Source organism: Dermacentor silvarum, chromosome 5 (assembly GCF_013339745.2).
Source record: "Dermacentor silvarum isolate Dsil-2018 chromosome 5, BIME_Dsil_1.4, whole genome shotgun sequence".
In the NCBI taxonomy this organism is placed as follows: domain Eukaryota; kingdom Metazoa; phylum Arthropoda; class Arachnida; order Ixodida; family Ixodidae; genus Dermacentor; species Dermacentor silvarum.
In genome coordinates, this window is record NC_051158.1 from 31356634 (window position 1) to 31498451 (window position 141818).

General features: G+C 45.2%; 9 protein-coding genes and 9 non-coding genes across 19 annotated transcripts; 13 read left to right on the forward strand and 5 right to left on the reverse strand.

Annotated features, from left to right (window-relative positions):
- Positions 1–1365: 1365 nt before the first annotated feature.
- On the reverse strand, positions 1366–6955 carry LOC119452341 (uncharacterized). The gene is made up of 5 exons (XM_037714555.2): positions 6680–6955; positions 6520–6586; positions 5269–5383; positions 2394–2506; positions 1366–1551 (listed from the first exon to the last, which is right to left on the reverse strand). The coding sequence occupies exons 1-4, from the start codon at positions 6806–6808 to the stop codon at positions 2473–2475; spliced, it is 345 nt and encodes a 114-aa protein (XP_037570483.1). The 5' UTR covers positions 6809–6955; the 3' UTR covers positions 1366–1551; positions 2394–2472.
- A 214-nt stretch (positions 6956–7169) lies between these two features.
- Positions 7170–20969, forward strand: LOC119453232 (clusterin-associated protein 1). The gene is made up of 11 exons (XM_037715258.2): positions 7170–7328; positions 7413–7524; positions 7600–7684; positions 9966–10154; positions 10273–10368; positions 11767–11850; positions 12620–12753; positions 14350–14491; positions 15597–15693; positions 17406–17467; positions 20337–20969. The coding sequence occupies exons 1-11, from the start codon at positions 7307–7309 to the stop codon at positions 20496–20498; spliced, it is 1185 nt and encodes a 394-aa protein (XP_037571186.1). The 5' UTR covers positions 7170–7306; the 3' UTR covers positions 20499–20969.
- A 28-nt stretch (positions 20970–20997) lies between these two features.
- LOC119453231 (serine hydroxymethyltransferase-like) lies at positions 20998–34860 on the reverse strand. The gene is given in 9 exon segments (XM_037715257.2): positions 20998–21711; positions 22677–22904; positions 25526–25648; positions 27101–27214; positions 27789–28001; positions 28568–28919; positions 28921–28927; positions 30324–30525; positions 34285–34860. Coding segments are annotated over 9 exon segments (1452 nt in total). The 5' UTR covers positions 34331–34860; the 3' UTR covers positions 20998–21544.
- A 1253-nt stretch (positions 34861–36113) lies between these two features.
- LOC119453234 (thioredoxin, mitochondrial) lies at positions 36114–39172 on the forward strand. The gene is made up of 3 exons (XM_037715260.2): positions 36114–36372; positions 36684–36807; positions 38971–39172. Exons 1-3 carry the CDS (start codon positions 36182–36184, stop codon positions 39085–39087), a joined length of 432 nt encoding a protein of 143 aa, XP_037571188.1. The 5' UTR covers positions 36114–36181; the 3' UTR covers positions 39088–39172.
- Positions 39173–39211: 39 nt separating this feature from the next.
- On the reverse strand, positions 39212–64007 carry LOC119453233 (dehydrogenase/reductase SDR family protein 7-like). Its single transcript, XM_037715259.2, is given in 8 exon segments — positions 39212–50028; positions 50031–50132; positions 55677–55829; positions 57018–57110; positions 59876–60098; positions 62083–62186; positions 63347–63542; positions 63915–64007. Coding segments are annotated over 7 exon segments (954 nt in total). The 5' UTR covers positions 63519–63542; positions 63915–64007; the 3' UTR covers positions 39212–49921.
- On the reverse strand, positions 52490–52564 carry Trnas-uga (transfer RNA serine (anticodon UGA)). The gene has a single exon. It is a non-coding gene; the product is annotated as a tRNA-Ser (tRNA).
- A 1823-nt stretch (positions 64008–65830) lies between the features above and the next one.
- LOC119453236 (uncharacterized) lies at positions 65831–81092 on the reverse strand. 2 transcript variants are annotated; one of them, XM_037715261.2, is made up of 5 exons: positions 80855–81092; positions 78130–78409; positions 77039–77377; positions 73559–73734; positions 65831–72627 (listed from the first exon to the last, which is right to left on the reverse strand). In XM_037715261.2, exons 2-5 carry the CDS (start codon positions 78406–78408, stop codon positions 72528–72530), a joined length of 894 nt encoding a protein of 297 aa, XP_037571189.1. In that variant the 5' UTR covers position 78409; positions 80855–81092; the 3' UTR covers positions 65831–72527. The 2 variants fall into 2 exon arrangements, with proteins under 2 accessions (XP_037571189.1, XP_049523605.1); XM_049667648.1 differs by lacking the exon at positions 80855–81092 and adding an exon at positions 80369–80637.
- Positions 81093–86097: 5005 nt separating this feature from the next.
- On the forward strand, positions 86098–86169 carry Trnaw-cca (transfer RNA tryptophan (anticodon CCA)). Its single transcript has one exon. It is a non-coding gene; the product is annotated as a tRNA-Trp (tRNA).
- A 273-nt stretch (positions 86170–86442) lies between these two features.
- Trnaw-cca (transfer RNA tryptophan (anticodon CCA)) lies at positions 86443–86514 on the forward strand. Its single transcript has one exon. It is a non-coding gene; the product is annotated as a tRNA-Trp (tRNA).
- A 273-nt stretch (positions 86515–86787) lies between these two features.
- Trnaw-cca (transfer RNA tryptophan (anticodon CCA)) lies at positions 86788–86859 on the forward strand. Its single transcript has one exon. It is a non-coding gene; the product is annotated as a tRNA-Trp (tRNA).
- Positions 86860–87132: 273 nt separating this feature from the next.
- Positions 87133–87204, forward strand: Trnaw-cca (transfer RNA tryptophan (anticodon CCA)). The gene has a single exon. It is a non-coding gene; the product is annotated as a tRNA-Trp (tRNA).
- A 273-nt stretch (positions 87205–87477) lies between these two features.
- Positions 87478–87549, forward strand: Trnaw-cca (transfer RNA tryptophan (anticodon CCA)). Its single transcript has one exon. It is a non-coding gene; the product is annotated as a tRNA-Trp (tRNA).
- A 274-nt stretch (positions 87550–87823) lies between these two features.
- Positions 87824–87895, forward strand: Trnaw-cca (transfer RNA tryptophan (anticodon CCA)). Its single transcript has one exon. It is a non-coding gene; the product is annotated as a tRNA-Trp (tRNA).
- A 273-nt stretch (positions 87896–88168) lies between these two features.
- Positions 88169–88240, forward strand: Trnaw-cca (transfer RNA tryptophan (anticodon CCA)). Its single transcript has one exon. It is a non-coding gene; the product is annotated as a tRNA-Trp (tRNA).
- A 2706-nt stretch (positions 88241–90946) lies between these two features.
- On the forward strand, positions 90947–91021 carry Trnaw-cca (transfer RNA tryptophan (anticodon CCA)). Its single transcript has one exon. It is a non-coding gene; the product is annotated as a tRNA-Trp (tRNA).
- Positions 91022–100800: 9779 nt separating this feature from the next.
- LOC125945325 (uncharacterized) lies at positions 100801–105765 on the forward strand. The gene is made up of 3 exons (XM_049667095.1): positions 100801–100897; positions 101570–101709; positions 105608–105765. The coding sequence occupies exons 1-3, from the start codon at positions 100805–100807 to the stop codon at positions 105705–105707; spliced, it is 333 nt and encodes a 110-aa protein (XP_049523052.1). The 5' UTR covers positions 100801–100804; the 3' UTR covers positions 105708–105765.
- A 1015-nt stretch (positions 105766–106780) lies between these two features.
- On the forward strand, positions 106781–119865 carry LOC125945326 (maltase-glucoamylase-like). The gene is made up of 6 exons (XM_049667097.1): positions 106781–106877; positions 109291–109556; positions 111992–112097; positions 114557–114673; positions 118603–118722; positions 119663–119865. Exons 1-4 carry the CDS (start codon positions 106817–106819, stop codon positions 114649–114651), a joined length of 528 nt encoding a protein of 175 aa, XP_049523054.1. The 5' UTR covers positions 106781–106816; the 3' UTR covers positions 114652–114673; positions 118603–118722; positions 119663–119865.
- Positions 115437–133458, forward strand: LOC119454045 (lysosomal alpha-glucosidase-like). Its single transcript, XM_049667883.1, has 12 exons — positions 115437–115478; positions 118603–118722; positions 119663–119871; positions 120655–120788; positions 123528–123691; positions 124541–124689; positions 125807–125891; positions 126247–126449; positions 127959–128053; positions 129883–129932; positions 130926–131069; positions 133128–133458. Exons 1-12 carry the CDS (start codon positions 115437–115439, stop codon positions 133392–133394), a joined length of 1662 nt encoding a protein of 553 aa, XP_049523840.1. The 3' UTR covers positions 133395–133458.
- Positions 133459–141818: the final 8360 nt, after the last annotated feature.

Below are 141818 nucleotides of genomic sequence, written 5' to 3' on the forward strand. Positions count from 1 at the left end.
TTTAGATTACGTACGTTTAAGAAACAATGCAAGGCTTTATACCATGGACCGACTTAGTTGCAACTGAAGTGGCAGCACAGTCTATCCCACATTTACATAATTTTCTTACTTACAGAAGCTCGATCTGTTCTTGGTAAAAGTGAAGCTATGGACACCAAAAGCAGAACTCTCGTAAATGTGCAAATGATGCAAACATATGTTAACCAGATTCCATTTAAACATGAAGCTGCACTTCACGCAATTCTACAGAACTCGCGATAGTATCCTCCCACACCACTGCCGTGTGCTACTTTAAGGCTCATCTTTATGCTACTTGCAAGTGCGGCGCCCTCTAGTGGTACCAAAAGAGAGACACGAGTAGGTAGTTTTAGTGCAGTGAATTTTAAGTAGCCAAACTATAGATTTCACACATTTACAGAGAAAGAGATCTTATTGATAGGAAAGACAGAGAGGTCGACCCTGAGCTGGTGCGCCGTAGTCTGCTACTCTGCACTGGGGAAGAGGAAAAGGAAGTGAAAGTACTGGGACGGATGATGATGAAAAGAGAAGCAAGTGCTTATGTACATTAGACAGTGGCCCTACTAGAGCCGCTCATCTAGCATCGTATCATGCAGGAAGTTCAACAGCACTTTAGTCGTCCACATTCACAGTTTTGCTGCTGGCTGCCAGAGATTCTCATCTCCCCAGCTACTACTGCTTTTGCTCTGCAATGAAACGTCTGCATCTTGAGACAGTATAGTTTCCATTTACTATGGTTACGCGAGTAAAACTTCATTCTTGCAGCTTCCTTGCTGTTTCAATTGACAGCATAATTCGTATCTGCACATGCTTATGCATATTCTGTGCTGCTATGGACACACACAGTGGCGCTGGTCACTCATGTCAGCCGCTTACCGAGCTCAACACTTTGTGTAAAATGCCGAAGATGAAGACAGCTGTAGTTAGTAACGATTCCATTTCATTTTTCATTCATTTTCTAATCCCTTGTGCCGACCAACCAACACAATACGTCTGAAAAATGTTTCTAAACAGCTACAAACAGCTGTAGGCGTCATAGTCTAAGCAAAGACGGTGAAGACGTTCCAAACATAACCTAGTGCCCGATATATACTAGCATAGATTCTATCTGCAGTAACCCGTAACTGTTATGGGTAGCCAATCATGGCGTTAACACCACCACGATGACGTTTGAGCCAATGATGAAAGGCACAAACAATAGGAGCATAAAATTTATTGTTTCTAAATGTGATGCCAGGCACGGGATAGAGGACGTTAACATACTGACACTTACTTTTGCTTTGTAATAAAGCAAAAGCACACGTGCAAGGAAAGACGTACAGCTTTGAAAGCTTAGAAAAAGAAAGTGAAAACATTTGCACCACACACTTTGTAACACTAACAAGAAACTGATAATTTTATTACGAATACAGAACACTCGAAGGCTATATATACACTCGGCCAAACTTGTCACAGACGCCCGATGCGCTCTTGCAACTCTTTGATGTCTGCGTCGAAGCCGTCGGCTGCTTTGCTCAAAAGCTCCTGCTGCTTCTGCAAACAGAAACACCGGGTGTACTGAGAAAACAAACAGGACTTTGCTAACTACATCCACATACTGTTGGGCGCATCTTATGATTCACAAGAAAAGTTAAATGTTAGATTTAGAAGAGCGTTCTTTGGGGCCATTAATTTGGTGAGGCATATTTGGAAATGGTTGAAGCATCGCTAGTAGCATATCTTCTTCCGCGTGGTCCCGTGTTTTGTGCTTCAACCATATACAAGTAATGTTAGATCATTCTGAGGACAAAAAAAATCATGAGCCATTCCACTCTGTGAAGGTGGATGACCAGCGAAGCTGTTTAGCACACAACATAGAGGTAACACAGAATTTTGAACAAAGGTACGAACATATTTATTGTCCTGATCGGTGGTCATCGTGATGATACGTACGCACACACATTCTCGTATCAGCTCTTATTAAATGCATCCGTCATGTAAGACAATGAATGGCTCATACCCCCGTAAAAAAAAAAAAAAAAGAATTATGCGGGCTCCCCATTAAGACGACAGAAGAGAAGTGAAATTCTACACTGGAATGATGAACGGCAATGGAGCCAGCTGTGGAAGAAGGCGTGGTTGCGCTGAGGGGCGCCAGCGAGCCAGCTGTGGAAGAGACGACAACGCCCGAGCCATTGCTGATGATGATGATTTTGTTGACAGACACGAAAAATGCACGGAACCCAAGCCATAAACAGCTTCACTGTAAAAGCAACATTCTAAACATTGTCTGCGTCCCCGTCTGCGTGTAATCGCTCCGCTGCAAAAATGCATCCCTTGAACCGGAACCAACCAGCCCAGCTCGTTATCTGCACGACATTATAAATGACTCTCACTCGTAGCTTCTCGAAGTCAAAGCCTTCCCAGGTCAATTCCTCACTGGTGGCCTTCCGGATTCGCTTACAGTTGACGATGTCACGCACAAGCGACTGCCGTGGACTGGCATTCTCTGAAAGAGCAAATGATGAGCACATAACTACAATCACAGATGCTTCTGCAAGCTCAAACACAGCGAGTGATCCTATTTCGTTAGCAAGGCAAGCTGTTATGCTCCATCCCATTGTGTGTTAATGCAGTGAAAACTCCGGCTTGCATGTGCCAGTCAATCAACATGCCTGCTAATCCACGAATATTAAATTTTGTAAAAGTCCAGAGGACACGACGGAAGGGAGAGGAGGGGATGGCACATAATGTTTTTGTAATGTCTGACCTGAGCACACACACCTTATGTGAGCAAACTATACATGTTATTGATTTACTTTTAGACGCAACAACGCAAGCAGCAACAAACTAGAAACAGCAGATGCTGACAGGCAACACATTGTTTTTAGATGACGGTGACATCTGCAGTGAATTTACTGTTGGCAATTTTCACTTGCTTAAGGAACTTGTCTGAATAAACTTGAACGAAGCAAGTGCCCCTCTGGTATGCAAGTGCGCTGCCACAGAAGGGCAGCGCAGGTACCATCACAATTTCTTTCTTATGCGCATCTTTTTGCCATTACGCGCTGCCTCATCCTTCAGTACACTAAAAACTTCGTCGTGAACTGAATCAATTTTTCATAGAACTCGATGGAACATTCGTAAAATCACAGAACGAGTCGAAATTCGTGAACTAAGAAAAATTCAGGCGAGCTGGCGGGCATGAATCAATAACGATAGCTGGCTGCGTGTTCCAGAGAAGGCAAGCAGGCTTCACAATTGTGTGCTACTAACCTGTCGAGCTCTGCACATACGCCGAGGAAACACCTAGCAATAAGAAGTTATCAATACATTGATACATCCTAAAAACCTCCCGATTGTAGCTGCACCCTAAAATTAATATCCACCAAGTACCATACTGAAAAAGAGTTACAAGACATATGTCTGTGCATTTGCTGCAGCGCTAGTATGTTGACATGTGTCAAGGCGCTCTTCTTTCATTATTTTTGAAAGTAATGTTTTTGTTTTTTTCGCACTAGATAAATTGCTGAACACAGAGTGCGACAGAAACACTTATTTAAAAAGGAAAAGTCAATAAAAGGATGCCCCTGTGATGCTTCCAGTTAAGTGTATTGCAATGTACTCGTGCCACACATGCAGAGTTGATGCCACTAATTATCTAGGACCTAAGTTTGTTAATGCCATTGTGTTCGAAGTTGCTGCTACCTGCAAGAGAGTGCGCAGAGTCATGCTCGCCCCATTTCACAGACACAGCGTTAATGAGCGGCGAAGGATGCCAGTTTATGAAAGCATGAACGAGAGCGTCTGCGAGCTTGAGTGTGCGTGAGTATGTGGAGCAGCGAGTGCAACTTTACATGAGTATCAACGAAAGTCAGCGACGTTGAGTTCGAGCGGACGTCGGCCCGAACGTGAGCGATTGTCAGCGAGTGTACGCAAGCATGCACACGGTGCGCTAATATGAAGGGAAATGCAGAGTCTGCAGGTAAAAGCCAGTTCATTATCCTTGTGTCCTGCTCGCGATGAGGAAATGCTGCGCTGAGTCGGATTCTTCTGACAAGAGAACAACAGTAACAAATAGCAGCGAGTGAAGGTTCTGACCTGCACAGGTTTCGAGAATTGCTGTTTCTAGACAGATGAAGCGTTCCCATTCATAGTGAGCATGTACGTGAGTGAGTGCCAGCAAGTGTGAATGACTATGTGGGTGATGGTGAGTATGAGTGGACGTGAGGAGGAACGCGAGTGAGTGCACACGGCTTTGAGCAAGTATCCACTTCTCATGCCTGCCCAATGCAGACAAGCCAGGAGGTTGCCGCTTACGAAATGCAATTTTCTAATTCTGCCGCTGCTTGATCTCAATAGCACTAAAGATGAAGGAAATGCGTCCACCCGTGCACTCAAGAGAGAAACTTAATTTGCGCCTGCAGCGAATAACATTTTCAGAATGCTTCGATTACAACAGCATCATGCAGAGGGTGATCATCAGGCAGACTATAGAGAAGCCCCTTCCGGTTCTCATTTCTTATTGGCTGATACGACCCATATCCTTCGCTGTACTGCATGTAGTTGGAGAGATGGACTACAGGATTAGGGCTACCATGACCATTTGTGCAGTAGGTTAATGATTAATTAATGAAGTAGAATTTACCCCTTGCTTTGTTTCATAACCACACTTTCACTCCAGGCAAATAATTGCTGCTCAAAACAATTCTTGAAACCTTGCAGTGCTGTTTCTTCAGCACCGCTTACTTGAACCCAAAAAGGTGGGTGCACCATTGAGTTTGTTAAAACAATCACCAGGGGGAACTCCTGTGCTGCAATTGTTCAGCTGTCGCAGGAATAATGGCTAGTAGATGGATTTGTCCACTTCTTGTGCTTGCAGCTTCAAATGTTCTCGTTACATTATCTAGAATGCTCTACCTTTCTAAATTTTCAGGCACTCATATTTTTCTAAACACAGCAAGGCAATAGGCATATGCGCGCATATGAAATCATTGCGGACTATTGCATATATAGGGCACTACGCTATTGGAAGCGATTGATATTGCAAAGTCACAAAGCCATTCGAAGCCAAAAGGACAAAGTTTAAGCAGATCCACGTACTGTACCCACCGTTTTTATGCTGGCTGTATAATCACACTTGCAGCTTTCCTAGACCCTAGTTCCAGGGTTCCCTTTAGTAATGTTTTGTAGGAAAATCTATGGGGTGTGCAACCACGATCGAGCAGCTCTCGAAGCATCACATGCAGAGCGTAGAGAACGTCGACTCACTTGGCCCACTTCCTATTGGCTAATATATCATGGCCTTCCCCCAGCCGACTCTGGGCCTTCTCTGCTGAGATGGTCAGCTTGAGCATGGACCTATCCATCGCTTCCCGAAACTTTTCTGAAATCAGAACAAAGTGGTGTTTCAGAGAAAAATGCCAGGGCCTGTCCTGTCACTGGACTAAAGAGAAAGTTAAACGGAGCTGTACTAGTAAATTACCCTCCAAGAATACTAATAAAGCCACTCTTAAAACATGGGAGGATGCTTGATAATCCAGAAAAGAATGCAAAAAATGAGAGACATGGGGCGACGCCCCATTGAAGTTCACACACTAGCTCGCCGTGACGTCGTGAATCTTGACAGTGTCCGCTCGTGTCGCTTATTTGTCATCGGGAAAGACGGACAATGCTGTATTCTGAAAGAGCCAGAGAATGAACTCGGCAAGTTTCAAGTCCATTTTACATCATCACAATAGCGCAGTTACGAGAAAATGCTATGAAAACCATGACGTCCCGCAGATGCACCGAGGTTTCGGCATGAAGTTCAAGAACTTAAGTTTCGCCCTTCACTTGCTCCAGTATTCAACATTTCAGGACGAAGTTAACAAAAGTAGAGTTTTGAAAGAAAACTATCAGACTAAACTGGCCTAGCGCTTCTCTTAAAGAGCCCCTCATCAGGTTTAGACTTGTAAACAGACTAGCGTGGTGCGTAGATCACGCGCCAGCGATCATGTCTGCATAGTCTGCATAGTCCTGTCTGCATAGCGATCCGGTCTGCATTGGCTCGAGCGTAGTAGTCTTCTTCCGCAGCTGGCTCCGTTGCCACTCATCATTCCAGCGTTCACTTCTCTTCTGTCGTCGTCGCAATGGGGAGGCCGTGTTTACGGGGGTATGAGCCATTGCTTAAGGGGGTATGAGCCATTCATTGTCTAATTACGTGACGGACAGATCTAATTTTGAAGCAATTTAGTTTCGAAGAATCGCAAGCGGCAATGGCGGACGAATGCTGCTAACCACGCCACCGAGCAAACTCGAGACATCGAACGCAAACGACAACAGCGACGAGCAGTGAATCTTACAACGCAACGGAAGGAAAAGTTGCACGAAAAGGAAGGGAAAGTAGAAGGAAAGGGAAGGAAAAGTAGTAGGTCAGGTAGACACACGACAAGCTTCGCTTACCCCCATTTTCTCGACAGGGGAACGGCTGAACCGTAACTTAACGTAAAGCGAAACTACAGTCCTGCGTTCCGCACTTACCTACTCGGCTGGGCCTCAGGTAATCGAATACCTTCCGAACATCAAGTTCTACCGCTTGCGTGTTCATCTGCAACGAACCAACAGCACGCCGTTGAAATGAGCGGGCCGGGAGTCCCGTCCCAGGGTTTAGCGTGTACACTGCTACTATACATTTATATACCTGCGAAGCCTCGGCGGCGAGCCTAGCGGCGTAAGAGGCCCTGGACGTTGTTTCAGGGCTGGACCGGAGGAAAGTTCTTGTCTCGTCGGAGTCGTCATCGGAGACTATGCCGGAGGACGAACTCGCCATAATCGGAGGGCTTTGCGTGTCGGTGCGCAAGACTATGTTGACAACTAATAAAACCAAAGCTTCAACGACAACGTCAACCAACGCCGCCCCATAGAATAAAGAACCAATTTGCCGCCCACTGCCCACGGAACACAAACTGCGCGCGCGCGCGCGTGCACCGTGAAAGGTTCGGCTTGGATTGTCTTTTACTGGCTTAAGTAAAAGCACTGGAGGTTTGGTAACTGTCTAATGTCTTTATCGTTTTTATAATGTTTTTTGCAACTAACAAACATATCATTTCAAAACAATAAAAAGCTAAAATATTTAAATTCTTATTTCGTTTACACGTTGTCATGGCGACAGCATGCAAACAGCTGGAATATTTCGATTGAGGGAAAGCGATCTTCGTAGGCGACGCCTTTAAGTGCAGTGAAAAGTAAAACTGAGCAGCCTAGTTACAATTCTAGTGCAATCTAGCCTGGTTAAAAGTAGTTTCAAATACAGCGTGCATAGAAAACAATGTCTTACAGAGAGCTCAGAAGTAAGGAAGTCGCGGCAAGATAAATGCACTGTCCTAACCGCACACGCATCATTTACTACCACGAGCGATTTATTGGATTTGCAGATTTCACGGAGATGACCAGGGCGCTTGGCTACCCAAGGTTGATTTCGTTGGAAAATTTTCGGACGCCAAACTTCCCCCTTGTAGCTGAAATTCTGCGCTGGCTCATCAGCAGGTAAACATATATATGTTTGCGCGCTACATATATGATGCCACATTCCTGAGCGCTATCTGTCACCCTGTCACTCAGGTATGACCCCGACATCGAAGTACCACCCGACATTGACACGGAGCAGGACAGGGTGGTGTTCATCAAATCTATCGCCCATACAATGGTAATTATCCGGCCCACCCTTTAAGTTCACCCGTGTAACCTACAACCGTTTTAATTATATACAAGGTAAAATCAGACTAATCTGCCTATATACCTGCTCAACAAGTGTCAATCGGTTGTTTTCACTTGACGATTTTTTTTTTCAAGGTTTCAACTAATGTCTGAACGTGTGTTGCATATCCTTGAAAGCAGGCTTCTCCGCAATGGAAGTCTTTGTGCGGTGAAGCCCGCTTGTATAATTCCATAATTATTTTGCGGGGAACACACACACACACACACGCACACACGCACACTCACACACACACACACACACACACACACACACACACACACACACACACACACACACACACACACACACACACACACACACACACACACACACACACACACACACACACACGCACGCACGCGCGCACACACACACACACACACACACACACACACGCACGCACGCACGCACACGCACACATACACAGTGGAATCACGTTGATACGATACTGTATAATACGTTTTTCGGGATATGATTTTCGGATGATACGTTTTATTTTCCGGTTCCCGTGAGGATCGTATGAACGTGATTTCATATATATATATATATATATATATATATACACAATGCATTTGGAAGCGCTATAAATATGGTATCACTACTGCCACTCTGGACACGTGATCACAAACCCCCCGGAGCGAGAGAGAGATAGAGACATTTTAATGTGAAAAAAGCAGAGAGGTCAGCTGGAGAAGCTCATTGACGTGCACAAGACCACCCTGACCAGCAGTATGTTTAAGCGGAATAAAAATTTACTTTTATTGCCATGGAGGAGGAGGTCCACAGTGCTAGTTACAAGCAGATCTAGTATTGTCGAGTCATGCTGGCAGTTGCTCCGCCCGAGCGTCTCCTTTTAACCTGCAGGGATAGACATATGCACAGGGCTGAGCAGTTGGTCACAGTATACACAGAGGTAGAAAGCTACCGCTCTACTCCACATCCAATGAGGCTATCAACTACATCATACAATTCGTGATGTCGCTTATTACTTGCTTAACTTCACCACTCGTTGAATATAGTTCGGTATTGGCGTGAGCCAGCCAGCGATAGCTTTCATACGTCCTTGTTCTGGGATCGATGTGCACCTGTAACCGAAGCTTCAGTGCACTGCCTTTAAAATGCAATATATATGCCATTGAATTGGCACACTCAGTGGGACAGACATGTACATGTTTGCAAAGTAATGAATTGTACTCGCATAACTTGCAAGAATGTGCTGACACATTGAAGTATTTTACGCGGCACATACTGCACATAGGCACCGCAGCATTGGCCAGATGCTGTTGTGGCTGTTTCAGTGTTCTGCAAGATCTGCCAATACCGGCCACATGGACTACGATGGAAATGGAGATGCCATTCCAAACAGCAACAGATGCATGCCCGTTTAATGGCTTACTTGAACTTGATAAGAGAAGCCTTGCCGGATTCTCAGGAGTGTTTGCATGCATGCGGAGTATAGTTGTACTATATATATACCTAGAATGTGATACGATTGATGGCTAAGGGGCATCGTGAACATGCAACATGGCATACATACAGGATATGATTCCTCTGTTCGATAGGCTATGTGATATTTGGTGTTGGGGCTTTCAGCATGAAACGCTTGACAAGCCAGTGTCTATATATGTATTAAAAAACATAGCCCTGCTGTCGTAAGAATGTTCATTCACGCAGCAAGCATTTCTCATCAAATTCTATCAAGGCAGCTGGCGCCACCTGATGCGTGCGAGAAGGCACCATGGTGTTAACTAGGGCAATGTGTTAACTGCGTGCATTAAGGCTAAGTGATAGGCGAGTTGGCACATGGTCGACTAAGATGAAGACCAGTGAAAGAAACATGAGGAACAAGGTCGAATGATAGTATGTGTAACTCAGTCGTGGTGGTTATGGTGCTAGCTGCTTTGTGCTGGTGTGTGCGCTCGGTGAAACCTTGTGGGTTTATGTCAACAATAAAGTGCAGTTGTTTGTTTATATAGCATCGTCCTGTCTGCTACTTGTTTCTTGTGTATGAATTTCTTCTTAGTTCACTGCGTGCATAGACTGAAGCACATAGAAGTCACATATGTTCAAAGAATGGTCACGCTTTGGCAAGCACTAGTTTCTATCACTTATCATGTATGCCAGCAGCCTGGTGAGTCACGTTTTCAAAGAGCAAATGAAAACAAAACATTTTTTGACATTGACTTTTTTTAATTAAAAATTTTTAATATATTTTTCGTCTTGCTTGCAGGCCACAAAAGCACACCTAAAACTGAACACCCGCAAGCTCTACATGGCAGACGGCTATGCCGTGAAGGAGCTATTAAAGATCACTGCTCTGTTGTACGATGCCATGAGGGCCAAGTCCGGGGATGAGGAGTTGGATGGTGGTGATCAGACGGTTGCTGTACCTTACCAAAACTATGATGCAGCGTCCAAGGTGCGCGGCTGGTCTCATTCAGGGCAAACTCGCTTTCATTTCTGTAGCACCAGTAGCTTTGTGAGTAGATTCAAATTGACATAACAAGCTCATGTGCACCAATATTGCCGGTTCGCAGTTTTCTGACCTCAAGATGACACGCCAGCTGGCCTCCGAAATAACACAGCAGGGAGCTGTGCTCTATGACCGGCTCGCCAAGGAAGCAGAATTGAAGGTATGTAAGCTGCCATCGCGATGGCAGAGATTATGATATGTTATGCACTGGTAGAATTCAGTATAACCCCTTCGGGCGGTGTTGTATGCTATTATACATGCCCATTGATAGTGCATCAAAAGCAAATGCACTGATGAAAGTAATGATATTTAAATGCATTGTATACGTCTTAAAACATGTCTGATTAGTCCTGTACTGCAAGTTTGAATAATTTGTGTAAACTGTTTTAGTAAAATGAATTGAAGGTAGACAGCGGTGTGTTTGCTCTTGTGCTAGAACGTCGTCATGTACCGGGTTCACTTCTTTCACTGTCTTTGACAATGTTTTGCATCAAAAATATTTTTAAAGTAGGTGGATAGGTACTTTCGAAGTATTGCTAGACATAAAATGGTCAATGTTCTCGCATCTAACAGTCCTGTAGAGATTTCTCGCATGAAGTCCACATTTGGTAGACATCACAAAACTCGCTGAAGGACTTGAAAATTCTCAACCTGTTCTGCAGCTGTACAGTTTTCACGATGCTGAAGATGCAGGAAATGTGGTGAAGCGAAATTTTCAACAGACAGCATTAATAAGCATCTGAAAGGGATAATAGTGAAAGCAAGAATTCGTATCTTCATTCAACTGAGAGCTATGCATCATACAAATGGGCTGCACTCTGTGGCTAGACTTGTCTATTCAAGGGACACGGAAGGAAAAAAACCTGGTGGACAGTGAAAATTCAGCTTGGATGGATGTTATTGCTATTGCTCATTGAAGGCAAGGAACACGGGCAACCAAATTAATATTGTGTTTCTACAGATTATCGGGACGCCGCTTTGATAACGCCAGTCATGGATTTTGGGTTTTCAGTGACTCAATCATGCTCGCTCTTAACCATTTTGTTACCAAGCCTGAGGTGTACTAATCTTGGCTTTTTGTATACATCGCCAAAGACGACACGCACTTGTCCAGGGCCACAGCTTCTACTGCTTTGCTAGCCGTAGACAAGCCATGCTTGTTGACTCAGTTCGCTTCGTGATTTCAGTTTCAGCATTTGAACACATTTCTTGATGCTTTCAGTTACTTTTGCTATGCTATGGTCAGATAATTACGTTCGAACCTTAAACGTGTGCTGAGGAAAAGTGTCTCTCTCTCAAGGCAGATGTCATACATTAATATTTCGGGTGAATATGTGGGATAAGGTATATGCGAAATATATTGAGCGAATCCGAATATAATGTGCAATAATTGGCCAGACTAAGTAAAAAAAAAAACTAAATTTGTTTATACTTTTCATACGAAGGAACTCGGGAGTCAGAGGGTTAAAGAAATGACTGCAAGCATTACGCAGCACAGTTTTGACTTCGCAGCATCGCCTTCATCGGCATTTGTTTCATTCGTTTTTGTTTCTCTCAGGAAATCCGAACTGCCACTCTGTCCAAGCAGCTGGAAATAACGGACATTGAAAAGTGCCTTCAGGATGCCATCAAGGCCGTAGTCGTGAGTCTGCTATGTCAGCCACTGGCAACATTTCCCGTTCTGTGCTTGCGGTAGGCATGACCATCGTGGCTAATGTTATGTGATATGCGTGCCACATCGAATCGGTGCATACGAGAGACAAGCATACGCGAGACACGCATACACGAGACAAGCCGAAAGTGGTGTCTGTGTCCTCGAAAGAGGAAAAAATAAAACGTCAGAGTTTACTCAAAAGTCATTCTGAGGGCTCTTGGATGAATGCCCAGATAGGCAGGGACAGCCAGTGATTTCTCGCAGATCGCCCACATTGGCAAGAGTTAGTCGGCCCAATATTGGCACCCTAGTGACGACTGCAGGCAACCTGGGTGATGATCACTCGTGACGAGTTGAGCTTGTCAAGACCTCTTAAGGGGTTAACAGTTATTATGCACCTCTTCACGCCATTGTCGTATTTCTCTCTGCATCACTGCATTTAGGAAATCAGCTGAAGCTGCCACACTGTTCAAGTATAATTAGTGGTTATTAGTGAAGTATAATTAGTGGTTCATTCCCTGCAGGGATAAGCCACTGGTGCTGTGTTCACGTGTTTGCACCCGTTAACTGCAATGCACATACATGCTTCAGCATGAGAAAATTTTCATGGCACTGCATTAGGACCAGGGCAGTTGGTAACCAAATAAAGATGTCACAGTTTCATATTGGACACTAAATGGGCACTATATGATTCAACATTCTTTTATCCCAACTCCTATTTCTTTTTGCGCCCTTTATTTCTTTGCTGACTGTCCAGGAGCAAACAAGTGAGCTCCAGCGTCGGATCGAATCCGTGGCATCCGATGAAGCCAACCTCGAAGCCAAAATTGAGAAGAAGAAAGCCGAACTAGAGCGAAACCAGAAGAGGCTCGCCACACTCCGGGCAGTCAGGTTGGTCTCGGCAAGTTAACGTACAGCTTTTATGTGCTACCATCATGAGTGCCTCATCGTCTATGATATTTCTGTGGTTACTGTATTCTTTCAAATACAAGCACACGGTTTTCTTTTTTCATGCTCAATATAATTCAAGTAGGAATTGGGCACATAGACTAGAAGCATAAAAAACAACATGATCCCCAAGGAAGAAGTTATCTTGCAGAGATACTCTAGGTTAAGCAGCCATATTCATTCTGAATGCAATTAAGGAATTCGCATAAGTATGTATGCAAATCTGAGCAACTTGTACGTAAAAGACAGCGAAGCTGTACATGGTGGCTCTCATGCCCTTCGGAAGTTCTCTTTTCTTCCCCTGCCCGTAATCTACCCGAGATTTTGCAAGCACAACACTGTATACGGTGCAGTTCCTCTACCATGCCCGAGCCATTTCAAACACTTCACTAGTACATCTGAGCTTAGCACATTTATAGTCTCCGCTGTAGTCGGCACATGTTCGAGTATTCTGCACAAGCTCTACCGACGACGTAGGCTGCGTGTTCCACCGTCCTGGTCATGTAGCCACTTCGGGGCACAGGTGCAAGCTGCATTGCTGGCTTTTCTCTTGGGGTGACCATTCCATACTGGCCACGTTTCCACACAACGCCGGTCACCGCACGAAAAGAATTGTGGTACTCCTCTTAACAGCTTGGCTGTAAAATTACTGTTCACTTGGACAGATTACTTGTTGCCATCACCACAATATTTTGTAGTCACTCTCTGATGCTGCTGCCTGACATGCTGTCCTTTGCGCTGCCACTTAAGGGTCTATTCTGTGAGGGACACGGTAAGGTTGAATGATAGAGTGGTTCTATCAGAATCACTTTCAGTGGTGTATAGAGGGGGTGGCACACCAGGCACATGACCCCCCCCCCCCCCCTAAAGAAAGAAAGGAAAAGAAAAAAGTTCTGGCTACACCAGTGATCGTTTTTACCGAAAAAAGCCCCTTTGCAGATGAGAAATTTAAAAATATAGAAGAGGACTGCTACTGTCAGTGGGAAAATAGAGGAGCAGCTCCTGTGGCGTCGCACGTCCCATTTATAATTTGCCCAATATATAATTTTTGATATGCTGCACTTGCTACCCTCAAAATGCAGGAGACTGTATGCAAAACCTACAGTAGCGTTTCTGACATGCTGAAGTAAAGTTTCACTTGTGGAGAACTTAGTGAACCAACTACTGATTCATAAATTGCTATACTAATTCCATTTGTAACAAATAAAATTAAACAGTTTTTTGTTGTTGTTGTTGAATGCACTCTTTATGGCCAGAACTAAAGGCGAAACAAGTTGTCTTAATTTTCATTGGTATAGAATGGTGTTTGGGCTTTATCAGTTTAACGAGAAAGGCGTTTGTCTCTTGTGGCAAAGCATTTGGGAGGAGGCCAAGCGTGGTCTTATCTCCAAGTCTTTAGGGGTAGCCTGTTGCACCTCTTTCTGAAAACTGCTCCAGAAGCAAAATTGTTTCACTAGCAAATTTTCTTATGGGGTGGACAGAATAAGCCCATCTTTTTCCGTCTTCTTTTTTCTTTTTTGTGTCTGTGCATCTTGAAAGACCTGCATTTATGGATGAGTACGAGAGAATCGAGGAGGAATTGTCCCAAGTCTATGCGGCGTACATAGTCAAGATACGATGCCTGGCCTACCTGGAGGAGCAACTCGAGGAGCTCGAAAAAGCTCAGAAGATGGAGTTTGCCGTGAGTGCATTTCGAATCCTTCCTGAAGACACAGAATGTACCTGCTGAAAACTGCACCTGTTATTTTGACACAGGAATATTGTCGTTGCTCTAAAATGCACTGGCCCGAAAAAAACACGTCATTTTGTTGAGAATGGATCGTTATTAATGGCGTATTCCGGCAGAGAAATGAGGAATGATGTTTAGCAATCTAATTGCTCGCTGTCCTAATCATTCCTAACACGGAATGATTTAGCAATCTAGTTGCGAGCAATCTAAAAATTGGCTCGCTATTCAAGCCATGAAAAAAAAAAAAAAGCCTGCAAAAATGTTTTTGTGCAGGATATCTCGCTAATTGGGTATTGCTTTGACCGTTTTAATCGAATCACTCTTCCACTGCATTGTTTTGAGCATCACCAGTGCAAATCATGGAGTGACAAAGTTTTGTCATTCTGCGCTTGTGTAACAATGATTCAGCAGATGAATCACTCTGCCGACTTTATTCAGCACATTGAAAGCTCGAAAATTGTCTAAGGGTGCTGTGGCTGAAAGCTTAAGTGCAATATGATTTTGTCTCAATTAGTATATTCTGAATCAATTACCTTCACTCTTCCCGATTAGATTCAATGGTGCGCTGCCTATACTATTGCAAAGGTTGGTGAGCCACTACAGTTGATGATAGCGATGAGAATGGCCACGAACTGTGCTATACTGTTTGTACACCAACACTGTACTGTTGATATACAGCTCCTGAACATGTTAAATTTTGTTCGGCGCCTGGCTCAATGTCATATATAAGAGAATCGAGGAGGAATTGTTTAAAGTCTACATAATATTGTCAAGATAGTCACAAACCTACAGGCATGGTAGGTTTGTGACTGGTATCTATCATATATACTACCCTGCAGTTTAATTCTGCCAAATACATGCATTATAATCACTCTGATGTGGTATCATATTAAAATACAAAAGAGAAATACTGAACTACGAGATATGATTGACCTCCCTTCTTTGCTGAGTGCCTAATCAGAAACCAGTAGCAAAACGTAGATGAAACTGGCATAGTACTTATTGAAGAAATCACACAAAGATGGTGTCAAATGTTGACAGTGTATCAACGTTGCAGGTACATGAACAGAGGATGAAAACAGCAGCACGGCAGGGTGACCACAGTTTGGCCAACAAGCCAGAGTATGGTGAGACTTTAGGACTGGGTGCCACAGGTAAGGAACTGTTTTGCGACTTAGTCACGACTAGGGTGGTAATGGAGATGTGAACGCGCATCGTCAACTGCTTGAGGAAAGATTACCCAAATAGAACTTTCACTCGCACTCTTTTTCTAAAATAACCTCTTGCAGCAATTACATGCTGCATAAATGATGCCAGGCTTACTGAACCACGGGGACACAAAGTGCCTCCAATACTCCATCGTAACACTGCTTGTTGTGCTAACTCAAGTAATTGATATACCGGACGTTTTTTTTTTTTTTTTCTTTCATCGAAAGGAAGTACTCTATAAGATCGCCTACGTCAAATAGTAAAATTCCATTCCTCTCCAGGTGTGGATTGCCTTCATGAGGCAAACACTCCTTCCATGACAAATCGTGATGTTGAATTAGCTAATTGGCAGAGCTTGGCTGATTGTCTTCTCAATTACAGACTTTCCGGGCTTGAGTTGCAATGCACAAAAGAAGCTTGGCAGTAAATCATGACAGGACCAATAGCGTCGAGGTACCCATCCCCAAAATTTGCTAAAAGTACATTAATTTTGTTGGTCCAGTTAAGAGCTTTGCTCCCAAAAGCGCCTCTCATGCACTGTGGTAGAAAACTAGAATGCCAATACGTTTATCACATTTTCAGGACAGAATATCTTGGAAGTGCTGCATATCTCGGGGATTCCTGCTGAATGCATATGATGTCAAATATGCAGTGAAGTGAACAATTAAAATGTTCATTAACATGTGTTAATAATTAGCTAACAGTTTGATTTGTTGTGCCATGTCCACCTTAAGTAGTCTGCCTGGAGATGTGAAATTTCACTATCTGTCACAGGTAATATTTGAAAAGTCAGTTCTGTTAAAAAAAGGGGAAAACAAAAAACGAGAGAAAAGGGTGTAATCACAACATTTAAGACAAAATTACTTTTTGGATTCATATTGCTACAGATCCTCCCATGTAATGATATTACTCTTAGCATGTGTTGCTCAATTTCATTGTACATTCAAATATCGATATACGTAACGAACACAGATATAACGAAGTAGACATAAAACGTTTCTTGACGACACCAGTGTGTAGCAAATATATGCCAATAACTAATATGGTGGCACGGTCGTGTTTATAAGTCGCAACATTTTTTGCTATGGAACTTTACTTGGCAGTTCAGCATGTGTGCTGTGGTTCTTCATTTTATGTCGTTTTCTTTAGTGGTGCGGCGATGCAATGGAATGCTAGCACCTAGCCCAATTTGTCATTTTGATAAATGTTCAGTACTAAAGCAATTTTTATTTGGCATAGTAAGAACGAGCCGGACACATTTGCAGTTTACATAAAATATTTCCTTGCGAAGTACAGAATCGTGCAAGAGCTGTAAAATGTATAGTAAGCTTTTCAACCTTTTCACAAGCCACCAAAATGCCTCGCAAACATGAAACGTTTCTTGCCGATAGCAGTGCGTAGCAAATATATGCTTATAACGAATATCGGATATAACAAATGCATTGTGCTAGATACGGCTTTGTTATAATGAGGTCTAACTGTATGAAGCGTTCACAGAGTGGCGTCACCAAATTTCATTCAGAAAATAAAACTTGGTCAACTTGGTCACTCCTGGAGACATCCAGGATGCCATTCAAAGGAAACCTAAGTAATTCTATTCACAATGTGGGCGAGGGAAGTGAAACATGTGCTGAATGCGAAATATTTGGCCATGCAGATTCCGAAAGCCAAGCTGCGGCTGGAAGACTGCTGTTTGGGTCCATGGCAGGTGGTGACAAGGTATGCCAAACACGTCTAGGTTATGTTAGGTCACATGATCGCAAGTGCTGTATGTTCTCTTTGTGGTTGCACTTGTCTGTACAGTTAACACATTGTGATAGGAAGTGTGGCCCCAGGATCTAATATCTGCAGTTAGGAAGAGGTGCAAAAAAATTTTTAAAAATTACTTTGCGACAGTGAACAGTGCACAATTATACATTTACTAATTACAGAGACCCGTGATGTTAAAGTCACTGTCAACAAACACAAAGCAACTAGATCAGCCTCAGTCTAACAATAAAAAGGTCCATCCATCAGACAAACTTTGTTTACGCTGAAGAGTGCACCCCCAGTCCCAATGTGCAATGCCTGCGAAGTTGTCGACCACTCATTCCTGCCGTTGAGATGAGCACAGGCACCGGGCAGCATGCCGATTTGTTGTTCTCAGATTTGCAATATGGGCAGGTCGTTGGAGGCCGCAGCAGGGGCTCCTCGTAGCTTGCTGTTAGTAGTGCCAGACGTTGTCTATTACTGTTACACCGTCTCTGCGGGCCTGGTCACGTTTGCCCGTGTGAGTCACACGGGGTCTGAAACCACAAGTGCCCGATCGAAGGCCGCGGCGGCCACACGCACACGGTCTTCTTTTTCAATTCAGCCTCCCTGGTGCACTTTATTAATTGATCCACCACATGTACATATAAAGAGTGGACAAGCAATGAAAAGCAATCGTTGGTAGTTCATCACTTCTTTTCGGCTGGTTCTTACCCTCTGCATCCAGTCTTTGTGTTGCTTTTCCTAAGCTGTGTATTAAACACACTCTTTAATACAATACGTAATAGGCACACTAAATCAAGCCAGGCGAATGCCATCTGCACGTCACAACTTTTGTTCCGAGCTTAGCTCTTGATACAGAGAGAGAAAGCAAAGAGAGGAAAGGTAGGGAGGTCAACCAGACAAGCGTACAGTTTGCTACCCTACACAGTGGGTAAGGGGGAATAGAAAGAGGGATAAGATAAATACTTTGTGATCAAAGGACAATGAGGCAAGGTCTTGGGCTTTTGCTCGGCCTTGTGCATTTGCTACGTGCTTGTCACGGTGAAGCAGGCTGATTAACGCTGCAGTACACAGAAGATATCTTTAATTGACAATGACGAACGGGTGATGTGTTGCCACAATGGTCTCCCAATGTTCGCCCACTTTCTTTTTTTTCTTTCTTGCACCAAAGTATGACTCTCACAGTTTGGCCCTTATGCTAATTTCCTGACAGTGTAGAACACCCCTAGAGTAATTTCTGTGTAGGCACGTGCTTGTAGGTACGTAATTGGCATTAGAACTTGGTGACAGTAGTTAAGGGCTTGCAACGCGGTTTCCTGTGTCAATCCATTCTTTCTGGTACGCTGTTGTTGCTATGCCACCGTCGTTGAGCCGTCATTGTGTCATCAGTTCACCCTCACACCGAATGGTTAAGGAAAACAAGACTTTGCCCCTCAGTGCCACTGGACGTCAAACTCAGCGCATGTGTGGCAACGTAAACTTGGAAGCTGGACGTGCTATCCACTGGTTTATTGTGCAGTAGCATTCACTTTTGCTAGCTTGTAAGGGGTCTTGCATGCCATTCAGACTCTGAGAGTGCTGGCACCTGTGCATGTATCTCGGAGGCCACAGTAAGCAATATTAGAGAGCTTTAGCTTGGCTGTAAACTTGTTATCATTTGTGCCATACCATGCTGCCAGAGAAGTGTACGGCAACAACAATGGTAGTAGCGACATCTGGTGAAGCATTGCCTAACAAGAGCACATGCAAAGCTAATAATGCAGTGACTAACCATATTCTACTCAACTGCTGGTGTACAAAGCGTTGGTAGCGACATGAGTGCAGTCTGTTTACGATTTTACTTCAACGATAACACTGATGTGACACGAATACTTTTCAAACGCACTGTAGTTAAAAAAATGCCACAAAATGCAACTACCCACTTTGCTACTGCTGTCCCCGGCTCTGATAATCCGGCCATCCTTAAAAGATAAGGAGTTTGCAGACAAGCTAAAACTCTTTATTATCACAGAGAGCTCTCCGGATTCAAGCTGCCAACATTGGAACCCTTCCAAGCTTCTCAGCACACTGCTTATAGAAGAGAGTCAGCAACGTCTCACACATTGTGTGACTGCATAGCTCTCTCATGCACGCGCACGAGATAGCGCCTGAGCACCTTGTCCAATGAGAAGTCTTTGTATCTCCTGATTAGAGTACTAGATAGGGGGAGTGGGTCCAACAGGGGCTCCCCACTGAGGCTTTTTTCATTGAGAAGGTTGGTGGTGCCACCGTTGCCTTCACCTGAATGAAAAGCTCCGCACGCCAGCCAGACGCTTCTCACGTCGGAGACCATACCGCAGCTGCGGTAGGGTCTCCAGTTTTGATAGTCGGTGGTGGAAACAGTGATTTTATTCCCTGCCGACCTGTAGTCAATAAAACTGAGAAAGAGCGCCAAAAACGATGCAAACGACACAACGATGGTGCATCATGCAGACGACAGCTACGCAGCCCGTGAGCTCGCCTCACCCAATGGGTGCTGCCGAAACAGCCGGAGCTTCAGAATAAGGCGACGGCAGCGCCGCCATAATTTCAGTGTTTGTTGCTTCACCCTCGACGCTTGCCAAGGCATTCCACTGGACCCACTCCCCAATTCTAGTACACTCGACTGATGATCAGGGCTGCAAGAGAAATGCATTTGGTGAAGAGAAGCTGGTGTCTATCGTAAGGATCCAGTGAACTCCGCTTTCAAACTGCGCAACAGTGTTTAGTTTCTCGACACCAAGTTGGCCCACAATAAACTTTTTTTTTAGTGTGTGTGTTTGTGCAAGTTTAAGTGAAACGCTTCTTTTTGTCGCAGGTGCTTGACTCGGACTCCGACCTTGACCTTGAAGGTGAGGATGAAGGGTCTGACGGCTCCTCGGACGACGACCTCGAGCTGGACCTTGAAGCCATGGGCGGGATCAAGCCTCCCAACAGGCGTTCCCAGTCGCAGTTCATTGACAGCGACAACGACTTTTGATGTGCTCGTGATACAATTAAATTCCAGCGACATTTGCGTTACACAGGTCCACTACGTGCTAGCCATATATCATGACCAATTACCTAGTCCAAACAAAAATTTAAAGGATAGGTGTACAAAAGTGCATGGTGATTAATTACAAGACGGCAAAGACTTTTTACAGTAAACATGTTAACAATGTGACAGTGTGTTGAGCCATCTTGATGCGGAGAAATTCAAGATTAAGGTTGTGTATTGGACTGAACCTTGCAGGCATTGTGCATGCCTGTCTCAATCACTCTCATGGCCTGCACATGCACAGAGCTATAAGTGATCGCTTTTGTACTACATGTGCTTCTTTTCTTGACACCATAACCAATGCTGGTTCAGTGCCCTAACCACCCTCTATACTGCAGCACCTCTTGTAGCTTGGATGTCGCCTCAGGACGTTAAACTACATCAATAAGTCAACACCTAAACTGCAAACCGAAAGAGAAGTAATCAGCACTGACCCAGAGCCTTCTGTGTGGAAGAAAATGAAGTATTTATTTTGTTCCGTAGCAAAAATAAACAATTTGACACATACTCTCACCAACTCTTGCATGCATAACAACACAGTCGACGGGCTTGGCACCATGAGAGCACAATAACTTGTGGTCCCAAACATATTGCTGCGCAGCTGCTGACAACGGCAGTTAAAAAACCTCGCGAATTTGTCTAAAATCATTGTAGCAACTTGTGTATTGCTGTATGCTGGGTACCAATAACTTAAATATTGGCTGTTGTGCGTGAACGGATGTGATGTCAACTTTTGTCAGCGCACATGCATAGAAATCCAGTGCGAGATGTGAAAAAGAATTCGCGCAGTAAACACCAAATAAGGACATTGCAAATATGTACACGAAAACCATCTCCTTCAACAGCGTTGCCTTAGCGTCACGCAGCAGCCTTGGTTTGCAATCCTGCTGTACAATAATTTCGAAGCACGCTTGGTGACAAAAACGAGGAAGCAGACAAGACGGCTACGTTGAAACAAATGCGGAATGAGCGACGAACGCTGTCTCTGCTCAGACATCCACATAGCCGGGCATGAAGAAAGTGAGCGCGAAGGCTTCCACTTCCTCGCGGAGCTGGTTTATCCGCTCCACATAGACCGGATCCGTCTCGAGCTTTGCCTTGAAGTCCTTCAGGGTTGGCCCCGAGTTGGCCTTGACTTCCAGGGCGAGGGACAGCCCTGAAAACCCACAAAAAGGTCATGATCATCAGCCTACTTGGGACCATTGCAGGACAAAGGCCTCTACCAGTCCCAAGCTTCACTGCTGCTCTTGTAGTAATAACTACACAATATCATTTCGTGCTATTACTTTCAGTATTTGCGGAAAGCTTGTACGGCAGTGCTGGTGCTTGTGTATGGCCACAGCCCAGAGATGTCGAAATGACGGGAACGCTGAAAAAAATGAGTATCTCGGACAATATCCCCTCCTGTGCAGTCGTGAATTCAGTTGTTCTCGGGCTGTGCACTCCGTTTGCAACAAATAAATGGCATCAAGGACCTTTGCTCTTTCTAGTCTAACCTCAACCATGCAGTATGAGCGCTAAAACATTGAATTCTTTAAGAATGCATAGTGATTTCCAGCATCCATAAGCCTAGTAGGACTTGCTATCATTCAAAGATCATGTCAAAAAAAGGAAGCACATTCTGATGCACAATTTATTTTTGTCTCTGTAAAAGTGATATCAAGGTTGTACTATTACAGAACACGGCGTGCCTTGTTGCCTAAATATTTAATTATTTTTGTTTTTTGTTATGAGGCAAAACAGGCAGTAATATTATGAAACTTTTTCGTAAAGATTCTCGCTTTTCGGGCACAACAGTGCTGAAGACGAGGAAACCAAAAGCGAAAATCGATCGGTACTACTTGGCAATCTAATACAACTGAGAAGCTTTGGCCTCAAAGCTATTGCGTGCAAAGACAAAATGCTGTCTGCGAGTTTGACTAATGTGAACTATATGGAACCGCCCCCCCCCCCCCCCCCCCCAACAATACCCGGTTCCGACTCTGGCATCGCGAGCCTCAGCACAACAGCGCAGCTGCCATCTGTTGCAAATGGATGGATAAACGAATGGCCACGTTCGACCCACTTCCTTGTTCATAGCTAGCGCTTGTTTGCAGTGAAAATGGCGACGCACGCTCCTACCTTTGTGGATGAATTCAGCCACCTTGACGATGTCATTCTCCTTGAGGCCCCGCGTGGTGAGAGCGGGGGTGCCCAGGCGGATGCCGCCAGGGTTGAGCGCACTCTTATCGCCGGGCACGGTGTTCTTGTTGCAGGCGATGGACATGAGCTCGAGCACGCGCTCCGCACGCGATCCGTTGAGGCCCGTGGGTCGTAGGTCGACCCAGACTAAGTGGTTGTCTGTGCCCCCTGCGAGAGTTGCGGGCGCATGAGTGCCACATGCAAAGATCTACAAGATAGCATGCAGGTAGGTGTGGTAATATTAGATAGAGAGCCTAAAAAACAGGTTTGCAAGGGAGTGGGTAGAGGAGAGAGAGCGAGAGGCCCTAGAAGAAGGAGGGCAGAAAAAAGCAAAAAAATGTAATTAAAATATAATAAAATAATACCACTTGAAATCTTCATTTCACTTTTGAGTCCTACTTGTCCAGAAAAATGAGTCGCCTTGAATCTACTTCTGGCTTTTTATACTTAGTCAAACTAACACCTAAAGTTCTGAGAGGAAGCCAATTGATTGAAGGTAATCAAACAAGTAATCAAGTGCTTGACCTTGCATTGGTCAAACTACAAAGCCCCTGTTGCAATGACAATGGCTCCTTACACTGTAGAGCATAGAGGGATGAAATGGCCATGTACAAGGCAAATATGGCAACAATCTGTCAATGCCTTTTGAAACTACGGCGCATATTAGGTCCCTGGCACTCTCTATCAAAGCAATATTAGAGCCTCGAATGAGGTAACTGGAGAGCATACAGAGCTTTGATCTGCACTAGGCTTCAATGGACTAATGATGACAATAAAAGCCAATAAAGACAAAACATTTCAGCACTGAGCTGGGTTTTCTAGCATAGGAAAGTTTTGTGGCATCCTGCACAGCAATCGCGCAGGGCTGCTGGGTGTTGCAGGCCAACAAATGTAAGACTGAAATGATAAGCGCATAGATTTTTATCCACCAACAACAGAAAGTGCAGGCAAGCAGATACTGAAGCATTGAATTGCTCATTGTGCAATTTCACACGAAATTATGCAGATATGCTGTATTGCAGTGAATTTCTGAAGCTCAAGAGGGCCAGTCGGTATGGCATTCCGTACAGTACCAACATGCGAGACAATAGAAAAGGTGACATAGGAGCGCTGTGTTGCTGTCTCCTCTGTCGTCTCTGTTTTCACTTTGGTGTGGTTTACAAGTATGGGGGAAAAAAAAGGGGGAAAAAAAAAACATTCACACTCCTGCAATCACGATCTTACTCTCTCTCGGTGTTATCAGTGGTACTTAGCTTTTACGGGTTAAATACACTGCATAGGAACCTCCACCCAGAGATAAAGAAGAGCTCCACGATAGAGGGGCAGGACAAACACCAGATAAGCGTCCAGGGTTTCAGATAACGATGTCCTTATCTATGGTTACCTACGTATTCGGCAAACTCGCTTCCCCCGCAAGCAATGTGCAAGGCTAACGTGCGAGCAAACACGGAAAGGATTCAGATCACATACAGGGTGGTTACACTGCTGGCACTGCATCAGAAACCACAAAACGACACACTCCAGATAGCGCTTGTGTTACACAGCCACCTCTTGTTATCGGATGGCACACGCACTTCAAAGACTGTGCAAGCATAGTGTGCCGCAAAACCTCGTGATCTGAGATGGAGAATGTAGACTACGGCCTAAACGCTTTCTGAGCAAGGGAAGGTAGAAGATCTTGGTGCTAACCTGAATTTGTACTTCTTACAAAGACAGTTTTGAGTTTCGTATGAGACACGGAGCATAACCAGGTCCTGTGAACTACACCTTTGTTTATGTGCAAAGTCTTACCTTGTGCATACTGTCACGTAGTGACGGTGAAGAACCAGACAGAAGCAAAACTGCGAGTCACAAATTTAACGCTTAATTGGGCAAAACTTATGCCCACAAAAATCGAGTGATGCCCGAGGAAAAATGATAGAGGAGAGCACAGACGTCAGTCGTTGAAATCTCATCTACAGGTCGAGGTGGTCGGCTATTTGTGTGCAACTTGTCGCACATTCCAGCACAATCGCTAGTGCTCGCGTGTGTTCCAGAATGTACACTAGTATTCGTGTTGCGTGCTAAATCTAATTAGGCAAGATACTCTCGCTATAGAATTGGCGACAACATTCGGGAAAGTTCCGATACATGTAGGCATGTACCGAGCCAAGCGATAATGTGGCAACAGCGTATAGCCGGGGAAAAATTCCTGATAAATTTAAACAGAAAAAGCAGAAATGTTCACGTTAGACAACCAGTGCACTAATTTCAAAAAGTTTGTCACAATTAATTAAGAGAGGAAACTGAATTCAACCGATCATAGCAAGCAGAATTTTAATTCAGGGCCTCGATTTTTTTTTTTTACAAGGATTGTCAAAAATCAACAAGGTAAAAAAAGAAACAGCTAAAGCACGAAGTTTACAAATTTATAACTTGCGAACAAAAATAGGTACAGTCAAACACCTTCATAACGAAGTGCTTGGGACCTCCAAAATCCTTTATTGTAACGATAACGCACTGTACCAATCGCATAGAGCAGGCTAAGCATGTGCACCAAAAGAAAGCCTCTAGTTTTAATGAACGCAGGATATAACGAAAGTATTTTCAATGTCAATGTTGACTTCGATATAACGAGGTTTCAGTACTACACCAGCGCGGATGTCTTCGCTTTGACAAATTCGTTTTTTTTCCCTCTTGAATCCCTGCACCGAAAACGTTTTTGATCAGAAGCATCTTCTAGAGAAAAAGGACACATGCTTTCAGCTGTTTATGCAATGGGGTTTGCGGTGACAGGTGGCATTACGAACCTGAGACGCATGAGTAGCCACGGTCCTGAAGTTCCTTGGCAAGAGTCTTGGCGTTCTTGACGACCTGCTCCTGGTAGGCCTTGAACTCGGGGGTGCTGGCCTGCTTGAGCGCAGCTGCGATGCCTGAAACAAAACAAAAAATTCAAGGGGCACTTAGTTATCCCTACGTGGATTAATGCAAAAGCATTGCGACCACCAAAGGTCGAGGGTTCGACTCCCACCAATGGTCGTGGGTTCGAGTGGCGGAATGAACTCTAGCTTAATTAAAAACTGTGCCTTAATTAACTACACCTTAAATAACTGTACCTTAATTAACACCAAAGGTTGAAGGTTCGAGTGCCGTAACAAACTCTAGCTTAATTAAACTGTGCCTTAATTAACTTTGCCTTAATTCACGTCACCAACTGCCTCGACTGGCTCACTTGGACCATTGTGGTCAAGCCAACGCCCGATTTTCCACCTCATGAGCCATATAATGCTTTCGCATTAATAAGAAGCCAGTGGTGCTTATGTCTTCCCTTTCTATGAGCTGCCCGTAACCTTGTATGCTACACTTAACTCAGAACCTGACTCCAAGTCTGAAAGCCGAAATATATTTGACTGGGCACTCCAGAGTGCTCCGACGGCGATACTAGGGACGTGCATGACGTAATGGGAATCCTGGCTCTGTCCCAAACGTGCAAGCTATGTAGTATGAAGTAATTTGACAGGCCGTTTCAGAATGCTCTGACAGCGATACTAGGGCTGAACGAAACAGACTTACAGCTGCATCAAGAGAAACAGAGGATAAAACACTGTTGATCACCTTTCATTATTGCCACGTGAGCCCTCATATGAACCGATTAGAACTGGCCGAGGACTACTATTTCTGAAAACGCTGGACCTCACGTCATCGACATTATTGCGACACAGAGGAAAATTTGGTGACCTGGTGTAGCAAGCAAAGCTCTAGGTATGACAACGTGGCTCATAATGAAATAAGGAGTGCTGCACACATTTTTTGGGGGGATGTGCTCGGCCTGTGGCAGCTGACTGCCAATGACTACCAGCTTGGAACCGCCAATGTGGCAGGGTGTTGTCTTACACGGGCCTACTGGACATAAACCAGTGTGTGTTTAGGTTCTGTCTTGTTGTGGCAGGCACTCAAGTAGCATGTCAGTGTTGTCTTACCAAGAGGAGAAGAAGGGAAAAGGGGGGGGGGGGGTGAGGGGAGGCTGTATCCGCTTATACTGGAAATAAAGCAGTGTGTGTGGTTCTCTAGACACAGGGTTGCGACTCTGAGCACAATAAGCTCTCGATAGCAGTCACAGTGAGAACAAAGCCAGCATGTCATGAGGCATCCCCATCTCATATACCAAAATTGAATCTGGTTCGTAGAAACAAGTATCATAGCAAATTATTTAGGGGTACTCTGATGCTAGGCAGTACATTCTTTATTAGGGTTCAGAGGGTTTTCACGTTCATATCACCTTCAAAAAAAAGAAAGAAGACACGTCAGAAATGTCCTATCAGTACTTACAGTCTCTCTCTACATATAGAACTACTACAAGAAATAACGACGCATAGGCACAGTACCTGCAATGACATTGTTGTGGGGTCCACCCTGGAGTCCCGGGAAAACAGCCTGCTTGATCTTCTCTTCGAGGTCATACATGACCTTCACGCCGGTCTTTGATTCAGACCGCACGCCTGCAAGAAAGCAGAAATGTGCTTGTCCCGAAATGACTCCGTACAAATATCGAGCTGCGATAACTTAACGATTCTGTTCCAACCATAATCCTTTTTGCACTTTGTCATCGACCTTATAGCAATGCCCTGCCTATGTCGTAATCAGAACTGGCAGGCTTGAAACGGCCTGCGACAGGGATGGAATAGAATCGGCTAAAAATAACTGTTAGGTCGTGCTAACTCTAGTGTGTATGATAAGAATGAAAGTGAATTTGGTCAAAAGAAATTTTGCGTTACACTGACCATGGTTTGACGAGTAAAATAATGTCAGATTCAGAGGAACTTGAAGTGCAACTCATAGATAAGACTCAAGGAATAGACACAAGTTACCCAGAGTTGACTGATGACAATCTTGGAACTTAGAACTTGGATAACTTGTCAATCCACTTAGAACATGCAAGTTGACTGCACTATCTGAAACCAGAACATCAAATGCGAGAAAGGAACATTTCCTCCCACTCACCCTATGTTGTATTGTACTGTCTACTAAATGAATGAATGAATGAATGAATGAATGAATGAATGAATACTCTACCTTTGCGGAAGAAGATGAGCCCTGCCCGGGGTCCCCGCAGGGTCTTGTGTGTGGTGGTTGTGACAATGTCGCAGTACTCGAAAGGGTTGGGCGCCACCTGCGCGGCCACCAGGCCACTAACGTGAGCCATGTCAGCCATCAGCAGAGAGTTGTTCTCGTTGGCGATCTCGCGGAACCGCTTGTAGTCCAGATGACGGGGGTAGCAGCTCACGCCTGCATGCGACGGTACCGACCTTATTTTTCAAGGGCAAAGAAGTGATGTGCATTAATGCGTTGTGTTCGCTTATAGGTTTGCGTATTTTATGAATACTTTGTAGTGCACAGGTATAAAAATGAAATGATGAGATTGATAATTGAATTGAATAGATAAACTTGGCCAAGAGTGCGTTACTACTCCTTTGAAATCCTCATCGAGGAAGGAACTGTCATTCCTTGCTGGCTCATAGCTTGCGCATGCTTGATATTGTCTCGGGTATAAAAACACCGTGATCCAGCTTCTAATAAATCATTGTTGAAAGTAGTGCTTGTGCATGTCTCCTCTGCTGCTCGTTGCGCTTAAGGTTTCTGCATTGAATACCATAAATGTTATGTTACATTTCTGAAGTTTCCCAAGACCTGCGTTTTTAGGACCACACATGCTGCAGTGCACGCCTAACCAGCCATCGCATCCTTCGTTAACATTATCACAGTGTTGTCTGTGTGTAATGTAACATTGTGTAATGTAACATCTGTGTAATCTAATGTGTAACTGCTCATCGCAGCAACACATTCTCACGCACCGGCAATAATGAGCTTGGGCTTGAACAGAGCAGCTGTCTGCTGCAGCTTGTCGTAGTCGATGAGGCCCGTCTGCGGGTTCACCTTGTACGGCATCGACTCGAAGAAGATGGACGTCGCCGAGATCTTCTTCTTGTCGGTGAAGAAGCCGTGGGTCAGGTGGCCCCCGTCGGGCAGGTCCAGGCCCATGATCCGTCCGTGTGGTTCGACGACGCCCGTGTAGACGGCGAAGTTTGCTGGAGACCCAGAGTAGGGCTGCACGTTGACGCCCCAGAGCTGGGGGTCCAGACGGTACGCCTCCAGGGCTCGCTTCTGGCACATGAGTTCGATTTCGTCGATGAACTCGTTGCCACCAGTAGTACCTGCCAACGGGATTGGCACGTTGCAGTGCATGGTCAGCAGCAAATAAGATGTGACGATCACAGTGTGCGCAGCTTTTATGCTCAGCTCCAATACTGACATGGCTTCCAGGATTAGGTATGTTACACTGCTCTATTTCGGAGGCTGCAGTATCAGCACTGGGGCATTGTTATCGTCCAAAAGATAGTGCCACTGCCTGACCACTCAGAGAAAAGTCTGGAGACAATTCAGCACATTGAAATGGAATGTCAAGAAAATTCCCCCAGTCAGTACCATACGGAAGGTCTACCTTCCAGAAGCACTGGGGCAAAAAGCGGATGGGGGCATTGACTAATCGGCAGTCAAGATAAGCAAGAGGCGTTTAGAGTATTGGCGTACAAAAAAAAAAAAAAAAAAAAGCAGTGAAGAGATAGAGCCGTGTAGTTACAAATTTAGGCAACTAATGTAGTAAAACCTGGTTAGCTCAAAGAGGGTAGGTGTCTATTTGTCAACACCCCATTTCAAAAGTTATGCCATTAGAGATCATCATCACCCCCCCCCCCCCCCCATCATAAGATTTCTCTACTTCTTCCCCCCCAAATGCACGAGAAATCCAGCCAATAGTAATACTGTTAATGATGCGTCACAATAAGGATGAAAACTGGCGTGAACTAAGACAGAGAGCAAGCACAAACTTTTGAGCAAAGCTGTAGGCTCCCTGCTGTGCATGCAGGAATAAATATTTGGCTCAGGTATTCAAGGAAGCAATCTCTAGCTACTGGACAGGTTCATCTACAATGTTCAAAGAGTCCGGACGCCCAGCCCCTTTAAGCAAGAGAAAAACAGGGTTCGGACATCGCGTGTAGTTGCCCAACAAAAATGTCCTACTGCATCATCATCTCCCGACACGGAAAAACAATCCTCTGCACGTGGAGTTTTCAACAAGGATGCATGTTCAAGGATTGCACACATAATCTCTGCAATCGTATTCTTTTAAACACAACGCACTGTTGGGCCAGTTGTTTCATACTTTACAATTTGTTCGTCCCACGTTTGTTCCGTCTTCTTTGCCCTAGTGTTGTCATCGCTAGCGCTAAATCACATTTTGAAGTACCAAATGTTCTAACAGTCTGCCAAAAGATGCCAGACAGTTTCCCTTCAAAGTCAAGGACAAACCCAGAGAAAATGTTGGGACATTAAAAGCGCTGTTTCACACTAAATGCTTGTTTCAGATTTCCATAACAAGCCCCACAAATTTCACCTCGAGATTTCAAATGATGTGAAACTGTTTTTGGATCTTGTAACCACACATATATGAAAAATCCCCCAAATTGAACAAACAAACTAACAAACTAACCAAACAATGAAACAAACAAACAATTAAACAAACAAACAAAGACTACTAAGGCATGGCCTCACCTTTGCCCAGGGTACCCCTCTGAGTACTTGTTGGTGAGGCAGGTCCCAAGGCACTGGGTGACTGCCAGACTAGTGAAGTTCTCGGAGGCGATCATCTCAAGGCCACGCAGCTGCCGCTGCTTCTCCTTCAACACAAGCTGGTGAAGCTCTTCATCGCACTTCTCTAAAGGCTGTTGCATAAATCCAGGCTCCATGGCCGAGTCTGAAAAAGTGCATGTATGAGTGAAACCGGTGAGAACTATGGCAAATGAGTTCTGCAGAAGCTCACAAAGTGGAGGAAAGTCCATGAAAGGGAAAAATTGTCATCCGCCCGTAAGTAGCATGAACCTACAAAGGTAACCAATACGCGTTTCTCAGAAAGAACGCTTCTCAGTTGAAGAAAACTACGTCCTGGTTTGGGAATTTTTCTTCAACTGCAAAGCTTTCCAAGAAACCCGTACGGGTTTCCTTTGTAGCTTTGTTTTTCTTACGGGTGGACGGAAATTTCCTCCTTTCAATAAGAACTGTCCCCAATGAAATCATTGCTGTCAATGGCCAAGTCAAGGTGTCAACAAAAAGACACTGTGGAGCCCTTACGGGTTACTTAGTCACCACATAAGCCTAAGGTATAAAAGGACAGAGCCCTTACCCAAGCTTTTTGGCCACTATGTACGCCTTCCTAAGTAGCGACCAAGGAACCCTCCAAAACATCTCTCCCTTTACGCTTTGACTCAGTCAGCAATTTTTTTCATTATGAAACCAGATCATATAAACTTCCCCAAAATTTTGACTTAATTGTTAATCGTAGTTGTCTACCCCAAAGCTACTCTCAATAGAGAATGGTACTGAACTACACGAGTCATTTCATAGCAAAGGTCTGTTGTGTAGGCATGTGAGTGTAAACATGATTCGTGCATTTATTGGTACACAAAACCCTAAACTAAATCCCTCGCCTTGGTGGCTAGATCCTAAATGAAGGTGAACATGCAATAAGATCAATCAGTTAAAAACTAAACATGCAATTCACAAAAAAAGACAACCCTTTATGAAAGTTACTTTTGCTATAGTGACCTTTACTACATGTCACGAGACTTATGGTTTAGTGTAAGCAAATAATTATCTTCCATAGTTGAGCCTGGTCACACCATAATGAAGAAATTGAGATTCAAGATGCCGAAAGAATGCAGCAGACATTCTAGAAATGTAAAGTTGAAGTGGGTGCAATCAGGGTAGTAACCTAAGAATAGAAGAGCTTGCACAACACATGATAAGGATACCCCGAAAAACACTTAAGTGGGAATCAAAAGTGACTTGCTGAAACGACATCTGGTAACAACCGTCAAGTGGAGAGACCAGTATAATCGGCTCACATTAGAGCAAAGCTGGAGCTTAAAATAACTATGATGCTATACATAACCTCTACGCAAAGAAACTTCATAAGCGTGCTAGCTGACACTATTACCTTCACAAGAGGATCAAATGTCTTTTAAAAGGAATGGCTGAAGAGTTCCCATTCAGCTGAACAGTGGTACACAAGATAGATGTAAGCTTTCAAAAGCCTCTGACATTTCACCATGGCACTTCATAGAACTATTACAAAGAGTAAGCAATGTTGAGTTTTAATCTGAAAGAGTCAGATGAAAGTCAAAGATGTAAGTTAACAGAACAGAGAATACCGCAATGCTCATTCACCACTGAATAAAAAAACGAAACCTACAGCCCCAGCAGCGGCCGCAAAAGAGAAAAACTTGAAACTGCCTAAGTGTACATACCTGGTATTCTCATAAATATGAATAGATCAAAAACACTTCAGAAATGGCAAAATGTGAGCGGGAGCTGTGCGGACACCACTTCACAGGAACAAGCACGCACACCGAGTGACGGCTAACGAAGACCGTCGGGATGATCTTGTGCTTGCCCTGATAAGTGGTTCTTCAGTCTGGCCTGACCCTTATCAGGAGCGCGCCATAAACGTCAGGCTGATAAGATGGCCACAATTCCAGAACCGACACGATCTAAGAGTTGCAGCTCTAGTTTCACTTTCCCGAGCTTAGGTTTATTGGTTCCAATTTGTTACACACACGTTATGGCAAAATGCTGCAGGATGTTTCAAATGTAACAAATTCAAAGCTTTTAAGATGCGGAAAATTAACATGGCACTGCGTCCAATAGGTTATTCTGTAATCAGTATACGTAACATACAATGACAGGAGGAAGCTTGGCTGCTGCTGTTTAGGTCTGATAACAGTGCTTTTATTGAGGAGTGATAAGGTCCTATCTTTTCGTGTAAGATGGCATTTTTGTGGTTGAGTCTGACACAATTGTAATTGAATCAGAAGCTGTATACTGTCTACATTTAATGTCGACACAGTCAGCTTTGCTTCAAAATAAATAAACCGTATCATAGGCAAACACAAAACCACGTAGCCACAGCTTGAACGGGCAAATATCTGTTTACAACTACAGTGCGGTTTAAATTATACTGACGTGCATAAAGTGCTCAAAACTCGATCCTAATACGCTGTGTTAAATTTTTGTAGTGCACACGTGCCTCCTGCGAGCAGTACATCAAAACATGGACATGTTGTCCATGTTTCACAATTCACAAACATGTTGTCCAAAGACGTGAAGAGAAAATGTGCACAAATATGTTACTGCCTTGATAACTGAGGCCACTTCATGGCACCTTAAATTCTGAAACCAATCGCTCTAGGCATGCAAATGTTTGAGCTTGACGGCCGCACATTGCTTTTTTTTTCTTCCAAAATTACTCATTTCTTGAGGATACAGTTGCTGGAAGTACAACCGGCCACAAAAGTTTACGGACCACCGGATCTCAGAAAACTTTCAGATTCCCGAGCAGCCTGTAACAGTGAGTAGCCAGTAAAACTGTACACGACACTGTTGATAACGCATTCTAGTTGAAGCCCGAAATGCAAATACCAGGCTGCATTGTAAGGCTGCGGTGATATTCAGCTTTTCCCCAGATTTCACGGTCTGTAAATTATTTTGTGGCCGAGTGTATACCTCTGTGACACGAGCTGCATGTCTGTAGCTCCCAAGCACAATGTCAACAGTGTGTGTGTGTGTTGGTGCATCTTTTCTTTCTCTTTCACGAAACACACTATAAGGAAGAACTTTGGGCGAACTAACATGAAACGACTGCGAAAGCACGTGCGTGGTTGTGCCGAGCGCAAAGTCAAGGCCGCAATTATACTTGCCATCTCGCTCGCCTTACGAAAGGGGGGAAGCTCTCACGAGACGCCCAAGGCGAGACCACTACGCAAGCAAGACCGGCACATACGTCGACACGGCGCGATAGCCGATATCTCCGTATCAGCTCGCGCACGCTCGCGCGCGCTCCTTCGCGTGTACCGATAGAGGAGGCACTCTTTATCTCCGCAGCGGCGAGACGAACCGACAACCAGAGGGTGGGCGATACGTCAGTCGCGATGAGTGACGAAGCGCTTTTCCCGTAATCTCTGAAGCAGTGCGGCGACCTGTCTGTCGTTTGGTTATTTTGCGACCTTCTCTTGTCCCCTTTAACGCATGCCTGAAAGACTTCGCGTCGGCCGGAACATATACGAACGTATCAGTAATCAATACATGGATCCAATCCGTCAGTCAATTACTTCACGTCTGGAGTATGACGCGCGATACCATTGAAGCTGTGACGATTACTTCAGGTGGTGCAACCTGACGGAGTACGTACGACGTTAGATCACACGCCGGGGGCAATTAATGCACGGATATAAGCACCGTTTTTTAACATCCACTGACTGCTATCATATGGATTAATTGTTGCGATATATATTGAAGCAAATTAACACGAGAAAATGCGCGATGAATTCTGAGTGCATGGGTATATGCGCTACGCACATTACCGTCGATCTCGCGATTGTCCGCGCGCATTGAGTTCACTCGTCGGTAGTAAAGCATAAAATTGAGTAAGTACGTGGTTCACGCTGTCATAAATACTTACAGTTTCGAACGGGGACCGATGACGCGTCACCTCCAGCCGCCGACATCGCTGCAAACTTCAATGCGCTCGAAATACGGTGCTGAAAAAAACACGGAATTAGCTTCGCCGCCGAAGTGTCGTCCGATGCGCGCTCCGTAGAAAGGCGATCGAGTGACTTTTTTGACGTGTGCGGAAGAGAGAAGGTGGAGAAAGAAGTGACGTCTGCTCTGCACGAACCGGCGTGCTCCGGTAACGACAATTATGACAACCTAGATATATATACGAGGCGTTTTCTTGCTCCTTCGGGTTCGGCGGGGTCGGCACGGGACAACGAACTCGCGAGCAAGCGGACGGGGTAGCTAACAGAAAAAGTGCTACCCTTCTGACCGGTTTGGGGCGGCGCGGCGGCACAAACTGCTGCCTGCTGCCCAACTTGACCACGTGCGGAAATCGGTCCCGGAAACTTTTCAGCGCGAACTAGTTTGTGACACCATACACGTACGTGACGCCCCGTAGAATTCGTCCCGGCGGCACGGACGTCGGCAGCGCCACGTCTGAACTTTACAAATTCAGTCGCACCGAAACGATGTCTCACACTGCAGCTGTTATTACGCTCTTTCGCATTCAAGCGAAAAGAAGGAAAAAAATGCACAACTCGGTGCGGCGGTATCACAAACTTTTGGAAGGATACGATAACAAGTTGTGTAACATTGATCGCCGTGCGCCATGTCACGCAACGTGTCTAGATTCAGCAGTGTTATATCAGGGGAGCGAGATATTTGCGTTGGAGCAATTTAGTTTGAAGGCGCGCGCTTTTTCGGCAAAAACGTCGCAGCGAAACAAACCGCGAATATGCAAAACCACGTGACCACGTGGACGCACCACGTGATTCACAATTCGCATACGTAGCCCGAGGCCTCTGGGGAGCAAACTTGCCCAAAAGTACCTAGGAGACCGAGTTGTTCTCAGTCATTTCGTAAGCTGCGGATTATGGAGGAAGGAAACTTCATGGTTGCGGATATGTCTGACGGTGCAACCACAGAACACCCATACAACTTGTGCAACCCCGCACAAATACAGCGCGACTACCGTCTTTAATCGTGCCTCTGTGCTGTTTTGCGCCCCATTAGAACGCATTCATCATGTTGACACCATGGAAGGATCGACGAAAGGGTATTACGTATTTTACTATATTATAATATTTTACTCTTATTTTGCATTTAATCGAGGGCAAAAATCGGAGGTGCTCCCGAGAATTTGGGCGTAGAAAACATCGTGCGCCACATATTGAGCTAGCTGTGCTTGGAGAAACTGTAAACCTAGACTATACTGGCGAATCCAGAGGAGAACTCTTGCTCCAGCAACCGCAAGATGTGCATCATCACGTCACAGTCATCTCCACAGTCAGCAGCATTAATTCATTGTGGAGTGACAAGTGAAAACTTAAAGATGCGTCAGAAAACGCGTGCTTCGGGTGAATCGAATCCGAAACCACGCTACAGAATGAGTTCCGCGCATGCGCAACGAAGAATCGGCAATGATCGCGGAAGAAGCAAAACTCCACGAAGGAAGGAAGAAACTGCAAAACTCGGACAGCCTGCTAGTGCATGCACGAGTTTCACGACGTTGATTGCGAACAATCCTCGCCCCCACAACAACAAAGCGCAAACAGAACTGCATCGAAAGCTTAAAGCTGGTAATCTTCTGCAGCTTCTGCGCATGCGCGAACTGACGCTACGTATAAAACTGAAAATTTGTCGTTTTTATCAAACTTATGCTCAACGTTTCCATTCTAGCTGCGGCATTAACGTTTAAATTTAGGTTTACAGACGAGAAAAATCAGAGTGATTACGTTTATTCAAAACCATTTGGCCCCGCAGAGGATTTTCGGCTACATAGTCTGCCAAGCCTGGAATCAATGAGCAGACGAATAAACATGGCGCTCGTCCGTGCATCATTGCGTCTGTGCCGACAGTCCGGATTTATCTCTGCGAGATGCATTTCCACGGCCCAAGCTTCGAGAGCGCAGTTTTCCATTCAAGACAAGGAGGACTTCAAGTCTAAAGTGCTAGAGAGCAAGAAACCGGTTGTCGTCAACTTCCGCGCTAAGTAAGAAACAGCACTCATTCCGGTCTCGTGGTCACGCCTGTGGTGACGTCCTTAGCTCATGGTTTAGCTGAGCACGTGAGCCCACACGTGCGCTTGATTGGCATTCTGTTAACATACCAGAAGTTGTTAAATGGTGACACACTGAATTATAGGGATATGTCGAGGGATCTTATCGTGTAACCGTTACGTCCTTCGTACGCGTTCAGGGGGGTCGATCCTGATGCAATACTCGAGGCTGATGTGAAACTGTATTTCCCTTTGAACGGTTAGCTGATGATCGCGTTATCTTGCCCGAATTTTGCGCGTTACAGCTGGTGTGGGCCCTGCAAAATGCTGACCCCTCGCTTGGAGGCTGCGGTGGACGCTAGGGGCGACAAGTTGGACCTTGCCAAAGTGGACATCGACGAGCAGGCTGACCTTGCCTTTCAGTACGAGGTGCGTGAATACCTTCAGAGGAAACACTACCTCGAGGGTCAACTTCTGTTACCCTATTCGAATACGCGTTCTCGTTAAACAAAATGTTTCACGAGATTAAACAACTGCTCAACCGATTTGAATTAAATTTAGTGGCATACAGTTGAGAAAGCTTAATCCTGCCGCCTGTGGGAAGCATAGTTTTTTTCATGTGGGGCTTCAAGTTTTTCAAGAATTTCCGAAAATTGGTAATTTTTCAAGAAAATAGAAGCCCAAAGATTACAAATCTGAACCTCTGCATCAAAAACAAACATAGAACTTTTATAAACTGCTTACATTAGAGCAGCATTTAAAGTGGACAGATATGATACAGACATGGTTTTTAGTAGCACAATGGAAAGGAAGAAGATCAAGTGCTCCTTCCTTCTGTCTTGCTATTTTTCCCATACACTCGTGGCCCCAAAAACCATGTCTCATCATTGAAGCCAACTAGCCCAACAAGAAGCTCAACAAATATGATATATTTGTTTACAGCGTTAGCTAAATTGTTACAAAGTTTTGCAAAAGCCCTACTCACAAAATAGTAGTTTCAATGTTGTCTTCTTTAAGCCCGTTTCACATGGTGCGATTTTGTCTGCGAATTCGCACGTGCGAATTCGCAGCTGAGGAAAATAGGCTGCTGGACCCTTTGTGCGTGCGTTTTTTCGATGTTCGGCGTGCTGAACTTCTCTGCGAAAAACGCAGATGCGTTAGTGGCCACTGTAGCGGTGGAAACAGACGACCAATAGGAGGCGGCTCGCTCATATGTTGTCGCCAGTCAAAATGCTTAACGAGTATGCGAAAAACGCAGCCGCCGTAGATCCATGTGAAACGGAATTGCGAATTTCGCATATGCGGAAATCGTAGCTGCGAAAAACGCACTGCAAAATCGCACCATGTGAAACGGGCTTTAGATGTCCCAATAAGTGCATTTTACAAAATCTACATGCTTTTCTGTTGCTACGATACAGAGTTGTAAACTTGATGTTAGAAATTTTTTTAAGTTTGCAGTATTCAGCATTTACTGTGCAAAAAAAAAAAAATAGGCCAAAATAAAAGGCTTGCTCCCTACGGTCGTTATTTTTTAACATTTTATTTTAAATGCAACAGACCTCATCAGATCGATGCATTGGTTGCCGAGAACAACAGCAACAACAACAACAAAAAAGCTATTCCTCTTGTCCCATGTTATATTTGGGTAGGAGCTGTAAGAGACAGAACGAGAGCTGGAGAATCTGACACGGTGGCTCAGTCCCTGTGGCGTTCTGCCACTAAGCATAACGTAACTAGTTCCATCCTCTGCTCCGGTGGCTGCGTTCCGATGAAGGTGCAACACAAAAGCGCTCTTATACCTGGGTGTAAATCTGCCTTAATGAACCCCAGGCTGTCAAAAGCTAGAGCCGGCCACTACAGCGTTTCTTATAGTGCTTTCGGAGGTTCGCTAGAGCAAAAAATTTCGGCCAGTACCTGTACACCACTACATCAACCTTGGCACATTTTACTGCTTTTCTTGACTAGAGGAGATAGGTCGACAACCATGGCTAGTTTTCAGCAAGCGAGGAAACTGTGGCTTGGACGGGTTGGATGCGGCTTTGTGCGAGAACTGCGAAGACTAGTACAGCTCAGGCTTGGGAGTTCAAATCACTGGGGATTTGCTGTAGGGAAGAAACAGTGGCACTTGCATGGCTGCCAGCTCTCCGAAAATTTCCATAAGGTTTATGAATTTGGGCTCGTTCTACTATTTTATGAATGTTTCGTAAGGCTTTACGAAAAACCAATTCTGTACGCGAAAAAGTTTCGCTCTTAGGTCTCTGACCATACACCCATGGAGGTCTTCTGATTGCGAAAGGACACCAGAGGGGTACCTGCTTTGTGCAAGTTTATTCAGACAAGTTGATGAAGTAGGCGAAGTAGCCAAAAGCAAGGTTGCTGTGATATAAAGACAGTATGTTGTTTGTAAGTTTGCTGCGTCTTAAGGTAAATCATCTTTAATAAAGTCGTATGTATCCCACAAAAGGTATGCGCTCTGGACAAACTAAACAAAAACATGCTTTTGCCCCCAGCCCTACCTTCCGGTGTTGTGTTCTTGAGATTTTAAAAAGTTAATGGCAAGTATGCAGTTGAAGACATCTCGTGTTTTTCCAGGTTGAAGCTGTCCCAGCCGTGATCATGTTCAAGGACGGCCAAGTGACAGACCGTTTCTTGGGTCTCAAGGACCCGGACCAGATCAATAGCTTTCTTGACAAGGCCGTCGGGGCGTGATCCAATTCTCCGTAATTCATCGCCGTAGTTTGTTCTCGTTAAGTGTTGTAAATAAAGTCCCCTTGTACAAGGTTGGCACACTGCATTGCAAGTAAAAAAAGTGGATTTTCAACAGAAACAGAGATTACATCACAGAGTGATTTATTTCGGAGCCGACAATACCGAGTACAACATTCAGAATTGGAGGTGTCACATTTGGAGTGAAACGTAAACGCTGGAGGTATTTGTTTCCACACAAGGAGAGCACAGTGTAAATAATGCTGTTGTGAGGACAACTATAGAATAGAATTTACATGTTTACACCGTAGAATCTTGTACCACGATTAAAATCCGTAGGAAAATCTGGCACTGCAGTCTCAACTACCGCGAGACTAATGGGTAGTACGTGGGTTTTCCCGAAGCGTGGCATGGCTTCATTGAAAAGGCGCACTTTGGCTTCCTTTGTTCCATGTGGTTCGACTGTGTTGAGTGCTAACCACACAAAGTTTTTATTTTCAGCATCTTATATTCAGAACACATTATATAATGCAATGTCTAGTGTGTTTGGCACCGCATATTTTCACCTACCGTGAAAGTAATGGGTAGTGTATGGATTTTTCTAAAGCTTGGCATGGCTTCGTTGAGAAAGCACGCTGTGGCTACCTTTGTTCCTTGCGGTTTGGCTTGGTTGTATGCCAACCACACAAGGTTTCTTTTCTTCAGCGTTTTATATTGCCAATATGTTCCATCATGCAAAATTCTAGCATGTAAGTTAGTCTCCACACTTGCGAGCATGCTTGTCCCTAGACTCGCATGACATTTGGACAGCCACAATCTTCATGAACGATTACTATTGACGTTCTAATTCTGAACATTTCATTTGTAACATTCCTAAATCGGCGTGATAGTAGAAATGAGATGATAAACGAGGCTAAGCATAGACTTATGACAACTTTGGTTAATATAGGAAATCAAATTGGTTGTTCGAAGCTAGAAGGACAAATGTTTGAAAAACACCATCTACTACCCACCAATCCCGTGATCGGTGAAACACTGCACTTAAGCACATGCAGACATTAGCGCCAAATTTGCTCCTGGTGTGCTTAGCATGAAATTCTATTATGGCCTCTGAGACTGGGCAGCGGGTGTCACAAATCTCGGATGCAATTAATTTATGAAGCGTTGCACACTCAATTACAAGCGCTGTACAGAGACCTGCACTTTCTCCTTCATGTCATAGAGATTTTTCTCATGCTGCTCCTTTGCTCTTGCTCAAATTTAGCATCAAAATTGCATTTGATGGTTCGGATCGTTCATTATAACAGTCGACACTGATGCTTGCCTAGCTTTTCCAAAAAACAAATGAAAATCTGCCTTTGTCTGCACCTTTCATTTCGTGCTTACAGTGCAACCCCAGTGATTAACAGAAACCAATCTCAAAGGCCAGGCTTTTCCATACTACAGGTGTTGCAAAATTACATAAGACTGCATGTTTTTAAACATCACTCACTGTAAAGGGTGCAGTATTAGGCAAAGCCGCATTGCAATTCTCGGATAACTAGGGCAAGTAACAGCGCAAAGTGTTGTACTGAACACCAGGAGCATAAAATTTTCTCGGTGCAAACATTTTTTTTTTCTTCCATGATGAGAAGGAAAAAGCGCTGGTTTCTGTGCTTCTGCCAAAAAACAATTTTTAGCCTTAGTCTGAGTAAGTGAGAATTAAATTAGAAGCCACATTAGAAAAGTCTGTTACAGCAACAGATGTGTGACAGGACACAACAGTTTGGATTTGAGTGACAAAAAAAGAGAGCACCTGTAGTTGCATGCACACAGTGAAAGCCAATAGAGAGAGTGGTGCGGACATCCAGAAATGGAAGAAGGTTGACGAAAGAGCAAGTTGGCATTCGCCTGAATTTACCATGAGGCTATAATTAAAAAACTCTCATTGCTTCTTCTGTAGCTTTGTTCTGTTCCCACGTCATCACCAAGTGTCCCTTCTACACCACATTTCAGTGTCCGACACAAATAATAAACAAAACTGCAACTATGGAGAAATGCCACCCACTCAATGGCAAAGTGTAAAACTGTTGAAAAAACTTCTATACAGCAGTCGCATAACTGGACTCCCATGTATGCTTTACCCTGTAAACTGCATCTTAAGAGCCAAAAGAAAAAAAAAATTGAACGTGATGACAACAGCCATATACGCTAGGTTAGGAGTATGATTATCGTGAATGTTCCTCAACATGCAGAATGATAAAACCATGTTGGTACATTCCCAGCTTGTCGAAACGACACTGAGGAGGATCAAAGGAAGCTTGGAGTGGTATTCTCGGATGATCACTTTCGGGGATACGATTGATTTTGCGAGATTTCGGGCTACTCGGTACTCCTGGCAGAATGCCAAGAGCGCAGGACACAGTGGCAGGACCGCTCTTGTCCGTAGAGGCTGACGCATCTGGTGCCAAGTGACGCAAAATCTTGCGAAAGTGATCGTCTGAGAATGTGGCCCTTCAAATGATAAACAGCGGCTGAACAACGCAAGTCAACCACATCGTTGACTTGGAACCAACCTATGGAACCAACCACAGAGTTTCTTGCAAAATGGCTAGAGAGAACTCCTGACGCTGCTATTGTTTAGCTACCATATAGGAATGATGGATGGTACATGGATTGGTCTGATCTTCGAGGTGGTGGCTTCAGACATTCTTGTGCTTTTGTCTTTCTCAATTGCTGCACACATGCATCATCATTTCAAGTTACTGAATTTGTCAAGCAATATACTTTGTTGAAAGCGACCAACTTATAAAGTTGCAAAGATGTTTCAAGCCAGAAGGAAAAAGTTTAGGCAAACCCATACACACTACCAATCACTGCCATACTTTCAGCTATGTAGACATTAGTGCAAGAATTCCCTCTAGTAGCACCTGCAGAAAACTCTATGCAGCCAGTGTTTCAGCAAAGGAACAAATAAAAGTCCTTTTGTCGAAATGTTGGCTCCAGAAGGCCGATACTTCCATTGTTTGGCCACTGTCGATCAATTCCTGGTTCATACGCTTTTTCCTGTAAAATTCCTGATTCATACGCTTTTTCCTATACCTTTTACCCCTCAGAACATACCGCCAAGGTTATCCTGTGTTCAAGCAACACTGTCTTTACATCTGGCTAATTGCACTTCACGGCTAACCATAACTGAATTATTACTAGTGATCCACAGCACGCGAAACATCAAGGAACTTCCTAGCCGCAGCAGCTGTAGACAAATGGTAGCCTCAACAAGAACATTAGAACAAAATTTAAAACTACTAAATCTATTGCTTTAAACTAGCTGAACCATTTTTATTAGCTGTGTTGGCACAATTTTACTGGTGATGCACAGAAATTGTTAGCTGCACGAAAACATTTTGCACTAAACTTTTGACGTGGAGATGTACTTAGCACTGGGCTCGCAAACAACTTACAGAGAGGTTTGGAAGATTAGAAACGGTCACAACCACATCCAGTGCAAAGTTCGTGTAATATGCAAGAACATGAATTCTTGAGACATTTTGTTTCGTGGCTTGGGTTTCATACAGCTCTTCTCCACTTGAGGGAACACCAAAGACCGGGAGATGGCTTAGACACCAAGAAAAATGTGAGCGAAAACAGACTGCCCGTTGCTCCAACTTGTAGACCAATACTGCAGCAGTTGTTTCACTGGTTGGCAATGTGTCATCCACACGCTGACGCAGTGTACATAACCTGCGCTCTACAAGCAATCTCGGAGGTCATGCTCTGCCAGGCACTACCATGCCTGTCCACGCACAGAGGGCGCCACAGTACCAAACACACTGCAATTCACATGTTGACACTGTACCAATCATGTCGTGCCAGTGACCTCGGTGGTCATGCTTTGCCAGGCATTAGTATTCTTGCTCGAGTCAGATGCGCACACATAGAGGGCGCCACACGCCCTCACATAGTGCCACTAGAACAGAATGAGGCAGGTGGATCTGGCAAATTCTTCTGTAAGACGTGCTAATGAATTTGGCCAAACTACATTTTGTTCGTGTGCTAACTGCAATTTCATCAGCATTATCATCAGTGCTTGACTGCTATTTATCGGTTATAAACAGGACATACAATGTTATTGGCAGAAGGCTTTGTATTTTCAGTGTTGTTCCAGTCTTGTCCTGCTTACGATTTTTCTCATATACAAAAGCTCTGTTCTCAGTAAATAATGATTTGGACAGTTTAAAACAAGAGTCTTGTATATTAGCTTGATTTAGAGTTGCCTTTTGTGTCTGCCCCTCTAGCAACATAATGGACACTTCATCGCTTGTGGAGAGACAGACGACTGGGTTTAAGTTTGTGCAGAAGACACACATTGCGCCGACTATGTAGTGCAAATTACTGCGACATGGCTAATTCCCAGAACACAGGAGATCCATAGTGTAGGGGACATCGTTATACGTATGAACAACACAGCACCAAACATTTTCGTAAACATGACACTTATTTAACTTACATTAATGCCCGCTTACGGTACACTTACTTACGCAGAAGAAAAGGAAACGGGTGACACAGATACACCAGCCATTAGATAGATCTGGCACTGGAAAATGTTCCAGGGGGAAAAAAAAAATTCAGCGAAGCTGGTGCTTGGGTTAGGACAATGGCGGACAGTCCACTGTATAGGCTACGGACCATGATGGTATGTCAGGCCTGGTCAGCAACATTAAACCGCAAATGTACACACGTGGTTTTGGCTCACGCCAATGCAGACTCTAGAATTCTTGCAACGTTGGTCCTCGAGATGCAAAATGATTTGGAGACGAAAACAGCAACAGTGTGAGGGTAACAATAAGAACAGCACTGCACCAGTGCATCACTTGAGCATTATGGGAGTACTACTGAAGTAGAGTAACGCATATGATAACAAGGAGCCATGCTACCACTGTTTCTACATTGTTTCAAGTCGTTAAAAGCCAGCTGCAATGAAATTTCAGTTTAGCTAAATTGGTTATAAATGAGTAGTTCATACTATTAAACCACTCTTGGTAAGGCTGTAGGGCTGGTAAACAGCCTTTCAATGACACCCAAGCAGACGACGAGTGCACTTGGAGGTCAGCGGATATGACGCGAATTTCTGAACATCAATTGCCTCCATGATTTCCGCCACACTGCCATATCTCGGAGGTCGTGCCGGGAAGCCTTGCTGGTTCTCAACGTTGCCAAGTCATTTCCGGCAAGTGTTAACGGCAGTGTTTTTTTTTTTCTTCCAGCTTTGGCATATCAAAAACGCCTCTCGTTGTGAGCATCTTGTGACACATCCACTTGTATTTCCAACAAGGTTTTGCACAGAGGCTGCTCTTATCCACACTATTTGAAACTGGACATTTTATGCAGTGCAAAATTCCGTTGTAGTTGGCCTCAAACAACGAGGGCTGCTGCTTTTAGCTCCTAAGCCTTGCGCAGACTGTTGGTCAAGGCTGTCATGTGTGAAGGGAACCGTCGTCTGTTTTAGCTTTTCTTTCTTTTGAATAAGAGCATTGTATGCTTTCAACTTCTTCTACGGGACTTTGAGCACCAACAAGCCAGCGGTTTTGGCAGGAAATATGTTTGTGTGCGCTTCCATCAACGATGCAACACCTGATATTTGGAAGCAGTTCGTGTACTTGCTTGCGCGAGAAATGGCGAAGAGGCTAACGACAAAAACAAACTGCAAAGTATACAGTGCTTTCAACAGTGCTTAAAATGCAAACACACACACACGCGCACACAACTCGGGTTTCTCGGAAACAGCGATGGTATAATTTGTACAAGAAACAGCACAGTTTTTTTTTTCTGCTGCAATAACAACACCTTTCTTGGGCTCCCGATGTGCACAGAGATTGTTTCAGTGAGTAATAATAAAGAAATTATAAAGGGGCCTTCAAGTGTAATGCCTTCGAGGTTTCACAATGGCAATGCCGCTTTTGCAATGCCACAAATCTATGCTTCACTCACCTGGGAAACGGCGAGCGGTTGAATTCTTGCACTTAGTTATACTCCGTTTCATACATATCGGTCAACACTACGAAAGCTAGAGAGACTTTTCTCACCACTCACATCCTCTACCAAAAGATAGTGCGACACATGTCAGAGAACGATACAGATAAGCGTCATGTTTTTCGACGTAACATTAAGCCTCATGCTCTCATGTCTCAAAATATCACATTTATTAGGTAGAAGGCCTCGCAGATCTTGACCTATTCACTACAACTGAGCGGAGTGATACGTTTCTGTGACTAGTGGCCTCAGAGCACCGCTTGCGCTTACGATCAAAACATAGTACGTCGCACACTGGAAGTGCAAAAGTGGTAACCTGTCGTAAACCTTACGTCCAGAAGTTGTATTTGTAATATATGAAGTAGTTAGTCCGCAGAAAGCGTCACAGATCAAGAGCAACTGCACTGCGGAACGCACGGAGTGAGACTTTATGACCGCACTGCCTGCGTAGCATCCGCAGCGTTGCCTGCTAAGTATACAACGGAATATAGGATAGTTGCAAAGTTCTTGGCAACACTGATTACGGACCATGCTGTCCGTAATCGGAAGTGGAAATAATGTAGTATAAACGAATGTTAGAGACGATATTCTGAACAGGGCTGTCGATCGAAAAGAAACAATAAAAGGCCCTCTGGGGGCGAGAGGATTGTATGAAAGGTGCAGTCAACCACAAAAGTTAACAGGGCTGCTAAGAACTTCTGCTCTTTGAGGTGTGGCGCTTCTAACTGTAAGAATCACCGTGTAGGTTGCAAAAAATACTAAATATTGCAACACTGATTTCCATGCTGCACTCGTATCCAGGCTTTGTGGGAAATTACATTTTTTTTTTTGCAAATCCTAAGACCTCTAAAATGTATATACAGTGGAATGATGAGAGCTGGAATGATAATCTCTGGACATAAATTCTGAGCATGTTGAAAAATTGTTCTTAACTCGAAATCCAGCCTAAACTGCGTGTGAAAAAGAAGTATATTAGAGAATGAGAAAGGAAAGACCATACGAAACATATGGGTACATTTATGTGTGCTATGCAACAATGATGTATTTTTCTTTATGGGGTTTTGTATAGAAAAATCCGGGCACACTTTGGCACTTCTTATGAGTTGTGAATGCGAAAGCATTAATGTCCAATTGAACGCCGCTGAGCAGTCCTTCCGAGTTTTGAACTCCACGTGGACACAAGCGACCGCATTGAGACGCTGGGCACGTTTTGAATTGGCCTTACCGAGGCGCAGTTAGAATGCATGGACAAGGAATGCGTGGATAACACAGGCTTCCGAGAGCGAGGGTGATTCGGCACCGCAGCTATGCCCTTTCCTCTCATGCCACACCTGGCGCTCTGCCCCATCGAGGCACACTCGTGACGTGGCGTCGCGGACAGAGATAATTTAGGCGCCGTTTCGCTGCAACAGACGCCGGACGCCGGCTTTTTCGCTCAATGAGCCATTTGACGCTTTCGCATCAAAAATATGGAACTGGAACATGAGGGGGCACGGTAGTTGGAGCCTTTTTGTCTAACTTTGGTCACCTCGGGTTCCAATAACATGCACTGAAATCTCGGCAAATTGGCATTTTTTGCAATCTGCCCTCGCTGGACCGCGGCTGCCATGGTCGAGGATTGAAAGATGTGACCTCGCACTCAGCGGTAGCAACACCGTAGCCACTGAACTGTCGTGATGGGTTCTTCGAAGCCTGTCTGAAGTCCTGCACAGGAATTCGGTCTCTACCAGAGGTGCAACCCTGGCTACAAAACTGATTGGGCGATTGAATCAACTCTCTCGTGAGGGGGAGTAGAGGGGTGGTGCAATTTCTGTCAAAAGAAACGAAGCGACTACATGCATGATTGCAGACACGATGTCTAGTTGCTGTTCTGGTGTGTATGCAGGCTGCTCAAGAGCTCCGACGAGATTTGCTTGCTAACGGAATGCTTCACAAGTGCAGCCATGGCACTACCATGATTCAGTAACACTTATGATCACACTTTGTTGCTTTTAACAAAAGCTGTGCGTCGTCTGCTATCGTTTGAGCCAATGGCAGTAGAAAGCTGGGCCGGGATTTTGTAGCGCTGCCTTTTTCAAAGCTATTTTTCTTTGCGCTTTTGGGGTTTTTGTCAGAGGTCAGAATGATGCTTCGCCCGTGCTATCAATGGGACCAGCAGACCATAAACGACGGATAATACGAGTAGCATAGAATTGAGCGGAAGGCATCGCTACATGATACAGGCCCTGCTCTCTGCCCAAAGTTGCACACTGTACCTCGTACACGTCGTACGACAATAAGAATGCAGTGGAACATAACCAATCATTTTCGTTACCTTCACTAATCAGGGCATACTGCAAGGTCTAGACAGTCCTTATGGTGTGTGAACTCAAAAGCGGAGTGAACACTTGTGAAAAGTACCTTGAGATAATTCTGTCATTCGATCCTGTGAAACACAAGAACCCGCTTCTAATGAACAACAGTCAAAGCCAACCCATTCTCGAACATGACATTAAAAGCAACATTTCAAACAGGGCTCTCATATGCTGACAAGTTTCCTCCAATGTCTGCCACCATGTAATGATATGTCATCAACATGTGTAGACATCTGTCTGTGAAATGCAGGACCCCTATACAACAACATATATATATATATATATATATATATACATGGTGTCCCAGCTAACATTAGCCAAGGTGCTCAATGAAAAAAAAAAAAAAAAAGGACACTGCTAGGTATGATTTTCAGACCTACGGAGCTCAATCCTCAGGCCTCTCAAGACTGAACACCATAGGTTTTATAACTGTATCTTTGTGTCTGTTTAACCTTATTTTTTTTTACATGAACAGCTTGGCTAACGTTAGCTGGAACACACGGTATACAGTAAAACCTTGTTATAACAACGATGAAAGGGGGAAGCCAAAAGTACTTCGTTATATTCATTATTGGATGTACTGCAATATGAACCTCTGATATTTCAAGAGGAATTTCACTTCTTTATATCTATTATTACGTCATATCCCGTTTTGTTATAGCAAGGTTTGACAATATGTATGTATATATATATATGCCCAACGATGTCCGCTATTGCTTCTTGGGTAGCAGACCTTCAAATTTCAGCAGTCTGTTGGACAAACTGGAGTGCCAACTAAAGAAATCAACTGTGAGGTGGCTGTGCTATTGTACGAAAATGAAGGGAATGACCGTGATGAAGTACAGTCCCAGCGGAAAAAGGTTAGCACAAGTGACTGGTGGCCGGAGCGGCACATTCCATTTTCCAAAGCAGGGGTGCCTGTCGGAAAGCATGTTGTGATTTTGCCGCTCCGGCCGCCAGTCACTTGTGCTAGCCTTTTTCGGCTGGGACTGTACAGCCTCCCGCATTAAACGACTCGTGCACAGGAGAGTGTTTAGTGCACTTGAGAGTATTTCTGCCGGTCTAGCTGATTATCGCCGCTTAAAAGCGCTAAAATGATGCATGATGGACACTCGTACGATGTAGTTAAAAATGCGGGAGGCTGTACATCTGAGACCAGTCCACTAATGGCTTGTCAAAAATAAATACAACTATGTCCTCTCGAGCACTTCTGCTTGTCTTTATTATGGTTATTTTCTTATTTTGTTCCACTTTTCTTAGTTGTATTTCTTTCTTCTTTTTTAAACTGGTCTGCTTACCTCTTCTGATGTGTTTCTGTGCACTTGCAAGCACAATACAAATAAATGCTATTGCATTTCATGATGTTTCAATGTTTGATGGTGTTCCTGAATACAAGTTAGTGAAGCTGCATATCTGCTTGATGCATGCACATTCTTATATTGCGCATTTTGTTGTAAAACTGACCTGGGAAAGAGATGGTGGGACCCTAAATGCAATAAACGAGTATCCACATGATCCACTGGTAAACTCTGCAATAACAGTTGTTTCTGTTGTTTCTGTGGGTGCGGTGTTAGCTGATACCTGTGAATAAATGGCAGCTCTTCTGTTTGTGACCTCAGGACATCAGTTTTGTGAGGTCAAGCAGGAATAAACCAGCCGTACGACAGCTAGGGATATGTGGCGGTAGCCAAAACCCTTTATATTTTTCTTTCGATACCAGTAGGGCACAGTGATACCAGTAGTGGCATTGTGCCCCAATACAATAGTACTATTAAATTATGTACATAAAGGAAAAAAACTGTCTACCTTAGTAAGCTTGCTAAAGATGCCTTGTCGACAGCATTAAAAAGCTTTGCCAGTTCAATTATCAACAACAGACTCCTTGCCCTGAGAACCACTGAGTTCACAGCACCCCCAAGCACACTCCGTTTAAGTTGGCACGCCAATTTGTGCCTCGAGCCTCCTTGAGCTGCCCGTGCAAGCTGAACTAAGACCAGAGCAGGGTTGAAAGCTTCATAAATGTGAGACATTTTTCCAATGCTGAGCAATCTGATTCTGTGTCATTAACAGACGACACAAAAGCTGGCGACAAACCAAAAGCAGTCGCCTGCTTCTGTGCTGTTTACAGACGACAGAGAAGCAGACATCACATAAACAGCAGAAGCAGACACCACACACCAAATTGTGTTGCACTGATTCAGACAACTATGATCCAGCCAATGGTAGGGTGCCGTGTCGTCTGCTTCTATGCTGCTGGCAGATGACACTACCCCCCCCCCCCCCAATGTTACCCACTTGCAAAGATTCAGACAGGAACAACGCAGCCAGCGCAGTGCAGGGCAAACCGAAGAGACCTCTCCGACACAGTGAGCAAGTTGCTGCAGATACGCTAAACCGCATGTGGCAGAATGGTGAACAGTTCACAGCGTTCGCCCCCCGCGCTCCCGCTGGGCAAAACGCGCCAGTATTTGCTATTGGACCCGACGTTGCTGTAGACGCAACCGCTTGGCTCGCCCCTTCATGATAGTGAAGTACAGCCAGGGCATCAGCACCCGCACGAAGAGTACGAGGCGGGGATGAAGCTGGCGATCACCACGTCAGTTCGCTTGTTCACCACCGCCTCCAGGACGATGTCAGCCACGTCCTCGGGAGCCATTCCGGTAGCGGTTGTTTCGTCCATCACTGTAAACAAATGAGTAGCAATGTGGCTATTGCGCATGCCTTGCATGCTCATAGAAGCATGTGTAATCATGCACCAAAGTACCTAAGGAGTGCTAACAGAAAATTTGTCTCATTTTCGTTTTCTTTAATGGACATCTGTAAACTGTAGCTATGGTATGAAACCTTAATATCTTGAAAGCACAGCACACTTGATGATGACCTAAAAACAAAATGGCAAATAAACCTACGTACAATTTGAAGAGAATTTGTATAGATCGATTCAAACTTGAATTGATGTGGTCTTTCATGTCTAAAGGACAGTGTAATCTAAAAATTCTTTTCATTTTTTCTTCTTTCCTGGTAATCTCGATTGAAATGTTCTTCCCCCCTGTTAGCTGCTGTTTGTAGTAAATGGAAACGAGGTCTACTCAGGCTTCTAACCTGAATTGCCTGGCAGTACTGCACTGCACATAATCACATAATCATTGCTAACCGTTCCTATCTTTTGCATAAAATAAATATCATTATTGTTGTCCTTTCCATGCACTAATTTCCATGAATGGTGGAGGCAAACTTCTTTCTATATCACCGCCTTCATGAAACTATGTTACAGATCACGGAAGCACACAGGGCAAGTGCACTGCAGTTTTGTGGGTGGAGCTTGCGCTGAGAATGCTTAGGGTTGTTGAAGAGCAGTTGTATCATATTTAAATGGATGTAATTAAAAGCATCCACCAAGTGCAATGCAGTCTCGATTATGATGCAGGTTGCAGGGTGACGCGGCAATCGAAGGCGGTGGTCATGTGGTACCACACATCATTGGTGTGTGCACCAATCAGCCCTGTGTAGCGGATGCAGCCAAGATAATAATCATGCCACTGAAGGCTGAGTGCATTAATTAAGCACTTGATGGGATAATAGGGGAAAGAAAGTGAGAGAGATACTTCGTGTTGCCGAAGGAGCAACAGGACTAGGCTTATCCTGTGTTGAACGCAAAGAATGGTGGGATTAACTCTTTCCGTACTACGCTCATTGGGATTTGTTAGCCCACTATCGATGGCTTGAAACGCCGCTTTTGAGACCTTCCGCGCCGCTCACAGACATACTGAGCTATCGGACGTGAAGGAGGAGAACTATATTTTAGTTTTCTAAGCAGTTTGCCTTATTCCCACAAGGCGGTGATTTTTGAACACGCTCCGAAGTTTCGCGATCGTCAAAACAGAATGCAAAAATGTCTGGCTCCAAAAGTGGCGCGCGCGCTTTGGGAGATCGCAGATATCGCGATTTTGCTGCCTCTGTGGCTGATCTTATCGATGCATCGAATAGTAGCAAGTCAGAGGATGCTGTCTTTTCGTCGGGCTTCGAGTCTGAAAGCTACGATGACGCAAACCAGCCTGGAACATCGGCGGCTGCCGCCGGGCACGCCTAACTGTAGTGCTTGCGGTTAAATTTTTGTAGCTCTATGAAAAATTTGAATTTTTTCGGAGATAGTGCCTATCAGATGGCAATGCATTTTGTATATCTCATCATTTTCGTTAAGTTTTTTTCTTAGTAGATACAAGCATGACTTTACAGACTTTGTTAAATTTTGTCCCACAATCTTGATTTTGGCAATTTATATCTTCTTTATGACATACATCTCGTTCATAAAACCTTTATGTGTGAAAAGTGCATTCCAAGTTTGTGTATTACATAAAATATTGAGTGCAGTAGTTCTTTTAGAAAAAAAAAAAAAAGATCTGGCGTAACCTACAAAAAACACGTATTTTCCCCATGGTAGGGAAAGAGTTGAGGACAATGAAAAGGCCAGTTTGGTAGCATGTGAACGTTTCCGGTGACAAGGTCAGATTAGCAAAATGGGATAGCTGTTTATTGTGAAGCATTTTTTCGAAACTCTTGGTGTAGCCTTCGACCCCTACACCTGGCGTGCCTGGCATCATTGATTTGTAATGCCACGTGAAAGCCAATCCTGGTTTCTGTGATGTAACCTGCTTTCTTCTTGACACTAAACACTATGCTGCCCTTGGGATGCATTTTGAACAAGTAACACTAGATAATAAAATTAATAATTCATTGCACGCTCGATGTGAGACTTTACACTTTAATTACAGAATCAAAAGCTACCTAATAAAGCAACAAAATACGATATAAAATTTCTATGCTAAAGTAAAGGTAACTCTAGGGTTAGTGCGAATATTCGACATTTTTTTACTTTCAATCTAATATTAGGCTATTCGATATTCACTTTGGTTTGAATTGCTGCATTCGGAATTTTCTAATTAAAGGGAAACTGAGACATCCACCCAAATGTAGCAATTTGCTACAATGGAAACCCAACCGGGTTCCTCGAACAAAAGCCTCGCAGTTGAAGAAAAATTTGTCCTGGTCCGGGACTCGAACCCGGGACCACCGCCTTTCAGGGGCTGCCGCTCTACCATCTGAGCTAACCAGGCGGCTAGCCGATGGCAGGGCGAAGTCGACAACTCCAAGTAAAGGCAAGTGTATGACGTAATAGTTCAGCGGAAATCCGCTAGGTGGAGATAAGTAATTAAAGGGAAACTGAGACATCCACCCAAATGTAGCAATTTGCTACAATGGAAACCCAACCGGGTTCCTCGAAAGAAAGCCTCGCAGTTGAAGAAAAATTCGTCCTGGTCCGGGACTCGAACCCGGGACCACCGCCTTTCCGGGGCAGCCGCTCTACCATCTGAGCTAACCAGGCGGCTAGCAGATGGCAGGGCGAAGTCGAATTTGTCGACAACTCCAAGTAAAGGCAAGTGTATGACGTAATAGTTCAGCGGAAATCCGCTATGTGGAGATAAGTAATTAAAGGGAAACTGAGACATCCACCCAAATGTAGCAATTTGCTACAATGGAAACCCAACCGGGTTCCTCGAAAAAAAGCCTCGCAGTTGAAGAAAAATTCGTCCTGGTCCGGGACTCGAACCCGGGACCACCGCCTTTCCGGGGCAGCCGCTCTACCATCTGAGCTAACCAGGCGGCTAGTCGATGGCAGGGCGAAGTCGCCAACTCCAAGTAAAGGCAAGTGTATGACGTAATAGTTCAGCGGAAATCCACTAGGTGGAGATAAGTAATTAAAGGGAAACTGAGACATCCACCCAAATGTAGCAATTTGCTACAATGGAAACCCAACCGGGTTCCTCGAAAGAAAGCCTCGCAGTTGAAGAAAAATTCGTCCTGGTCCGGGACTCGAACCCGGGACCACCGCCTTTCCGGGGCAGCCGCTCTACCATCTGAGCTAACCAGGCGGCTAGCCGATGGCAGGGCGAAGTCGCCAACTCCAAGTAAAGGCAAGTGTATGACGTAATAGTTCAGCGGAAATCCGCTAGGTGGAGATAAGTAATTAAAGGGAAACTGAGACATCCACCCAAATGTAGCAATTTGCTACAATGGAAACCCAACCGGGTTCCTCGAAAGAAAGCCTCGCAGTTGAAGAAAAATTCGTCCTGGTCCGGGACTCGAACCCGGGACCACCGCCTTTCCGGGGCAGCCGCTCTACCATCTGAGCTAACCAGGCGGCTAGCAGATGGCAGGGCGAAGTCGAATTTGTCGACAACTCGAAGCAAAGGCAAGTGTATAACGTAATAGTTCAGCGGAAATTCGCTAGGTGGAGATAAGTAATTAAAGGGAAACTGAGACATCCACCCAAATGTAGCAATTTGCTACAATGGAAACCCAACCGGGTTCCTCGAAAGAAAGCCTCGCAGTTGAAGAAAAATTCGTCCTGGTCCGGGACTATGTAGCAAATTGCTACATTTGGGTGGTCTAAGTTTCCCTTTAATTACTTATCTCCACCTAGCAGATTTCTGCTGAACTATTACGTCACGGAATTTTCTAAGCATTCGAAACAAATATTAACAGCACTATGTAGCAAATTGCTACATTTGGGTGGTCTAAGTTTCCCTTTAATTACTTATCTCCACCTAGCAGATTTCTGCTGAACTATTACGTCACGGAATTTTCTAAGCATTCGAAACAAATATTAACAGCTTCGATTTTGGTGAGAAAGTCGCATTGCCACTGATTGACATGGCTGATAGCCAAGGCAAGCCAAAGATGAACTCATTTACCGTCCTTTAGGACATGCTCGTTTGATTGAACATTCACATAGCACTGACACGTACCTCAATAATTGAACCGATCTATAACAGCGATTGAAATTTTGTATGGTGTCTTGTTAAATCTTTCAGACATGATCCGCGTGCACAATGTCTGAAAAAATGGCAGCCACGAGAAACGTTTCGCCATTCAGGTATCTCCCGCACTCTCACTTTCACTGATGAGGTGTTGCTCGGACTTTTTAGAGCAGTACGACTGCTGTGAATAGATCTGCGTTATCTGGACACTACACCGCAACTTGGGTCACCGACCTACGGTGAAGCTGCCCTGGTTGGGCCTTACAGCCACGGCAGTGCAGCCGTGACAAAAGTTCACTGACTGCCAGTGCAGTGGGGGCTGGCAGCAAACAATCGCTAGTTTGCCGTTATGCTGATATGTTCGTATAAGCGGCTCATTGGTGATTGGACCGGAGATAACACGCAGGGGCTAGACTGAGGTCTGTAGTTGCGGTGTTTAGGTCCAAGGGCAACCAGCCGTAAGCTACAGTAGCGTGCCTACCAAGTTCGCCTGTGCATTGAATGGAACAGCTTAGGCTCACGTGCTGGAAAAACAGCTCCAAGGTGAATTTGCAGAACATAGTCCAAACTGCGGGCATTATGCGATCAAGTTCACATGCTACATCTGCACTTCGCAGCATCACGACACATGATATGCATTGAGCTATGTGAAGGGCGAACACGAAACGCCCCCGCAGCTTTGCCTGTCATAAAATTTCAAGTACGGTGAACTACAACACTGAGCAAAATTCTGTGAACGATTTTTGTGTACTGCTGGCATTGTAAAAATAATGCTCAACAATATATGTTTTTGTATAAAATATGTTTTTGCTTGAAACTGTTCCTTGAAATGGCACTGCTTCATCTTTGCAAGTAAAGCCACCTAATGTCCCATCTTTCTTAGATTTGTCAATTTCTGGCCGTTGTGCCAAAAAATTCCACAACTATTTGAACTATCTACTTTGAAATTATGTACTAACTACTATTCACTTCGAATTCGCTTCAAACCAGACAACTTCGATTCGTACAAGCGACTCTCTAAGGGCTCTAGATGAGCTAAGCCGGTTTACTGCCCAAAAACACTCTTTGGCATTCGGCAAACCTACCACAATGAGTATGTTTTCAAGCTGGTAGCAGGTTTTTTGACAAACTGAGTTTCGTAGTTTCGCAGTTTTGTAGTTACCATAGGGTGTAATAGATGGCAGTACAGGTCTATACCTATACAGCTCTATATCTACCCATACATGTCTAAGCCTAACCATTGGAGCAAAACGAGCCTAGCGTATCTGGTGTTTAACAAAGCGATACCGATGTTGCCTCGCACTCGCAGATGCTGCCTCCACAGAGTGTAACCAAAGCTACAGGCCTTACTTAGCCAACACACGCAGCCAGTGATGAAAATGTGTAAACTACAACTGCCGACACTCACCGCCATAGACTGATCCCGTGCCAGTGAGTGCGTTCATTGAGAGGTTAGTGCGTATGTAACCTGGAGAGACTACGCATACGTGGACGTCATACTGTGCCACTTCAGCCAACAAGCTGTCAAAGAAGGCCTGGGTTGCGTGCTTGGATGCCGCATCTGTAAAAAATTCAACCAGGATCTCGTTAAACCAATCAGGTGGCGTGTACGCACAATTGTGCACAACGAGGTTGTGCATCAAAGGCAAGAGCAACAATGACAATAATATTTAAAACATGTTGCATACATCTAGAAACACTTCCGATTGGACCTGTGCTGCAAATTTCAATTACATGTGTAAAGTGTTTTAGTAAAACAAGTTGGGAAGTAGACGGCTAGCTGGTTGCTCTTCAACCCTATAAGCCCTTTCAGCCATGTGCTATGGGACCTCCTTCCGAATAAACACCTACACGTGCAGTGATTTACAACATAAATAAAGTTTGATATGATGCTGTTATCATCTTGGGGCTCGGTTTCAGTGACATCATAATGGGAAAAATGTACAAACTTTTGTTCTACCAGATCGCAAAAAAATATCTGAAGTGGTGAAAAAGGTGCATTGGGGTGTTGCAGAGTTCCTACACGAGAAATATCAGTGGCAGAGGTGCTACCACCAAAGCCGGCTCACTGATCGTCAGACGCACTTTGAAAAAACACAGCCTTTGGCAAAAGTTTTGAGGCCGCAATTTGCACAAGCGAAGCTTTTTTTTTTTTTTTTGACCCATTTAAAGGTGTAGCTGAAACTTCTGGTACTCAAAAGCTGTGTAGGGTGGTAAAGAGTGCTCTCTTTCGCACTTTAGCACTTTCAAGTGCTGAGCATCACTTTAGCACTTTATGAGCATATGCAGCACAGACTGCAGTGCATGGAGCAGTGTTAATTCTCATTACATTTAAAAAGGCTTAGGAACATTTGGTTGAGGTTGTACGTTCCAGACCTAACAAATCCTCAGCACTCCAATGAACTGAGGACTCAAAACAGGGTACTCCACAAAGCAATGTCAGTTCTTGTCATGCTTAAGGAGCCTGAAATTTCTGACCAAGATGGTATTTTCCAGACAAGGCAAATTTTTGTCAATGATTTTGATGTGACCATCTGAACGGTGCGATCTGTTTTTGTACCGTTTGAGTAGCTTGGGGATCTCGTGACCGATGCTGTATGTCCAAGACCAAGCGAGTCCTTACTAGGGATTCAATACGGGCTGTACTGTAAAGAGCAATTGTCAGTTCTCATCATGCTTAAGTGGCTTCGGATCTTTTGATAGATACTGTATGCTTGAAACTGAGAAAAAGTGCAGACTTCCAACTCACAGGCTGAGCGGAATGGCAGGCCAATCTTTCCCTGCACGCTGCTGATGGCAACGATGGTTCCATCTCTCATGTCGATCATGTTGGGCAGTATCGCTGCAAAAGAAATTGGGGTAATGGGAGATCACTTGAGTGCCAGCTCACGGCCATCCACGAGGCCATCCATAATGCCAAGTTTAATCTAGTGGCAGTGGCCCTTTATCACGCTTCGTGCCCCAAGGCATGACTACTAGCTCACATTTCGCTCAATACTAGCTTGCTGTGAAGTTCCCATGAACTGCAGATGGAGTCATTAGAGAATGATAATACAGAAATCAAGGGACAAGAAGCTGCCACTACTTATTCTGCGTCCTTAAGTTAAGCAACACCACTTGACGCACTCTTGAATTACCTGTCATAAAATCATCCACAAATTCGACAGAAGCATAGAATGCTGTAGGCAAATCTGCAAACCCTTCAGCTAGCCTCTTGTTGGTGACACCACAATGATACCCAATGCACATCCTGCTGCACCTTACTTTTTTGTTTGTTACTTGTGTTGCCTTATACTACTTTTCTTAAAGTAAAGTAGCATATGAAACTGCAATGGCTGGTCTCAGCAGTGCTGGTTGATGATAAAGGCGAAACCTCTGTGTGGGATGATGGAGCAAAAACTCAAAGGGTAATTAAGGGCACACCAAATGCAAGTACTACAGTCAAACTTCGATATAACAAAGTTCTACTTGCATCGAAAAACTTCGCTATATCGAGAATTTCGTTATACCAAGGTTTTGTTAATTCAATAGAACTAAGATGGGGAAATAAAAATAGTTTGTTACATCGCAAATTTAGTTAAATCGAGGTTCGTTATAATGAGGTTTAAAAAAAATTTAATTATGGGGTTTTACGTGCCAAAACCACAATCTGATTATGAGGCACGCCGTAGTGGGGGACTCCGGAAATTTGGACCACCTGGGGTTCTTTAACGTGCACCTAAATCTAAGCACACGGGTGTTTTCGCATTTTGCCCCCATCGAAATGCGGCTGCCGTGGCCGGGATTTGATCCCGCGACCTCGTGCTCAGCAGCCCAACACCATAGCCACTGAGCAACCACGGCGGGTATATCGAGGTTTGACTGCATTAGGTCTGGCTATAGTGGTAGGTTACAGAGAAATTCAATGTATTCATGCATGAAATGTGTTATGCTTCCTATACTAATGGCTGTAATTAAGAACTGCAGTTCTGGTTTGTGGTTTAAAATGAAAATTCTAAAATATTTGTATTAGAACACGAAGCAAAGTCCCATAAAATAAGTATTTCAATCATTTTTCTTTTATCGCATTTTGAATGATCTCTGTTATTGCAATGCACTAGTCTCACATCTTTGGAGTAGTCATTAAAGTCGTATGACCAGTATGCACAATTGTGGCACGTACGTCAGGAAAAGTCCCACCTGAACGGCACCTTTCGTGCACTTGTTACAAATTGCAGCAACTCACCCTAGGCAAATAGAACGACTGGAACAATTACGAAAAGTCTGGTCCACCTGACTCTTTCTGCCCACGCACGACACATATAAAAAAAAAAGTACAATTGCATGTGAATAGCGCATCACAAAAAAGGAAAGAATGAGAACAAACAGAGCCTTCTTGTAATGAGTATAGTAGCATTACGCTCCCAATCAATGATTTATTTATTAATTGACTGATCAATCCATAGGCATAAAATTCCGAAGCAGCACACCTAATACGATAGTCACTCTAGGGAAGGACTACGGATTAATTCTGACCATCTATAGGTGTCTCCAACGTGCACATAAATCATGGCAAACTAGTGCTTTTGCATTCCACACACACACTGGTGTATGACTGTGGCCACTGGAAATCAAACGAGTGACCTTACAGCTCGCCACCAGAACACCGCAGCCATTGGATACCTCCCCCCATTGTGTTCTCCCTATTTACATTAGTTTTCTTCAAAATAAAGGCAACCAAAAGTGGGCAAAATGTCTTAAAAATAAGAATTGAATACGCCAAGCCCTGGAACACGAAGGTAATGCCTAACCACAGACTTCCATTAGTGGTCCGACCAGGGTTCGTACAGCACATCTGACACTATATCGAAGGATTTCAAGGATGCCGAAGTCCACAATTCCAGGAGGAGGAAACAAACCTTATTCGTTCATGTACACTGAAAAATGGTGATGAAATCTCGTTTTTCTTGTCTGCAATTTCTTGCAGCTTAAGCAGCTGCTGACTTGGAAATGCGCTTCAAGCTAGCTGAGTCACTTTTCGAAGTTGACTTTTGCATTGTAATGAAGCTTTCAGGCACGATAGTAGTGTTCGGCTTCAGAAAAATTTATATACTCGTCGTGCTAAAGCCAATTCACTGAAACCTACTTTTTGCCAGCCATTTCTAGAGCTTATGGCTCAAAAATGGAGCCATGATGGCTGCGGTGTGAAGCAACTAGCAAAACAACAAGATGGTTGTACTGCATGGTCGCTTGACCTTGCTTAATTTGTCTAGCTCCACGATGGCAACAGCGATTCAAACAAGCCTGTCATTGGCAGCTGTGGACATGTCACATTGCAATCATTTAGTGACACTCTCAAAAGAAAATATCTAAGATAGCTTCCCAATAATCTCCACGGCATAGCCCCTATGCAGAGTTTATAACTTTGAATGTTCAAAATTTGTCCCCAACCCCAATTTTCAAGGAATTCAAGGAGCACATCTATTTTCAAGAAGTTTTAAGGACCCTTGAATCTGTTTTTTTTTTTTTCCAAATCCAAGATGTTTTGAAGGATTTCAAGGAGGCGTAAGAACTCTGGCTTTGACAGTTGGCCACATAACTAACTAAGCTACTTTGACTATGACGAACCTTTGGTAAGTGCGACATGCCCAAAGTAGTTGACCATCATGAGCTTGACGTCCACCTCGACCGAGGTGTCGCACGCTTCCCCACGGTAGCTGATGCCGCCGCTGTTGACAAGGATGTCGATGCGGCCGTGGATGCGCAGTGCCTGCTGAGCCTTCTCTGCGATGGACGACAGGTCCGCCAGGTCGAGCTGGACCACTGCCGGTGTGTGGTGCCCCGATGGCTGCTGCAAATGTCAAGTTCCGTCTACTTTAATGACTACGTTTATGACTGGTCCAAGTGCACCCTTCTACTCTGTCTCATATGTGAGCCGACACAATTGCTTTAAGTGCCTGAGTAAAGCTGCATGCCCATTTTTTCACAAACTTTCTGCCTTTCCCAAGTCAGACAATTCAGGAACGTGAGACATCTGTACGTTGGTTGCACTATCCACACAAAAATTGGTTAAACTAAAATTGTACTGTGTCAAGTTTTGTTTTTATACGGCCGAATGGCGCAACAAAGGTTCTCTGTTAGTAGGATCTGTCATTTTCCAAAATGGCAGACCGGCACAAAAGAGCCTGCACACGTTTTTTTAACGATGCAGAAAGTCAAGAACTTTTTATGAGCTCCGATTCAGAGGATTTTGATGTTGATTATAAGGTAGATGTCTTCAAGTGACAGCGAGAGTGTCACTTCAAGATGCTTGGGAAACACCAATTATCCTAACTTCAAAAACAATTAGACAAGTCTTCGCTTGAATTTTTAGATTTAAGAATACTTTGTAAAATGTTCAGCAACTTATTGCCAATAAATGGCATTCAAATTTAAAGCCTGCTAATGCGTTACTTAGACAGAAATTGAAATTGTTGCACTTTCAAGAAACCATCCGGCAAGACAGCGGGTAAAAATGCCCAAAACACTGGGCACCAAAAGGGCTAAGCCATGCGTTGCTCTCTCTGTACGCAAGCAAGAGAAATGAGTCACAGGCAGATGGATATTTGAAGTCATATTGACAGTGGTCGAACAAGGAGCCTGGAGCCAACGTTTAGAGAAGGGCAATTAAATTTAAAAATTAAATTCTTGGGTTTTAAGGGCCACAACCACAATCTAATTGCAAAGCATGCTGTAGTGGGGGGGGACTCCGGATTAATTTTGGCCACCTACGTTTCTTTCATGTGCTCTTGAATTAGAGCTACTCAGAATGAGGGAAGGAAATGAAAAAACAGGAGACCGGGTTGCTTGGTTTTTGTTGGCTTCAGGCTAAGGTTTCCCTTGTTGCCCGCTGTTGACCTCTCTGTCTAAGCCACACAGCAAGATGTTCAGTGACACAATATTTTTGCAAGACTGACATTATCAGATTAGTCAGATTCAGCAATAGAGTGCACTTGGGCTCGCTTGTTCAATGACACATAGCATTTGCTAGTAATCTAAACCCAAGGGTAATGCGCTGGTTCGATCTCAAAAACTGCGAGGGTTATTTTGTTGCAGACGTGCGACAACACAATGACGCCTGACTAATCTCAATAGAGAGTTTTAGTTCATCTGTAAACGTATTAACCTTGACGGAATATTGGGTTGCCGGAGACAGCAAGAAAAATACCAGTAGCACCTTGTAGTGATGCTTTGTTCAACCAAAATGTGTTAGGTTTTCTTGCTACATGAGTGTCCTCGTCGAACATTAATAAGGCTGCATGTTAACGCTGCTGCCGATGTTCTACACCAACAGCCAAGTAGAATATGGTCGGCCACTACAATAATAAGTCAGTGTGCTCTCTAGTTAAACTCTGCGCCACCAGGTGGCGCTACCAACCTGGCCACTCATTCAGAGCATTGGTGGAGAAATAAACAAGGAAGAGGTGGCGCCAGGGTCATCACTAGAAGAGGTAACTTATAGAGATAGCCAAAATGCTAGACTGCAATAGATGTAGTAAAACATGATTAGCTTAAGCAGGCTAAGTGACCATTTGTCGCAGCCCAATCTTTAAGGGGATGCTGTTAGAAATCATCACCATGTATAAGTGTCCACTAACCGAGCATTCCATCAAGGGGAATATGTTTATCGGACAAGCCAAAACTGCCTATCAACTGGCTAATGGCAGTGCGAAGAAATTTCGCCAAGGAGCAACGTCCCCTGAATTTCCCAGCACCAATCTCCTCGTGCAAAGTTGAGCGTTATTGAAACAAATGTGCTGCTGACTACAAAACAAGCGAAGGCTGCATGCTCTCACCGGCACAGACTGCATGAGGTCATCCTTGACTCTCTCCAGCTCAGTAACGCGACGGGAAGCGAGGATCACCTTGCAGCCGGCTGCAAAGAACTTGTGTGCCAAGGCTGCGAATTGCAAAAAAAGAAGATATGCAGTAGAATCTCAACAGGAGAAATTTCATGGGATGTCGAAAAACACTAGGGCAATTTGAAATTCATATAATACATTAAAAAAACAAAAACAATACCACAGCACCAAAGTGAAAGTTAGGCGGTCTTGTTGACTATTTGCGGTTGAAGATCGAAGTCCTTGGTGGCTTTCTGGACCTTTGTTATCTCAATTTCGTTGAATAAGACGCCTCCGGAATGTGTAAAGCTTCACGCTTGTTCCTCCATCTACGTTGTTAGCTTACACTGTGTGCCACAGCTAGTGAACACATTTCAAGTGTCCAGGTCTCTACAAGGATCATTGAAAACCATGAATTCATATGTCGACTTGGCAACTGCACGCAGCAGCCATACTCCTCTTAATCTGAGGTAGGGCTCAGCAGCTCAGAAATTCGAATCACCTATTGTGGTCAGGGAAAGTGCTCCGAGCCATCCTAAAGCAGAACGCACTGCATTTAATGCATCTTAGCTAAGACGTTTTCAAAATTTGTATCACCACAGAGTTCACGTAAACTGTGATCGTATATTGAGATTTTACATGGCTAGACTAATTGACAAGTGTGCCTATAGCCTATTCTTGAGTCGGGTCTTTTTGCACTGTGATGTGTCTTCTTGTGACATTTTAGCGAAGCTGTTCAAGAAAAACCACGGTTCAAGGTACAATTATAAGACCTACACTAATGGCCTTAAAATTGCATCTTGCATCGTGTTTTCTCAATCCTTTCTTTTTATATTTTTTTTGTTGAACAGTCTGGACACCATGTATTTCTGCTCCTAAAACAGTATGCAAGACCTGATTTTTCCGCTCAGGACATCAAATTTAAGTGCTCAAAAAAAAAATGTCATTAAAGCGAGAATCAAGCGGCAAATCGAGTGCAAAGAGGCGTGACTGGTGTGAATCCAGCTTATCCAATCCAGCTTATACACACACACGCGACCTTACGGGTGAAGAAGAAAAATCGTTTACGTGCTTGGACTATAGTAACAGCTGACCGGAGCTAGCCCTCACGATCTGCAGACCTTATATAACACGTTGTCTTGTTCATCGCTTAATTGAATGCATTTTGATTAAGCTGGGCGGCACGAGAGAAAACACGTGATGGAACAGGAAAACAAACCTTCTCCGAGGCCCGAACTGGCGCCGGTGATGAGAACCACCTTGTCTTGCAGGCAGCCGGTCTTCAGCGAACCCCATCGAAGCTTGTAGAGTTTGTAGACGATGTACGGGAACACCAGGGGCAGGCAAATGCCCCCGGCCAACAAGCGAAACCAATGGAAAACCCCGGACATGGCAGTCCAGCCGGTCGAGGAGCCCTGAAAATGCCGGAGCATTTTTTTTTCTCTCTCTCTCTCTCTCTCTCGTAAGTCTTCCTTCTCTTGACCAGCACCGCTTCCTCGGAACCGAATCACTGTCGATTAACGCAAGCAGGGGTCAAACTGAAAGCACCGATAACGTCGTCTCATTCCCTCAATGCAGCTAGACACGGAAAACTTTTGAGCCTTCTGTACTCAACACAAGCTTTGAGTGCTACGTGATGTTCGATAGGTCTTCCGCCTTGACGGAAAACGCGATTGTGCCAAAACTCCTTTCGATATCGGCTCGGTATCGCGGCGGATACCGTGACAGGAACGGCACCGTGAACGATAAGGGATGCACTACCAATCAGCGTGGTTTGAGGCACTCACGGATTAAGACAGCGAAGGGTCGTCGGGGCCCACACCACGGCCAGAAAGCCAGCTGCTCCGCAATACACTCAGGTGGTTCGTCCATTCGCTCCCCCTTTCTCGGCCGAGATCTCCCTAGGGTCGGTCGAAGATTCCCCATAATCTTTGTTTACTTATTAACGCTTAATTATGTATTCATTCTTTTTCTTTAATTTTTTTTTTTTGCTTGCCGCGAGCGAAGAATTAAGCGCCGTTCAGCATCGCCACTCACCCGATCGAGCGTCATCGAGCGATCGGTTTACGCAGTCTACGATGTAGCTTCCTTTTTAAAAAATCGCGTCGTAACGGTGGTTGTTATGTCACGTCGATGCGAAATTGATCGATATGGTTGCATAGTGCGCGCGTCGCATTTATTGTTTTAATTCCTAAATTTGCTCCACGGCATCTGGCGCGTCTGTGGAGCACGAAGCAACAAGTTGCCTGTAAACCGTGTAATTATCAACGGAGTCTTTTGTGTGCATTTACATAAAATATTTTCGTGTCGATTTCACGTACGAACTGTATGAACACAGTTTGTTAATTTATACTTAAGCACTGGCGCATTCGTGATGGCATGAGGAGGACCAGCCCCCCCCCCCCCCCCTTCTCCTCTCGGAGCTACCTTTCATATGGACCCCCCCTCCCCGGTTACACCACTGCTGGCTATATATACAACAAATATTCGAATATTTAAAGTGACACTGCATCAACTGGTGGATCACTGCCTAACATTTTGGATTGTCACGTTCTATCCTGCCTTGAATTAGACAAGCAATGCAACATGCTGCTTTCTGCATCAGTCTTTCTTTTTTCATTACGTACATACTTTTAAACTACAGGCAAATCCTCTCCAACTCGTAGTGCAGTCCTCCAAAGCCATAGCATTGTCTTATTAATTGCCTCATCACTCTGAATTCCACTTGGGTTTTACCCTTTTTCATTTATTTTACAGCTGGCATTAACATTTAACAGGCACCATCTCGCTGTTATAATTTTTATTTTATACTTTAGTGGAAAAAAAAAAAAGCCATATACATAGGTGATGTTTTTAATAATTATTACTACAATGTGGCCAAAATGGCAAGAACTGTTTGGGCACCAAGCTGGAAATAACAAACCAGTACACTGTAGCTTAATTTGTCCATCGTCCAATTCACAAATTGTAAAACTGGGTTTTCTGCTCATTTCTTTCACGTGAAAATTGAAAACCTGTGTTTCTGGCAAGAGGTCTCTTCAGACGTGTAAACAGAAGTCTCGGTACAACGTTGAAGGAATGTTTATAATACATCTGAAATGCAATGTCTGGAAGATGCCCTTTTTGCCTCTAAAGTGGCAAACAACATGAATATCTTAAGGACAATGTGTTTTCAATATGCGTGTCAAGAAGGTACGAGCTGCCCGAGCATAGACACCTTATGACGGAGGGCAATACGGGATTTTTGTTCACCCCGGTGTCGCCGACACCGGTTGGTAGGGATGCAAAGAAAATGAGACGGCCATTCCAAATGATGACCCACTCATCCTCGCTAATATGAGCGCTATGTATCAGGCTTTGCTGAGCTCAAGCTCATCAATGTTCGAGCTTCTAACCTCGATCTCAAATAGTCACATAAGTGTGCGATTTGCAGATTTTTTTTTAAAACAGAACTAGCAAAGCGCTGAAACATGGGGCACAGTAAGTGGACATACGCGTGTGTGTCCCCCCTTACTGTGTCCTGAATTTTAGCGCAAAGCTAGTTCTGCATCAAAAAAAAAAAAAAAAAAAAGTTCCCAATGTGTTGCAGATGCATACAGGAACACCTCCCTAAACAGTTGTTTCTCTATGTTGAAAGAAACAAAATAAAAACTCAAATTTTTTTTTAAGGAAAAGAGAAAATGAGGCAGGCCGCAAGAAGTATTTCAGTAGGACATGTTTATAAACAAATGCTCCAACAATATGAAATGGAAATACACAGACACGCCCGGCACGTATATCATAAAATGGTACGTAGACGGGGAGGGCCAAAAATGGATTCCCCTGGTTTTGGCAAGCAACAGACGTATACCAGTTCACATACTATAGACACAATGAAACAATGATATGTTTGTACAAGAACATGACGAATGAGGCAGCAATAAATAACAGTTGTTTTTCTTACGTGGAAATTCATCACAAGCTCAACAGGGGTGTGTATATAGGAGAGAAACGCACTGCGACAATTTCCTTGTGCTGCAAGACAAGAAAACGTGGCACGGCTGGCTCCATAGTTCCCATGATGGCATGATACTTTGCCATATCCATAGAATGGATAGTTAAAGGTGTAAGCATACAACAAACCCAATTGAGGTAGAATTCACCAACCGCTGCTGCTCAAGTTTTTGTACATTCCATTTGCTCACAGGTCTGTCTTGAAATATGTTGCTTGCAGGAAGTTACTGAGAAATAGTGACGTGTTACACTACACTATTCTTTGAGATGACTATGTTTAAAGCAATTCTTATTTTTTCCATCCCTCATTACGTATCATTGTGCGCTGATCAGTACCTCAAAGTTGGTATGCCGAACTGTCACACCAAGTTTTTCTACGAGTTCTTTTGTCCCCAAAAACCAGTGTTGACTGGAATCGCCTGCCCACCTCCACCATATCTCCCTCACAGTACCTTGGTCGTTCAAGTCTGCAGTTGACCTCTTGTGACGAAATGTACTCTTTTTTTTTTTGGTTCACATTCCCACTCCTCTCTGTAATACCTCACAGCTGTGACAGTAGTTGAATAGATAAATATGTTTACTTTGGATGCCGCAGATATGCTGGGTGTGAGGACTTAGACATTTGAAATAACGACACCTGAAGTCTATCCAACCTTCATGCAGCTTTTCAGCGTCGTAAATTTTGTTTGCACCCCATTTGCTGATATCTGCTGCAGTCGGATATGTTGTCTGCAAGACGTTGTCAAAACAGAGTGACAAACACAGCAGCATCATGTCATTCTTCAGCATGACGAGTATATTTACCTCAGCCTACCACAGGAACTTCATCTTTGAGATAACTGCATCTTGAGGCTATCTAATCTCGCAATGTTTTGTCCATGGTGCATGTTTATTTAAGTTGAAAAATGTCATGCACAGCCTTCACCACGTTTTACACTGTGTCATTGTGTTCAGAGAAGCAGTTCGCTGAGAGTAAAGTGAAACGCACGGAGGTGTTTGTGAAATTTGCAAGTTTTTAACTTTGCCCAAGACGTGTGCACTTGAAATGGTGCAGAACATACGGAAGGGCGTGCTCTGTAGTTACCCCGTTTCATTCGTTGAAGAGTGTATGTAGTGAGGCAAATCCTGGTTTCTCTCACACTTATCGGAAGCCAAATATGTGAAAAGAGAGCCAGATTTTAACCTGTTCCATAAATGCACTACAGTTTATAGGATAACGGGACAATGAAGATGCCAATGGCAGGAGTAACGTTGGCAGTGCCACAAATTGTTAAAAAGTTATTTGCTGTGTGTCATTGTTCTTGCAGAAGGAAAAAAAAATATAAATCCCGTGTACACTGATGAGTGTTGCTGATGATGCGCTTGCACCAGAAGAAACTTTGCACATGGTTGCCCCAAATAAAGCTCTCCATGCTGTGGTTCACATCTGTTTCACAAGATGGCGCCACCAGCACAGCTGCGTACGTCGATATCTCCAGCGTTTCGGTATTCCGTTAAAAACTCGACTACGATTACGGAAAAGCTAAAACTATTTAACGGACTCTCGAGAACAAATGACCATCCCGTAAAACTATAGAACTGTCTTTTGAGCAAAACCGTGCGACATCTTCTTGTAATGCAGCACTGGAAAAAGACCTCAGAGGCATGTCGCGTGGTCGCCACAGACGCCGCGGGCGCCGTGAGAAAGCTCGTTTTTAGGGTTACGTGCATTCACACACACAAACACTCAAAAAGTTGTTTTCGTTGGCTTGTGCACAAAGTGTCGCAGTGAACGTGCTGGCCAAGCTCTTTCTGAAGGCTTTGTGATACAGAAGCAGAGAGAGAGAGAGCTTGCTTGTGCAGTTATTCACTAGCGGTATTTCTTTCAATAAAATTTGAAATAAAGCAAGAAAATCTCACTGCTCGTTCAACAAACAGCAATCTCGGACCACTTAGTGACTAAAAGAGGCATACCCCACTTAAGAGAATGGCCCCGACCAGGAACAGCATCATGTAAGTGATAAAATGTACATACAACAGCGATGAATGAACAGTCATCCACAAAAGCTTACGGTGCACGTGTTCCACAACAAATGTGAACTTCTGCCCTGTTAAGGCGAGGTGCTTCAAATTTAATGAGTCCTACCCAGCAACAAGAATTCACGATCGCCAGTCAGCTCCTATGTAAAGGAGTACGTTTATCTAGGTCAATTACTCACAGGGGACCCTGATCATGAGAAAGAAATTTACAGACGAATAAAATTGGGTTGGAGTGCATACGGAAGGCATTGCTAAATCCTGACTGGGAGCTTACTGCTGTCGTTGAAAAGAAAAGTGTACAATCATTGCCTTCGTCCTGCAGTGGAGATAAATATAGGCTGGTGATGATGATGACCCAGCAAACTCACAAGGCTGAAGGAAGTTTCCCTGAGGAAGATGTAGGTTGGGACAGCCCTCACTTGTGCTGTCGCCTGCAAGTGTGAGGGCTTTAACCAAGGACCACGCCACCTGCCCCAACTTTACGACTCTGGCACAAGAAGTCGAAGTGCACCATCTCCTGTGGACTTGCCCTGGCACGTGACACGTCTGGGTGTCATTGCTCAGATGGCCTAGCTTCAGCAGTGACCGGCATGCTGACTGCAGCAAGAGGAGTCAGGATGACGGTCATCACAGAGTTTTACTGGACTTTCTGCACGATGTGAGGTTACATTCATTTTTATGGTCTTATTACTGTGTCTCAAGGCAGTCCTTAAAGGGAAAAAAAAAAGGTTTATGGTTCACTGTGTAGGTCTCGAAGGCTACTACAGACTGAAACATTTAATTTGTGGCTATGCCCTCATCCTTCATAGGGAATGGTTTTTTTTTCACACATCCCGTGTCCCGTAAACTTTTGTGGCCAACTGTAAAAAAGAGAACCTAAAAGACTAGATGCAAGGGAGGGAACGGTAGAAGCCCGCTAGCAGAAATACAGCACGGCAAACATAAACGAAGCACCTCCTCATCGAATGCACCGAGTAAAAAAGCTGCATCGACACTGCACATTCAACGCACTGTATAAAAAGAAAATCTGCATTCAGGTACAGAATTCAACATTGTTGCACACATCAAAGAAAACTACTGCCAGCACTTGGAACAAAACTTGTAACAGGAACACAATTGCCCGCTTGAGCGTTTGAGTCGAGTTCATCCAGTAAAGAAAGGTTCAGATCATTACGTCTCAGCACAGACAAAAAAAAAAGTGATATCACAAAGAAACTGACATAGAAAATGAGCAATCTGTACGAGGCAAGAGGGGCCACTCAGCCACCAGGTCACAGTAAAGAACTCAAAGTACGGTTTAAAGGCTCAACCACAAGAAGCGAGTGCCATGTGTCTCGTCGGTGCGGGTGAGCATCTACAATGGGAGAAAGTTATACAACGAGAAAGCTATGACAGCACTCACCGCACAAGCTACCTCGATGTCGGCAGAAAAATCGCGAAAATATTTTATTGCACGTCAGCCCTGCAAGGACTGCAAAGCAGCGAATGACACACGTTGGTCATTTTCTTTTTGCCACCTATTGGACTCTCAGTAATATGACTGAACTTCCCACGACAACGTCACGTTGCGGTCAAGCTGTAGTAAACAATAATTACGGGATGGGACAGATGAAAACATTGTACAGTTAATGTAAAAAGTTTGTGAACTGCTAGATTTGAGAAAAATGTTGAGTTTCCGAGCAGTTTAAGCCGTAGACAGCAAATCTGTACAGCGCTACAACGATCAGAGATACCATGGTTAAACCATGACTCAATGAAGTCAGTGAGACCACGGAATTATTTCTTTAAATCGAAAACTTTGTTAAATCAAAAACACTTAAAGGCCAGCTGCAACAGACATTCCTTTTGGCTAAATTTGTTACAAATGAACAGCATTATACCACTGAAGCAATGTGATAGCATCACCAAAACTGCTGTGGTGCAGGAGCTGGCAAGCGTCGCCAGACCTGCTCTACAGTTCAGGTGATGTTCAGTTCAAACTGTCGTGCCAATTGGTTTACTGTAGGAATAAGTAAACAATTTTCGAGGCACTCTGAACACAACAGTACTACTGCGACCTGTTTCTTTCCCCATATTTCCCACACAAAACTTCATTGAATGAGTGAGATATTGAGTTCACCGTAATTGCTCAGAGGCTTTCAACGCATTAGGCTCTGTGAACCTGCCCGTTAAAGCACCTTGTTAAATTGAGGTTTGAACGTAGTACAGGTTGGGAAATATGAACACCAGGCAGCAGAAATATTCAGCCTAGTCCTTGCGACTCATAAACTATTGAATTTGATTGCCCACAAGCAGTAAGTGTCTCCTCAGCATGTATTTTCTGCGCAACCATTCTGAGCTGGACTAGTTGGTTTAAATAAATTATGGCGAAACGGCGCAGATGACAGGACGACTGAAAATGGACACGACAGGGCCTGTCCTGTCCGTTTTCAAAGCTAGCTGCTTTTCTCATTGACAGAAACACAAATTCTCGAGACTCCTAACGTAGGACTAGAAAGCATGACTTTCCCACTTCTAGAACACATTGTAAGATGAGCGCAAGAAACTTGTAACTCTGAGAGCAACACTAAGCTTAGTTACCATATTTTCTCAGTTTTGAACCACTCCTGCACGTTCTTGAACCAGTTTCAGTCCTGCTGCATTAGGCGGCCTGCCAAATTATTGTCTTTATGGCAGCAGTGAAGTTTTGTTATATTGAAATCGCGAATAAACAGGCTTTGTTATATTGAGGTTAAAGATACATAATGCTTCATGCAAATTAGGCAGCAAAGCTAAAAAACTTAAATACTTTGTTATATTGATGATTTCATTATATTGAAGTTTGTCACATCAATCTATAACTGTATTTGCACATCCCTATAGAGAAGTAGAGTCAGACCTTGTTATAACTAAACAGGACATAACGAAACAATGGATATAACTAAGTGAAATTACCCTTAAAATCGTCATAGAGATTCATAGTGCAGTACATGCAATAATGGGCATAACAAAGTAATGAATATAATAAAGTAATTCTGACTTCCCCTTCAAATTCGTTATAACGAGGCTTTACTGTATATTTAATCTTCGTAGCATTGCCTGCTACATATAAAACGGAGTGTAGGACAATCTAGCGGGGCAAGCGCTGGCATACAAGAGGGTGTACAATGTAATGAACACAAAAGATATAACCTCACAGAAAGTAACTTAGCTGAAGTAAGTCTTCAACTTTAGCAATTCATTGCCGGACTGTGAATATGAAGCAGTATACTGGTAACACCAATAAAAAAGCCATAAAATTTGATCGTTATCGGTGTACAGCATTGTACCTGGGCCGACCTTACATACCTTCAATACATAATGCAGTACATATAAAATGCCTATTCATACAAGCAGTAATCGCTATAAGAGCTATTATCGTAAGTTGACCGCATGAAGGCAGAAAGCTAAAAAGCTGTGAGGTAATGCAGTCAAGTTCCACCCCTTGACAAAGACTTTTCTTCCTCCTTTTAGGCTGTTTCAAGAACTCAAGTGCTTGTGTGATAATCATTATGCAGGTTATCGCTGTAAGTGCAACTGTTTAAGGTAAACCACACCATAGCAGCAAACACAAGATGATGTCGTAAATTTCCACTCTTTGCCTATGACTTCTTAAAAATTTTAGATTGTTTAAAGAATTTGAACACGTCAAAAATGGGACCGACGTGTGCCCATCGTTATGAACGGTAGTCGTTATGAGCGCCATTCATACAAGTTGAGCGCACTGTAGCGGAAAGCTCGACTGTGAGACGATGAGAAATTCCTTCCTCCGTCGAGACTCCTTCTTGAGGCCATTTCGAGAAGGGAGACATTCGAGAAAAACTTGACTGATGTGCACCCTACAACAGGACAGAGAGGAGGGTGCGCTAGAGTGGATTTATAGCTGCATATAGGCAGTCGACAAGGACAAAGAAGAAAAGAACAGGACACGTCCTGTCAGTTTCATACTTGTCTTGTTGTGCTGCATAAAAGCAGCTATGTTCTACAGAACGTGCCCTGCTTCTAGATAAGACACAGCTGATTTCATGTAGCAGGACAAGACAAGGACAAGACGAAACTGACAGAACTTGTCCTGTCAATTCTCTCTTTTAATGTCCTTGCCCTGCCACTCTATGTAACAGCAGCTTACATCCTGACAGGACATGTCCTGTCAGTTCCCTTATTTTTGTCCTTGTCACGCTGTCTGAAAGCAGCTATGTCCTTCCTAAAAGCCGGACATACCTTACCAATTCCCTCCTGTTCTGTCTGTGTCCTGTTGCGTTACCTAAAACATGTCTATGAATGTGCACCCTTTTCGCACAGAGTTAAATGCAGAGGACATAGTGTTGAGCCCGGACACGCTGGCCAAAGTGAGGCGTGCCAAAAAGTGACTAGATGAGGTGAAGCGTGGCGACTTCGCGCGGTGTGTGACCGACCACCAGGAGGTTGTCGTAGCTCGGAGGTGGCTGGCTGGCAGCGACCGTGGCCGCTCTGAAAAGGACAAAGCATGCAAAATCTATGTCACAAAGGCATACTACAACCACACAGTGATTTCATATTTCCTCTCTTTTGCTTATGAGCTCATAAACGGCACAAATGCCAATCCTGTGCAATTGCATGTGAAATAGGTTATAGAATATACAATGAGATCAATAGTTTAATCTCTGTACACCTTTAACCCTCTGCGGTCACGTGTCGGGCCCCTCCCAATGCACTCGTTGGAGTTTGCTGGTTATTTGGGTTTGTAGTGCGAGTTTTCAGGAATTTTTTCACCTTATAGGTGTACTTCGCAATGTCTGCAGATGAGGGCAGCACTTTCTTTCCTATCTCCATGCTTCAAGTGATTTTCGTGCGATTTGCAGCCTGAAGCACCGACAGGATTGCAACGCTTTCCACGTGTGCGTTTTATCGACAAAATTAGCACGAGTTCAGTGAATCAGACAATGATTTTAGTGCCATGGATGAGTGGATGAGTCAGTAAATGTCTGCGGTTGAGAGCACTCTAGAAGAAGGTGACAATAAGGACCCTACAAACCTGGAGTGCAAATCCTGGCTTCCACCCATGAGAGAGTTTCAAGTGGTACCGCACAGCGCTCAAGTACTGCTGCGAACCTCAGGAATAAGTAAACTTTGTGACATAAATCACTTCATATGCGTTTGTTTACCTGAGTGCTATTTCTGCTGGAAAATCTTAAAGAGACACTAAAAGCGAACGTTGAATCACTTGAGACTGTGCCGCAATTAAAATTGCCTGCACCAAATAGGGTGATCTCCGAGGTCCTGCTTTACTGAGGTGTTACTAAAGTTTACTCCCGTTACATCACGGATTTGCATCCAACACATGCGTGGGGTCCAGCATGGTCATTAGCGGTGCATGTGACACAATTACCTTCGGCCGCAAAGCTCTCAGCGATTAGCTCACCGGGAGCCTGGGGTGAGCAGCCAGTGGGCCTGGGCGCTGGGCATTGCCGGCACTGTTGCGACGCTGTGGACCGACGCTGGGCCATAGCCGCGACGCTGGGCTTTTCCTGGTGATGGAATCTGTGGCTGCTGCCTGTGTATGCCAGATGCGATGTCCACAGCACAGGGCATGGCCACCTGTGAAGAAGGTTTCAGTTCGATGCAGTTTTCTTAAATTTTATTTTCCAACATATATACATACGTTAGTGGCCACCTTGGCAAGAAAGCTGCGTCAAACAGCTTGACGGGGTCAAGGAGCCAGTGCCAGGCAATAGAGCACAAAGAATAACGAAATACTTTACTGATCAAGCATCAGTGATATTATAAACATGATCAAGACAGCAGATTAGAATTAGTACATGGAATAGCATTACTGTGAAACAATGTCTGCCAATGAAGCTGAATATTCGTATGTTATATTTCAACGTACAATCATTGCATTATACCGGTGCTAACATATGGGGCAGAAACTTTGAAGTTAACAAACAAGCTCGAGAGCAAGTTAGGGACAGCACAGAGAGCAATGGAACGAAAAATGTTAAGTGTAATGTTAAGAGGCAGGAAGAGAGCGGTGTGGATCAGAGAGCAAACCGGATTACCGACATTCTAATTGACATTAGGAGAAAAAAAATGTAGCCGGGCAGGCCATGTAATTCCTAGGATGGATAACCGGTGGACCAGATAGCCGGAGTTACAGAATGGGTGCCAAGAGAAGGAAAGCGCAGTTGAGTACGACAGAAAACTAGGTGGGGAGATGAAGTTAGGAAATTTGAAGGCGCAAGTTGGAATCAGCTAGCGCAAGACCTGGAGATCACAGGAAGAGGTCTTCATCCTGCAGTGAACATAAAAATAGGCTGCTGCTGCTGCTGATGATGATATTTCAGTTTAATTTTTGTAAGAGAGGGAAGTTTACTGGACTAAAAGCGGCTTTCTGTAGCTTGACAAAGTTCGGGAGATCTCCTGTAATTAGCAGAGCGATGTTTTCAGTGGGCAAAGCACGAGCTGATTTATTCTTCACGGTGGTTTTACGTTTTACTGCTGTTGAGAACGGCACCGCGGGTTTGACTCCCGATTGTATCAGCTGCATTTAAAGTGGTAAAATGCGAGAACATTTAGTCATCAAGCTTCATGTGTACATAAAGGGTCCATGAAATGGTCTGGACAATTTTTGTAGACGCGTAGGGTACAGCTGCAGTAAAACATTAGCGCCAAAATTTAAGTGAAGCATCTCATACTAAAAGAGATCTACGGACGATTACAAGTTACCCTCCTCCCTATCCATGCATTTCCTCCTCAACTCGTTCACCGAGTGATCGGGGTTAAGCTCCACCTTCACTGGCTCTGCATCATGATGTGACGTCATGTCGTCTACTTCCGGTCGTCTTGGAGCCAGCGTGCGAAACCTCTCCAACCTCTCCCGCTAGCTGCCTGGCGGTTGATCCCCCATGAGAGCTATCCAAGCAGTGTGCGCTGCGAGCATACCGTCGCAGCGCCAAGTGTGTCCGGTATTCCGGTAACTGCAGGCGAGCTGGGCATTTTGACGGATGGGTGGAGGTGTAAACTAAAGCCCCTCCATACACCTACCGCTGTGATGATGGGGCTTAGTGTAAACGTGAGCAGCCTGCACGGTGCGGCCACCTGGTGGCGCAGACCTTAACCAGCCAAACACAGAGCTACCATTGCTGTAACCATCAAGCTTCTACAACATCATCTACCACTTCTACGACATCGCAGAGGCATTCAATTGTAGTGAGTCAGTTATTCAGATAAGCAACTAATTAACTCTATAAGTGCCAGGCCCAAGCATACTCGCCTGGTTGCCGATGCAAACCCCTGGCCATGCCAGAGATTTTTCGTGAACGTGAAACATCTCTAGACTTGCGCCATCTACTCGGGAGTTGGTTAAACTAAAATTTTATGGTAGGCCTTCTTTTTATACGATGGATGGCAAGATAAATATTATTAACTGTTGGTGTTTCCCACATCTCTCATTTTCCCTACACGGCAGACCAGCGCAATAACTCCTACCATTTTTTTAATGATGGCGAAATTCAGGAACTTCATATGAACTCTGATTCAGAGGATTTCAATGATGATTACGAGGTGTCTTCAAGGGAGAATAAAAAAGCAATGAGGGCATTAGTGCCTGAGGAACACTATTTTAATTAAAATCATTAGTCTAATCCTTTAAGTGGCATTTCAGAAAAACACTTCGCACCCATAGGATTAAATAATTAGCTAACCAATATGTCACTTGATTAGTACGTTATAGTTATATCAATAAATCAACCAGACAATTCAATTAATCGATCAGTCCATCAATCAATCAACCACAAGCTGATCTGCGGGTGCGGCTTGTGGGGGATAGGAGCGAGAGATGGGCAGTGCTGTTGGGGTGAGCTAGTATGTCTTATTCAACAGAAGCTCTTCCAACTCAGAATGAGCTCTCACGTCCCTATTAAAATGCGTTGAAAGCAGATATGCCATCACTATGCAACTGTTCTGACAATTTGAATATTGTTTGTTTCATTTAAAATAAAAAGCTGTAAGTTTGCGCCCCGTTTACAAACCACCTGTTGTCTTCTGCCGCACTTATCAATCTTAAACAGGGCAAAGATGTCATAGACAGCTACTTCTGTATTTTCACCACAGGTGGCCACTAATCTTGTCCAGCATATGCATAATTTATTTGCTTACAAAACCTCTGCTCCAGGCAAAGGTGGTGCTTTAGACATTTCGCAGTACTTATCCTTATGACTTTATCCCGAACTAAAGTTTGTCTTTGCATGCAAACTCAAAGCATATGTACCATGAAGCAAACAAATAAGCAAACAAAAACAGAAAAAAAAGAGAAACCTTCAGAGGTGTATACCAATCTGAGCAACTGATACATCAAAGACAGCGAAGACGTACAAGTGAGTTCTCACATTCTTCGCAAGTACTAGGCGTCTGTTTGCTGGCTCATAGCCTCGATCGAACGCAGCAGCAGTCGCTGCTGTGTCCAAGTGCGGTCGTGACTGGCTGTTCTTAGTGACGGCTCCTTTTATCTTTTGACGGCGCAACTGGCCCTTGCGCCATAAAACACCACACATCATCATCATCATCGCAGCCAGTACATACTCCTGGTGGACCTCCAACATGGAGCAGGTACGAGGTGACGTAAAAAAAAAAATTTTATTACTGGTTAAAAAAAGCTGCATCTATAAGTTGTTGCTACTCAAACAAGACATACACAAGTGAACGTTTATTTTATAATGATTGATCAATATGTTTCAAGGCAAATTCGATGCTCCGACAAGTTGCTCTGCATTTATATCTCATATTGACCACAGCGTCGCATGCCGGCGCTCAGTTCCGCACGAAAGCCATTTTAAAGTTCCGCTTAGCAGCTTCTCTGTTAAAGATGGGAGAGGATTTAGAATGAGATGAATTCTCTCATCACCTGTCTCGGTGGCCCGACAGACACGAGGGGATTGTAGTGCACTGTGGCGGGCGGAATCGAAGGCGGCTGCATCATCGCTGACCGCCGAGCTCGTCGCAGCTCCTTGCTGCGCATGTAGCATTGCAGCAGCAGCAGTGAGACGTTGACGCCGATGAGTAGCACACCGATGTAAACAAACACAAGCAAGTCGCCGCTGGCGACTGCACCGTCTGGTGGCTCGCCGATCCCAGGTCCCATTGGGGGCAGCTCGGAGTTCAGCGAGGCATCTGGCGCTCCAGTCTGGATGGCGCCGGCAATAACCAGCGCGATGCCGGTAAGGATGGCCGACACGTAGAAAACCTGGAAACACACGTTTTCGTTGGCATCATGTGACGTGCAGGCACATAGACGTGGTTCACATGCTCCCGAGTCGAGTGTGGCAAACACACAAATTGATGATCTTTGGATGCAACTCGCTGATACCTGTCAGGCATTACTGAACCACAAGCGCCGAGTTATGGCTAAATGTTTGTTGGTAAGACATGTCCGAACATTAAGGCACACACACCACTGGGCTCTGTAAGAACAGATATCGATGTGCATGGTTCACAGGTACTAATGGGCTAGTTGGTTAGATGTGGCTTAGTTAGAGCTGTAACCTTAATAAACACAAACAAAAACAAAGTGCTTTGTCTGTGTCCATGTTTTTCTAGTGCTTTAACCTCTCCCTTTCAAACGGTTTATCGCTAGTGACTTTCGCTTTGATGATCAGACAAGAAAACATAGTTTTTCCGGCATGGCTTGAGCATGCACAGTCAGGAGTAGGCACTACAGGCTTTCCTCAAGCTGCATGTTTTGTTCCTGTGGAGGCCCACCTTGTTGTTCTGTGTCTGCTGAGCTATATTATAGCGCTAGTTCGTGTCTGTTCGTCTTGTAGTGTGCCGAGTACTACTGAAAAGCACGGAAGTACACAGCAGACAAGGATGACAGCTCTCCGCTGTCCCTCTCTGGTGCGTCCTTCTATGATTGTCACAAGTACTCAGCGCATTACAGGACGAACTACCCAAGTTCTTTATGTTCAGTGAGTTAGGGAGGCTTGTAGCAGTACTCACCTGTTGAAAGTAGTGGCACACTTCGTGCGCGTTGCACGTGACTGTCGACACCGGCTGTTGCTGTGACTGCTGCTGTTGCACGTGAGCCGACGTGACCGACAGCGAGCGCATTCCTCCCGGCTGACCCCCCGTGTGGGGCTGCGGGGCAAAGGGCGGCACGCGCGGCGCCCCACCCTGCGGCCCCCCCGCCAGGTGGTAGCCGTGGCTCTGCTGCGACGAAGGCGGTGGCGTGCAGCTACCGCAACGCCCTTCGCTCGGCTCGAACAGCAGCGACGACATCCTGCATAGGTGGCAGTCACAGTTCTTGCACCGCTGCAGTTGCATCCGGACATGCATCCATGGTACGGAAGACCAGGCGTGCAAAACATGGATGCGAGAAGAACGGAAGGAAAACGCAAACGTTGTGTCCGTGTTATGTATTCACGCCTGACTTTCGATGCTACAAATCTCTACCAACTTGCTCAGCTTTCTGGTGTTCTAGATGTGCATGCTGCAGCCAAACATCACCTTCACTTCAACTGAGTCTCGGGACTGGCCCAATTCTTTTGTGTGCATGTGAACTACAGTCCAGTGACAAGCTAAGAATCCAGTGGCAAATACACCGCCTGCCAAACTTGAAGAGAATTCATATAGATCTGCCAGATAATTAGGTTTGCTAATTTCAATGTTCAGACCTTTGGGACCCACAGCCAAGAAGGATTCTAGTGTGTTCAACAACAATATGGATGCTTGCAGCAGTGCGTTGGATCATGTGGATCATGCAGCAGCGTTTCAATATAGATCATTAAATTCCTCAGCATGTTTTCGTAACAAGACAGCAAGAACTAGTGTTCAACAGTGTTCAAAAAGCTCCTTACGCATCAAACAAAAATTTGTTCAAGAACTGCAAAAAAGACTGCACGAGACTTTATGAAGAAAACATGTGGTCTTCATATGGCTCTAACTAAGAAAACATGAAGCCCCTTGGACCCTCTTCTTTTTCTCTCTCACTGCATGAGATTTTGACATATGGTTGGGTATAAAATTCCAAATAACAAAGCCAGAAAGTTCTAGAAGATGCTTCTCATATACATTGTAAACAGCAGGTAAACTGAAACAATTATTGCTTGCAGTTGTCTCATTGCAAGCCGGCAACTTAACCACACTTGCATGGATTGGATCACTATATTTTCTTATGCTGTGTGTGCAGTGAACTACCTTTGTTGTCATCTCTACCTCTGCGACGTCCCGGCAAACATGACCTCTTTTCACAATCAGCACCTTTCGAGAGATCCATTTCACAGTGCGGACGCACAGGGACCAGATGCAGCGCGGTTTTGAGGGCGGAGCTTGGAACTGAATTCATAGGATGTCACTTGGTGCACGTTCAAGCGCCCTAAGGTTTTCTGCAAGCACCCACTCTTGTCAAAAGTAGATATCAATTCATCTAGTAATGCGCTGAGTACAACCTACAACCACAAAAAGACCCACCAGACATGGAAAACATGGAGTGCAATGTCGCCGTAAATGGCAGCACAAGCTTATCTAAATGTGCTTTCGCCAGTAAAACAGGTTGTTAGCCTGTCAGGCCATGGATGGACTCCTGATGAGTTTTCGGTACCACTTGGGTAGTATCCACATACTGACTCCCAGGATGAGGACAGACTGAGAATTAGTACTTAGTCAGAAACGCTCTGATGGGAGTCGCGATTTCAGATTACACGCACGCTAGCTTGAAACTTTGGATGCCACAGCAAAACATTACCACTAATGACGTCTCTTCAACATGTACTGTTTTGCCTTTTGTACACACTGCTCTATAAGCCAGCAGACTTCAGCGATTCCTGCGGATCTGCAATCATTTACAGCTACAACAGAGGCACTCAGTGCGGTTGCATCGAATCAAAGAAAGCGCTCTTGATATCTAGGCCAGATACTTTTCATTTCGGCGGGGAACTTCGCAACAGCAGAGGACGAAAGGATGAGTGTGCCCGTGAACTAAATTAGGGATCCTACTACCGCGCGACTTCCCGGTACATTCCGGATGTCCCGGTGTTCATATAATTACACGGTGTTCATATTATTACACACATATCGAGACACACTTATTTTGCGCGCCGTTATTTCTTAACCCGCCCCCGCAACAACTACAGCACAGCTGAATTCAAGACCTTTCTCGGGAATGAGATGCATGCCGAACGTACCGTCAAACGTGGAGGAAGAAAAGATAGCGTGTACTACGAGCGCGCACACAAATCACCTTTTGCAGCAATGGTTCGATAGCGTCGGACGAAGAAGCTCTTCATCTGGCATCGGAAATTTCGGTCCGTCCGGACAGCGCAGCGAAGGGTCTGTCCGGCGGCTCTCCCAATATCCGCGCTGTCGACGGTCCTAAGCGCGCACCCTTTAAGAACGAAGGGAGCCTCTTCCGTTGCGTTCAGGGCCAATTTACGATCATCAGGCTCGCTAGCGGCGTGTAAAACGCCAACGGCAGGCCGATCCACCAAGCCGGATTTTTATGTTACGCTTTCTTTTTCTATCGCGGGGGGAACCCAACACGTACCCCCCCACTCCACACTGTAAACAAACGCGTCCGCGCGCAAGGCGCGAATATCACGCGCGCCACACACAGATGGTTCGCGATCGGCGACCCCGAGGGCAGGCCAAGGCAGCGGCGCGTTTAAAAATGGAAGATACCCTTTCACGCGCGCGCAACTGTTTATTGTACGCGGGGTGTAAACATTACCTTGGGGCAAGAAGAAGACACCGGAGTCAAGACGCCAGGAGCTTCGTCGACCGTCGTGTGGAGCCATTACCGGCGCCGCTTCCGTGGTTCATGGCGGTTTCCGAGCAGCTCCCGGAGACTGAGCGACGAAGGCGACGGCATCGAAGTATACGAATATTGGGGCAAAGTTCAAAACGAAGACGCGCCGAGTATTTTGATCATTTTCGGCGCGGGGGTGCGTGCGGCGAGAAAAATTTTGACAGACCGCAACCTCAAACTGTTACAGCCACCTTTCCACACGGATGCGTCGGATTTTCGTATATATGATCAAGGAATTTGGCACTTTATTCAAGCTCGAAGCTGATTCATTTTTACTTGAAAACTACTAACCATCAAATTTATAATTTATTCTAAATTATTTACAGTGAGATAAAGGTTATCACCTAAGTTTGTACGCACAACAACGGCGTTTGCGCTTGGCTTAAACAGTTAGCGGTTATTTCGGGTTGGTTTTGGTTTTCTAGTTTTGGTTGTGGCGCATTTGCGGTGAATTTCCTCGGTATTTCTTTTTTTGAGCTGCGCTATTTCTCTGCGGTGTGACTTAAAACGTATGTGCCTGGTTGAGGTGCACATCCCGCACTTTTCTGTGGATGAACGAGGCAGGTCGGTCGGTCGCGGGCAATTTCGTTTTCTGGTTTGTCCCATTGTCCGACGCTAAAGTCACTGAGGTGTTGCAGTCTTCACCAAATTTAATACAAGTCCGTATTAAGTCAGAGGAAAAAACGAAAAAAAAAACAACAACGGTGGAACGCACATAACTTTGAACCTAAAGCTTCCTCACGTGTCCCGTACAATGACACATACTCATTCTGGAGGAGAGACCAATAATGTGAAGTGGCACATATACCGAATAGCTAAATGAAATAAACTAAAGCGAAGAAGTTGTTGAAGATAATGTACTGCTATTTCCTGAAGCGATGTGCTTTAGGGATACCTGTGAGCTGGCACTAACGTTCAGCTTTTATGCAAGACATTATCTTTTTGTTTTATAAATCGGAGCAGAGATGTACAGTTGGCGCACATTAACTCGAACTCGGTTATTTCGACTTTTGGCTTAATTCGAACGCACAGAAAAGTCCCGGCGAGAAACCAAACATTATATGGAGGAAAAACTCGTCTAATTCAAATGCGAAAGTATGCTGCTTTGGCTAATTCGACCCCCGCCTTCATGCGCGCAGCGTTTCCGAAAAGCCTGAAAGTTGAAAACACGAGAAGTTCAGCAGACGGTGATACTGCTTCCCTAAACGTCAAGCTGTTTTATGTTTATGTGAGGTTCCGTATAACGTCATTTGGAGATGAAATCGTCGCCGATGATGATGATGATAAGTGGTTCTTGAGGGAAAGGGAAAGGTTGGCGCTATCTTCTGCAGCCCTTGAGGGAGCACGGCTCAGCGCGCCGAACGCTGTATGTGCGAGTGAAAGGGCGCGAGGGGCGCGTCTTTCACGGGGAGTGAACGCGCGGCGGAGAACAAACGCGCGTTCTGCACCGTGCTCGCTTAAGGGCTGCAGAAGTAGGCGTCTCTTTTCTCCTTTACAATCACCATATATGTAGAGCAAACGCGCCTTCTTCAGACGCGCGAGAGGCCGTGGGGGAGGGGGAGGGAAGGGAGGCGACGTTTAGCTGCGGCACCAAGTGCCTATTTATATCAGAGGCTCCAGCAACAGTCACCAACGCCGCACGCATTTTGAGCTAACGCGGGCAAAACGCCGATGGCGTCGACAACAGTTCTGCGTGTTGTTGCTACCAAAGCCGCTCACCTTACTTCGTATTTTTAGGGGCACACGTGCAGACTCTGTGCGTGACACCATCAGTTCCCGTCACGCCCTCATGCTCAGCAGACTGCTTAATTCGTCCTTAATTCGACCACCATGCTAGTGGTTTATTGAGCTGCCTGCAGAACTCTGTAAAAACAGTTTTACGCCAACGCTGTAACCTACGCGCACCAGAATATGATGACTATTTCAAAAAAAAAAAAAAAAAAGAGGGGGGGGGAAGAAAAGGAGAAAACGAAGAAACGCACAAATTCACTGTTGGGGTTAGACCAGGAATCAGGCCGAAAAGGAACAAAAATACATAAAGAATATTCACAAGTGCAATGAACGAATTAGTCACATGGTCACTCGTGGAAAAAAAAAAGAAGACCAGGAAAAACAATACTGGGAAAGCAATGTAGTTACGAGACAAAGGATATATCTAGCAAAATTCGAGGGCAAACTTTAACAATTTCATAGAGGGAAAAGAAACTGTGGAGTGGGGGCATGGCAGAGAGCCATGCAACATTTCCAATAACAGGCTTTAACCATTTGCTTTTCCCACGGCACAATCTCTGGTGTCCCACACGTAAGTCGAAAATCTTTCCCACGAAATTGTGCGCACGGCAGTACGAAAACGGACACCCAACAGATCGGACCAACTACAAAAGAACCAACACACACACACACACACACACACACACACACACACACACACACACACACACACACACACACACACACACACACACACACACACACACACACACACACACACACACACACACACACACACACACACACACACACACACACACACACACACACACACACACACACACACACACACACACACACACACACACACACACACACACACACACACACACACACACACACACACACACACACACACACACACACACACACACACACACACACACACACACACACACACACACACACACACACACACACACACACACACACACACACACACCACACACACACACACACACACACACACACACACACACACACACACACACACACACCACACACACACACACACACACACACACACACACACACACACACACACACACACACACACACACACACACACACACACACACCCACACACACACCACACACACACACACACACACACACACACACACACACACACACACACACACACACACCACACACACACCACACACACACACACACACACACACACACACACACACACACACACACACACACACACACACACACACACACACACACACACACACACACACACACACACACGTGCAGACACACACTCAAACACATACACGTGCAGATACATTCACACACACATTCACACACGTGCAGACACACACTCAAACACACACACGTGCAGACACATTCACACACCCGCGTACAGACACACACACGTACAGACACGCACACACACATCGCGGGAAGCTATAAGTCAATTTCTTGTACAAATCTGAACATGCAGGGCATGATATGAGACTAGCCGCGAGTCGAGACGCGCAACCACCTGGGATATACGGGCGAGAAAAATTAATTAAATTCTGGGATACGTATTACGTGTCCGCACCACGATCTGATTGTGTGGCATGCCGAATTAGGGGGAGGGGGGACTCCGGACTAATTTGGCGACCTGGGGGCTTTGTGCACGAGCGTTTTTGCCTTCCGCCACCATCGAGATGCGGCGGCAGGGGTCGCGCCTGCAATCTCGAGCTCGGCAGCGCAACGCCATTGTCTCTACACGAAGTAGGGTCCTTCGTTTGCACGGCCAAACTAAAATTTATGAAAACCAGTGTAAACCCGATTTCTCCCACGAAAAATGGAAGCATTTCGCGTGTATTCGCGGGCTTCTTTCACGCTTGGAAAAGCACTTTCATGTTGCACGTATTGAGGAACAGGAAGCTGTATCGGGAGTTTCTCGTGTTGCTCCACAATTTTGTCATTGACATTTTTCATCTAATTATAATATTGGAGAAGTTGATTAATTAATTAAGACTGATTATGCAATTAGGCAGAATGCCAAAAATTATCTGAGTATCTATCTCCAAGCGATGGCAAACGACATTACCTTGGTTCTGTCCAGCTACGTGGCCATTTGCATATTTTTAACGTTTGGCCCAAGTTACGTGAAACACCTGGACACACGTAGTGCACTTCGCCCCTCGAAGAAACAGTACGCGTGTCGAATGAGCTCTCGAAGAACACTTTGAAATGTGGTGAACGTGGTTTAAATCAGGGATCCGGGACCATGCACTCCAAAGAGTAGCGCCGTTATGCATTTCTCTCGAATTTATAGTGCTGAATTGCCACTGATGTTTTTGTTGTTGTTAAAACGTGAGTAGAATAAAGAGAAGAAAACACCGCCAAACCCATCTCCATTTGCTGTTTTTGTCAATGCAGATTAAAAAAAAAAAAGAAAATGCGAATAATGCTTGTGAATGAGGATTTGTAGAGATGATGTCTGTCACATGATTTCCGAGCAGCTCTAGCTCTTTGCCATTACCTGTTCCTGCGAGTGTTTCGCATGTTTAAATAGAAAGTTTGTGTCTAAAAGGATAGCATTGCTTGTGTTAAACTGTTTGTATTAGTTAGCAAAATTATCCCAAAATTTGGGCTGCCAGAAATTAAAAAAACACCGATTTCTTCTCGGTTTTCGTGTCGGGCAAAGAACCTCTCCTCTCTGATTTATCGCCTCTTTTATTCTTCAAAATAACACCCCCGAATCAGTCTCCCGAATTAAAAAAAAAGTTAGACCCGAAAACGAAGGAGCCTATATGGTTCGCTTGTTCAATACTTCTCATTCATTTGCATCTCGGAAACTTGGCTCTGCAAGTATGCAACGGGAATATTAGGTGCGAAACACCTTATGCGCCCGGCTGCCGGCGTCTCCTGTCGTAATCGTCGTCGTCGTCTTAGGTAAGCAAGCGGCTCGTGCTCGCGCTCGGCACGCGCTCGTGCCACTGCTTCCGCGTTCGTTGTCGTCTTCCACAGCTGGCTGCGTTGCCGCTCATTATTCCAGCGTATAATTTCACTTATCTTCTGTCGTCGTAATGGGGAGGCCGCGTTTACGGGGTTATGAGCCATTGCTTAAGGCAGTATGACCCCATTAGCGGTGCATCACTGCATGCTTCGCACCTCCCCATGTTTCACGTTAGTGGAGTTGCATTTCGCTCAATGGGTCATTCGAGCACCGAGTTTTTTTTTTCGTTTCACCTTCTAGGAGGCCATGTTTGTGTAATTGGCGAATTCTATTTCCTTCAGCTAACGCTTTAGCTCTTCATCTGGTTGCGATAGGATAAGGACATCATCTGCACAGCTGCATTGAGAAGGCACTCACATCTTTCTTTTCAGACAACCATATACTGCATGCAGCTGGAACAATGATGCGGATTTCGAAGTTTCGTCGTGACTCGGTGGCGCAACGGTAGCGCGTCTGACTCCAGATCAGAAGGTTGCGTGTTCGAATCACGTCCGGGTCAACAACCTTTTTTTCCTTCTGCTAACTATTTAGCTCTTCATCTGGTTGTCAGTAGGCTGCATTATTGCGATAGGATAATCAGCTAGCACAAGATAAGGGTAATTGGAGATCTCAGGGAGAGGCCTTGGTCCTGCAGTGGACATAAATATAGGCTGATGATGATGATGAAGGACATCATCGGCACTGCACTGAGAAGGCACTGCGATCTTTCATTTCAGACAACCATATACTGCATGCAGCTGGGACAACGATGCGGATTTGGAGGTTTCGTCGTGACTCGGTGGCGCAACGGTAGCGCGTCTGACTCCAGATCAGAAGGTTGCGTGTTCGAATCACGTCCGGGTCAACAACCTTTTTTTCCTTCTGCTAACTATTTAGCTCTTCATCTGGTTGTCAGTAGGCTGCATTATTGCGATAGGATAATCAGCTAGCACAAGACAAGGGTAATTGGAGATCTCAGGGAGAGGCCTTGGTCCTGCAGTGGACATAAATATAGGCTGATGATGATGATGAAGGGCATCATCTGCACTGCACTGAGAAGGCACTGCGATCTTTCTTTTCAGACAACCATATACTGCATGCAGCTGGGACAACGATGCGGATTTGGAGGTTTCGTCGTGACTCGGTGGCGCAACGGTAGCGCGTCTGACTCCAGATCAGAAGGTTGCGTGTTCGAATCACGTCCGGGTCAACAGCCTTTTTTTCCTTCTGCTAACTATTTAGCTCTTCATCTGGTTGTCAGTAGGCTGCATTATTGCGATAGGATAATCAGCTAGCACAAGACAGGGGTAATTGGAGATCTCAGGGAGAGGCCTTCGTCCTGCAGTGGACATAAATATAGGCTGATGATGATGATGAAGGGCATCATCTGCACTGCACTGAGAAGGCACTGCGATCTTTCTTTTCAGACAACCATATACTGCATGCAGCTGGGACAACGATGCGGATTTGGAGGTTTCGTCGTGACTCGGTGGCGCAACGGTAGCGCGTCTGACTCCAGATCAGAAAGTTGCGTGTTCGAATCACGTGCGGGTCAACAACCTTTTTTTCCTTCTGCTAACTATTTAGCTCTTCATCTGGTTGTCAGTAGGCTGCATTATTGCGATAGGATAATCAGCTAGCACAAGATAAGGGTAATTGGAGATCTCAGGGAGAGGCCTTGGTCCTGCAGTGGACATAAATATAGGCTGATGATGATGATGAATGGCATCATCTGCACTGCACTGAGAAGGCACTGCGATCTTTCATTTCAGACAACCATATACTGCATGCAGCTGGGACAACGATGCGGATTTGGAGGTTTCGTCGTGACTCGGTGGCGCAACGGTAGCGCGTCTGACTCCAGATCAGAAGGTTGCGTGTTCGAATCACGTCCGGGTCAACAACCTTTTTTCCCCTTCTGCTAACGATTTAGCTCTTCATCTGGTTGTCAGTCGGCTGCATTATTGCGATAGGATAATCAGCTAGCACAAGATAAGGGTAATTGGAGATCTCAGGGAGAGGCCTTGGTCCTGCAGTGGACATAAATATAGGCTGATGATGATGATGAATGGCATCATCTGCGCTGCACTGAGAAGGCACTGCGATCTTTCATTTCAGACAACCATATACTGCATGCAGCTGGGACAACGATGCGGATTTGAAGGTTTCGTCGTGACTCGGTGGCGCAACGGTAGCGCGTCTGACTCCAGATCAGAAGGTTGCGTGTTCGAATCACGTCCGGGTCAACAACCTTTTTTTCCTTCTGCTAACTATTTAGCTCTTCATCTGGTTGTCAGTAGGCTGCATTATTGCGATAGGATAATCAGCTAGCACAAGATAAGGATAATTGGAGATCTCAGGGAGAGGCCTTGGTCCTGCAGTGGACATAAATATAGGCTGATGATGATGATGAAGGGCATCATCTGCACTGCACTGAGAAGGCACTGCGATCTTTCTTTTCAGACAACCATATATTGCATGCAGCTGGGACAACGATGCGGATTTGAAGGTTTCGTCGTGACTCGGTGGCGCAACGGTAGCGCGTCTGACTCCAGATCAGAAGGTTGCGTGTTCGAATCACGTCCGGGTCAACAACCTTTTTTTCCCTTCTGCTAACGATTTAGCTCTTCATCTGGTTGTCAGTAGGCTGCATTATTGCGATAGGATAATCAGCTAGCACAAGACAAGGGTAATTGGAGATCTCAGGGAGAGGCCTTGGTCCTGCAGTGGACATAAATATAGGCTGATGATGATGATGAAGGGCATCATCTGCACTGCACTGAGAAGGCACTGCGATCTTTCATTTCAGACAACCATATACTGCATGCAGCTGGGACAACGATGCGGATTTGGAAGTTTTGTCGTGACTCGGTGGCGCAACGGCGTTCTAATGGCGTGCTTGTGACAAAAACGGAAGAGATTATCAAAGAATTTCAAAGATATTATACAACGCTGTTCAACTCAGCTCATACGCCAAATCCTGATGTTCTGACACATTTCGTCTCCCTAGTTAACCCTCTCTCAGAGGATGATGGATCTGTGATTAGTGGACCATTTACCCAACAAGAAATAGAACTTGCCATTGATCAGTTACCGCTTTCCAAAACACCAGGTCCTGATGGAATCTCTGGAGAATTTTATAAAGCCTTTAAATTTATATTAAGCCCTGTTTTACTTAATATATTTACTGCTAGTTTTGATGAAGATTGCCTACCACAATCTTTTACTAAAAGCCATATTATCTTAATCCCTAAATGTAGTGAAAAGGAAAAATTGCGGTTTGTAGAATGCTATAGACCCATTACACTGACGAATGTAGACTACAAAATTTATGCAAAAATCTTATCTAATCGACTCCAGTATGCAATGTCATTACTTATTGGACCTCACCAGACTTGCGGATTAAAAGGCCGTTCCATACAAACAAACTTGCATCTAGTCCGAAAAGCTCTTCAGTATACTGCTCGTCCCACTGTGATCATTTTGCATTGCTTCAGATCGATCTAGCAAAAGCATTCGACCGAGTGAACCACATGTTCCTTTTCAAACTTTTAGAACACGCCAATGTTGGATCCGTCGTTTACAACGGTGTTCGCATGTGCTACACTAACTGTTCTACCAATATAATTGTTAATGGCAATCTGTCCGAGCCGGTGTCTATTCTTTCCTCTGTAAAACAGGGTTGTCCGTTATCACCACTTCTATTTGCCCTTTATTTAGAGCCATTGTGTATAAGCATTCTAAAATGCAGTGACATTCATGGCTTTAACATTTTGGGCAATGAACTCAAAGTATTGGCTTACGCAGATGATCTTGCCTTTTTCTGCTCAGACAAACCGATCATTGACAAGGTGCTATCGTTGACTGAAAAATTTGGTATGGCTTCTAGTGCCCAGATAAATTGGTCAAAAAGCTCAGGTCTTTGGTTTGGTTTATGGGGATGTACGCCGACCCAATATGCTGGTATAGAATGGACTACCGTGCCACCTAAATATCTTGGTGTACCTTTTGATGCATATAAGCTTGGTGCACATTACTGGCGGGAACGTGTACCGGCACTTCAACGCCATGCGGATACCTTTGTGCCGCACCGCCTTTCAATATTTGGTAGGGCGGCGGCTTGTAACTTGTTCCTGGCTACAAAAATATTTTATGTACTGCAAATACTTCATTGTGCCCGGACTTATATTCAACGATTTCACAGAATATTTGCTACTTTTGTGTGGTACTCCACCTTTGAGCCTATGAGACGAGATAATATCTTTAGACCCGTATGTGCTGGCGGACTTGGCCTAGTGCATTTATATGTGCGACAGATTGTTTGGCGTTTCTTCTTTTTTCGAGATACTTCACACCCGATACTACGATCATTCATACAAGTGAACTTATTCAATGCATTACCCAATCTGGTAGTTTCATCCCAATATTCTGAAAGACCTTGTTTGTGGGGTTTTATGTATGAAGTATATTTCGCTGTGCAGTTCCTCATGGTTCGATTTTCTACTGAGTATCTCAACACAGTGTCCAGAAAACAACTATACAAAGATTTGATATCAATGATTTTCCCACCTCCACTATACCGTTCTACATTCTCAAGTTTGCCAGGGAAAGACGTACTTAAACGAGTCCGCAAGATGCCTTTATCCCCATGTACAAAAACGTTTTTCTTTAAATTACACAGTGAAACATTACCTGTCAAAACTTGGTTGCACAAAAAAGGAATTTTTGTATCCACTGTGAACTGTCGCCTTTGTGATGTACCTGAGACTATAGAGCATTGTTTTATAAGTTGTAAAGACGCAATATTGTTTTGGGATGTGCTCCAAAGAACTCTCAAGAAAGACTTCATTTTGAATCACCATACCATCCGATACTTGATTGCACCCCACGGAGAAGACGTGCCTTTTGATATGTTTTTCTTAATCAGACTACACAGCTTATGGAAGACGCGCATGTTAGACAAAAACGCCGAACCTGTTGTTTCGGCGAAATTTCACTACGCTCAAATGATTGGTCACTTGAAAGACATGTATGACTTGACAGAGTTTCAACCGGACTGGTACCATCTCTTGTTACGTTGCTTGTCGTTGCCACCTTTTTAGGATCAAAGTTACTTAATTGGCACTTGTTTAAGAACAAAGCTACTTGTAGTTTTGTTCGTGCAGGGTGTGCTTAACGAGATTTTAGGCCATTTCTAGGCCATGAATATAAGATGTGTTGGCTGGTGCTTGCACGTTTTCCGCAGATAGTATTTCTCTCGCATATACATGATGCAATAAATACCATGTAAGAAAAAAAAATCGGTGGCGCAACGGTAGCGCGTCTGACTCCAGATCAGAAGGTTGCGTGTTCGAATCACGTCCTGGTCAACAACTTTTTTCCCTTCTGCTAACGCTTTAGCTCTTCATCTGGTTGTTAGTCGGCTACATTTTTTTCGGCCTGCCATCGTACGAAGCTGAGCACTAGCACCGTTTTTCCGGTAATTACGGTGGCTCATCAATCTTTATCGCCTCCGATCTACCGCACAACCACCGACAAGGTATTTCTTTACACGTCACACATTGTGAATCCGTATGGATTGCACTAGACCATTATTTTCTCCATGACAATAACAACGTTATTCTGGGGAGCATTTACCGCTCTCTTTTCTCGAACGTGAGGGATTTCCTTTCTGGCCTGCAACACCATTTTGCGTAAGTTATAATCTGAAAGCAAGCGCGTCCTGTTAGTTGAAGACATCAGCGTTAACTTGCCTAACATTGAAAATACTGTGCCCACAGAATATTCTGATCGTTTCAGTGGCTATGGTTTTGAATCACTCATCTCATCTCCCACACTGTTAAGAGCGCCCGATCGTTTCTCGTATTTTTTTTTCCCTGTAGAAGTTACGGCGCATTGTCAGTACTGAGAGAAAACGATCCGCCGCGGTGGCTTAACGGCTATGGCGTGCTGAGCACGAGGTCGCGGGATCAAACCACGGCCGCGGCGGCCGCATTTCGATGGGGGCGAAATGTAAAAACGCCCATTTTCTTTTGTTTTGTTCTCTTTTATTGTTGTTGTTGTTGTTGTTGTTGTGAAAGTGTGTTAAACTGCGCCAGCACGGAAGCTCGCTACCGTTTCTTCGCTTTATCTACCGCTCTGCGTAGTTCGGAAGATGCATCACGACTTCTTGTATTTGTCGTTCATGTCACACGGGGGAACATCGCGAGAGCTTGCCAGTTTCAGGCAGAAACACTTGTGGGATATGCTCGTCATTTCGGTAACGAGAGCAGTTCTACAAAAACTATCTCGCTCTCCTGCTTCCTGCTTTCGCGAAATTGTGGCTTACGCTTCTTTTAACGTGTAACATTTTTCGCATTCGCAGAAACGAAGTTCCCGAATGAAATTGTTTAGACTCGAACATGTACGATCGGGTTTGTGACAAAATGATAAATTGTCTATGCCATTGCAAATTTTTGCACCTGAAGGAAACGTGTAAGTTTGTTCGTCTTATCAAAATTCATAACTTCACTATATCGCCGAGAAGTAAACTAGGTCCCTCACTGTAGCTTAACCAATAGCTCAGCGTACGAAAGAGATCAGTCAATCCTTCACATCATCAGCTGTCTGCGTATCATCGATAAAGCATGGTGCCCTTCATGCACATTTGTCTCTTTCACCGGGCTTGCTATGCAAGAGCTGACATTTTACCATAATGCAGCCTATTTCACAAATTTAAGAACTTCGGCTTCAAGTTTCTTTTCTGCTTGGTTTAAGTCATTACAGAGCACTCGTTGGGATCAACACAGGTCCTGGCACACAATCAATGACAAGCCCACCGTAAAAAGGGGCTAAACCTTGAGCATCGAAGCCGTCTGGGATATTTTCGTATGATATATATTTTTTCAGCGTCAAGCAGCTTTTATTGAGTGTCAAACTCAAAATTAAAGTAAGTTGCGGCATAGGGAGAGCGTGCTGCGCAAACATTTTCATGCTCCAGAACTACTACTCTGTATTAATTTCGTGCCCCAAAGCATTCTTCAGAGTGGACTTCACCAATATTGAAACTATAGCCTGAAATGCCATTTCTTTTCAACACTGCCAGCCAGTGGCGCACCGACGGGGGGGGATTCGGGGGTTGGAACCCCCCCCCCCCCCCCCCCCCCTGAGGCCGACTTAACACCCCCTTTTGTTTAACCCCTTTTCTTTCCTTACGCATTTGAGTACTGCAACTAAGATGTAAGACGCGCAATCGTCTGCACACTCGCAAAAAGCGCATTTTTTTTACAATTTCCCGTGAAGAAATCGAAATTAGTGCTGTTTAGGTGGTATTGGCAAACTGTCAACCCCCCCCCCCCCCCCCTGGCAGAGATCCTGGGTGCGCTACTGCTGCCAGCAATCTGTTTTTTTTTTTTGGAACAAAGCAGTTTGTTTCCACCTGCTCACTTATGCAACAAAGTAGTTTAGACAGCAGTATTTACGCTGATGCAAGCGTCACTTGTCGGTATTCCAGAATAAGGTGCTTGTTCATGCTTTCATTGCATTTAGTCCCCCCCTCCCCAAATGACGTCACACGAGAGAGCATGCCATTCAAAGATCTCGGGGCTAATAGCTACAACGGGCAGTTTTGTAGAAAAACGGCCCGCTTCAAGCCGAGCATAATAATGCGCTTAGTGTAGCCACACGCGTTTTGGGAACAATGAGTCTCCTGTGACGTGTTTCTTTCCGCCTATTTTCCCCCAAGACTTCGTTAAATCGGGTGAGATGGCGAGTGCACTTCGTTGTTTCGAGGGTTTGAACGCATTCCTGAAAATTCCTGAAAATTGGGATTCGCGATATCGAGGTATATGAGCGCAACTTTCGTTTTTTGAGTAATTTACGGAGCTATGGAACACTTCTTAAACAATTCATTTTTTTCCCGTGCAACTCGATTATTGGCCAATCATCCTCAATGGGTATGACCTACAGTCTTTAAGGTTATATCATCATCATCAGCTACGATGCTCGAAATTTAACAGTGAAGACGCCAGAAATGTGGTATAGTAGCAACATGGTAGCACTAAGGCGAAGAAGAAGCAGACGAAAACGAGAATGGAGGTCTACCGAAGAAGTCGTGGTGAGTTAGAGCTTTATACTATGAGATGCATAACGGTTGTCTAGTAGTTCACCTTCCTTGACTAATTCTGTAGCGAGCTTGTCACTAAAGCACATACACTTCCGAAGTCAGCGCGAGGTTAGTTTTTACTTGCTTATGTTGAGGCGGGGATGGAGGGGGGTCCGGTGTTTTGTCTGCCTTGTTAGCTATTAATTTACATACAATGAGCACATACTTCTATCTTGTCGACTGTTTTCATCGATACGAGGAAGTAATTAGAAGCTGCGTCTTTCTGTCTTTAATATTGCACTGTTTTTCTTTTTTTTTTCTTGAAACGTCTTCGTTGGGACTCGGTCGTAATAAGTTGCTCATTTCCTGCGTCGATGCAAGTAGGGCACACAATTAAATTATACGTCTCTGCGTCTCTCCACTTACCATCTCTACTAACTACATTCATCACCCCAATGTGCGGGCCTTCCGATGTCAGTTTTGTAGTAATAGTACCAAACTCTGACTGAATTTATTGTCTTTCACGCAACCTCGCGGCTAAAAAGTTATCTTGCTTTGTGCTCTCTGGGGAACGATAAAATGAAATGCCACTGAATTGCTGTGCTATACTAGGTGACCTTTTTAAGTTGGAACACATTAATTGGGAATCACCTGTGGCCGATAGCGCATATCTGTCATATCAGCTGCAGTGCGCGAAGAGGCGGACATTACTATCGCGTCAAATTGCAGTGTGATATGGTAGCTAATGATAATGTTTTGCTATTTTTTTAATTACTCACGTTACGGCACACGTGTACGAATTGCATAATTGAACCCAAACAGCAATGTCGCTATGAATCAATTAAGGAATAGTGTGGTTAACATTTGCGGACTGGCTAAAAGGGGGAGCTTTAGTTCGTCTGTAAACGTATTACCTTTAGCGGAATACCGAATTACGAGACATATTTACCGAGCGGCTGTATCTGTGGCGATACCTCGTGGTGGCGCAGAGTTGAACCAGACAGAGGACTACAACATAAATGTTATTGCAGTAAATACCGTGCTCACTAAGCTACTGGTGCGAAGCGTACGTGATCGCTAAGATGCACTCTTCTAATTAGGAAGTTTTTCGGTTTAGCGCGATCAAAGCTAGTGCACATAAACCAAGGGGAGTACAAAAAGGATGCAAAAAAGGATTCGCACAAGAAACCGAAAAGAGCACGAAAGAACGCAAACAGTACGTGGCCGGAGTTTTGGGTACGCAAAGACGCTCGAGTGCACTATTTCTAAAACTCCCTAATAGAGAGTTTTAGAACAGGGTACGTAAGCCACACCCAAGCGTTGGTTGCCGGAGGCCCTTTGCGTTCTTCTGTGCTCGCTTTGCGTTCTTTTGTACGCCCTGTGGCTTGCGTCGACACCCAACGCTTGGACACCCTTATCTAAAACTCTCTATTATTATTCGCCGACAACACCCATACGTGACACACGAACGCTTGTAAGGCGTTGTTGTTGTTGGGCAACGCGTCGCACGATGTCGTTACCATATAGGGAGCCTACATGCAACAGCGCTTGCATGTAGCCTCCCTGGTTACCAGTGTTATAACTGCCGTCTATAGGACTCCGATAACCCGATCGTCCCGTGAAGGGTAATGCGTTGCCCAGATAAGCTAAATCTTTCTAATAGCACGTATACAGACAAGCTAAATATCTCTATAGCACTTACTATATATATATCTTCATTCGGGTCACAGGTCCCCGCCAGTACCGCCAGGCGTATAGGGCGACAATTGCGGATATTGTGCGGTACCGCATGTGGAGGAAACGCATCTTTTTCTGCCTGGTAACCCTGATCGGCGTTCTTGGCTTTTTGATGGTCATTCAGAGGTGAGCGCTCTTCAGCTCATTTTTTGCTTTCTTTAACGGAAAAAAGTACTGCTGTAATTATTGTAAGGAGCTGTGAGCTCATTACAATAATTTTAGACTTTTGTGCTGGCGCATAACCTCGCTAGTTCTAGCTTTGTCTTCAGGGGTGATTAAATGTCTCTGGTATACATAGGCTTTCATTAACCACCATTTAGAGTAATAGTGCGATCGATAAGGAACTGATTAATCTTTCTCTTTCTCATGGCGTAACCCAAATTGTTCTCGATACAAACCGGTTAAACTCTTTACTGGACCTTCTATTGCAAAGCCTGGATTTAGCTGGTCTTGGATTCCACTGTTGAGATAACGGGAGAAATTTCAGACCACAAATCTGTAGTCACATCCCTAAATTGTCCCGTTTCAAAGAATCATTAAACTTTTTCCACGTTCCATCACTTATATAGCGCTGATAACCTTTACAGTATACAGACACACTTGCAGAGAGTTTTGATTCATTCATAAGACTTAGCAAGACATGCGATATTGATAGTCTCGTAGGTGACTTCGAGTTCATCGTTAAGTTGCGCATCGATCGCTTCGTGCCCTTAAAAAATAAAAAAGAACGAAACATTTAAGATTCCGAGGATAACGTACAATGTGTTGCATTTATCGCAGTGGGTTCGTAGACTATAAGATGCCGAAATCGTTAAATGACCGTGATGACTCTTAATTTCTCTCCAGATTAAAGAAATAACTCCGTTCAAAAACTGCTGCAAGTCTTAATTGGAAGTTTTGAATACGAATCGAACGCATGAACTATTCGTATTCGTATTCGTATTCAAAAAGGAACTATTCGGTATTTTCGAATATCAAAACTAACCAGACATTTCGGAACAGCGCAATGGTAAAGTCTCGTTACCGATCTCTGTCCGCTAAACCAAGCATCGCCAATTATCAGAAATGATACAGCGACAAACGTTTTCGAAGCAGTGCACAGAAACAAAATGGAGAATGGAAGCTTTGTTTTCATTATCGCGGCGAAGCCCGCATAACAACCTGTGATTATTTGCGAGTAGTCGGTCATGTAGGGTTGTTATAGCAGTCTAGTCATGTAGCCGTTCTATCTTTTAGGTTACATACTCTGATGATGTTTTCCTTGCAACGGGCGCCTTTTTATACCGGTCTCACACGGCCACTTTCGATCGCGATCGAGCACGATCCGGATTGAAATTATTGACCGCGATCGAAAGTGTGCCGTATGACATTCGTATTGCGTGTGTCTGTGGCACACGGTGTCCTTCGGGAGCCCTTTTCTTTTTCACAACTTGTAATTCTTAATACTTTATTTAGCGCTTTATAAAGCTGGTCATACAGCAGCCATTATTTCATGGATAGTTTGTTTGCAACCAGTCTCTAAAGTTGTTGAAGGGTAACATCAGTATAAAATAAAATGTTTCATTAAAGAAACTGAACGAATATTCAGTTTCTTTAATAAACCATTTTATTTAATACTGATATTTGTTCTTGATAATTAGCTGTCTTTTTTGCACTAGTCATTATGCAGGCGTGGTACCTAAATATACCTAAATTAATATCCCCTTGGTAAATATATGCATCTGCGTTTGACTATTCTAAATTCAATTCGAGATTGGATGATTAATATTCGTATTCGAGAAAGTTGATATTCGCCCACCTCTAATTTAAATACAATCCCCACAAATTTTAGGCTTCACTATCGCCTTACAAAGCAACTCCTACTTCAATTACCATATATAATAATGCTTTTGCGATATCATTACTATTCCTAATAAAAATATTTCCGGTCTGTTTTTGTCCCGGATACTAGGGACATACCACTGTTCATTAACAATGGTCAACCTTCCTCCATTGCTGATGTATTAGGTAGCGTTGAAGGCGCGGTAAATCTAATTTTGGACTTAAGTACTAAGAAATATGTAGACCCGAATGGCATTTCTCACTTATTGTACCATATTCGCTATGGACCTACCAGTATCTGGCTGTTATATTTCGGTAATCTTTAAATTCGAGCACGGTGCTATCCTCTTGTAGGCTTGCCTAAAGTTCTTCCACGTCATAAAGCCGTTGATAGATGAGCCTTGCCTAAATATAAACCTACTTTTCTAATATCGTATTGATGTAAAATGTTGGAGCACATCATTCATAAACATATAATGGAATTCCTAGAAAAATGCATGTGTTTTCAACAATGTTTCCGCCGCAGTTTTAGCACAGTAACCCAGCTAACTGAATTTGCCGATGACCACTCTCTAAGCATAGGCCTGAGATATCAGACTGATTCTATGTTCATTAATGTTTCTGAAGCATTTGACCCTGTAATAGATTTAAAGTTAATGATAAAACTTGACGCGCTCCTGAATAATGCCCCTTTAGCATCTTCGATTTAGTTTTACTCATCGTTGCCGATTCATCTACATAGATTATGTCGAACCACCTTTCGTAGACGTTTTTTGAGGAGTACCACAGGGATCGGTCCTGGGTTCTTTATTGTTTTTTTAATTTATATTAATTACCTCCGGCAAATGTGACCTCTATTGTCCAATTATATGCTGAGGACTGCGTTCTCTATGACATGCTTACTTGTACAACTGACTATCACCGTCTCAATGACTTTTTCTCACATTTTCCGTAGATGCAGTGATACAGAGCAGCTGGCTGTAAACCTCAGTAAAGCCATTTAAATTTCATTCACCACTAAGCTAACCCTATCATGTTTTGCATATTCCTCTAATGAGGTTCCTATAAAAGAATGGTGTCAGAATTCAAATACTTAAATGTCGTCTGCACAACTAACTTTTCGTGGCCCAGGCACATTAAACAAATCTGCGCTAAAGCTCTAAAAAAAAGCTGGGTTATCGTTGTCGCCGATTCACTTCCATGCCTAAAGACACTGAACTGCAATAATATAAATCGTTAGACCGCCCGAACTTGTAATATGCTTCGGTGGTTTGAAAACCTTATAAGGAACTTGAAATCAGTATGTTAGAAGGCATGAAAAAACAATTTGTATCGTTTTTCGTAGGCATAACCACGATTTTTCACCAACCTCAGCTCTTCAATCTGTGAACTTACCATCGCTTTCTTTTCGACGGCATGCCGACTCCTTAAAATTAATAGAAATTATTACATTCAGATATTAACAAAACGCCTACCCCTCGCTGACTTCAAATACGTAGGTTTCGCAAACAGATCATCTGCTCGTTGTTATCATGTCCTTAACATCAGCCTCCATATCCTCACACTAATATAATTAAATTAGTTTTTCCTCGCTCCGTTGATAGTCGGACAAAGTTATTACAATCAGATATATTAAAACGTCGACACTCGCTGACTGCAAATACATAAGTTTCGCAAACAGCTCATCCACTCGTCGCCATCACGACCTTAACATGACCCTTCTCTACACTCACACTAATATAATTAAATATAGTTTTTCCTCGCTCCGTTGATAATCGGAACTATATACCCGGGTAGATCCGTTCCTTTTGATAAGCTGATAGTGTTGAAAAAGTTAGCGATTAACGTTTTTGCCCCTCCCTGTCTGCATTCTTGGTTTCCTTTGTTTGCGTTGGACTTTTATAAGAGCTGTATTGCAACATATTACGGAACGTCAGTTACAAAATGCCGAAACGAAATCCGAAATCTCCAAACGTCGGTGTGATCACGACACGACAGTGTGATCACGACACGACAGTGTGATCACGACACGACAGTGTGATCACGACAGAAAATTACGAAATGCCGAAAGCTCAGTGTGATCAAGGAACCCGTACGGGTCCCGAAACGTGTCTGCGTTATTTTCACCTTGACTTGGTCAGTGACTGCATTTTCTTCATCATCATGTTACCTGACCAGCCGAACTTTCGTCGAACTCTTGACGACGTATCACGTGTCTGCAAGGAACAGTAAACCTTGATTAGGTAATGAAAGAATCGATCGATAAGACTGAAGATTTCATTGTACGAGGCTGGAATCGTCTCTGTGCTCGCAGACCCGTCCGCAGTCTCATCAGGGCTCCCGATCGCGTCGCCTCCTGGCTGCGACCCGTCGACTCCCGCTCCAGGACGTGCACGAGCGTGGACCTCGAGGGGCGCTTCGACTGCCACCCCGACGTCGGCATGAACCGCGCCGCGTGCGAGAGGCGAGGGTGCTGCTTCCACGTGCCCAAGGCAGACGCCGTCGGCGTGCCGGCCTGCTACTTCCCCGTCGGACACAACGGCTACAAGGTACGCAAGAAATGCGCTGGTCCTGGGTCACCCCACCCCACCCCACCCCACTCCACCCCCACCCCACCCCACCCCACCCCACCCCCCTCTCCGTTTCTGTTATTAAGGCGAAAGCCTTATACGTCTCGTGAGTCAGTCGACCTTGAGCGAAGACGCGTCGGTGACACGAATCGCACAAAAAAGGCTACGAACTCTCGTCGACCTTTGGTGGGAGTTGGACCCACGACCTTTGTTGTGGATTAAGGTTGCGAATCCTCTACCTTTGGTGGGAGGAAAACCCACGACTATAGGTGTTAACGAAGGCGAGGTTGATTAAGGCACAGTTAATTAAGATAGAGTTAATTGAGGCACTCGAACCCACGACCGTGGGTGGGAGTCGAAACATCAACCTTTGGAATTAACATGGATGACTAAGCGAAGTACACTAAGCGAAGTACACTAAGCGAATTAAAAGGGATGACTAAGCGAAATAGACTAAGCGAATTAAGGGGGATGTATACGCCATGTGTCCGTCTTTAACGCAACGGCACTTGGGCTTTCGCCTATAAGTCGTTTTAGAGATAACAAAAGAGACCCTGTGAATTTCTTCTGTGTATGTTTCGATCACCCCCCCCCCCCCCCTTCCCCCAGATAAAGCGTCCTATTTTCGAAAGCTGGGTCAGTGGGTGACTGCCAATACGAAATATGGTTACAGGCGCTAAGCATGGCGAAGAAGACGTCAACACGAAATGTATACCAGCGCATCCGTCCTGTGCATTTCGTGTTTATTCCTTCATTCGTCTTTAGGGCTGTAACCATGTTTCTCAAGCTCTTCATTCCCTCTCCTTCTGTACTAAAGCCACACTCTTGCCTCATCTCGAGCTATGATCATCATCTCGTTCTGCACAAACTCGACCACTGTCGACATCTCTCCTCGCAAGATGACGCACAGGAGAGAGTCGTCGAGCACCGTGATGACGACGCTCATGCGTCGTGTGCGGCCGTCGGGATTTCCGGAGGACGCGTCGGAGATCGAGGTCACGGCCTCCTTGTACAATCCTGAGATCGCCCGCCTAACGGTGAGTAAAATTTATAAAACATCGCGGCGCATGGTTTACAGGGCACCCGCTAATCGCCGTCCAGAGTTTCGGTGTTATACTCACGAGAAGTACGCAAGACGATGCGTAAATTGGGAGCGGTATACCTAAAAAAATTTAAACGAGATTTAGTATTAGCCGAGATAGAAGCAAATAAAATGTTTGGAAGTCATGGTGCATGGAGGCGATCTACCCTTTCCGCAGCACATTCTCTCCTGGCCGCCACCCGAAAGCGACATTCCTCTGGTTATGAGTGGTGGCGCTGGCTAACCATCCCAGGATTAGTTATAATAGTACAACATAAATACCCCAGAAAGTGGGTGGGAAAACGGCGCCGCGGTAGCTCAATCGGTAAGTGCATCGCACGCGTAATGCGAAGACGTGGGATCGTTCCCCACCTGCGGCAAGTTGTTTTTTCATCCACTTTCATTTCAATTTATTTATCATTTCTTTAATTCAATTAGTGAGTACAAGTAATTTCCCCTATGGTGTCCTTGGTGTATTTGTTTGTTGGCTTCTTATGATACAATATTATTAAATATCGGGCCCCTCGGTGCCCTTTCTTCTCGTTCAAACCTGGTGAGGCGTTCTTGAACAAGTGCTACGGTAAAATAAATCGCGAAGCGAATAAAGAAAGCCCACCCTCGCCCGCAGGTAACGTCATCCGAGGACCTGTACCGCACCAGCGTCCCCTCGGTTCCCGATCAGCACGAGGCCACATCTCGCCTGGTCACCGTGTACACGACCAAGCTGGGCGACATGGTGGTCTATAGACCGGGAGACCGGCAGATACTGTGAGCCGCCGCAGCAAACGGTTGTATCTGAAACTGGCCGCAAACATTGCTGGAAATAAAACTAAAGCGCCTAAAACTATGTGAAGCGATGAATGGGGGTAATTGGAGGAACCGGCATCCTATATACCACGGTCGTGCGGGCGTTTTCAGGCGTGCTTAAGTCAATGAATATTGCAGTTGATTTAAGTGAAGTGGCATGGCTTATACTTAAATTTCAAGCGTACTTGACAATTCTATTGATGTACCAACTCGCTCTTCACGCTTCTACCGCGCCCAAGAAGAGCCCTATAGGTTGACTTCAGTAACTATCTAAATTGTCGGTGTCCAAGGGGGATATGAGGTGTAAACTGCAAGTGATACTACGATGAACGCGAACTGCAACGCCAATAAGCACACAAGAAGCGCAACCTTACTCTCCTCTATGGTTCAATGGCTATAGGCGTTCTGCTTCCGAGCACGAGGTTTCGGGTTCGACTCCTGCCCGCCACGGTCGCATTCGTGACAGAGTCGACACGAAAGCTGCCCGTGCATACTCAGATCAAAGAAGACGCTAAAGAAACATCAAGCACGTGATCGGAGTCCTCTACTAAGGCTTACCCTCATGCCGAAGATGTAGCTTTCAGACACGGGATGCCCTAGAGGGAAACACTAAGAAGCTGTACCAGTCAAACCCGATATATAGAATCCGAAGGGGATCACAAAGAAGTTCGATATATAGGTAATTCGCTATATAAAATACAAATTTATGCAGGAACTTTCAAGAGGATATATACACAATAATTAGTTACATGTGTGTTAGATATATCCGGGTTCGACAGTATTAGTAAATTACCCTTCTACGGTCACAAAAGCGCCAGCTCTTGCTGCGAGAGAAGGCGTGACAAGCCAGCAAAAATACGCAAAACAAGAAAAGACGGTTGGCAACTCCTGTCTGACGTTCCTGCAACAGCTGGCTATGACGTCATGAAATTGCGAGAGTAACCTTTCCTATTTAGTCAGTCGTAAATCAGTAAGATAAGGCTGCGTTGAATTATACTGGCATCGAAAAACTTAACGGTTGCAGGTTTCGAAAACTTTCTACCTCAGAACGGACCTGAGGCGAGAAAAAATATCTCCAAGCCTTAACGTCACGCTGACGTGTTGGCAGCGAGATTTAGGCAGCGAAATTAAAAAAAAAAGAAGAAACGACAGGGAAGAGTGGCCTTTCTTTTCTCCACATTTTTCATCATACGCGTGAAAATGACGTTGAAAGAGTGCTTTACTAGTCGAAATTAATTTAACGTTGTTTTTTAGTGTACCGTTAAAACCCGGTCAGTTCATTTAAAATGCGTAACTGTCAGTTGCAATGCACCCCTGAAAGTAACGCATGTATCGTTATTTGCACAGCTGCAAGTAACGGAGTGACTAATTAAGTATTAGTTACCATGCGGCTGATAGTTGTGCTTCTTGTGTCGAGGGTTCTGGTTCACTTGATGTTTGTCTTCGTTCTGTTTGCACTAGCTGTTTATACGAGAAACTGCATTTTATTCTAGTTCACATCTGAAGTCACGTTTGGTGCCTTTAGGCTTAAGATAAATTATATATTCATATGATTTATTTATTATTGCGATAAATACTTGCCGTTAAGGCATAATTCTTGGTGTGTATATATGTGTATTAAATGTGTGCTGCGAGGCCTGTGTTGTGTATGAATTGAAGCACATGAATGAATGAATGAATGAATGAATGAATGAATGAATGAGTTTTATTTCTCTTTCTGTATATGAAAGATGCCTGCTGTATAGTTTTTTAAAAAGCTGCGAATAACACAGCTTGACGTTTAGGACCGCGTGAGTCTGGACTGAGGCCACCAGATTGCTAGCGCATGAAATAGGCTTGAATCCTACGTAGATTCGTTTTTGTAAGACTCCAGAGGGCACAATATAACAATATAAAGAGATTGCAACAGTTCATAAAGTGAGCATGGAAATTTCAGTGCATGGGCTATTTCCGGCGCGCAGTTGTGACTACAGAATAGACAAGTCATGATGGGACAGAACACTGTCAGCAACTTGCCTTGCATTGTCTATTTTATCACCCCCTTTTCATTGCTACAAAATAGCACTTTGTCTTGACAAACCAAATCGCCCGACAGTATTATATCGATTGGTTGGAATTTTTTTACTTCCCTGAAAAGGGTGCACCACCTGGGGCTACCATGCGTTAGGTGAAGCCCTATTTACAACGGAGATTGAAGTTGCAGTTTTGGGTGCATTTTTATTCAGTCTTCTTTTTAAATATATTCTTGAGGCATGACGTCTCTTGTAAAGTAAAGTGTACGACATGACAAAGTGAACGACGGGTAAAGAAGAATGTGCTCTCCGTTGCTCCAATGGCGTATTGCGCAGAATTAGGCCTCCTGATTCGCAACTGATTCGAACTTGTCCTAGCAATAAAGTCCCCTTCTATTGCTGCTTAGGTCAATAAGACGGATGCGTTAACTACGGTGTGAACGGGAAGCGTACGACTGTAAGCATTGGAAATGATGGTTTTCCTTGCATTGCGTGCTTTCAATTTCGACTCGAAATCAACCCCGCCTTGCTGAACCGTCGTCAGCTAATGTCCGCCCCTCCATCTTCCCTTTTTTTCCCGGCCTTGGTCGCGTACTATATGTGCATAGTATGTATATGTGCACACGGTACATATATGTGCTCACATATATAGTATATATGTGTGCACATGGGCGCCTGGCAGTAAACGTGAGAAACCCCGGCGCCGTGGTGGGGTAGTAACGATGTCTAGAGCAACACTAGATTTTTAGAATCCTACTGCCTGTTATACTTACGTTCCTGGGTCCACGTGTTCCTGCGCGTGCAGCAATGTGCTAACACGTGGTTCGTGCGTGCCAACGTATAGATGCGCGAACTGTAAGTGCAATGCATCAGGCTTGAAAAAAAAAAAAAAAAAAAAAAAAAAAACCTCTCGGTGCTTCAGACAGGCATGGTTCTATTGCATAATTCTGTGCAATGATCTATGTATGCATGTATGTGTCCCGACGGCGAAGAAGGGATCGAATCCCGGCTGCGGTGGCCGCATTTCGATGGAGGGCGAAAAGTAAATTGGGTGCACGTTAACGTCTGAACTTGAGCTTGTTGGTATGGCTTCATTACGGGAACGAGCGCGCGAAATAATGGGACAGAAAGGAAAGGAAGACTGCACCCAGCGCCTGTCAAGTCTTCCTTTCTTGTCACGTTATTTTACGTTCCGTTTCCCGTAATGATCCCCCACAACAGCGTACCTCATAATAAGATCGTGGTTATGGCACGTAAAACCCAGGAATTAAAAATATGTATGTATGTATGTATGTATGTATGTATGTATGTATGTATGTATGTATGTATGTATGTATGTATGTATGTATGTATGTATGTATGTATGTATGTATGTATGTATGTATTATGTATGTATGTATGTATGTATGTATGTATGTAGTATGGATGTAGGTATGTATGTATGTATGTATGCATGCTATTCTGCATGCTATGTATGTATGTATTAGTATGTATGTATGTATGTATGTTATGTATGTAGTATGTATGTATGTATGTATGGTCTGTATTGCAGCATGTATGTATGTTATGTATGTATGTATGTGTTGCACGTTGCGTACTGTATGTATGTATGTATGTATGTATGTATGTATGTATGTATGTATGATGTATGTATGCATGCATGCATGTATGCATGTACTGTATGTATGTATGTATGTATGTATGTATGTATGTATGTATGTATGTATGTATGTATGTATGTATGTATGTATGTATGTATGTATGTATGTATGTACTACGTATGTATGGTATGTACCGTACGTATGTACGACCGCATACATGCAATGAGTTTGCATACTATATTACAGGTTCGAGACCGACCTGTCCCGACTAGGTGTACACTCCCCGGTTCGTGCAGCTGGTGACGCTTGTACCGACCACGAAACTGTACGGCCTCGGAGAAAGTAGGGGGCCCCTGGAGCGCAGCATCGTCCGGCCTCACGTTGGGTTTAACCGGGACCTGCGAACGCTGGTGATTGCACGCTCACGTACATCGGCGCACTTCGACTTTTCTGCCCTCCTGTGTCTCTCTCTCTCTTGTCCACTTAGTGATTTCGGCCGCCTCAGATTGGCTTGAGCTGAACCAGCCAGAAGGGAACTAGCTGCTGGCGCCTGTTTCGTTCTCACTGGTACCCCAGCGCAGCCAATAAGCACTTCAGCAGCAGCCGAAATTGGCATGTCCACTAGGTGGGCATTCTTCCCTGGCTTCATCTGCAGAAAGGAGATAGTGCCGTAGGCTTTTTGGTTCATTTCCCGTCTACCGAGACCAGTATTGGAGCTGTACCAAGGATATTAAAAAAAAAAACGTTATATCAATTTAGCCTGACAAAGTATTCTTTCAAAAGTCTATTTTTTAACTTTGGGGCAAGAAGTTGATTATTAGAAAAACCAAGGGGGGGGGGGGGGTGAACTTTTTTTTTCTTGAATCCAAAACTTTTTCAGAAGTCAAAACTTCGGTTCTGATACGCCAGTGTGAAGTCGCTGTTGTCAATGTAACTTCTCGTATTTCGGTCATCGTGAGGCAGCGAATGTTCGTGTCTTCTCTAGCTCGCGCCTTGGTACATACTTTTGGTAGAGTAAGAAATACACGCCTTGGTAAGATAAGACACATTTCACGAGAAAAAATATACAAGATGGCAAAAAAAGAAATAATTGCATATTCCGGGCAAAATTCGTTTACTATGTGCCGCGCACTCGCTCCCCCATTCAATGTGGACCGTGAAAAACGCGAACACACACACACGGAGACATACAGCGATGAATGTAAGCGGCGTAGCCGAGGGGATCGATTTTTTTCGCTACTGTCACAAGGACGTCTGTTTCTTCGTGTATGAGGCACAGTTAGTGCTGATTGTATATGCCGCAGGACCAAATTCCTTTCCGATATACGGACACTCCAGGCGCATTTACGCCGTCGCCGTCGGCGTCGCAGTGATGTTCTTTTTAATCTGGTGCGCGTATCTGGTTTTGTACAGAACGACAGCGCGCACTTCTTCCACGGTAGCCACCCGTTCTACATGGGCTTCGACCGCCTGGGAACGAGCTTCGGCGTCTACTTCCGCACAAGTGCCATATTCGGTGAGAGCGGCGGCCCGAACCGGCATCATTAAGCGCATTAAAAGGGAGATGACGTTAACTTCTCGAGATAGAAAGACTTAGTCTTGTCGGTCTATTACCATATGAAAGAAAACTGATAATGAAGCAGGGAAAGCAAAAGGGGAAGTTACGTAATGATTAATCGAAACGTAGAAATATCAAGAAAAATAAATAAATGAAAGTGGGCGAAAAGACAACTGACCGCAGGTACGAGCGGAATACACTACTTTTGCATTATTTATTTTTGGCAAAATCGGTTAATTACAGCGAGGAAACTTTGAGCGATAAGGTGTCTCGAACAAGGTAGTAATTATTGGGGTTTCAATTCCGAAAGCTGCGCAGTGTGTCTGTATGGGAAGTCGTAGTTGGCGGCCTGAATTGCTTATAATACAGGTTAAGTTCGACATCAGCATCTGGTCGCAATAGCGATTTAGCATTATTCTTGCCATCGGAATGTCGCCGCACCGATCGGAAAGCGAAACCGCGAGCTGGCGCTAAGCAGCAGAATGTCAAAGCCACAGAGATGCTATGGTATTCTGGCTATAGATTCTAGTAGCGGTGAAAACGGCCCCAACGTAGACCAAATGCTTGGCCAATGGTGTCCGATGTCATACCATTTTGGGCTCACGTAGGGGCAAACGTTGGACCGACTGTCCTCTCTGTTGGGGGTGGCCCATGAATTTATTTGAACAGAATTCTGGGGTTTTACGTGCCAAAACCACGATTTCATTATGAGGCACGCGTTAGCGGGGCAGTCCGGATTAATTTTGACCACCAGGGGATCTTTAACGAGCCTCCAATGCACGGGACACGGGCGTTCATTGCATTTCGCACCCATCTAAATGCGGCCGCCGTGGCCCGGATTTGATCCCGCGACCTTGTGCTTCGCAGCGCAACACCTTAGCCGCTAAGCCACCGCGGTGTGTGGGGTGGCCCATGGCGTTAGCTAAAGCATACCCTGATGACATGGCTCATCGGTTAAGACAATACCATTACGTTAGGCGGGGATAACGTTAGAGTGTCGTAGAGGCCGCGACCGTTTTAAGGTGACAATGTTCTCAGCGTCCTAGAATCAACAGTTCGTCTTGTCAAGTTGTTTATTGACAGGGTATACGCAAGGAGAGAAGCCGAACTCGGCGCGGAGGATTTAACCCTGCGAGCAGCCAGATCCGTCCCCGTATGGTGATGCGCCTGTCTGACTGGCACTTCTTCTTCGTTACAGTCTAAACAAATTATCTGCACACCGATAGCTCGCAAGATTGAAAAATGCACTTTCGCACGAGGCACGAAACAATTTACAGCGGCAGCATGACTTAGCGTTGCGCTTGACCCTCTCGAAATTAGTTGTGATATGTTCCCGCGACGCAAGAGGCAAGGCAACTGCTGCGGCGTTCTGGCGCCTCGGGCGTCTACAGAATTGCTATCGCAATAAATTATCTTCTGATAACATGCAGATCACTTGATTTCATGCAATACGGCGTGAGATGATGTGGTTTTTTTTTTTACAATAAACTCCAAATGTTTACGCACACTCTCAGCGTAGGTCACGTGAGATCTGTGATACGCCATAAGGTCTCTTCTGCACTGGCCGAAATCACTATAATGCCCGCAATTATCTCCGGGATAGAGCTGCATTGCTTTAAAAGGATGAATCCTAGGTGTAACCCTCTGGTGTGCTGCCACTGTGGCTTTATGTGCAGGTGCGTTGCCAACCTAGTGCCAATGCATTGGCAGTATAGCGACAATGTTTCGCCAGCACATTGGCTACATATTGCTCAAGCTTTGCCACCCCCCTACCTGTTAACGCGACAGCGTTAAGGGCCCCATGTCGCCGACGTTGGCGTTCTTTGAGCGATAATTGCCTTATATATTAAGGTGTATGTATATGCCACGCCTTACTATATGACATGCGGTGTATGCGGGTTGTATTGCCACACCATTTTATCCCTAAAGTTGCTCTTACCTTGTCTTACCATCTTAACAGCGTTATTCCTCGGAACTTTGATAATGATAGCCCACAAACAAATGTCATGCAAGGAAACACCGACAGCGCATGCCTTTTATGTTAAATCTTCTCAGACTGAAACATTAAAACGGCGAAAAAATAACAGAAACCTGAAAATGAGAATTTTGGGGCCGGGCTGCGCAATACCTCCGGGATGGGCCCACACAAGAGGCCGCGTTCTTACCGGAAAGCTTGCCTTCGTGTATAGCGTTCGCCGCCAACATTTCCCAGTAAACATTACGGTTACATAAGCTGCAGTTGCCGGGAAGCGTGAGAAGCAGTCGGGGATTCTTTGAATGCTATCGCGTTTCACTTTTAAAGGCGAAGCTTAAGCGTCCTCAAATTTTGCCAATGTATCGCCAATGTTCTGCCAATGCTTTGTCGATGCAGAGGTGCTGGGCCACATGACGCCGGCGCTGACGTTCCGCTCGCTGGGCAATCAGGTGGACGTGTTCGTGTTCGGCGGGCCGTCTCCCGCCGACGTGGTGCGCCAGTACCTGGACGTCGTCGGGAAGCCGGCCATGCCCCCTTTCTGGGCCATGGGGCTCCACGCGTCCCTGCCTCGGATGCCGACGCGCCCTGCCCAGGGCGCTCTCGACGACAGTGACGACGAAGATCCCCTGAGAGCGCTGCTCACCTACTCGAATTATCACGTGGTACGCGTCGTCTGAGAAGATTGTAGCCAAAGCATTTCGTTTGCCAATTTGTTTAATAAGGGAGGGACCAAACCTGAAAAACTAAGGCAGGTTGCATGTCATGTTGACCGCTAATAAAAGACGAAGACAGAGAAAGAAACACATGGGAGGTTGAGTAGAGAAGCAATCTTTCTTGATACCCTGTACGGGGTAAGGGGAGTATATAGTGTAAAGATAAAGAGAAAAAGACTAGGAGCTACACTGGGTATGCCGTAACTGTTGACGTCATGACGCCACAGTTCACATGACGTCAAAGCCGGCGCCTGCCGCACTGACTGTGACGTCATCAATGACGTTATATGGGTCGGAAAAGGAGCAATGGTTTCAAAATCCACCGGTTAAAGAAAAGGAAATAAATCACGCGAGACTAGGTTTCTTACCGCATACAGCGGAATTATATTCTGGCTGTATGCTCACGGCAGCATTATCTACTCATCAGGAAAGCAATTTTAGCGTATTCAAAAAGTGTTTCAGTGCCACTTTATTGAATAGACTGCTGTATTATATACGTGTAACGAGGCCAGGCGCATGGAACTCAAAGCGGAAGGCCGCCCAACGTTACAGTGGGTTAAGAGTGCGCCTGTCTCTCCCGAAACCATGACCGTCATGAATGTTCAATTGGTTTGTCACAACAACATACTTCAACGTACAGGGCTGTCTGCCATGACAATACGTAACGCCGAGGAGTTTTCTAAGCCACATCAAGCTACAGAAGCCATGACTGACATCCTTGCACGCCTGGAGAAAGTGGGCAGTTACACGAGGACATCGGAAGGCGACACGCTACTTTTAACGGCGAATACGATTAAGGGTTCTTAAAGATTTTTTTTGTTTCAGCGTTCCCGTCATCTTGTGCCGATTGTGCATCTTGCGACTGTGATGTAGCCTTCGCGGGGTCAGTTCATTTGACCCACGCGGCTTGGCCCACCTTGCGAATGTTTCATTTGCGCTGTCGTCTTGTGAACTTGCCGGTTGTCCAATTGTGTTGTGTTTGTGTGTATCCCGCTCCTTCCATAATCTTCTCAAATGCCGTGCTTGCCCTGCAGAATCGTTCGTGGGAATGTCCCATTTGACTCGTATTCGTTTTCTTATGAACGTTCCGGCCTTCCCACGTCTTGTATTTGTTTTTTTTTTCCCGTCCTCGTCCTTCTGTGAATGTTGCCATTGGTCTTTCGTGTTCGTCCCATGGATATACCGTTTCCTCCGACATCGTCATCGTTTTTTGAGCGTACGGATACTTCCATTGTATTTCTGTGTGAACACTGCTTCCTCTGTCGTGGAGAGGCTCGGCCTCTCTGTCCCGACGTGGGAGCGGCCCGCGGCGCGCTAACGCGCGCCCTAAAGGACCACAATGAAGTTTTTCATCCATCCATCTCCATCCTCTCCTGGCTTAGATGTCTCTTGCGCATACCTTCGTGTCAATATACCATTTCACCCATTGCGTCCTTTCCTTTTTTTTTCAATTTTTCGTACGTTGCCTTCTTGCACCAGCCCACTACATTCTCGCAAACGCACATTTTGTTCCCTCGTCGATCTGCAAACAGAATTTTTCTCTCATCGTATTTCTGATTGAACGTTCTGTTTAATCTGTCGTGTTCGTGTTTGATGTACCATTAGTCCTATCACTGTCTTGGATAAATTTTCGATTTCGCACATTTTCTTCTTGCACAAATGTCCTCTTTGACCAATTACATTCTCGAAAACGCACCTTTGGTTCCCTCGTCGACAGGATTTTTCTCTCTTCGTATTTCTGTGTGAACGTTGTGTTTGTTCTGTAGTGTTCCTGTTAAATGTCCCGATTGTCCTATCATTGCCTTGTGTAAATTTTCTCTTTCGCACATCTTCTTGCCCAAATGTCTTCTTTGCACCACTACTTTCTCGCGAAGACTCCTTTTGTTCCCTCGTCGATCTGTAAACAGGTTCTTCTCCCGTCGTATTTCTGTGTGAACGTTCTGTTTATTCTGCCATGTTTTTGTTTATAAATCCCGTTTGACTACTGTCTTGTGTGAATTTCCTTCTTCCTACATCGCCTTCTTGCACAAAAGCTTCTTTGCCCCGTTACCTTCTCGCAAACGTACATTTTGCTTTCTCGCCGTTTCACGAACGTCCTGACACTGACGTCGTATTATGTGTGAGGATTATGGTTGTTCTGTCTAATTTTCCTTATGTAGATGTCCTGTTAGTCCTGGTTGCCGTCTTTACCGAGATTTCGCGTTTCTTGCATTGTCTTCTTGATCGAATGTGCTATTTGCAGAATCACTTTCTTGCACGAATGCCCCCATTTCCGTCGTAGCTGTCTTGCGAATGCGTACTCTTTGTATCGCCGTCTGCTTGCGAACGTTATGCTTCACGTTAGTTCTTGTTCCATTAATAAGCTCCAGTGACTGGCTGTACAGGACGTCGCCTGGCTTCCCGTGGACGTCGCCAAAGACACGTGCGAGCATTCCTGGCAACGCGAAACTATGAATCGACTGGCCCTGGCAGCGACTGGTGCACACTCTGGTGGGTAGCGCTGGTTATATACCGGAAATACCAGCTAACGCGAGTCGAGTTTGAATAATGAAGCGAAGCGGAATTATATGCGGATAAAACCGTGCTATACGTTTTTATTATAGCACGGTTTTATTAAACCGTGCTATACTGGCGCTACTTAGCAAAAGCGGCGGTGGCGCGTGGATGGAGGAGCTTTAGTGAAATCTACCACTTGAGCCCACAGTATCGTGGAAGTCTTTCCACAATGCGGTCAGGCCTCTCCTTTACCTTCGTGAGTCGGTGACGGCGCGGGCGTTTGAAGCCGCGTCGCGTTAGCCAGATGGTGTTCAATATTACGACAAAACTGTATGCTTTAAAAGCTGGCTAGCACTGGAACATCGGAAATGGGCGTGGTAGTTTCAACGAGAAGGCTATATAACTGCATCCTTTACAAGGAAATCTCATGGCGTAAGTAGGACCTTCAGACCCCGAGTGATTGTGCGAGCTCGAAATTGGGAGTAAAAAACACCTAGCCCGTACAGCTGCCTAAACATTTGCGTTACCCAGCCGTAACCATGTTGGGAGATTTCTTTTGTTGAGAAGTTCGTGGAAATTGCAAAATTAAAAAAAAAAACATCACAACTGTGAACACAACGTACATCCTCCCTTAGCCCTGTCTATCTGACCTGTTTGTTTTAGAAGAAAAACTATCACGTTTACAACTGTGTAGCTCAGAAATAAAAAGTAGCATCACAATTTCGTAGACTGTATGTAATAATACATGTATACCGGACAAAATTGATATATTCTGAACCGGTGTGAATTATACAACTAAAATGGAAGTAGGATGTTTGTGATCCTCGCAAACATTGTAACGATTTCACGCAAACTCTAAATTCATATATCCCATTTGTCTGCTTTAGATGCTCTGACGTATGCAGTTTACACAACTGAGATAGCTTTTTCTGGGGCCTAGTTTTGGGTTTGTGAACTAGTGCATTCATTTTTTTAATTTACAAACTTCAGAATGTTGTTGCAAAAAAATTCGTTCTGTATATCAAAATTCTGCTTTTACCAGTCAATGGAACTTACCTTTCTTCCTCCAAATGTAGAAACTTCATAGAAATCAGTCTAGGGGTTGTTTCATAAAAATATTTCAGTGTTTTACATTTATCTAAATAGGCGTCATTCGAGTTGGGCCCGAGCTAAATCATATCCCTCTTACTATTATAACTCTTTAGTGTCTCTGAGCGATTCAGTCACTAAAGTCTGACTTTTCAAAGCAAATATGTTTCTTTTCAAACCCCCCATGACTTTCATTGATCGCGGCGGCCGGGTGCTGCTGCTGTCTCGCCGAGTAACTTACACCTTAACAAAGGCGAAGCATCAATTGCGATAGCAAATTAGTAGAGAGCTATTCGGAGTAGGGATAATATTTTTATCGGCTGCATAAGTTGGACACATTCGCTTACTAACTGAATTAACAAGCGTGGTGTCAGCGCGCACAAGCAAGCATGAATAGATCACACTCGATGACCGCAGACAACGACTGTCAAAACGCTTGCAGCAAGCGCAGCCGCCACAGCGAGCGAAGGTTCGTGCGGTCTATCGGTTCAACGGAAACTGAACGACCGAATGCACAGCGCATACACAGGTCAGAGCCGTGTGGAGATCGCTTTCAAGATACGGTGCGCACGACAGCCCGCACCGGCGCAAAGTATAATCGCAGTTGTTGGCAGAATAGAAGCTGCCCCCCCCTCCCCCTCCGTCTCGCGCTGCCTTCCCGCTTTCCTCCATTCGCGTGGGAGATTTAGTGGCCAGTTCCTCTTGCGCCCGGTTGCAAGATACGCAATTGGTGCCGCAGTACAGCGTCGCCTCTCCTCCCTCCCTTCCTCCCATAATACCCCCACGGTCTTTCGCGCGACGGAAGTCGCGTTTGATCTCCGCCGTCCTTTCGCTCTCCGTGATAGCGCGCGTCCCCCGCGCGCTTTCACTCACACATACGGCGCTCGGCGACGATTTTATCACCCTTGGACTTTATACAGAACCTCACGGCGACGGCGACGGCAGGAATCCGCTTGAAGTGTCCATATAATTGCTATCGCAATAAAAAAATGAAGCACAAATTTTACAAACCCAAAACTCGGCACCGAAGAAAGCTGTCTCACAGACTGAAATGGGCAGCTTTATAGCATTTGCTTAAGATAGATAGAGACATAGATTCCAAAATGTGCGTTGGATTTATTGGCTTTATCCTTTCTTCTTTTACATCCCAGAAGAATACACAAAGAGTGTCTAGACCGATAGCCAGAGGTTTGTAGGAGGTCGAGTGCATGAAAGTTGTGTTGGGCGTACACGGCGTGTTTGTCTATACGGGAGCCACGTTTCTTCCATTTTTGCCTGCTTTCCGTAAAGCATTGTCGTTTAAGTTCGAGTAGGGGCTAGCAATTATAGAGTATGAACGAAGGACGTGTGGTCGCTCTTTGCAGGTTCCAACCCTGAGCGAGCGACCTTCAGCAACGTACGTGTGCCGGTTAGCGTTGACCGAGGCCCAGTACTTGGGTCTCCTTCTCGTCAACCATAATCAGGAGTTGCTCGAGGATGAAGTAGGTGTCTCAGCACCCATCTATATAAAAATAATGAACACGGACAGTCTATACACAGTGTTTAAAGGCTTTTTGAAAAATCTTCTCGTAGCCATAAGTTAACAAAATTTGCAGACATTCTTTGCAATCGATCAGTCATTTGGTCAACAAATGAACGAGTCGAATGATTTATTCGCGTAAATTTATTCACCATTCAATTGTCTGGCAGATCAATGGGCAAGTGAACTGTTGGATTAGTCAACTAATCAGATAGTAATGTGTTTGGATAATTCGATGAACCAGTCAAGTAATTACGATTTGGTCAATCAAGCAGACAGTGGGGTGTTTAAAGGCTTGCCCTTCTTTGTAACGGCTGTGGACTGTGTGCTGATAAAAGTCTCGTCAGCTATATTTTTTATATTGCAGTAGATGAAATTCTAGGTGGCTACTTTGCAATTTTTTTACGAACATTCTACAAAACGAGTACGACCGTGAACCTGCGGGATGCATATGGATTGCCTCAGAAGCGATATGCTTATGCGGAGAGAATTTGTAGTGTTATGAACCGGTACTAACTAACTAACTGACTAACTCGGCCTCGGGAGGTTGTGGGTTCGATTCCCACCGCCGCCGGGCACCCACTGGTTCAAATGGGTACAAGCGTACCCCGGCCTGGCGTTCGGCTTCCTTCAGGGGTGATACGTTTGGGAAAGGAGCCGGCGCGCTGAATTCCCGTCGAAACCCTCGTGAGGACAGAAAAAAAAGTGATGTCTGGGCCGCTCCCATGGCGGTCATTGCCCATGTGGAGCCCCAAGCACCTATTGAGGTGCTTGGGGCTCCAGGGGACATCTCTACCCATTAGAAACACCGCGGTGTTTCGAATAGGTAGAGTTCAAATCCCGGCGGCACCGGGATTTGAACTCGGCACCTCCCGCATACGAGGCTGATGCTCTACCACTAGGCCATCGCTGGCCTACCGGTTTTTCTAATGGGTAGAGATGTCCCCTGGCCTGGTGCTCGGCTGTCGTGGGGGTTCACATCTCGAAAGAGGGCGCAATGGCGATATCAGGACTTGTCTCTGGGTGCCTCTTGTCCAACCACAGACGGCCTTGTTTGAAGAGCATCCGCCGCGGCTGTGGGAGGCAAGAGCTGCCGCCGTGTACCTAGCGGTAAAATAGGTACAAACGCGATCCTGGCCTGGTGCTCGGCCATTATGGCACCTCAACGCTTGGAACGGGGTGTTTGACCTCAACCCGAAGGAGTCCCCACCTCAGTAGGTGCTTGGGGCGCCACATGGGAAATGCCCGCCATGGGAGCGGCCCAGACATCACTTTTTTTCTGTCCTCACGAGGGTTTCGACGGGAATTCAGGGCACAGGGTCCTTTCCAAAGCGTATCACCCCTGAAGGAAGCCGAACGCCAGGCCGGGGCACACTTGTACCCATTTGAACCAGTGGGTGCCCGGCGGCGGTGGGAATCGAACCCACAGCCTCCCGCAGCCGAGGCGGGCGCTGTGCCACTAGGCTAACGAACTAACTAACTTACAAACTAAACATTATTTACCGAGTGTACAGGAAATCATTTGAAGAATAGACCATGAACTGTTTTTGTAGTATGATTTACACTTTATGTAGGTACTTTCGTACAGATGAGGTCAACATATATTGCGGTAAAAAGTTGCCGTAAGTCTATAGCATTCCGTCTATCCGTGTTGAAAAGCTCACGAAAGTCTAGACTTTATTTGACGTAAACTAAACACAGAAGTTCATGCGCTGCCTATTTGCAATCTATAAACTTCGTAGAGGAAAAACGCATGTCGAGTTTTTACAAGACGGAATTAAACAATTTAACTTGAGTTTGCTATAGCTATAGTGTTGCCAGTCTTACATAGGCGCTTCATAGGCAGCTTTGTCCTCTTATATAATCTTGTCCTACTTTGTGTTTATTTTTTACGCTGATAGACGTAATTACGAAGTCGGTTAATTTCGGTTTTCTTGGTGGGTTCAAGACTTCCAGTCACGTTTCCAGTGCTTTCCTCGACTCCATTCAGTGCCGCTCCCCTCAACAGCTTCACATCCAGTCAGCAAACTCTATTTTCATTCATTCGACTGTTGATTCATTCCGGCACTCGATCGCTAGAGACATGCAGGTGAAGTCCAAAAAATGGCCGGCCAATCTTCCTTACTTCTTTCTGCATTCATCGTTATTGACGTTATATAGTAGGAGAGGTTGGTTGCATAGGTGGCACCGACAACTCCTCGTCGCTCGGCAAAGAAAAGAAATACCGTATTTACTCGAATCTAGGCCGACTCCGATTCTAAGCCGACCCCCCAAAAGTTCGAAGTCCGAAAAAAAAAAAAAAAACTTACCTCGAATGTAGGCCGAACGAAAAAGCGAGGACAGCATTCGCAAAATGAAACACCATTTATTAAATTTGAACATGCCGAGCTCATTCTATGTCACCATCGCTGCTAGCCTCGTCGCTATCTTCCTTACTGCTGACATCTTCAAACAGTGCGCTATATTCAGTACCATCCAGCGCATTAGAGATGCTGCATTTTTGGAAGGAGCGCACGTTGCGGCGCACGCAAAAACCATCTCCCGTGGCCCCCTCCAACGACAGACCGATGCCGAAGTTCCGCCCGGTTTGAACGTTTGACGATGCCTCTACGGCTAGCACAATTACCGCATTTACTCGATTCTCACGCTTCCTCGATTGTAACGCGCACCCGTTTTCCGCGAGGAAAAATTTGGAAAAATAGATTTCCTCCCGATGCACTGATGTTGCGATGAATAAAAAAAGTCGCAGTTTCGCCCGAAAGGCGATGCATCGAATGCGGTAGCAAATTAGTAGACCGCTATGTCACGCGCGCTCAAGCAAACATGAACACACCTCGCTCGTTGACCGCGGAAACGAACTGTCAAAACGCTAGAGACGAAGCGCGCCTTCGTGCTAGCATGCCTCTCGCTTCAACGCGGCGAAAACACGGCGCGCGGCGGACTTTACCAGTCGCAGATTGCTTTCAAGATAGGGCCAAGCCTGATCGTATCGCCGGAGTGGATCGTCGCAGATTACGTCCTGCTTCGGTCCACTGAAACCGTTCCGCATTGCTTTGCTGGCGAAAATCCTCTCCTTCTGTTTGCGCCAGTCCCGCTCGCAAGTTTCGGATTCTCCGAACGCCCGTGATGCGGCCCGATTTCCGTCCGTCTCCGCACAGATGATCACTTTCCTTTTAAATGCGGCATCATGATGAACTCGGTACTTCATGCTGATAGATAGAGCAGACGCTGAGAACGTGAAGACAGACGGTAGACTATTGCCTAAGCACGTGTACTGCAGCACACGGAGGAAGCTTCCGCATGCTACGGTAGCTAGGCACGACGCGCGTGCGAGGCGGCCATTTTGAAATGCCGACGCAGATTTAGGGTCGTGTTGAAAGTGCGCGTTAGATTCGAGTAAATACAGTATTCGTTTAGAAAGCGGCACTATAGTGGCATCGCCCATTTGGTGCCATTACGATAACGCACGCCACACCGCGCGCCGATGCTGCACCATACCGATACTACCGATACGACGCAGGTCAAAATGGCGACGTCGCTCGTGTACTTCAGCTGGCTACTGGCGCGGCTAGTAGCGGCTGCGATACTGACTTTTCTAGATGGCGCTAACAATGCACCATATTTATCAGTTTCAGTTAAAAACTGGCGCGTTTTTTAAAATCCTCGAATCTAAGCCGACCCTAGAGTTTCGTGTGTGATTATTTGAAAAAAACTATCGGCCTAGATTCGAATAAATACGGTATAACAAAATTTGTAACAAAATGTCGCATAAATCTATCACAAACATCCAGCATTAACACAAATTTCTGTACATGAGTCCAAGAACCCGACAGAAGATAAACATGCGCAAATTTGCGTATGTAAGCACAGGTTCATTCTTTCTTGTTACAGGTCTTGGAAGCTAACATCACGAGCTACGTATTGGACTTCGCATACCCGCGATACGACGTATACCTCAACAAGGTCTTCACCCAAATCTACCCACGAACACCGTTTGACGGTTTGTGGCTGGTGAGAATTTTTTTTTCTGTACGGCTTACGGGGGCAGGGCCGCGATACTGAGCTTTGCTTTCAAGAGGCCGTGGTGTTTCAAAATGTCGGAAAGTATGCCACAAGACATAATATTCAATAGAAAAGCCAAAAGCTACATACTGCCATGCCAGGTGCTTAACCACAGGTGACGAGTAAAGGTTGCACCGATTCGATGCTTCCTTTCATGTTGATGACAAGAATACCGGAAGCCGGCTATATTCGAGCGTGATGAGCAACTTGCTGTTTCTAAATGCAATACCATTTCATTGCATTGTTCATCAATCCTCGGTAGTCGAGCGAACGCCCAGGAAATGAAGGATGATTACATTAGTTCAGTTAGCATTATGACAAGAGGCACCAACATTTACATTACCATGGTCAAGATGGCGTAGCATATCAGTGAATAAATAAATAAATAAATAAATAAATAAATAAATAAATAAATAAATAAATAAATAAATAAATAAATGAAAGAATCAATTAGTCAGTCAATCAGTCAGTCAGTCAATCTTTCGTCAATCGATCAGTTGAATAAAGTTTGAAATACAGTATGGAACAAGCTAACTTTCATTTATTCATTAAAGTAACCTAATCAATAAATGTAGCAGTCTGTGAATCTTATATATCGTTAACCAATCGAGAAGTCAATTATTTGATCAATATATCAACGAATCATTCAGTTTATTATCAATATAAGAATAAGCCACTCCAACAATTTTTAGGAGAATACTTGTTTCAGTACATCCTTTGATCTACCAATTATTCTATCAACTAGTTTTATCATTCTTATCAGCCCAATCAATCAGTAAATCAAGCAATTATTCGGACAATAAACTGAATCGAGTTCCATTGAATTGTTTCATCAATCAGTCAGCCAGTCAATCAATTAGGTTAACCCATTAGGTGAATCAATGCCCAGGATCGCAACGAACCGACGTTGGCGACCATCTCGCCACCTGGCGGTTGTGCGAGGGACGGTTGGGACGTGATACCTTACACGCCCAAGACTCTGCTGTCCGAGGGACCCCTGGACGCCCGGACTCTGTGCATGTCCCAGCACCTGATGTCGGGGCCTCACCTGGTGACGCACAACGCCATACCCTACTTGCAGGCGCAGGCGGCCTACAAGTGAGCACTGCCCTTCCGACACGGAAATTTAGTTCCTTACATTAGGTTCGGGCGTGGCCTCCGCGATGGGCTCCGGGAGCGCGCGCTGCCGGAGCCGATCGCGGAGGTCACGATTCGGGGCATAGCGCTTAAGGCCGTATTCAAGTATACTCGGTGTTTCTTTTCTTACGCGGAATACTCGAGGAAGGCTATCATATTCAGGTTCCTTTCGGAGCTAGGCAACGTGATGAGACGGACGGTAGCAGAAGAAAAATGAGTGATAGTCAGCACAATGACCTAAATAAATTGCGCTAATTACATTTTATTATTCGCCTTAGGACAATTGTTCCAACTGCGAAATTCAAGTGGAGCGGTAGTGAAGTCATGTCTGCTTAGTTGGAGTATAGCAGTTCTTCCGAGATACCCGTCCCTAAATTGCGCTATGAAAGAGATTGATATTCCAGTTAATAGTTTCCCTTAAAAAAGAGTTATTGTTTAGCAAGTTGCGGGGACGGATATCTCGAATATCTGTTAGCCTTACGATTTTTGCTAAGTGGACATCACTTCATTATACTGTACGGCATCTATTTCACAAGTACATTAATTGCTTAAATTGAACAATGACTAACGATTATTTAGCAAGTTTTAGATATATTACCTAATGTTTTGTTGTAAAATTATCCGTCAGCCAATACATCACTCCGTCAGTCGCTTAGTCGGAAACTTTGTTCGTCATTTGAGACTGTGTCGTTGAGTCACTAAAATTGATCAGGCAATGAATCGATCGATCTGCCCACTGCGCAGCGTGCTGGCCAAGGTCTCGGGACAGCGGCCGTTCGTTGTGAGCCGGTCCAGCTACTCGGGCATCGGCAAATACGCGGGTCACGTGATCCACGGTCTCCGTCCTACGTGGGAAGACCTGCGTCTGAGCATTCCCAGTAAGTCCACCGCGATAAAGATATACAGCTATAAGCAAAGTGAAATTTTTATTGAAAAAAAAACGACATTTCTGTGGCCAATGGCGCGATTTGTTGCATCAGCTGGATTACATGAATTCTGCCCAATAAATTGCATTGTGCCGTGAGGTAATTAAAAAGGTTTTGCCAATTACATCTATATCTATTTACTTAAAAAACACATATGGCACTTGTGAAGAAGAACTCACACAATATTAAGTCGTGTCTATCGAGCAGAAATTTCGTAGTTTGCGCCAGTTTCGAGAAATACACTTTCAAATTTGTCCCGAATGCATTGATGTTCCAGTGAACAGTTGTGAGCACTTCGTTTTCCCACATTGTTAAATATTTGGAGTGCAATCTGGACTGTTATTTAGAGAAAAGGTTGTTGGAAAGCTAACCTTAGGAAAGCTAAATTTGGGTACTTACAAAAAGATTGCTAGTAAAACTGTGTATAGAGTCATTGAATTGGCGGCTTGCTTGGAACAATACCTGCTTCGGAAAAGCAACTGAGTATTAGCGAAAATAGATGGGCGGCTACGTTATAACGTGCTTAAGAAAAACGTTGCCTCAAAGTGAAAAAAAAAGCAAAACAGCGCACTTCACGGGCGCCATGGACGAAAAGTTAGCTGGGGATCTACATCGATTCGCAAAATGGAATCATGAAAGAAATATTTAGCAGTAGTTCAAAAACTGATTCCCTGCTGTTCGAAGCCACGTCAGTGGTGTCTGGGAATATGCCCAATCAACCCCTGGCAACTATTCACGAGTAGCGTGTAGAAATGGTTCCATAACTATCGACAATTGCATACAGCAGTATCGATCGAGACGTAAATGAGGGCGCAAATACTTTGCCCGAGGCTCTATTCAATTTTAACGATGGTAAAAGAAACTTCAATGGATCTAATGGTGATAATACAAAGAGACAACTGAAGGTCGATAGCGTAAATGCAGAGAAAACACAGTATAAGAAAAAAAAAAGGTTCAGCTTTTTAGGACGATAGGATATATAGTAAGATTCGATGACCCTCCGAGATTGGGTGCCACCTGCGGCATTTTGGGATTTGCGTCATAAATGCTCATCACCAGGTGCCCGCATCGTCTGTTAAGATACTCTGTAAAGGCTATTAATAAAAAATCAGTTACCAGCCCACCAGCTTCGCCATGATTTATTCTATAAATATACTGCTCCACAAGAAAAGTAGAAAAATACCTATCAAGAAAGGGGTTAGGCAAGGAGACACAATGTCTCCAATGCTATTCACTGCATGCTTAGAAGAAGTATTCAAGCTCTTAGACTGGGAAGGCTTAGGAGTGAGGATCAACGGCGAATATCTCAGCAACCTTCGGTTTGCAGATGACATTGTACTATTCAGCAACAATGAAGACGAATTACAACAAGTGATTGAGGACCTTAACCGAGAAAGTGTAAGAGTGGGGTTGAAGATTAATATGCAGAAGACAAAGATAAGTTTCAATAGCCTGGCAAGGGAACAAGAATTCAGGATCGCCAGTCAGCCTCCAGAGCCTGTAAAGGAGTACGTTTATATCTAGGTCAATTACTCACAGGGACCCTGATCTCGAGAACGAAATTTACAGAAGAATAAAATTGGGTTGGAGTGCATACGGCAGGCATTGCCTAATCCTGACTGGGAGCTTACCATTGTCGTTGAAAGGAAAAGTGTACAATCATTGCACTCTACCGGTGCTAACATATGGGGCAGAAACTTGGAGGTTAACAAAGAAGCTCGTGAACAAGTTAAGGATCGCACAAAGAGCGATGGAAGGAAAAATCTTAGGACTAACGTTAAGAGACAGGAAGAGAGCGGTGTGGATCAGAGAGCAAACGGGGATAGCCCATATTTTAGCTGACATTAAGAGAAAGAAATGGAGCTGGGCAGGCCATGTAATGCGTAGTGTAGATAACCGGTGGACTATCAAAGTTACAGAATGTGTGCCAAGAGAAGGGAAGCGCAGTCGAGGACGGCAGAAAACTAGGTGGGCTGATGAAGTTAGGAAATTTGCAGGCCCAAGCTGGAATCAGCTAGCACAAGACAGGGGTAATTGGAGATGACAGGGAGAGGCCTTCGTCCTGCAGTGGACATAAATACAGGCTGGTGATGATGATGTACAACTCATTCATAACCAATTTAGCCAAAGTGAAATTTCCTTTCAGTTGGCCTTTACGAACCAATAATAGACGCCGCAGAAAGGCAAAAATAAGAAGCTTGGTGGCGCCACCTACCATCCCGTTTCGAAAGGAATAGACATAGAGTAGGATGCTAGCTCTTGCAGGCCCTAATCACGTGTTGAAGCGGAAAACTGGCGCCTTCAAAGACTAAGCTGCAAGCTAACGCAGCACACTGTAAGAACACGAGAGATTAGTTGCTCTCTTTTACTTCTATTATGAAGCAACATTGTGCAGATTCACCAACCCGTCCATCGGATTGAAAAGCCGAGGTTTTAGTGGTGGCAACTTGAAAATTAAAGGATCGTGGAAAAGTCAAAGTACAATGGAGAAAACGCGAGAAGACGCGGCTTCAATGCGCTGTCTATATAAGGCGTACAGTTTGTAAGTCCTCACAAAGTATTGCGAAACTTCTTTAAGCACAGACGGTAATACGTGACTTGAGAACACGTGTAAGACCCCGTTTTTAGCATCGTTCCGCCGACATTCTTCTTGGATAAATCATGTTTTTTTTAATTCTTATACCGCTGCAGTGTTGCTGTCTGCCAGCTTGCTGGGCATGCCGCTGAGTGGCGCTGAAGTCTGCGGCGGCGAGGAATTCAAGATGGCGTCCCTCGCGGACGAGGAACTGTGCGTCACGTGGTTCTCGCTGGCCGTGTTCTACCCGCTGCTGCGACTGAGCAATGCCGAGCTGTTCGTGAGTGTGCTTTAGGCCTTTCCCAACGAGGGTTCCAATGCCTCGGTGTCGCGTTGAACGCTGCGAGCGTCGACTAGAGCATCGGGCTCGTGACTCGCTTCAACCAGAACGGGCATCGCCAATTTGCCAATTGGTCAAGTTAAGGACCACGCAAAGCGCAATGGAACGAAGAATGTTAGGCGTAACGTAAGAGACAGAAAGAGAGCGGTGAAGATCAGAGAGCAAACGGCGATAACCGATATTATAGTTGACATTAAGAGAGAAAAGAAAAAAAGATGGAGTTCTGCAGGCCACGTAAAGAGTATGGCAGATAGCCGGTGGACCAAGAGTTGCAGAATAGGTGCGAAGGGAAGAAAAGCGCGGTCGAGGACGGCAGAAAACTAGGTGAGGTGATGAAATTAGGAAAGTGTGTAGGCGCAAGTTGGAGTCAGCTAGCGCAAGACAGAGGTCATTGGAGATCGCAGGGAGAGATCTTCGTCTTGTCAGTGGACATAAAAATAGGCTCATGATGATAATCACTGTAAAACAAAAAACAGGGACGCGTGTCCATATTTGCTTTCCTGTTGCATACCACGCCGTGGTGCATACACTGGTCGGAACATAACGAATAGTAAACGCCCAGGTTAGTCTATCTGAAATTAATTGCTTTGGCGCTCACAAAAGTCGACGATTTGCCGTCAGTCTCATCTCATCCACCAAACGAGGCGCAACGCAGCTATGCCACGGTTGCCAGCATTCGTCATCGCGCGCCGACGTTCTGACACGCTCTGAATCAATCACGTGACACTTGCTCCGTCCTTTAATGTCATCTCCACGTGTGTATAACGAAAGAAATATTGCGCTTTACAGCTGCTGCAGCCGTCCCCATTCTCGAACGCTTTCCTGTCCGAGACGTCGGACATGCTGGACGTTCGCCTATCGCTGCGCCCGTACCTGTACTACCTCTTTTACCGAAGTCACGTCGCCGGCGACACCGTCATGCGACCGCTGTTTGTCGAGTGAGTGTTATCGTTTGTGTGTGTGTTGTTTTGGTAGTTATCACTGTCACTGCTCCTCGCTAACTTATACCTCACTTTTCATGGGGCGTACGCTGTCTTCTTTGTGTAGCTGTCGACACGCACATCGTGAGGATGTGTTAGTAACTACTGTGGCGCGTTCTCTTATTGAAACGCACGTCTCGATTTCAAGCAGCGTGGGTTCATTTACAGGTGCCAACTGGGTGCCATGAATGCCGTCTTCTAGATGAATGGCTGGATGGATAGATGGATGAATGGATATGGCTAGATAGATGAATGCAAATGGATGGGTAGGAGGCATAGATTGATACATATGGTGGATATGGATAGATGGATGATGGATAGATGAATATGGATCGAGGATGAACGGATGAAAGATGGATGCAAACGCACGGATGAATGGATGATGAATGAATGGATATGGACGATGAATGGATGGATATGGACGAAATATAAATGGATGGATGGATGGATGGATGGATGGATGGATGGATGGATGGATGGATGGATGGATGGATATGGACGAAGTATGAATATGTGATGAACGGGCGGATGGAAGGGTGGAGTGACCGAAAGAGCAGCGATGGTGGAGGTATCTCGTGTGACGCCGTGTTCAACCAAACCGCGTGATCCTATTACATAATTCTGTCCCTGTGTACTGTTAAGTGGTAACGTAAACGCTTTGGTAAGCAACGTACGCAAGCTTCCTAATGCTGCTGATAACAAAGCGCGATTGTATGTGTCTGCCTGCCGGTTTCTTCTTTCATGTTCTTCATAGAATGTTTGGTCCCACTCACACAACAGACGAACGTTTCCAGAATCATGGCCTCCAAGATTGGACGCGCTGCCCAATCTCGGAGGAGATGTCAAAACATTTTATCACCAGGTGTCTAAACCAGCGCTACAGCTCGAATTTAAATGGTAACGGTACAATGGACGCGTTACCAGCTAAGGCTTTTGCTGCTGCGGCAAACTACAAAGGAATCGCTGGCGTACTGCAAACGCTTTAGCTTCTTGTTATTCTACGGCACTCTCCGCCACAGTTTCGTAAAGCACGCTAACTCGGTGTCGCCTGTGCTCTGCACCCACTTTCTTCCAGATTTCCGAATGACACCGCGACACGGAACATTAGCGATCAATTCCTCTGGGGGTCCGCCCTGATGATAATTCCGTTCCTGGAACCGGTGAGTGGCTGAAGCAAAATGGCATCCTTATTTGCAACTGCGTGGCGGTTGGCGAGTACTTTAAGCGAGACATGTTAGGGCCATTATCTGGTGCATTTCTGGCGTCACCTTGTCAGCGTCGTCATCATGTTTGTCATCAGTCATGCTCCTTTTGTCTCCAGCAATAGCATTGGATTGTGGGTCGGCGACATGGGAGGTGTCGTCGTGCCGTCATCGTGCCATTGCAATCTAAATATTTTCGCTCCATCATGAGCGAGTGATTTAACCGGAATTGCCACATATACCAGCCGGCCATATTTGCGCGACATTCGGTATGTCTGATAGCGGGGCCACGCCCTCTCTCGTGCTGCCGCAGAACAAGTACGTTCGGCGCGCCCACATTCCTGAGGGCGTGTGGTACAACTTCGAGAGCGACGCCGGCGTAGCGTCGCCGTCGCTGATCTCGGAACCCGGCGGAGGCAGCCAGACGGTGCAGCGGCGCGAGAATCGCCGTGTGTTGCTGCTGCTTCGAGGAGGACACGTTCTTCCCGTCTCTGCCACGCCACCTTCCCTCTTGCGGTGAGAACGTGTGTAATGATGATGCGTGTATGGCCTTCGAAGATCTCAGAGGCCATGTAGCGGTTATGGCCTCAGAGATGGTTATGGCCTCAGAGAGGAGCGAGTCTGTTGTGGACGGTGGTTCCGGTTAAATCACTGGGCCTCTTCGATTATCTGTCCCTGACAGCCCCGGACTGCCCGAAGGCAGTGCTTTCAGCCAATGGGCGTTGCGTATGCAGATCTCGGACAGTCCGGGACTGTCAGAGAGGGATAATCGAAGATGCCCACTGGCTTGCCCGCGCTCAGCTGTCATACAGACGTTACATTCCGTGGTGAAATGTGTTTAACACCGCATTTGAAGGCAATGCCTGACAGTTTATTATACATAATAAATCGGTTGCGTGGGTCGTTTTCAGTTATGCCGGATAACAAACAATGTAGGCTTTATCACGGGGGCACAGCGTGCGAAAAGAGACAAGACGGACAGAATAGGCGCTGACTACCAACGAAGCGTTTATTTTTGCAAACACAAATAATATAAACGCATATCAGAGAGAGAGGAGGGAGGGTGTGGGAGAAACACGCTCATACGTCCTATACCCTATCTAGGACTGAATTGCTCAGCTGCGGAGATAATTAATCTCTTTGTCGGTTAAAGCACAGTCGGCGCCTGTCCTGTCCGTCTTGTCCCGTTTTTTTCGCTCTGTTTTCCCCGAGATGAATCGATACCAACAAGCTCATGTTTCTGCTCCTTTAATGTAGGCAGCCTCAGCGAGACCAACGATGACGCCGTGTATCTCCCGAAGGACAAAACTCCTTCTTGGTCCGGCGCTGCCTTCTGTGTGGACAGTATTTGGCCACCCAAACATAAACACTGTGCCGACATATATCGCCAGGAATCTATGTGCTGCCCATTTACTGTTTATATTGGGTTAACTATGGCGACTTGTGACCAGGGCGCCGTATGGATAGTTTACCCACAGGAAACATCACTACAGGGACTAAAGTGGAAAACAGCGGCGGTGAAATCACAAAATTTGAACTGCAGGATGCTTTGCTGCGACAGAAGTTGCCTTTATAAGAGAGCATTCAAGCGCCTCGAATAGCATCCAGTGTAATCGCTCCAAAAGTAACGAAATAAGGAACAGCTGTCAACAGGAGAACAGAAGACGAGAAACAGTTGACGTGATTGTATTCTACGTCACGCGGTTTCACAAGTGCCGTTTTTCTTTGCTTTACCAATAGGCCGCAAACGAGCTTTCTCGAGAACATGCCTCGTGTCGTGAGAGCAAAATCGCTGTCGGGTCACCTGTTCGCTTCGTACCTCTTGTAACGCGGAGCAAACGTGAGGTGCAGTTTTTATTGCACGTTGTCACCACGACCCGGCGACAGCCGCTTCGCACTTCCTATCCCAATGACCTCAGAGATCGCAGCGGGGCACCTTTTCGTTGCAATTTCGGAGGCCACGCTATCCCTGATCTCATTTCTGCCACTCACGTTCGCGACGCTTCTTGGATCATCTTCTTGCAGTGACGGCCGGAGCACGGAGTATTCGCTACGCGTCGCCTTGGACGAGCAGTATCGGGCCAAGGGAAGTATCTACTGTGATGACGGTGTCTCTGCCGGTGAGGAGCTGTGCTCTTCTTGCTGCTGTACATTTGCATAAACCCAGAGAGTAAAATCTCAAAAAAACGTCTTCCCGAGGGTTATCTACGAAGTCAAAGTGCTTACCTCGGTGTCGATACTTCGACGCCGGTCAACACAGCCAGAGCTACACGCTGGGCCTGACAACGTACAATCACGTAAAATGATAAGTAGGACATTGGCACAGCCTCAATGTCCAGGAAGGCAGCCGCAAAATCCAAACAAATGTCTTGACAAAGGACTGTGTCCCGTATATATGACAGGTGGGAGGCCGGTGTGATTAGCTTCAAATGCCACACCGAACGGCTTGACCCCTAACGTGACAAACGGGACGCTGATATAATTAGTGCATGTAGGTCGTGCGCAGAAAAATAAACAGTCACATTTAGCATACTTATGCCTACAGTAGAGCACGAAGGAATGCATCATTAGAAGGTCAACGTCTACTTTTACAACTCTAACAAAGGACTAGCTTAGTTACGCAGGAGCAGCGACGGAATCGTGGATTTGCAGGGTGGTGAACTTTAAATGTTAATGGGATGAAGGTTTAATGGCTGGAAAGTTCGGTGCCTTTTCAACCGATCAGAATATCTCCGACTATAAGATATCAACGAAGTCGAAAGTTGAGCCAGTTGATTCATGACTGGAGGTGAATGACCAGCTGAAGACACAACGTACACAGGAATGGAAGACGACGGAACCAGCTTTTTCCGGTCATCGTCTGTTCCTGTGTACATCGTATTTTCAACTGGTGTTTTCAAACTTCAATCTACAGGACATCAACATCGACGTATTGTAGTCTGATCATTTACTACTTGCACACTTCACCAAACGTACCGACTTTTCAGTGCGAGGACTAGTTTACATGCACAAGGAATGACAATGGCGCATTGCCATTCTGCCGTTACCATTTCCACCCAACCATGTATGTGCTGTCGATCGTCGGCACGCAGTATCAGTAACGGTAGAACGGTAACGCTATGCAAAGTTTTCAAAAAATCTTACTAACGTTCTCATTAATCTTGACTTGTGGTAGGGTCAGAAGATCTCTGCGAATGCTGCTGTGTCACTGTGAGCAGACTGCAGGATCTATGAGGGAGGCTGCAGGCCTCAGTACAAACTGAGAATACGAATGCGGCAAAGAATGAATGCTACAGTAAATGAGTGCAGATTTTTTTTGTCTGCAGTTACTGCAGCGTCTCGCAGGACGTTATGAGAAGTTCTTCTTGCATCTGACATTTTTACATTCGTTGGTATCACTGCAAAGTTCTTATGAAAGTGAACAAAGGGGCGTCTGACAATTGCTACAACGCAAATTCCAATTTTTTTATTGGATCTGCTTGGAACGATTTTTCCCCCTGTAACCTGGTCGTAAATTTCAGCGTACTCTAATTGCATAATTTGTTCATTTTTCAGCGTCAGCGTCCCAGTATTCTCAGGTAGTCAATGGGAAGGAATATCCAATTCACATAGTCAAGAGTTTCACCAAACCTCTCCTGACCAGGTAGCAAAAAGAAACACAAAGACTTTGAATCACTGACCAAGTCAGATGTTATTAACGTTTCAGAACTCTTACGTTTTCCTTGTTCACGATGCAACAACACTGTGAACTGGAAGTCGCTGCCTTGTGAACAATGAGCCTGTATGGGTTGCAAAACGTCAATTAACATTTAACTTTATTACTGACGCGATCACTTTTGAAAATTTATGATGTCTAATAACAGTAACTTCAAAAAGTCGTAATTCCTGGAGCTTCTTGTTGTGCTGATGTCTGGCCGAGCTGCATTTCACTCTCGCAAATTTGGCGCAGGCTCCTACGAGACCGGAGCCTACGGACTGGCTGACATCGTCTTTCACAAGGTCAGAGGTTTTATGACTTTTCTTATCTCTAAGCCTTCCAGATGCTCGAGTAACTTGTAATTTTTGATGAACACAGGTCTAGATTAAACAATGTGAACATGAACATATGGACATGAACGTGTATACATGCATAATCCTGCCTTACTATACCTATCCTCTTCACCATTCCTCACACCCTCATACCCTTGTACCCTGAGATAATATCTTCAGACTAGAGGATATTACCTCAGGCCAATTTGTCTGCGTTGCCTCAATAAATTCTCCTCTCTCTCTTGTAATGTTAATTTACAATTACCCAGTTCAAGGGTTTTAGTTTGTATACGCATAACCATTTGTGGAAGAGTGCAATACCCGAGAGTTCGACGTCAACAGCAGGCCCCTGGTCGCGCCATCTCGCTGACGTTGAGTTCCACTGAAGTACCTAAAACAGTTATCGTCATTATATCTGTGTGCAACTGAGCTGGTTGTGTGAGTCGGTGGCAGCAAATTCACGCATGTATGTGTGGCTCCCCTTTTCTTTTCCTTCAAATAGAACAGCAGGTAACAGAATAGAGTTTTTGTGCGATTTGTGGTTCAACAAACCATCGCGAGATGTCGCCACAGTCGCTGCTGCTATTGTCCATGTCTTTAGTACTCCGATACTTCGTTAATAACGATGCCTGTACGAAAACCTGAAACTATATAGTGAATGTAAATGATGAAAACATTTTTTACGGGCCATTGAATAGGAAGCTGGATGGTGTACATGGGTTCTTTCTCATGGTGGGGCAAACTCGCTCCAGCAATGTATAGATATACAAAATCAATATACATATCAATATATTCGAATAATAAAATAAACTGAATATCAGACACTCGTAAGGAATGCTTCGAATTGACAAAAACTTATTTAATTGAAATTTTAAACTTGGTATACGACTCGTGTTAAAATATTCGCACTTCTCTAGTGCTCTAACATAACTTAACCCAACCTTTTTTCACTGTTTCTCACAGGACACGCTTTTGGTGATTCCCCGCCACGCTGGTTTCCCGTGCGGCCTGGTGCGAGAGGTCAGGTTCGTCGGTCTGCCTCCGCAGCCTCCTGAGATGGCAACCCTGGATGGCTTACCGGTCTCCCTCACCACCCAGCAGAACCAGGTATACATGACGCAAAACATATTGCGAGGTGCCTTTTCGAAGTACAGCTTTTCATGATGCCAAGTCATTATAGATAAAGGGAATCGCACGTCGACAAAATCTGTACCCGAAAACCCCTCCCTCGTTTAACGATTGCGAAATCATATCCTGCACAAGAACAACTTGAACGGCCAACTTGAAAATAGATTCTGTTGGCAGTAAAAAAATGATGCTACGTGATGGCCGATGCCTTAAAGCAGTACTGATACAAAATTCTTTGGGTTCAATAAATATAACGCCCCCTTTCAACGTCGCGTGGTTTTTCCTGCATGTACACTGCGGTATACTATTAAAGGGAACACTCAAATGGGCGCCTCTCATTTTCTGGCGCCTTATTTGCAAGTGGCTGGAGTAGCAACGCCAGTGCACTGCACAGGTGTGTCGAAAGGAGTCAGAGCTACCAACCACACGCTATATGCAGTCTTCCGAGAGGGGCGAATTCGGACATGCATGCTCTGCGCTCGAGTGTTCCCTACTACTGTGGACCCCTCTGTTCCACCGAATATCTGAAGAGACACCTCACCCCGTGACAGTCATCGACTCGCCAGGGCGTGCCAGTATGGCGCTAGTGTCATCTCTCTGTGTGCCTTGCGTAGAAAAAATTTCTAGGTGTCCTTAGGTATCGCCTAAGAGACGTACGTGGAGGCGAAAGCTTTGTAAAACCTACTGTAGTTCCCCTTAATTCACTTTAATGCTCCTTAATCCACACTAATCTACCTCAAGCCACCTTTATCCGGCTTCATCCACTCTAATCGTTCCTAATCCACCTTCATCAACTTTAATCCACGCTAGTCCACCTTAATCGCCATTAATCCACCCTAATCTACCCTAATCTTCTTTCATCCACCTTAATCGACCTTAATCCACCTTATAACACCTTAATACATCCCAATGCACCTTACTCTACCGTTGTCCACACTAATACAATCACTAATCAATGATTAACTGACTTTGCTATTCATTATTCATCTCTTATACAAGGCTTGGTATGCTTTGGTTTGCTTCTGGCTTTCCTTGGGTTACGTGACTTTCTGCACGTCACAACGCGACCTTGAAACACACAGATATAAGGCTTTCGCCTTAAATTGTGGTTAAGCGTCCCGAGGCGACGCAGCTAGGCTCTATGAGAGACGATGTACCGGAGGCCTCAGGATTATTTTGACTGTCCGAGGTTCTAGGGTTTTCTCGTTGCGACCCCATCCACACGCGGCAGCCGTGGCCGGCATTCGGACCTGCGACCTTGCATTCAGTGGCAATATACCATAACGACTGATGAAGCCGCCCCAGCGGGTCTTTTACTTAACTTTGTCTCCATTATGGAGACAAAGTTAAATAGTAACGGAATGTGTATGTTGCTCGGGATGATGTCACGCATTGTGTACTTGATTCGGTTTATTAAGCCATGGCAAAGTGGGCCAATCTGGCCATTGTATCATCGCACGCATTAAGAGAGCGCCGGACGTCATTAAAATCATCTGAGGCATCGCATCTAGCCGGCCGTTGGTAGAGAGTTCGCGTGATATCCCGTGCCCAATGAAATAGAAGTTGTTTTTAAAAGGATTAACCAGCTTACGCGGGAATTAAGAGGCCTGTCATGTTAGAAAAGAGGAGATACTTGCGTCAGCCCACCTTATGTGTTGTTACCTGATAAAGAGGTTATTTTTCTTGAATGTTAACACAGGTGCACCTACGGTTTACTTAACCGCTTTCCTCAAGATAAACCTTAGGTTATAATTTTTTGTTACCCCCCGTACTGGCTCCGCATGTGCAAACACTTTTTGTGTGCATATATGCGAAAATTGCGCAATCAACTTCTCATTTCTGAGTAAGCACCTTTTCCTGTCGTTTCTCTATTGTGTTTATTGTGTTTGTCTTTTCGTCGCACTAAAAAAAATTTAATAGTTGAATGTGAACCAACTTTGCGCGTTCATCCGTATTACTGCAGTTTTTTTAGATGAGTGCGAGTATAGTCGGGTAATAAGTTGACCCGGACTTCATTCCCCAATGCCTTCCGCGCAGACCGTGATAAAGAACCTGGGTCTGCCCCTGGACAAGACAAGCAAGCTGGTTCTCCAGTGGCAAAACCTGCCCGTTGGCTTGTACCCAAGGCCCGACAACGGCAGCATCACCGGCATTCCGGCGGCTGCAACCTCCATTTCGCAATCCAGCAATCGCGATCCGGCAATCCCAGTCCCTGGCGCCTACTCCGAATCTCTGAACCACGCCTGTGGTGCGGCACAATCAGATAACGTGAGCGGGGGCCACGAATGCACGCATGGGAACTGAACGTTTTCCGCCAGCTATAGTACGGTCGTGTCCACAGCAATAAACTTTATTCGAAGAACAGTCACGTCTTGAACGAGTTCCTTTTGCACTCGATGACTGCAGCTGAATTTATTAAGGCGAATGCCTTAGGTTTCTATGTTGGCGGTGCCCTTGGCGTGCCCTTGGTGGTGACCTTGGCGTGCCCTTGGCGAGACTGCGCCGTGACGAAAAATGGCCGACGCCGCAAAGAATGGTCGAACTGATGTCACATTTCTCAGCGAGGTTCCTGTAAACAAAGTAAATTAGTGGCTCTGAAAATAAAATTTGGTACGTTTCGGTCTGGGTGGGAATCTAACTCGGGCCTCGAGGGTGCCAGACGCGCACGCTTTCCTCAAGCCACGGTTGATCCACGGTTCTGGCTCACTAAAGGTGTGCCTAGTGCGTGCCTGATTGTACACGTCACGTTGCAGCCATCTCGCCGACTAAAGGTGTGGCCCAGTGCGTGCACACACGTGTACTTCCCACTGCGGCTCGTTATGTCTTGCAAGCAGTCTAGCCCCGATTGTATAACTTTTTCTATTAGCAAATGTGCAGCTGGCTTTCGTCTTCTTCTGTTGGAAGAGTGTAACACCTGCCGAACTTTTTAAATTTTTTTCTTTCGCTTTGACTTGATCGCGTTAACTTCACTGTTTTCTACGTACAGGAATGTCAGGCTTTTTGGGAGGGCGAGCGTTGTGCCAGCGATGCAGTCTTTTACTGTTCGCAGTAGTTTTGTAATCTTGGACGAAGCCTCGTGTGTATCACGTGTTCGTTCAAGAAAGGACAAAATACGAACTTAGGTAGTCGCGTTTACTTGCCTACTATATAGAAGACAAAATGTAGCTGGCTTTTCAAAACAGAATAAATTGTATCGTCATAGATATATCTCTTACGTGCGACATTGAATTATGCTTAGTCCTTGCACTGGTTCGTGTGTCAACTTGTTTGAAGCCTCTTGTGCGTCACTAATCTAATCAAGCAAAAAATAAAAATAAAAACAAAAATTGCAGGACGCTTAAGCTTCGCCTTTAAGAGTGGAACGCGATAGCGTTATCGGGGCTCCGTTTGCAGCACAATTTTCTTTACGAGTAGGCTTCACAGCAACAAACAACGTGGGAAAGCCAGCTTACAAACACCAAGCTTACACTGATCCCCTTAAAGTCGGCTTCAATTTCAAACACAAATGCATTGCTGGGAAGACATTTTCACAGGAGCAATTTAAGCCGTCTTATATCATACCTTCTTTTATTATTTTATTAACTCTTTGCTGTTGCCCCGAGGCGCGCGCGTGTCCAAAATTTAGAAAGGCTCGGTTTTCAACATTCCCCTCAATGTTGCCTAGAACCAAAGTACAGCGAAACACCATCAAAATTGGAGGACGCTTAAGCTTCACCTTTAAGGAAAGCAAAGCGGTAACTTTTTTTTCAAGCGAAACTTGTTATAACTCACATATTTCGGTGGCGTCCATGTACGCACAAAATTATCGTCAGCCTTGACTCTAGAGTCCTCGTCTTCTTGCGCAGCTGGTTTGATGCGCCCGCCCTCGGTAATCGCTCGTGCCACTGCTTCCGCGTTCGTCGTCGTCTGGTTCCACAGCTGGATGCGTTACCGCTAATCATTCCAGCTTAGAATTTCACTTCTCTTCTGTCGTCGTAGTGGGGAGGCCACGCTTACGGGGGTATGAGCCATTGCTCAAGGGGGTATGAGCCATTCATTGTCCTATGTAACGGACAGATTTAATTTTGAAGCAATTTCACGGAAATCCATCCAGAATGAACGGGCTCTGCAAAGGGCTCGTCGTCGACGTGCCGATTCAAGCGTGAGCGCTTCTAAAGCCCAGGCGAAATGTCAGCGAAGAGTCGGGGACTCCGAGTTGAGGGAGCGCGATGTTGAGGCCAAACGTCAGCGTCGTCTTGCCCTCCAGTAGCACGACAACGGTGGTGCACGTCTCGGCAACGCTAGCGCAAACTTCCCCGGTGCGACGGCCAGGTTTCAACGCGAGTTTCTCAACCGGAACCTCGGATTCAGCTGCAGTGCGTGTGACCGGTTGTGGTTCGAGCACAACGTAGTAGTCTTCAGTGCAATGCGTTCGGAGGAACACCGAAGAAACACACGACAAGCTTCGCTTACCCCCATTTCCTCGACAGGGGAGGGGCTACTGATTTTTTAAACTGAAATGCAGTAATGATAAATAATGAAAATGAAAGAGGTCTTTCTTGCACCATAGGCAGGACCTATACTCACTACTGCATGCGTGTTTATTTGAAGCGTTATGGCGGATAGCCTTCTATTTTTTTTTTCTGGGTTAACCTGTTTCGCACTTTTAAAGTTGACATGCTAGGCAAAAAGCAAGGTTAAGCAAATGAAGCTTGTACTGTATATCAGATAGAGCGAGAAAAATACAGAAGCTATACTTTATTTCTATATTCAACAAAAAAGCTTGTAGAGTAGATCTGACATGGCAAGTAGAACATGTAACTCCCTATTTTTTATCTACATATTCAGTAAAATACGCTTTAGAGAAGACTTGATAGGGCGATAAGGATATTTAAATTACTCTCCCTATTTGTCCCAGTTGCGCTCTTCGTCACAGTTGTCAGTCAGAGAGCTCAACCAGACAGAGAGAGCTAATATAGCAGTAACCAAGTGTATTCTACTTTGCTGCTGGTGTAAAATTTCGGCAGGAGTGTAATCGTGAACACGTTGTCTTTTTAAATGTTTAAAATGTTGTACACTTGGTTCCAGGAATAATAGCTCTCTCTTTGGCTGGTTGAGCTCTACGATACCAGGTAAATCGTCCGTAGCTCTCTCATTGTGGGACGCTTCACTTAATTTGTGGCGCTAATGTTTACTGTAGCGGTACACTACGGGTCTACAAAATTTGTACAAATTGTTTGAGGCACCTTTTAAGAGTACGTAACGTAAATACCGTATAGTGGTGAGTTATTCTTTGTACGTCTTACAAGTGTGTATTATAGTACATGGCGAAAAACAAGTGGAAGCAGCATCGAATGATTATAAAAATCCCAGTGTCACCCGAAAGGCGAAGCATCGATTGCGATAACAAATTAGTAGACATATATTACGAAGCAAGGATAGTAGATTTATTGGCCTTTTAAACTCGCAAACATTTGCTTACTAACTAAATTACCTAGCATGGTATCACGCATGCACAAGCAAACATGGACACATCTCACTCGATGACCGCGCACACTCGCTGTCAAAACGCTGGAGTGAGAAAGCGCGGCGGCAGCAGAGAGCGCATTTGTCTTCATGCTGCTTCTCGCTTCAACGCCAACTAAGCGGCGAGAACACAGCGCACACGAAGCTATCAGCACTCGGCGCACTCTGTCCCCATCGCAGATCACTTTCAGGGTAGGGCACGCGCATCCGCGCCATTCACAGCCGCCGCCGGAGTAGAACGCCCCCCCCCTCTCTCCCCTCCACCCGGTGCCTTGCGCGCAACAAAAGACGGCGCGCTTCCTCCCCACTTTCTACTCTTACGCGCGCGAGATTGAGACACCATCGTCGGCTAACCCTCGCACGCTTTCACTAACACATACAGCATACAGCGCGCTGCGACGATGTTATCGCCCGTTTACCTAATACGGACGATCACGGCGACGCCGACGACGACGGCAGAAATGCGCCTGGAGTGTACATATAACTGCTATCACAATAATAAGTTTTGTGTTGTGAAAATTTATTTAAAATGCATTCGCTTATCTGTGAGCCAACAGCAAAGATCGTGAAGGACTATGTCACCATTTGTAATATAAAAGATACGTCATAAGGTTTTAGACACAATAAGCACACTAATTATTTAATAAAAGCGACAGAAATGCGAATGAAAATAGGAGAGTAGACAGAGGAGAGATATTAGCAAGACAGCAGTAGAGTATGGAATGAGTAGGGGATGAAACGAAAGACAGTATGCTGTTTGATGGTGAGGCACTGCCTATGAAGTCCCAGCGGGGTTGCTATGCCTCGAGCGGGTCCTCGTAGAGGCGTTTCAGTAGCGGACTCATGGCGCCGCCGCAGGCACCCAGCGGGTCGTCCATGTGCGTGTCCAACGCGGCCACGCACAGACGCCCGTGGCCATCGAGCGCCATTCGTGCCAGCTTGTGGCGCAGCGCCTCGGGTCCTTCGAGGGCGGCCACCGTGGAGCCGCTGCGAAGCATGCTGCACTCGCGGCTCCGCGACCGCTGCCTCGTCCAGCCGCACACCTGCGCGTGCGTCGGGAGATCATGCACGTGCTAAGACGACGTCTGACGGGGATCCTGGCTAGCCAGGAAACATGCTACTAAGTAAGAACTTGCGGCCACTGACCGAGTAGAAATGAAAAGACGCTTCTGCAACCTCTTGGGAACGGAAGCGTAATGGGTCCCTTTACAGAAAGGCTGTGGGCAAGGCAAGGCCTTGCCTGGACTTGCCTGCCCTACTTTGCCCTGGCCTGCCCTGCTTTTCCCTTGCCTGCCCTACTTTTTCCTGGCCTGCCCTGCACCCTGCCTGTTGCCCGCCCGTCCGCAAACAAGATGATGACACCCGTGCATCGAAACCAAATTCGTTTATAGAAACACAGCAACTTTTTATCCCGCAGAAGCAGTTTTTTCTCTGCATCTGTCGCATACTTCCGTTCTACTGTATATACGTTACTGCCAGGTAGCATCTGAAGACAGGAAATGACACATATACCCGTGGGATCTCTTTAAATAGAAACAAATTCGTTTGTTCTTGCTGTTTTTCATATCGGATTTAGCCGGTGTAATGATGATTTCTTCATTATTCCTTTCTTCAGGATGGTGGGCACTAGATGGTCGAGTAACCGTCGCTCTATGATAAAAAATTATTACCATACAATTCGCCTAACTAAATATTTTCCTGCCCTTCTGGTCCCAGCTCTCGAAATGTACTCTTTTGGGGTATTACCCACTTCGAAGCCATACATTTAGAAACCTATTATTGACTAGTCTCACTGTTCCTACGGTTACTCAGCGACCGCAGTTTCTGTGGCAACATAGTTTGGCTCAGAAATAGAATAGTCCAATTGTATCTTCCATAGTGTTAGCGATATAGCGCTTCACACACACTCTCTGCCAGTCCCTCATCTCTTTACATTTGGGTGTGTCGTGAACACTGTCGAAATAAACCGTTACCAACTATAGCCCTAGCATCCACACTAGCAACAGTGTACCCTTTACCTCGAAGTAGGCGGCCTTGCCGGGCGTGCCGGTGACGGACTGCGGCTCGCCGGGTCCCACGCTGGCGCCGTCCCCTTCGCTGGACTCCCCGACTCTGCCGACGACGGCCGCCGCGCCGTAGTCGGCCAGGCGGTACGTGACGGCGGACAGCGCGTGCGTGACGCACAGCTTGCCCCAGTGGCCGTGGAAGAGCCGCGCCGCGAGGGAGTCCAGCAGGGCGCGCACGCTGGGGCCCTGGACCGCCTCGTAGGGGCTCGCGCACCGGGGCCACGGGCTCGAAGGACCGTACAGCGAGTGAGCCTGCGCGAATAACCGCGGGCATACGCCGAGAAGGTCGCTGTTTATAAGGAATGTATATGATGCGATTCTAAGCGCTCCTAAACCACCTCTGACGATTCAAACACGATTTTAATTAAACGCGCTCATCGTGCACGAAATACTGCGACATTGATCATTGGCGAAAATGGCAGCTCTACGCCCCACAGGGAAGCCACGCATTTTAAAAAGATTATGCAGCTCTAACGGATACGTTGACTTTCAATTGAGACAACGATGTGAGGAGACGCCCCCCCCCCCCCCCCTTTCTCAAAAAAAAAGAGTGAAAAAAAAACCATTTATGAAGTCTAGGGTTTGACGAAAACTCGTCTGGCGAGGAAAGAACATGGCTGAATAAACGTACACTCGCCGACTGAAAAAACACAAAACAACAGATTGACGTTTCGGCGCCCAATACGGGTGCCCTTACGTAGCATGTGCAGAAAACCCTTATATGGCATACAGCAATATCCCCGTGTTATTATCACGCCTAAATATATCATGTGCACGTACACAACGCTGAGTCGTGTTAGGTACACTTGTATCTCTGTAGCCATGACAACATGACACACTGGCTGCATTTACGACATGATGTTGTTTGTAAGCCCACAAACTCACTTCGAGTGACCGCTTCTCTGTTTCCTTTTGTTACCTTGTGTCACGCGCAACGCGTTGTTGCGTCATGCGCTGCTTTGCCAATGCATCCATACCAATCCTATTAATGCAGATGCCGAAATGTAAAGTGAAAGTAAAAGCAAAAAAAAAAAAAATAAAACGAGTACACCTACGCACTTCTCATGAGTTGTGAATGCGAAAGCATTAATGTCCGATTGCCGCTCAGCGGTCCTTCGAGTTTCGCGCAGCGAGTAATGTACCATAGCGGTACTTGCTGCCCGAGCCAGCGATCAGCAGCAGCCTGCGGCGCCAACGCCGCATGTCACCGACGCCGTGCGCGACCAGAATCCGAGGAAGCGGCAGCGGCCACCAAGGCCGGCAGGCGCGCGCAGCAGCTAAGCCTAGCGGGGTTGAGAGAGTGAAACGGACCGCGCGTCGGATCCAGAAGCGAGACGGCGGCTCCCGCACCAGCGTGTCACGCGAATGCGTCGCCGACGACCAGTCTCGCTCCGCGGCGTCGCGTCTCAGTATCTGCTCCGATAAGGAGCACTGGTGACGTGGCGTCGCGGCGATGCCCTTTCCCCTCACGCCACACCCGTTTCGCCCGCTCTGCTCCGTCGAGGCGCACTCGTAACGTGGCGTCGCAGTCAACGGGAATTTAGGTGCCATTCTGCTGCTACAGACACCGGCTTCTTTCGCCTAATGAGCCATTTGATGCTTTCGCATCAAAACTATATCTCGTTACTCCTCTCCGTAGCTCTTTCCGGTCCCTTCGAATATCGTATAGGTCACGCGGGTGACGCCATCAGGGCAAGAGCTTTGCATTGGTCGGTAGGCGAGGAATGAGAGCGTAGGCGTGACGAGATCCGGCTGTGTTCCGAGAACGTAGATGGGGGCTTGTCCATTGTGCACTGCTGATTCTTCCGGCTCCCCTCCGTAGAGTAGGAATCGCGTGGAGGGTGATCAGAGGCTGACTATGAAGGAGTTCCTTATTCTGCCTGGCTGACACCAAGGTTCCTAGATAAGTTTCAAGGTAGCGTCATGGTCTCCTCCTCCTCCCACTCCTCCCCCAATCACCCTCGTTTATGGAGCGCAGCTAGCACCCCCAAAATGTTTCAAGCTTCCCAATGCAGCTAAGAACAAGTAGCTTCTAGCTTGTTTCGTACTACGTTACTTATTAATGATAAGCAGCGGTCGAACAAGGAATGTCGCTAAAGCCAGCGTTTCGACAAGGGGACTCGAGATCGTTTTTTAAAGGGCAGAAATTATCAATACTAGTTCGAAACGGTACTAACAATACTCGTTTTAAAAGTGTACGCCATGCAGCAAGTGCTTACTTACGCTAAACTTGGCGCGAACCTCGCTCTGGAAACTTAAAAAAAAAAAAGATAAGCCCGACTGCTAGCCGGTAAAAATGCCACGTGACCACACAAAGCGAATCCACTGACAGACGCTGGCGGGAGAACGCGGACATGAGACGGACGACGGCTAGATGAAAGAATGACGCAATTGGCTTCTATCCTAAAGACCTTAACTGACGTGACCAGTAAGTTTTGCTGCATTACTCGGAGTAGATGAGATTACGTGACGAGGAGGAGAGAGGGGGGAGGGTAGCGAAGGCGAGCGAGAAAGCGCGGCGTCCGCGTAGTCGTCCATCAAGCACCTATAACATGGCTATTAAAATAATTTTGAAAATGCTTCCGGCTCTTTGTTCACTGTAGATTGGTACACAGTTGCCACTTTTTCGCCAGTGCTTTAGCTTAGAATAGTTTAGAGGCCCTTGAACGTGTCTTGACAATGAGATAGATTATAGCTGCTGTGCGGGAGATCCTGTGTCAGATTTCTGCGCATACATATATCCCCAGGGGGTTTTCGAATAAACCGGTTGAAAGTGTCCGCTACGTGGTCTTGTCTGAATGTATTCTGATGCCCACGTCTGCTAAGCGCGTCATACGTTGCCTATGCTCAATAGACTCACCCAACTCACCCCGGGCAGTTAAGAGCGACAATATTTTAAAGTGATAGTCTCGAGTGGCATTCAAAATGTCACAAGCTATCAAAGTTTACACAAATTAAAACAAGAAAACCGAGTGGTTATGCGAACACGCCACCTATTGTCATGAGAGCGTTATGTTGTTCAATTTAGAAACTTTATATGACGACCGTGTCACTGCCATGATCCGAGACACACGTTGCAAAGGGATCTTAATTACATAGAACTAGGAAAAGCGTCTAGCCGACGTTAGTGTTATCAAAATAGCAGTATATCATGATA

What these genes read in the sequence shown, in the direction of transcription:
- LOC119452341 (XM_037714555.2), bottom strand. Translation starts at nt 6,808, where the DNA reads ATGGCGAGTTCGTCCTCCGGCATAGTCTCCGATGACGACTCCGACGAG. An exon ending in TCGCCGCCGAGGCTTCGCAG is followed by an intron (nt 6,587 to 6,679) that starts GTATATAAATGT and finishes GGTTCGTTGCAG; the next exon opens with ATGAACACGCAAGCGGTAGA. An exon ending in GCCAATAGGAAGTGGGCCAA is followed by an intron (nt 2,507 to 5,268) that starts GTGAGTCGACGT and finishes TTGCTCTTTCAG; the next exon opens with AGAATGCCAGTCCACGGCAG.
- LOC119453232 (XM_037715258.2), top strand. Translation starts at nt 7,307, where the DNA reads ATGTCTTACAGAGAGCTCAGAA. An exon ending in CTGCGCTGGCTCATCAGCAG is followed by an intron (nt 7,525 to 7,599) that starts GTAAACATATAT and finishes CCTGTCACTCAG; the next exon opens with GTATGACCCCGACATCGAAG. An exon ending in GCCACACTCCGGGCAGTCAG is followed by an intron (nt 12,754 to 14,349) that starts GTTGGTCTCGGC and finishes GCATCTTGAAAG; the next exon opens with ACCTGCATTTATGGATGAGT.
- LOC119453234 (XM_037715260.2), top strand. Translation starts at nt 36,182, where the DNA reads ATGAGCAGACGAATAAACATGGCGCTCGTCCGTGCATCATTGCGTCTG. An exon ending in GTCGTCAACTTCCGCGCTAA is followed by an intron (nt 36,373 to 36,683) that starts GTAAGAAACAGC and finishes TGCGCGTTACAG; the next exon opens with CTGGTGTGGGCCCTGCAAAA. An exon ending in ACCTTGCCTTTCAGTACGAG is followed by an intron (nt 36,808 to 38,970) that starts GTGCGTGAATAC and finishes GTGTTTTTCCAG; the next exon opens with GTTGAAGCTGTCCCAGCCGT.
- LOC119453236 (XM_049667648.1), bottom strand. Translation starts at nt 80,421, where the DNA reads ATGCCAGATGAAGAGCTTCTTCGTCCGACGCTATCGAACCATTGCTGC. An exon ending in TCGAACCATTGCTGCAAAAG is followed by an intron (nt 78,410 to 80,368) that starts GTGATTTGTGTG and finishes CCACCTATGCAG; the next exon opens with GATGTCGTCGCTGCTGTTCG. An exon ending in CTGCTCACCCCAGGCTCCCG is followed by an intron (nt 72,628 to 73,558) that starts GTGAGCTAATCG and finishes TGTCCTTTTCAG; the next exon opens with AGCGGCCACGGTCGCTGCCA.
- LOC125945325 (XM_049667095.1), top strand. Translation starts at nt 100,805, where the DNA reads ATGCGTCGTGTGCGGCCGTCGGGATTTCCGGAGGACGCGTCGGAGATC. An exon ending in CTGAGATCGCCCGCCTAACG is followed by an intron (nt 100,898 to 101,569) that starts GTGAGTAAAATT and finishes CCTCGCCCGCAG; the next exon opens with GTAACGTCATCCGAGGACCT. An exon ending in CCGGGAGACCGGCAGATACT is followed by an intron (nt 101,710 to 105,607) that starts GTGAGCCGCCGC and finishes ACTATATTACAG; the next exon opens with GTTCGAGACCGACCTGTCCC.
- LOC125945326 (XM_049667097.1), top strand. Translation starts at nt 106,817, where the DNA reads ATGGGCTTCGACCGCCTGGGAACGAGCTTCGGCGTCTACTTCCGCACA. An exon ending in CCGCACAAGTGCCATATTCG is followed by an intron (nt 106,878 to 109,290) that starts GTGAGAGCGGCG and finishes TTGTCGATGCAG; the next exon opens with AGGTGCTGGGCCACATGACG. An exon ending in CCTACTCGAATTATCACGTG is followed by an intron (nt 109,557 to 111,991) that starts GTACGCGTCGTC and finishes CTGGCTGTACAG; the next exon opens with GACGTCGCCTGGCTTCCCGT.
- LOC119454045 (XM_049667883.1), top strand. Translation starts at nt 115,437, where the DNA reads ATGGCGGTCATTGCCCATGTGGAGCCCCAAGCACCTATTGAG. An exon ending in CTGACATCGTCTTTCACAAG is followed by an intron (nt 129,933 to 130,925) that starts GTCAGAGGTTTT and finishes TGTTTCTCACAG; the next exon opens with GACACGCTTTTGGTGATTCC. An exon ending in TCACCACCCAGCAGAACCAG is followed by an intron (nt 131,070 to 133,127) that starts GTATACATGACG and finishes CCTTCCGCGCAG; the next exon opens with ACCGTGATAAAGAACCTGGG.